Here is a 144,179-nt window from a genome sequence, read left to right on the forward strand (position 1 = left end):
TAGCTCCTACAGGGTGACCTCAGACAGTAGCTGACCTGCACCCCATTGAAGATCCAGAAGCCAGTGAACCTAGTGGTCAGTGTGAGACACAGACCTCAACTCCTCACACCCATGAGTGACACAGTCAGGAGGCGGACTCAGAGAGCACCAAAGCCCCATTGAAACAAGTCCTGCACCATAAGCATGTCTCCAGCCCAGCAGTTATAAACACAGCGGGTCCCCACAGCCAATTGGCCTGGAGGACAATTCCTCCCAGTGTACCAACAGCAACCAAGGCTTAACTACACCAAGATTTTGCACTCAGCTCCTAAAGGGGTGCACCAAGACCATCCACCTCAGGTGATTGGGGAGGCTGAGCTACTGGCCCTATAGGTCACCTACAACACAAAGACGCTCCATCAACACAGGGAAGCAGCCAAAATGCGGAGGCACAGAAACATGTCACCAATGAAAGAAATGGAGGAAAGTAAACTACGGGATGATATAGAGTTCAAAACCACATTTATAAGGTTATTCAAGAATCTTCTAAAAACTGTGGAGAAACTTGATGAGGACTTCAAGGACCTCAATGACAATGTCAAAATAATGAAAAAGGACCAGTCAGAAATTAAGCATACACTGTCTGAAATAAAGAATATACAGAAACTCAACTGTAGATCAACGTACCCCAAGAATCAAACCAAAGATCTGAAATATGAGGAAACAAAAAACACCCAACTAGAAAAACAAAAAGAAAAAAGGATCGAAAAATATGAAGATAATGTAAGGAGCCTCTGGGACAACTTTAAGCGTACCAACATCCAAATTTGGGGGTGCCAGAAGAAGAGAGAGCAAAATATTGAAAACCTATTAGAAGAAATAATGACAGAAAACTTTCCCCACCTGGTGAAAGAAATAGACTTACAGGTTCAGGAAGCACACAGAACCCCAAACAAGAGGAATCCAAAGAGGACCACACCAAGACACATCATAATCAAAATGCCAAGGTCAAAAGACAAAGAGAGAATCTTGAAAGCAGCAAGAGAAAAACAGTTAGTTACCTACAAGGGAGTACCCATATGACTGTCAGCTGATTTCTCAACAGAAACTATGCAGGCCAGAAGGGAGTGGCAAGAAATATTCAAAGTGATGAATAGCAAGAACCTACAACCAAGATTACTCTACCCAGCAAAGCTATCATTCAGAATTGAAGGTCAGATAAAGAGCTTCACAGATAAGAAAAAGCTAAAGGAGTTCATCACCACCAAACCAGTATTATATGAAATGCTGAAGGGTATTCTTTAAGAAGAGGAAGAAGAGGAAGGGGGTAAAGATAAAAATTATGAACAACAAAAAGACATCAAATACATACCTACCAACGAGTGAATCTAAAAAGGAAGTGAATAAAAATCTGAAGAAAAAAAAAACAACAACAACAGTACACTTAGATTGAGTAAATTTTTAAAAAATAAGATAGAGAAGAGGCAGCATAGCATGATGGTTAAGTGCATGACACTAGTGCCAGTTTGATTAGATGAGAATCCCAGCTCCACTGGTATTGCCGGGGGAAAGTTTCTTAACCTTCCAGTTGCTCAGTTTAATAATCTGTAAAATAGTAATAATGAGAGTGCTTCCTAATTCATATTGTTGCTGGAAAGATTAAATGAGATGATGTATATAAAATCTTTAGAAGAGTTCCTGACATTAATGCATTAATCAATGTCAGCTATTTTTGTATTAAAAGACATTCTTATATCTGTCCTCTCATGTTCATTGCACTACTGTTCACAAAAGCCAAGAGGTGGATGCAGCCCAACTGTCCATCATTGAATGAACAGATAAACAAAATGTGGTATATACATGCAATGTAATATTAAGCCTTAAAAAGGAATGAAATCCTGTCACATGCTACAACATGGATGAAACCTTGAGATATTATGCTAAGTGAAGTAAGCCAGTCACAAATAGACAAATACTGTATCAGCCCACTTATATAAAGTATCTAAAGTAATCAATTTTATAGAAACAAAGTAGAATGGTGATTATCAGGGGCTGGGTAAAGGGAAAATGAAGAGGTGTTGTTTAATGGGCATAGTTTCACATTTGCAAAATGAAAATATTCTGGGGATTGCACAACAATGTGAATACACTTATCACTACTGAACTGTGCACTTAACTATGATTACGATGGTAATTAACAAGTATGGGAGAGGATGTGGGGAAAAGGGAACCTTCATATACTGTTGGTACAATTGTAAATTGGTGCAACTACTGTGCAAAATAGTATGGAGGTTACTCCAAAAATTAAGAATTGAACTACCATATAATTCAGAAAATCCTCTTCTGAGTATTTATCCAAAGAATACAAAAGCACTAAATCAAAAAATATATGTACACCTATGTTCATTATAGTATTACTTACATTAGCCAATATATGAAAACAACCTAAGTGTCTGTACATCAATAGATGAGTGGATAAAGATTTCACACACATGTGAGCGTGCGCGCACACGCACACACACACACACACACATATATATATGATATATGTACATATACACATGGAATACTACTTAGCCATAAAAAAGATGAATTATTGCCATTAGTGACAACATGGATGGATCTTGATAGTAGTATTATGTTGAGTAAAATAAGTCAGATGGAAAAAGACAAAAAACATTATTTTACTCATATGTGGAATATAAAACAAGAAGTAACAATCAAACAAAAAAAATAAAAACAAACACATAGAGAAGGACAACAGATTGGTGGTTACCAGAGAGGATGGGGGTGGGTGGAGGAAAAATGGGTAAAGGAAGTGTAATATATGGTAACTGATGGAATCTAGAACTTTGGTGGTGAGTATACCATAGAGTATACAGATACTCTAAATTTATATAATTTTATTAACAAACTAGAGGCCTGATGCACAAAATTCATGCAAGGGGCTCAGCCCTCACAGCTGCAGTGGCTGTCTTGGCCCTCGCAGCCCCGGCTTTGTACAGAAGGTTGTTCAGCTGTCTGGTCTAATAAGCATATTACACTTTTATTATTATAGATGTGACCTCAATAAAAAATGAATTGCCCTAGCTGGTTTGGCTCAGTGGATAGAGTGTCGGCCCACTGACTGAAGGGTTCTGGGTTCAATTCTGGTCAAGGGCACATACCTTGGTTGCAGGCTTGACTCCTGGACCCAGTTGAGGCACATGCGGAAGGCAATCAATCGATGTGTCTCTCTCACATCGATGTTTCTCTCTCTTTGTCTCTCCCTCTCCATTCCTCTCTCTCTAAAAATCAATGGAAAAATATCCTCGGGTGAGGAGTAACAAAAGAAAATGAATTAAAAAATTATAAATGCCGAATGCAAATTTCATTTGCCAAATCCCATTTCTGGGAGTCAGATGTGGTAAAAGAAAGAAAAGGTTCCTTCCCAAAGGTGTCCTCTTTTGAATTTTCAGTCACCTTCTGCCCCCACCCCTCAGTAATCCCCTGCAGTTTGCTTTATGACTTAAATGCATAAGGCCATTCTATTTACTGCCTTCAGTAGTTTGAGCTATCCCTCCCCTGGAGGAATTTCATAGATAAACTATTGCACACAATTACATAAAATAAATTTAACTAGATAGGTTGAGTAGCAAGCAGTCTAGTCTTTCTGAGTGATTCTACTGAGTTTATCCCTGGTAAAGAGGGGAAATGACTACATATAAATGAGATCTAGCTGCTGTCTTAACCAGCTGATAAATGATACCATCTGCTGGAAAGGAATTCTCAATGCCCTCACCATTCCCCCATCCACGTACAAGAATAGCCATTTCCCATTCATTATGTACTAGATTTCATATGCAAGGAGAATGTCAGGCTGAGGTGGGCTGTGGGTAGGGGTTCTATCTGAGTGACTTACACTATAAACCTGCTTCACCAGGTGGCCAAACAGCTCACACTTTCAGGACATCAATCAATGTGTGGCCTAAATCAGTGTTCTCAAACTTGGCTGCACATCAAAATCCTCTGGGGAGCTTTCACTCCCAGGTGATTGCAAAGCACAGCCAAGATTGGAAACCAGTGACCTAAATCAGCACCTCTCAAATATTTGTGAATATGAATCCCCTGGAGATCTTGTTAAAATGCAGATTTGGAGTGGGGCCCGAGATTCTGCATGCGTCACAAGCTCCCAAGCTAAACCCACACTGCTGACCTAGCCATATTTTGTGTAGCTCTGATTCCTTTCAGTAGTATCATAATCAAACTCAGTGATTTTTATACCCTTTTCTTAAGCTATAAAACCATTTCTTCAAATCCAGTTTTACAGGAGTCCTGTATAAAACACATAGAACTGGTGTGATCCTCAGGGTGAAAGGCCAGAGCTCACCCACAAAGCTAAATAACCATGATTATAGCATGCACATTCCTTGTTAATATATACACCACATGCATTGTTATGCCCTTCTACAGGAATTTAACTCTTCTTTGCAAGAGAATAGCTATCTTTAGAGATTAATTGAGTTTCTTGAAGAGTCTTCAGGGTCCTTATTTGGGGAATGATTTTAGGTTTGTTTACATAACCATAAATGGATGGTTTCCATACATACAGACAGCCATCAGGAGCCACACTGCCTGATCCAAACTTCATGCATGTACAAACCTGACTTCAGTCCACCTTTAAATTAATTCAGATGAGAGGATATCAGAGCCTGAGTCCCCAGGCTCAAAAGTAATTAAAACATATAGTGAAGCTTGGACTGTTTAAGAAAACGTAAAGTTACATCACCAATGTTACCAATTTTTATTTTTTCTTTAAAACATATCACTAACTTGCATAGCAAGTGACTGAATCCAAGAATACTATACCCAGCAAGGCTATCATTCAAAATTGAAGGTGGAATCAGGAGCTTCATAGACAAAAAAGGGCTAAGGGAGTTTATCACTACCAAGCCAGCAATGCAAGAAATGCTAAAGGGACTGCTATAAAAAGAAGAAAGAGAAAGGCAAGAAGAAACACAAATACTAAGGGAAAAAAATGACAACAAACATGTACTTGTCAATAATAACATTAAACATAAATGGATTAAATGCACCAATCAAAAGACATAGGGTAGCTGAATGGATAAGAAAACATGACCCATATATTTGCTGTCTACAAGAGACCCACCTCAGAGCAAAGGATTCACACAGATTGAGAGTGAAGGGATGGAAAAACATTTTTCAGGCAAATGGAAATGAGAAAAAAGCTGGGGTTGCGATACTTATTTCTGATAAAATAGACCTCAAAGTAAAGGCCATAACAAGAGATAAGGAGGGCCACTACATAATACTAAATTCAAGCAATTCAACAAGAAGATATAACTCTGGTAAACATATATGCACCTAATGCAGGAGCACCCAAATACATAAAAAAAAAATCCTGGAAGATATTAAGGGAGAGATCAACAACAATACAATCATAGTAGGGGACTTTAATACACCACTGACATCACTGGATAAATCCTCTAGACAAAAAATCAGCAAAGAAACAGCAATCCTAAATGACACACTAGATCAGATGGACCTAATTGACATCTTCAGAGCATTTCACCCCAAAGCCACGGAATATACGTTCCTCTCAAGTGCACATGGGACATTTTCAAAAATAGACCACATATTGGGTCACAAGCAAAATCTCCCCAAATTCAAAAAGATTGAAATCATATCAAGCATTTTCTCAGACCACAATGGCATAATATTATAAATAAACTACAATAAAAACATTCCGAAAAATTCAAATACTTGGAAGCTGAATAGCATGCTTTTAAATAATGACTGGGTTGTCAATGAGATCAAAGAAGAAATTAAAAACATCCTGGAGACTAATGACAATAAAAACACAACATTGCAAATGCTATGGGACACAATGAAAGCAGTCCTGAGAGGGAAGTTTATAGCTCTAAAGGCCTACCTCAAAAAAACAAGAAAAAATGGTAATAAATCATCTAACTCAACAACTCAAAGAATTAGAAAGAGAGCAACAAGAAAAGCCCACAGTGAGCAGAAGGAAGGAAATAATAAAGATCAGAGCAGAAAAGAATGACATAGAGACCAAAAAACAATATAAAAGATCAACAAAACCAAGATCTGGTTCTTCAAAAGGATAAACAAGATTGATGAACCTCTAGCCAGGCTCACCAAGAAGCAAAGAGAGAGGATCCAAATAAACAAAATCATAAATGAAAGAGGTGAAATAACAACAGACCCCACAGAAATACAAAGGATTGTTAAAAAATACTATGAACAACTCTATTCTAACAAACTACACAACCTGGAGGAAATGGACACATTCCTAGAAAAATACAACCTTCCAAAACTCACTCAGGAAGATTCTAAAAATCTCAATAGGCTGATAACTATGGAAGAAATTGAAGCGGTCATCAAAAAACTTCCAGCAAACAAAAGCCCAGGGCCAGATGGCTTCACAGGGGAATTTTACCAAACATTCAAGGAAGAACTAAAACCTATCCTCCTAAAACTATTCCAGAAAATTCAAGAGGAAGGAACACTTCCAAGCTCCTTCTATGAAGCCATTATCACCCTAATACCAAAACCAGATAAAGATAACACAATGAAAGAGAATTACAGGCCAATATCCCTCATGAACATAGATGCCAAAATCCTCAACAAAATTCTAGCAAATCTAATCCAGCAGTACATCAGAAAGATAATACACCATGACCAAGTGGGATTTATTCTGGGGATGCAAGGATGGTACAATATTCGCAAATCAATAAACGTGATACATCACATAAACAAATTGAGAGATAAAAATCACATAGGTATATCAATTGATGCAGAAAAAGCACTTGACAAAATCCAACACCCTTTCTTGATAAAAACTCTCAGCAAGGTGGGAATAGAAGGATCATACCTTAACATAATAAAAGCCATATGTGACAAACCCACAGCCAACATCATACTCAATGGGCAAAAACTACAACCATTTCCCCTAAGAACAGGAACAAAACAGGGATGCCCACTCTCACCACTCCTGTTCAACATAGTGCTGGAAGTACTAGCCATTGCGATCAGACAAGAAGAAGAAATAAAAGGCATCCAAATTAGAAAAGAAGAAGTAAAACTGTCCTTATTCGCAGATGACATGATACTGTACATAGAAAACCCTAAAGACTCCAACAAAAAATTATTAGACTTAATAAATGAATTCGGCAATGTAGCAGGATACAAAATTAATGCTAAGAAATCTATGGCATTTCTATACACCAATAATGAACTTACAGAAAGAGAGACTATAAAAGCAATCCCATGTACCATCACACCAAAAAAATTAAGATACCTAGGAATAAACTTAACTAAGGAGGTAAAAGACTTATACGTGGAAAACTACATGACACTGAAAAAAGAGATAGAGGAAGACATAAACAGATGGAAGAACATACCATGTTCATGGATTGGTAGAATCAAAATCATCAAAATGTCCATACTACCCAAAGCAATCTATAAATTCAATGCACTTCCCATTAAAATACCAATGGCATATTTCACACACCTAGAAAGAACTTTCCAAAAATTCATCTGGAATAAAAAAAAGACCCCGAATAGATGCAGCAATCCTGAGAAAGAAGAACAAAGTAGGAGGGATCTCAATACCAGATATCAAGCTGTATTACAAAGCCACTGTTCTTAAAACAGCCTTGTACTGGCACAAGAACAGACATATAGATCAATGGAATAGAACAGAGAACCCAGAAATTGACCCAAACCACTATGCCCAATTAATATTTGACAAAGGAGGCATAAACATACAATGGAGTCAAGACAGTCTCTTCAACAAATGGTGTTGGGAAAATTGGACAGATACATGCAAAAAAATGAAACTAGATCACCAACTTACACCATACACAAAAATAAACTCAAAATGGATAAAGGACTTAAACATAAGACAGGAAACCATAACAATACTAGAGGAATCCACAGGCAGAAAAATCTCAGACATATGCTGAAAGAACTTGTTCACTGATACTGCTCCTAGGGCAATGGAAACCAAAAAGAAAATAAACAAATGGGACTACATCAAAATAAAAAGCTTTTTTACAGCAAAAGAAACCATCAACAAAACAACAAGAAAGCCCACTGCATGGGAGAACATATTTGCCAATGATATCAATGATAAGGGTTTAATCTCCAACATTTACAGAGAACTCATACAACTTAACAAAAAGAAGATAAACAACCCAATCAAAAAATAGGCAACTGATCTAAATAGACACTTTTAGAAAGAAGACAGAAGGAAGGCCAAGAGACATATGAAAACCTGCTCAAAGTCACTAATCATCAGAGAGGTGCAAATCAAAACAACAATGCGGTACCATCTCACACCTGTCAGAATGGCTATCATCAACAAATCAACAAATGACAAATGTTGGCGAGGATGCGGAGAAAAAGGAACTCTTTTGCCCTGCTGGTGGGAATGCAGACTGGTGCAGCCACTGTGGAGAACAGTATGGAGTTTCCTCAAAAAACTAAAAATGGAACTCCCATTTGACCCAGTGATCCCACTTCTGGGAATATATCCCAAGAAACTAAAAACATGAATCAGAAAGGATATATGCACCCCTATGTTCATAGCAGCACAATTCACCATAGCTAAGATTTGGAAACAGCCTAAGTGCCCATAAGCAGATGAGTGGATTAAAAAACTCTGGTACATCTACACAATGGAATACTATGCTGTGGTAAAAAAGAAGGAACTCCTACCATTTGCAACAGCATGGATGGAGCTGGAGAGCATTATGCTAAGTGAAATAAGCCAGGCAGAGAAAGATAAACATCACATGATCTCACTCATTTGTGGAATATAATGAACAGCATAAATTGATGAACAAGAACAGATCCAGAGACTGAGAAACGTCGATCAGAACGTCAAACCACAGGGAAGGTGGGGGTCGGTGAAAGTAAGGGGGAGAGATCAACCAAGGGACTTGTGTGCATGTATATGAGCCTAATCAATGGACACAGACAACAGGGGGTGGGGCATTAATGGGGGACGGGGGTAATGGGGGAATAAGGACACATATGTAAAAAATAATTAAAAATATAATGTTTCCCACAAAAATAAAAATAAAATAAAACATATCACTAACTAATCTTATTTATTCACACATTTATCATCTTGCTTCTGTGGAAATGTAAGTTACATGAAGGCAAGAGCCTACTTTGTCTTATCACCTCTGTAGTCACACATTCAAAAACAGTGTTTGGCATAGTGTTTAATGAATATCTATGGAATGATTGCATAAAGGACATTTACTAAAAATCCCTATTTCTTTTAATCCAAACCAGACTGATCCATACCTTCCCTCAATGTGGTGTCCAAGTCAGCACTGCCACACTCTGGGTTTCTATACTTTCAACCCTGTGGTTGTTGGCAGCTGAACTGTACAGATCTGAAGCTCCAAAGATATGTGTGAGCTGGCTATTTGAAAATGGAAGTTACTGGCATATGCACAGTCACTGAAGTAGCAAAGATGGGTAAAATTGCCTAGGAGAAGAGCATGCAGAAGATGGCCCAGGCTAAAGCTCTCATGAACTCAATATTTAAAGAAGAAAATGCTTAGCATGCCCCATTCCCTTGCACACAAAGCCCCTCTAACATAACATAATTTCTAGGCCATTACTATTTTGGACAGTATGTTGGATATATTAATTTATTGGTTTATCAATGTCCCCTTAAAATTTAATCATTTTGCTACTAAATAAATTACAAATAAAACAACCCCACAGCTCCATTCATTTACCTGTAATAACCATCACTTAAAATAATTAATCCTCATGAAGTATTGGTAATGGAAGAAAGGGTAAAAATCAAATACCAAGCCATTTATTTTTAAAGGTTTCTCTTCACGAATATTTTAACAAGAGATGTGTGGAAATGGGATAATTATTAGATATTTTTTTCAAGAGAGGGTAGACATGCAGAAATGACAAAATCTTCCAAGATAATGGAAAAATAGCTCTGATATACTTGAAAACTTGCAGCATTTGATTCTGCTGACCATCAGTAATTCTAACTGTAAACAGAAATATTTCAGGAGGTGGTGCCAAAAAAAGCTTTGGCTAATCTTGAAAGAAACACCAAAATCAATGAAAATGGACTTTAAACTTACTTGTAAAGCAGTTTTCTTCCTAAATTTAGTTGCTATCTCAACTGTGTATGAGTAATTCAATAAGTCCCAAAGAGAGGGGAAAAACCAAGTATAGTTGTGGCAGGCATCCTCTAGGATGGACCCCAGTGATCCCAGCCTCCTGGCATTCACACCTTTGTGTAATCTCCTCCCCTACTTGGGATAGACTTAATTCACTAACTTCTAACAGAATATTATAGAAGTGATGGCATATCATTTCTGAGGTTAGGTTATAAAAAAGTGGCTTCTTTCTTGAACATTCTCTCACACTCCCTCCTCTCTTGGATTTCTTATCTTGGGGCAAGCTAGCTGTCAAGGACCTCTATTAGAGAAGCCTATTAGATGGCAAGTGCCCAATGCCTGCCAACAATCACCTGAATGATATCAGAATCTTATTTCCCTTCCCCAAGTAGAACTTTCACAGAAGATCACAGCCCTAACCAGTAGTTTAACTGTAACTTCTTGAGAGACCTTGGGAGCTAGAGGCACCCAAGGAACCTTGACCTGAATTTTTGATCCATAGAAATTGTGATAGTTTTTTTTTTATTTTAAGCTGCTAAGTGATGGGGTAATATGTTATAAAGCAACTTATAACTAATATAGCTACATTTGTAGAAGATATTATATTGGCCTTTTCACAATCAACTGTACAAACCTGAATTGTTCTGGTAGAGAGATGAATTAACAGCTTACACAATCTACTATATACATAGAAATTAATCAACACTGCTTGAAAACAAACATTTCCTCATGCTTCTTTACATTACCTATGGTCAAAATTCAATAAGTACTCAATTAATCTTCTTTGAATTAAATTATATTACTCCATGGAAACATCACACAATAGATCAAAAGGATCTAGAACAGATAAATGAACTCCTCCTAGTCAGGTATCTCTCTGCAGCAAACAGTTCTGGGTAATAGGTCAAGCATTTTGTTTATTGCTGAGAGATACCAGGGCTAGGAGGACTTATCTGTTCTTGGATACTTTTAGTGTTTATTAGCCTATTCATATAAGTTATGTTGGAAGTTCTATTAGGAGACAGAGATCACCATTTTTCCTCCTCCAAGAAACAAAAATCTGGGGATTCTGACTACAAGTTTAGCTGAGAATCCAGGTTGAATCATAGTACCACTCATGATGAGTTGTTTGAGTACACTGGGAGAAACTATAATATAACCATGAGATAAAAATAGTGATATAGTAACTGGAAAAAAAGGCATAAGGCAAAAATAGAGTGCCATAGAATTCTAGAAATAAAAAATAATAAAAAGATCAATAAAACCAAGAGCTGGTTATTTGAAAAGATAAAGAAGATTGATGAACCTCTAGCCAGACTCACCAAGACACAAAGAGAGAGGACCCAAATAAACAAAGTCAGAAATGAAACCAACCCTACAGACATACAAAGGATTGTAAAAGAAATACTACCAACAACTCTACTCTAGCATCTGGAAAACCTAGATGAAATGGACATATTCCTAGAAGAATACAATCTTCCAAAACTCAATCAGGAAGAATCAAAAAATCTGAATAGGCCCAAAACTACCAATGCAATTGAAGCAGTAAAAAAAAAAAAAAAGTACACTTCCAGCAAACAAAAGCCCTGGTCCAGAAGGCTTCACACGGGAGTTTCACAGAACATTAAAAGAAGAACTAAAACCTATCCTCTTCAGACTATTCCAAAAAAATTCAAGATGAAGTAATACTTCCTAGCTCTTTCAATGAAGCCAGCATTACCCTAATCCCAAAACCAGATAAAGACACTACAAAGAAATCAAATTACAGGCCAATATCCCTGATGAACATAGATGCTAAAATCCTCAACAAAATTCTAGCAAATCGGATCCAGAATTACATCAGAAAGATCATACACCATGACCAAGTGGGATTTATTCTGGGGATGCAAGGCTGTTACAATATCCGCAAATCAATAAACGTGATACATCACATAAAAAAATTGAGAGACAAATATCACATAATCATATCAATCGATGCAGAAAAAGTATTTGACAAAATCCAACACCCTTTCTTGATAAAAACTCTCAGCAAGGTGGGAATAGAAGGATCATACCTCAACATAATAAAAGCCATGTATGATAAATCTACAGCCAACATCATACTCAATGGGCAAAACTAAAACCATTTCCCCTAAGAATAGGAACAAGACAGGGATGCTCATTTTCACCACTCCTATTTGACGTAGTGCTGGAAGTACTAGCCATTGCGATCAGACAAGAAGAAGAAAAAAAAAAGGCATCCAAATTGGAAAAGAAGAAGTAAACATGTCATTATTTGGAGATTACATGATATTGTACACAGAAAACCCTAAAGACTCCATCAAAAAACTACTAGACTTAATAAATGAATTTGGCAATGTAGCAGGATACAAAATTCACACCCAGAAATCTGTGGCTTTTTTATAGACCAATAATGAACTCACAGAATAAGAAACTAAAAAAAATCCCATTTACCATTGCAACAAAAAATTAAGATGCCTAGGAATAAACTTAAGAAGGTAAAAGACCTATACTCAGAAAACCACAGAACATTGAAAAAAGAGATAGAGGAAGACATAAACAAATGGAAGAACATACCGTGTTCATGGATTGGTAGAATCAACATCATTAAAATGTCCATACTACCCAAAGCAATCTATAGATTCAATGTAATCCCCATTAAAATAACAACAGCATATTTCACAGACCTAGAACAAAATCTCCAAATATTCATCTAGAATAAAAAAAAGACCCCAAATAGCCACAGCAATCCTGAGAAAGAAGAACAAAGTTAGAGGGAACACAGTACCAGATATCAAGCTATATTACCAAGCCACGGTTCTCAAAACTGCCTGGTACTGACACAAGAACATACATATAAACCAATGTAACAGAACAGAGAACCCAGAAATCGACTGAAGCCATTATGCTCAATTAATATGTGACAAAGGAGGCAAGAGCATACAATGGAGTCAAGACAGTCCCTTCCATAAATGGTGTTGGGAAAATTGGACAGATACATGCAAAAAAATGGAACTAGACCATCTACTTACACCATACACAAAAATAAACTCAAAATGGATAAAGGATTAAATGTAAGATGGGAAACCATAAAAATCTTAGAAGAATCCGTAGGCAGCAAATTATCTGACATATGTTGTAGCAATGTCTTTACCGACACAGCTCCTAGGGCAATGGAGACTAAGGAGAAAAATAAACAAATGGGACTACATCAAAATAAAAAGTTTCTGCACAGCAAAAGAAACCATCAACAAAACAACAAGAAAGCCCACTGCATGGGAGAACATATTTGCCAATGTTATATTCGGTAAGGGTTCAATTTCCAAAATTTATAGGGAATTCATACAACTTAAAAAAAGGAAGATAAATAATCCAATTAAAAAATGGGCAAAGGACCTAAATAGACACTTTTTGAAAATTGACATACAGAAGGCCAAGAGACATATGAAACCACTAGAGGCCCGGTGCATGCATTCATGCACCAGTGGGGTTCCTCAGCCTGGTCTGTGCCCTCTCACAACCTGGGAGCCCTCGAGGGATGTCGGACTGCCGGGGATCGGGCCAAAACCAGAAGTCCGACATCCCCAAGGGATGTACTAGTGACCAGGGAAGACCCCAAACCCGGGCAGGGCGCTGCACCACTCCCGCTCATCTCAGCCCCACTGTGTCTGCTGCTGCCATTCAGTAGCGCTGCTGTGGAGGCGAGAGAGGCTCATGCCACCACAGCAGCGCTCGCCAGCCATGAGCCAGGCATCTGGTGCCTGTTGGTCAGCTGAGCAGTGCTCCCAATGTGGGAGTGCACTGACCAACAGGGGGAAGCTCCTGCATTGAACATCTGCCCCCTGGTGGCCAGTGCACATCATAGCAACTGGTCAGGTGGTCGTTAGGTCATTCAGTCATTTGGTCGCTAAGGCTTTTATATATATAGATGCTCAAAGTCACTAATCACCTGAGAGATGCAAATCAAAACGAAAATGAGGTACCATATTACACTTGTCAGAATGGCTATCATCAACAAATCAACAAAGGACAAGTGCTGGCAAGGATGTGAAGAAAAAGGAACTCTCTTATACTACTGGTGGGAATGCAGACTGGTGCAGCCACTGTGGAAAACAGTATGGAGTTTCCTCAAAAAGTTAAAAATTGAACTCCCATTTGACCCAGTAATCCCACATCTAGGAATATATCCCATGAAATCAGAAACACCAATCAGAAAGGATACATGGATCCCTATGTTCATAGTAGCACAATTTACAATAGCTAAGATTTGGAAACAGCCCAAGTGCCCATCAGTAGATGAGTGGATTACAAAACTGTAGTACATTTACACAATGGAATACTACACTGCTGTAAAAAAAGAAAGAAATCTTACCATTTGCAACAGCATGGATGAGCATTATGCTAAGTGAAATAAGCCAGTCAGAGAAAGGTAAGTATCACATGATCTCACTCATTTGTGGAATATAATGAATACATAAAATGATGAACAAAAATAGATCCAGAGACATAGAAGCATCGAACAGATCATCAAATCCCAGAGGGAAGGCCAGGGAGGATGGGTGAGGGTAAAAGATCAACCAAAGAACTTGAATACATATAAGCATAACAAATGGACACAGACAATAGCGGGGGGGGGGGTAAAGGCCGGGGCTGGGGGGCAGGGGCAGGCTGGGAGAGGTCAATGGGGGTAAAAGGGGGACATATGTAATACTTTCAACAATACAGAATTTAAAGAAAAATAAATAAATTAATTAAAAAACAACAACAATAAACTCAACAAGTTGACCTTGAGGAACAACTAAAATAAATGAAGAAAGTATTTGTACATAAGACCAGTTAAGTTTCTGGCTAAATCTTCAAGAGAAAGAAACAAAGAAACTTAAAGTTAGAGCAATAGGTTCATTAGTTGCGTTCCATTGAACCTACTGTACTTTTTAATGCCTTGAGTAAAGGTTTAACTCCTACAAAGAGTCAAGATACAATAATCTATACCTCATGACCCTGAATAAACCCAGTGAAAGGGGGAATAAAAAATCCTTACAGAAATAACAAGCCGTGTGAAGGTGAGAAACTGTCTTACAAAAATTAAAAACACAAGAAAACAATCTGCTATGAGTGATAGCAAACACAACATACAAGAGGATGAGCACACATGAACTTTAGATATTAGGATATTTGAAAGAAAGGATAAAAATAGTTGAGGGTTTTTAGAGAGAGGATGTGAAGTCAGTGGGAAAAGAGGCAACTATAAAAAAGTAAAGAGCTTTTAAAAAAGAAAATAAAAATATAACTTATTGAATATTAAGCAAATTAGACAAATTGAAGAAGAGAAATGGAAGACAACTGAGATTATCCTTGATGGTCTATAAGAAATAAAGACATGGAAAAAAATGAAAGACATACAAGATAGAATTAGAAAGTATCCATCCTATACGGTAGAGGAGAATGAAAGGAAAAGAGAAAGTCTTAAAGGCAACTAGAGAGAAATGATAGATTACCCATAAATGAACAATTAGACTTATTATTAATAGTAAAAGAAATATTCACAACTAAAAATCTAGAATTTTATTCCTAGTAAAACTATCATTCAAGAAGAAAGATGAGCCTTAGCTGGTTTGGCTCAGTAGATAGAGCGTTGGCCTGCAGAATGACGGGTCTTGGGTTCGATTCCGGTCAAGGGCACATGCCTGGGTTGCGGGCTCGATCCCCAGTAGGGGGCGAGCAGGAGGCTGCCGATCAATGATTCTCTCTCATCATGGATATTTCTATCTCTCTCTCCCTCTCCCTTCCTCTCTGAAATCAATAAAAATATATTTAAAAAAAGAAATGAAAAAGATGAGGGTGAGGGCATGAATGGGGGGTTGGGGTGGCAAGGGGGGTTAAAGAAACATATGTAATATCTTAATCAATAAAGAAATTTTTAAAAAATTAAAAAAAGATGGCATGATTTATCAGACAAAAATTTAGATTATTTACCACGTATAGACCCCTTGATGAAATAATAAATTTAAAAAGTTACTTCAATAAAAACAAAATTAAACCCAAAACTATTAAGATGCAAGTTGCAAAGGTTAAAACAAAACAAATAATAACAAAACAAGTATGTCCACATGTAGAAAAGTTTAAATAAACTCTACAAACACTAACAGTGATAATTCATTTGGGGAAGACAGTAGAAATAAAATGTCAGGCAACAAAATATAGAAGTTAAGTGAGGTGACTGGGATGAAAACATTCCAAGGTCTTTGTGTTATTTTGGAGAAGGATGAACATTCTAATTAATTACATTTCAAGAATGTATGTTAAGAAATTAAGGTTAACCACTAAAAGAATAAACATACAACATATAATTTCCAAGAGAATGTAGGGCAGAAGAAAAACATGAAATTAATAGTAGACAGAAAAAAAATAATGTGGTAGGAGTAAAACAAAATACATCAGTAATAACAATGCATAACTGGACCAAGTTTTTCAGTTATGACTTTCTCAGATTTAGTTGAAAAAGAAAAGAAAATAGTTATATACTGCTTAAGAGACATCTTAAATATTACACAGAAAGGTTAAACACAATGATATAGGACAATACATTGGCAAATACAGGGGTGGGCAAAAGTAGGTTAATAAAAAGGTAATAAATAATGCAATAATTAATAATACAAGAATAAACTTTGTGTTTTGTGTACAAACACTGTAAACCTTTTTCCCACCCCTATATTTATCAAAACTAATTATAACAATTGTAATATCAGAAAAATAAAGTTTAAAAGACAAAACATAATTAGAGATAGAGTATAAGTGCATAATGATATCAGAAATAATTAATCAATAAGAAATAATCTTGAACTTGTATGTTCCTAAAATATAACTTAAAAATATATTAAGCAAATTTGAGAAAATCCACACTCATATTGGGGAATTGTAATAATTCATTCTCAGAACCTGGTAGGTCAAACAGACAAAATACTCATAAGAACACTGTCAATTTGAATAATTTTCATAAGATTTACTATTTGGATATATTTGCAAGCTTGGTCTAACCTCACACCTATAATTAAAGAAGACACTTTTTAAGCACATACAGAACAAACACTGCCCACATATTAGGGCACAAAGCAAGCCTCACCAAATAAAAAAAAATCTTTATCTTACAAACTAAATATAAAAATAAAAAGGACAGTCTCAAATTCTATACATTTGAAAACTTTAAAAAACAATTTGTAATTTACCATTCCATGCATGAATCCTAATGGAAATTGGAAAACATTATAACTGAATGACAATAAAAACTGTAAATCAAAACTGAAATGCAAAATAGACAAATTTCTGGAATTATTAAAAATGAAAGAAAAATATTAGGAATGAAAAAGGTAACAAATTTAGATGCTATTAAGATTTGAAAAATAAGGCATTATTATAACAACTTCATAAATTGAATAAATGGGCAATGTTCTAGAAAATAACTGATTTAAAATATTGGACATATATAGAGATTACTAGACAGTTAGAGCTGGAGTCAGCAGGAAGAATATCACAGAAGAGATGGTCTTTGAAGATGGGAGGCATTGGGAGAGGCATACCAAACAGGAAAAATCAGAGGAAAAGCCTGAGGTAGAAATAAACATGCATTAAGCAGAGATAATCTCAAGTAAATGAGACAGAAGTAGGGCACAAAGTGAAAACAGAAAGGGGGACTCAGATTCTAGTACAGAGGTACCTTACCCTGCCTGTATATTAGAATCACCTGGGAAGCTTTAAAAAAATATATCAATGGCCAGGCCAAACCCCAAGAAATCAATCTCTGGGGTAGTCTATGATTATAATTTCAGATATCTTTCAACTTAAGTTTTGTCAGAGGCTTTTAACACTAACAATTAAATGTGTGCAAATAATAAAAATAAAATAGCATAAACAGTAAGAATAAATGCTATAAACAATAAAAATAGCCGAAACCAGTTTGGCTCAGTGGATAGAGCGTCGGCCTGCGGACTGAAGGGTTCCAGGTTCGATTCTTGTCAAGGGCATGTACATTGGTTGCAGGACGCAGCTGATGGATGTTTCTCTCTCATTGATGTTTCTAACTCTCTATCCCTCTCCCTTCCTCTCTGTAACAAATCAATAAAATATATTTTATTTTTAAATATATTTTATTGATTTTTTTTTACAGAGAGGAAGGGAGAAGGACAGAGAGTTAGAAACATCGATGAGAGAGAAACATCCATCAGCTGCCTCCTGCACGTCCCCACCTGGGAATGTGCCCGCAACCAAGGCACATGCCCCCGACCGGAATCGAACCCGGGACCCTTCAGTCTGCAGGCCGACGCTCTATCCACTGAGCCAAACCAGTTAGGGCTAAAATATATTTTAAAAAAATAAAATAGTATACTAATGAATGCATAGTTTGCAAAAGGGTGAACCACATGAGTGGGGGTATTTAGGATTTTACAGAAAAGCCTCATTTCAATATATAATCAAGTAGAAATTTTGTGGGTTTTATATATATATATATATATATATATATATATATATATGTTATTGATTTTTCACAGAGAGGAAGAGAGAGGGATAGAGAGTTAGAAACATCGATGATAGAGAAACATCGATCAGCTGCCTCTTGCATACCCCCCACTGGGGATGTGCCTGCAACCAAGGTACATGCCCTTGACCGGAATCGAACCTGGGACCTTTCAGTCCGCAGGCTGATGCTCTATCCACTGAGCCAAACTGGTTTCGGCTAAAGTAGAAATTTTAAAATGGACTTTGAAAAGTTTTGAACAACATGTTTCCTTAGAAGATATCTCCTTAATTCATGAAAAACATTGACATTTTGAAGAGGGAATATCTGAAGGTGTGGAACAGTGCCCTTTGTAAGCCTTTTAGGGTTTATCCCATGCAAAGTTCAGGCTAATAAATGGACATAACTATATTGGAATCTCCATACTAATTACAGGTTGTTCTACAGAGAAGGGGGGACCTTTTAGATCCACTTATTTGGAAAACAGATCAATATATGTTTTACTAGCTTTTTAAAAGAATGATTCATTAAGAAGGAAAAATAGATCATAGATAATACATATTGTACCTATTGCTAAAATGCACTTTCAATCATACTTCAATACAAACTGTGTATTGGGAGCACTAAATGGTGTTGTGTGATGTCATCTCTTCCTTAGATTAAGTGCATTCAATCCAGAGATGAAAGTGTAATATGTACTGTGCTCATTAGAATACATGCTCATTAGAAACAATGAACGAAAGAATAAATGCTCATTTCCTTTTCCTAAACAAAGATATTTAGACTTTTAAAACCTCTGCTGAAAGTTCTATTTTTGTATCAACAATTTATTCTGTTCATGATAAATGATGTAAATTTCTAAAATTCCCATTAAAAAAATCTAACTCTTCAACTTTTACACTGCCTGATGCTATTATGGTGTGGTAAGAGTGATGGAAGCATTTATGGAGGGGTGTGTCAGTGTGTAACAAGATGGAATAGAAATATGTGTTTAAAATTTCTGTAATAACCAAAGAACAAAACCAGAACACAGTAATTTGTAGTGACTCTATTTATTAATACATGTATCACAAATGTTCACAATATCAATGCATTCTTGTTGGCATGCTAGAGGCATTATTTTTAAAGATCTTTTAAAAATATTTTGACATTTGTTCCCCCTTTACACACTCATTTTTTAATTGATTTGATGATGTCCTCAATGTCTGTAATATCAATGCAAAGGAAAAGTACAGAAAGAAGTAAAATAACACAATAGCAATTAATTGGAGAAAAACAGAAGTAATATTTCCTTCATGTGAAGCAACAATTCAGCTTTTTAATACAGGTTTCAAATGAGAGGTATAGGTGCACTAAACTGTCTATATATACCCAGGCATGTAATAATAATGAGCAAGGTGACCACCTAAAGCTCAACAATTCCTTCATGCCTTTTCCTCCTCATAAACAATTACTGATGTATCTCTTTACATGTTCTAGGCAGCCTGGAGAAAGTAAGAAAGAGCCTTAGTAAAGGGATAACCAAACTATAGGAAATTAAGCCAAAAGAACAGATAGCTGTTTATCTATATCAAGGGGTGTGACATTTATCAATCTTAATGAAGAGTTAACAGGAGCCTCCCAAAAACATGCAGGGCCCAGGCAGCCAGTGATGGAGTGATAACCAGTCACCTATGATGAGTTGCAGTTAGACCAAGTACAGATGGAGGAGCCTTGGGTGGGCTCCACTAGGACTAGATGCAGGGAATCTGGCTATACTCTGGCCCAACAGGGCTTCACAAAATGGAACACTACACATGGTTTAGGTTGAAAGGCAGGGTAGAGACTGTGTGGGAGTATCAGTTGCACACGGGGTACAAAGTTAGGGGAATAGGGCAAGTGTAATATGTACTGTGCTCTAACATTCTTTAGAAGTCTTTCAAGGATTGCTGCAGTTCCTTTATTAAATCGTGTCTCTTATTCCATCGTTCTTGAAAGACTACGAGAGAGATTAAAACATGTGAGTGACGCACCATTAATAAGGATTTAAAATAAGGTAACAATCTGAAAAGAGTATTGATACATTTTTCACAATAGTGGTGATCACATCTCCTTCCTAGCACCACCATAGAAATGAGGTTTTGTCAGATGGACCAGTGCCACCAAGATCAGGTAGTTAAGTGGCTGGATAGTACCCTTGTGCTTTGAAAAGTAGTATGTGTCCCAAAGGGAGAAACCCGAAATTAAACACTCCCCACTGCCACTCACCTTCTCCTTACACCATCTCATACTGGTTGGCCGTGATGAACCGGGAAAGACAGCAGGCCAGCAGCATGCCAATCAGCTATTGCCAAGAGGAAAAATAAGAACAGGAATCTTAAGCCACTGAACTGCACCGTGCTTTGACATCCCCCCAAATATATTTTAGACAACTGAGTGCTTTTGTACATGAATGGGGAAAAGGCACTAGAGAAAATGATCAAACCTGATTCCATTTGTGGGATCTAAGACTTAGAGTGTTTAACTGCTGATAGAGGATAACTAGAGGTTCTTGAACTGGCCACAGGTTCTAGTTCACTCTGGCCATTTAAAAGCAACTTTTGAATCCCAGCCAGTTTGGTTCAGTGGATAGAGCATAAGCCTGCAGACTGAAGGGTCCCAGGTTAGATTCCAGTCAAGGGCACATGTCTGGGTTGCAGGCTCAATCCCCAATAGGGGCATGCAGGAGGCAGCTGATTGATGATTATCTCTTATCATTGACATTTCTATCACTTTCTCCCTCTCCCTTCCTCTCTAAAATCAATAAAAATAATTTAAAAATAAATAAAAACAACTTCTGACACATAAGTAGTATTAAAATGTATTTATATGTTATAAGAGTAATGAAAAAAATAAGTACCACAGAATTAGGAGAGATATCTTTTAATGCCCCAATTAAATTCAAAACCATAAGCACATGCATTGGAAGATATTTCAACATAGTATGATACCCCAGCCATACCCAGCTGACCAAATTATAGTTCTTCCCTTGAGACAATGAGATGCTATTCTTGACCAGATAAGTTTGCCAGTGAAGAAGTAATAAAGTCATGGCTTGTTAGAAGCTGGGGGATGGGGGTGAAGGAGAAAGAGGAAAGGGGGGCTTTAATTTCTCTTTGTCTCTCAACCATGTAGATATCTTAGGCATAAATGAGTCCTACATCTAAGGGCCACCTGAATAACCAATATCAGCGTATCTCTACCTCCTCAGAGGACCTCAATCATCTACCTGTGTTTGTGCCTTGACTTAAACTGCAGCATAGATAGATCTGATAAAAGCTGTTGTGACGCTATGAAGACATCCGTAAGCACATCTGTTCAGCTCGCTGGAAACCAAAATTATCTTTTGTGACTCTGGAGGATTAGCATGCTTTACACAGGAACACAAATGTATACTTGAATTTAGAGGCTGCAGCTTCTCTTAGCCAAATTGAGTCCCATCTCCTTAAGCAGTTTGCCATATTTTATTGGATCAGAGTTGGGAATGACCTTTAGAGAAAATTGGGAACAGTGTCACTCCAAGTGTGGCCTCAAGACCAGCAGCATCAACATCACCTAGGGTCATGTTAGAAATGCTAATTCTCGGGCCCTGCTCCAGGCCTACTGAATTAGACACTGTGAGTAAGGCCTAGCAATTTGGTGTCTTAACAAGCATTGAAGGTGAGCGAACTAGTCATTTAGTCCATTTAGTCACCCTTATCTTACAGGTGTAACACCTGCGGCCAAACTGGGTCCCATTCTTGGTCAGGGCAACACCTGAACTCTGTTCTCCTGAAGAGTTTGTTACACTGAAAACTCCTCAGGACAGAGACCTCAGAGCTACCATTCACCCTGCCTGTGGCTGGTGAAATGCCTAATCCTATATAGTTTAGGCAGTTATAGATCAGCTTATTTATATTTGATTGACTAAGACTTTGTACTTAATACCCATCCAATTTTTTGAAATAACATTTTATTTTAATTTTACTACTACCTGCCTTGTCAGTATGTATTTTATTTTCTTTTAAGTTGTTAAAACCTCAGGGAGGTCCTACTGCTTCAACAACTGAGAAACCAGAGAATAGGAAGAGAGGCTAAGAGAGTTGTAGGGCCTGTCAGCAAAGATAAGAGATGTCAAAGGCAACAGGGCAAGGGTGTCTTCCTCTGCCATCATAGAGTTGTAAAGGCAACCCTCTTAACAAGAAAGTGACAAGCAATAGATAAAAAAATTTAGATCCCTATAATGCCTGTGGATATTTTATTTTAATTACTTAACTGGAAAACTAAGTAAAACTTTCATGACTTTAGGAAAGTGCCAAGGAATCTGGCTAGAAATGAAACGGTATAAATGTTAAAACGGTATAAATCTGAGGCCCTGAAAATACTAAGGGCATGAGTAAATAGTTCTGTTAGCCTTTTTGGGGCCATGTCTTATCAAGGCTATCACAGCTTTGTCTTGCCCTCTACATAGAAAAGGTAAACAAGTCCCAGAAAAAAAAATCCCAGCCAATAATGAATCATCCCAGAAGCCTGTGAGCTCTGGGGGAGGCTCTACAGTGGTGAAGGTCAGGGGATGGATGGGTAGGAGGACCTATTTTTTTTTATGAGTACCTTTTTCCTTCCAATTCCACAGATTCAAACCCTTTCATTATAAAAGCACAGAATAAGTTCCCTTTAGGTGCTGAGGCAAGAACAAGGGTGAACTTTGGCCTAAATGCTTAATAGAGCAGACCAGGTGCAGAGGTCAGAATTGTAAACTATAGTAGATGCCCAATAATAGTAGATGAATCTATAGTAGATGCCCAATCTCAAGCAAGCCATTCAAACCCTATGAAAACACACTCAATCTCTTGCTATAAATTTATAGGGAAGCAGGACCTGCATATCAATTCCAGGCAAATGGGCTTTTCCTTGAGAGGGCAAAGGCAGTAGGAGAGAAGTATAAAAGGTCTGCTTTAAATTAGTTAACAGGGCCAGAGTTCTTGCACATTCTATTAAAAGCCTAGACTCAGCTTAGTTTTCTTTTTACTTTATACCATCTTTAATTTCTGAGACAACAGATGTACAAATCCAGTTTGTTCCAATAGATGATAGCATGGAGGTCACAAAAGCAAGTGAGGAAAAGGACAAGGAGGAAGAGGAGGGCAGGTGAGGAAACATGAAAAGATAAAGAGAGTTCTGTTCTTTACTATATACTTTGGTCTGTCTGAAGCCTCTACTCAGTAGAGCTCACTTTATTATACTAAAGCTACTAGTAAGAGATAAGCTAACATTTGCTAAATCTCACTGGGACATGTGTCCTACAATTTTTGAACATGTGTGGCTAAAGGTTTGGTTCTAGGTCATTGACCAGAATCAGTACGGCTTGTAGTGGCCACCATTGTCCCAGAGAGGGCCTAGATCTACTGGCATCTGGAATTCCACTTCAGCTTACAGGAACTCTGAGGCTGCTGGAACCATTAAAAGCTGCAGTTTCTAGCACATCTGGCTAATAAAAGACAGCCATGGCTATTCCTCTCCCTGCTGCAAGCTGAGCATAACAAGACTCAGGTCTCTTCACCACTGCATCTGCCTGGCCATGCGAGTGATTGGTACTGACTTTGCAAAGTCACTGGGCTTTGTGTTTTTTGTTCTCTTATCCCAATAACTATGTGTTACCTCATGAGACCTAAACTCTCTACAGATAGTTTCTGTTTTGGGGTTCCTTGGAGCCAAATCCCCTCTCTTACTGCCTCATAGGGACACAGAGAAAACTCAGCAATTCCACATAAGGGATTTCTTCAAGGTAGCACAGAGAGATTAATGCTCAGCAGGCCAGGTAACCACTTGTCTAAGCACAAATCAGGTTCTTTATGACTTGGGTCACCTCACTAATGAAAATAGGATTGTCACTTCACTCCCTCATGGCCACATGTGTATATTCTTGGATGATGTTTCATACATGAGATTCCAGGCTCTTTGAGGCTCTCTTCTCCCCATGCAGACTACTGGCATCATGTCCCTTTATGGTTCTAGGATAGCCATTAGTGGGGACTTCAGCATATTCCTACCTCCAAAGGGACAGTTCTCCTCAAATGCCCAGAAAAGGTCTGTCCTTTAGGTGGGTATGAACCTGTCGCTGCACATATATGTGGAAAGTAAACTGTATGTGCAAGCTGTCAAGTGCATCTTGTACATCTGCATCAAACACATGGTTTGGGATCCTCTAAAATGCCCCTTTGGCCATATAGATATGTTACTGAGATGTTATTACTGAAATATAATAGCAACCAGAAGAAAGTTCAGGGCAACAATTTCCTCTGAAATGTCTCTGGAGACTGAGTTAATTGGCCCTGTTTGTGACAACACTCTGGTTTGTCTCTGTGTGGGTGTATTGAGATTTAACTCACTTCATGAGTTTCAAAAAGCAAACCAATGGTCAATCAATTTTGGAACTGTCACAAGAATGACACACTCCTATTGGCTGAGCCCACATGCTCTTGTGAAATGAAACGTCACGCAGGTTTTTTGAACCTGCTTGAAACAAAACTTTTTGACTTATCTAAGGCAAAGCCATCTATTTTCAAAAATTGTCAGGCTAATGTTCAATTCCTGGATCTGACAGTCACATAAATATGTTCATCTCATGATAACTTATTAAATTGTATACTTTTAAGTTATGCACTTTTCTGCATATCTCATATTGTAATAAAAAGTTTTAGACTTGAATAAGATCAAAGTGCATCTGTTCTCCTTAGCAGGAAGGAAAGTACAGAGGAGTGGGGGAAAAGTAATTATAGTCTGAGAGAGCCAATATAGAATTCAGGCAGGTGAAATTAGAACTGTGGACACATTACTGAGATAACAATAATTAGACTTTGTTGGAAAAACGATCTGTTGTTCTGAAAAAATTCTAAGTAAAACATAAAGGTTTTATTTAAGTATATATGCCAATCCTTCTACCCACAGTAATATTATAGCAACAGTATATTATTCAGCCAGGAGATCAGAAGCTTGTGGGACAGTATACTGCCTGGTGGTGATGGACAAAATTTTAGATTTAGCTTAATCTTGTTCCATCTTTAGTTTGCATAATTACCTCTTGAACTGGTTTTTAGAGGCTGGGTAGAGATAAAGGAATATAAAATGTAACATACAGAAATTTGGTTTCCTCTTTAGAAATAATAGTCAAACCTAGAGATTAAAATAATAATCACAAAATGAAGTTGGTTAAATTTAGGTTTTCTTTTAAGGGAGAGACCTCATGCATAATCTAGGAATTAAAAACAGAAAAGTGATAGGCCAAGCAGGAAAAAAGGGCTTCCCCCCAATCCAGATCGGCCATTTGATGTTTGGAGTTGTTTATGCTCCAATTAAGCCAGCATTTTGTTCAGTTAACCTCCATTTGACCTACTGAAGAAGCAAGTTGTTTTTCTGGAGCTAGTCATTAATTGAACTGTAACCAATATTCCCTTGATGGCAAAACTTCATTTAAGTTGAAAAAGGAAAATCAATAAACAGATGACCTAAGGACTAATGAGCATGGAGCTCTGACCCCATCTATCAGCCTTTCCCAAGACACAGAGAGGCAGGCAGAGTCTGGAGACCAGGGAGGGAAAGGAGAGCAGGAGACAGGGAAAAGGCTTGACTGGATCACACAATTATATAGGCTACCTGGGAGAATGCAATTCCAAAAGCCACTCCAGCAATGATTCCCATGTTAGTCTCCATGAAACTGGTCACCAGGTCATAACAACCCTGGAAACAGAGAGAGACAGTCTCAGAGTCATGTTTTATCCAGGACAGACTGAACTGTGTTAACGTTTTTAATTCACCCTAGGAACTTACCAGCATTCTTTTTACACTTAAAAAATAACAAAAAATTTCAAACATACAAAAATATATACAGAGTAGTACAAGGAGCCCCCAAGTGAACCTTTCTCTAACATCACAATTAACATATGACTAATCTTGTTTCATTTAAACCTCTCATCCCTTGAGTTATTTTAAAGTAAATTTTATATATATATATATATATATATATATATATATATAGTGTTGACCCTAAAGTAAATTATATATATATATATATATATATAGTGTTGACCCTAAAGTAAATTATATATATATATATATATATATATATATATATATAGTGTTGACCCTAAAGTAAATTATATATATATATATATATATAGTGTTGACCCTAAAGTAAATTATATATATATATATATATATATATATATATATATATAGTGTTGACCCTAAAGTAAATTATATATATATATATATATATATATATATATATATATATATATATATAGTGTTGACCCTTGAACAACACAGTGGTTGGGGTGCCAACCCCTGCATAAAAACCCATATATAACTTTGACTCCCCAAAACTTAAATTGATCCTCAGTATTTTCAGGGGTTTTGGTTCCAGGAATCCCTGCAGACACCACAATCCAAGGGTGCTCAAGTCCCCTATATAAAATGGCTTAGATCAATGCATACAATTGGCCCTCTGTACCCACGGACTCCCAACCATGGTTGAAAATAGTACATGAATTTATTGGGGGGGGGACAGAAATCAGTGTATATGCAGACCTGCACAATTAGTTAAACCCCTGTTGTTCAAGGGTTAACTATATATTCATTGGCAAATATCTCAGTAGTAGAATTAAATTTAACAATGAAACTGTAAGACCTATGAAGCAAACACTATAGAGACACAGAAGTAAACTTGAACAGATGAAAAGGCATTTCACATCTTTGAACAGGAAGACTCAGAATCATAATCATAGTTAATAGTATTTTAACAACAAATGGAAAAATCTCAGATAAAGTGAAATCATCTGGTCAGAGAGAGGTGATTGAATGCCTGCCAACTTTATGGCATTTTAGGATTCTTCCTAAAAATACTATTATATTTGTATTTTTAAAAATGGGGAAAATCTAAGTTCTAGAGTCTTTCCTACAAATTTACTATATGCCCTTGAACAAGTCACTTTTCCTTTCTGATGTCAACATCCTTACCCATAAAATGAAGGGAATTTTCCTTGAACATACTGGATTACATTTTATCGATCTAATACAGATAGGAGACACCAAATGTATATCACCCATAATGCAGAGGCAAAAACTCACTCTTCCTGTTAAAAGCCTCACAAGTCAAACAGCAGGGAGGGAGAAGGAGGAGGAAGTAAGAGGGAGGGAGGGAGGGAAGAAGGAGGGAGAGAGAAAGGAGGGAGAGGGAGAGAGAATGAAAAATGAGAATGAATTTATATGTATATTCATTTGAAACTGAGCCAAATCAACCTAGACTTCTGACATATTCAGCTTTTTGGAAGACTTGGTCATTTTCTAGTTTTCTGTAAAAGAGCTTCAATTGGAATGTATAAAGTCTGTGAAAAATCAAGACATTAATTTTATAACAGAGTAAAAGGGACTCTTGTTTATCAAGAAAGGCACACTAAATTGTCATAACATGTAAAAAAAAAAAAGAACAGTGTCTACCATTTTTAAATTCAAAATTTAACCATTTAACATTTTTCATAGCCTGTAAAAATTCTGCCAAGCCTGTGTCTTCTAATAAGTGGTATTTTATGTATTCACAGTCTGTTTGCAGAGAAAATGATGCATTAACTTAGCAGCAGTGCTTTGACACATGTTTTTAATGCAATGGACAAACTATACTCCTTAGTTACCTGACATAAATTTGAAGGCCAGGGCAGGGGTGGGAAAGGAAATACATTGTTGCCATGGGGAGTTTTGAAATTTGATTCTCTCTTTATAGTAGAGGCTTGCTTGCTAATTTCATTTTTACTAGTTGAACTATATAATCACACTATTTTTCAAACGACAGTGAAAAGGAGAGCAGTTTTGGATAGGAAGAATTCAAAATGAGAAGGGTAGTGAATATTCTAACCATTTCCCAAATGATAGTAGCTAAGACAGTGTTTTGCTATGCTGGCCATTATTATTGTGGCTTCTCCCCACAGCAATGGTCAATGATCTGGTAGAGGAATGAAATTCACATCAGCACTGGTACTAGGTCGGCTCAAAATATGGAAACACAAACCCAATTAAAAAAAAATAAACTAGAGAGAAGTGAGGTGGGTTATTATTTTACTCTGCAAAATAATTTGGCAAATATTTTTCTGGCTGATCCCATACATAGAGAGGTCACCAGTTTGATTCCTGGTCAGGGCACATGCCTGGGTTGCAGGCTTTACCCCCAGCAGGGTGTGTGCAGGAGGCAGCTGATCAATGTTTCTCTCTGTCTCTTTCCTTCTCCCTTCCTCTCTCTCTAAAATCAACAAAAACATATTTTTAAAATATATTAAGGAATTCCTATGGAGGAGGAACTCAGCCAATACTTTTGGCCAACTGAACCTGCAGACATGCCATGATCCTGCTAACAGAACCAAAATAAAATCTGTCTCCCAAACAAAACAATAAATATCCTGCTTAACTGTTCTCAGCTCCTCCTTCTCTCTCACAGTTATTTGTACAAGGTAGGTTTCTCAGGCTGTCAGATAAGAGCTAGAGTCATCTTTATGTGATCCTTCATATGAGGACTGGCTGTGTCATTTTTAATGGAAGCCACAATGTGGTAGAGTGGAAGAAAAACTTCATCATTGTAATAACATTTGCTATATTACAGGTAATAGTTAATATTACAGTTAACGTTTACTGTGTCCTTACTCTGTGCCAGGCACCATGCTTTAGATACTTTATCTTCCTCAATCTTCCTATCAATCCTAAGGGGCAGGAACTATTATTATACCAATTTTACAGATGAGAAACAAGACTGATTAAGTAACTTATTAACATTGTATGACCAGCAAGTGGCTGAGCCAGAATTTAACCTGGAGTCTGACTCCAGACCCTATGATCTGGACTTCTAGACCCTCAACTTGCACAAAAGAAGAGGAAGTTTGGGTATAAAAAATACTTTTATCAAAGGTTGAGGTTTCTGCTTCTACAAATGACTTCCTGAGGCTCTGGTACACCAATATCTCCCTGCCACAAAGCTCTTCTTGCCTTTTATAAATCAGAGCAGCCACCTTGTGCTAAGTAAGGTGGCATTTCATAAAATGGCAGCATACTGACATGTATGGGTGCTTAGTGGGGATGTCCATGAAAAAAGCAGAGATTATCTTACTGATGAGAGGCAAATGGGCTTCAAACTTTAGGTTCATAAGAAAATTTCAGTAGGAACAGATGTCCTCTTATCCAAGACAAGAAGCTGTCAGTACTGAACATGTTACCTCCCCAATCCAATAGTAAAGTCATAAGCCCAGCATGACAAACCAAGCTTCTAAAATGGCAACAATGCCTTGCAGTTTTTATGCAATAAATACCAACATTAAATGGGTAAAATACAGAAACCAATATCTTAACATTCTGATCCTGAGAAAATGTTATCTCCTATGAATTATTCAGTAGTGGGCCCAGATCACATAGAATTTTGAAGACCTTAAAAGGATAGAATTTTATCTAAGAAAAGAAAATTTACCTGATGGCCACATACCCACAAGTAAACTCAATAGTAGGGTTTTATTCTCCCTCTTGTTTACCAAACTATATTTTCTATCTGGAACTTCTCTAAACATTTAAGAATATAGATGGCCTTCACATGCATTTGTACCTTATCTTTAACATAGTCTATGTAAACAGAATAAAGAATTGATATTCCTTTTCTGACTACTGAAATTTCATATTCCTCAATTCCACTACATACTAACTTTTAAATATTTTTAGCCAGTTTTTTCCTCTCTAATTTCTTTTGGAGTCAGGATGTTGACAGTGAATTGGATTAGAGTTGTTTATTTCTTTTCCTATGACAGTGAACTCCCTAAAACAAAGGCCACCCTCCTAGCAGAAACAGATGCTGTCTGTCAACTCTACTCCCCCTTCCTGCTAAGGACTGACACCCAGCTGTAAATGATTTCATGTTTAGCAGATATATTAAGCAGAAAAAAGACACCCAGAAAGAAGAAAGCCAGCATTCCCTGTCTGACATCAGCATCAGGTTTAACAGAAACCACTTGCTAAACCTTCCTAACCATGCATGGTAGATTCTTGCTGGGAGAGGAATGTGGAGCTGAACTGAGTTACAGCTTTCTCCTTAGAAGTGGGCAGCCTCAAGTACCTCTTCCAGGCAATAAAGGACCACAAAGGCAGATTCTTGACTCCTTCCTAGACTACCATTTCTTACCTACTTGTCATAATCTCACAAAAACAAAAATGACCTCCCCAAACATTCACCACTTGTCCCATCAGGACTGAAAGGAAGCAAGTACCTTCTGGTAAACTTTGGTGGAGGCCACAGTCAGATTGTGCAGATCCTGGGGATTACAATCGGTGTCATTCATGCAGCAACTTGGGGGGATGCCATGCTCTGGGAAGTAGGGGCTGGTGCTCCAGTTGGTATAGTTCTGCACACCACAGCAGCTCAGCTGTTAACATGGAAAGGAAAAGAATCAATGTGTGGCAGATCAAAGACTGTGTGATGTCCTCACTTACCACCCTGTAACTTTTAAAAGAGAAACATGGGCCTAGCCTCTGAGTCAACAGGCACAGCTTTGGTGGGTAAAGATGAGTTGAAGCTCCACTAACAATTGTTCTCACTGGGAAGCCCATTTGAACTCAAAGAAGAAAGTTCTAAATGATGGGTCATGTTGGTGTTCTTATGACCTCCTTAAATCAAAGCAGTGGTCTGGTTATGCATCAAAATCACCTGTGTCAGCTGGGTGCTGTTAAAGGTATATAGATCAACTCAATCAGGACCGCTGATGGGAAAGCCAAGGCAAAAATGGTTTTAAAAAGCTCTTCAAATGATCTATACTAATAAGTAAATAAATGGATTTTTTGGGGGGAGGGGAGATGCACATAGAGGTAGAAAGAGAGTTGGTGTTGCTAAACTATAGCCCACCAGCTGCCTGGTTTCATAAATCAAGTTTTATTGGAACACAGCCAGGTCTCTTTGTTTACGTGTTAACTATGGTTGCTTTTGTGCTACAGAGGCAGAGTACTTGTGACAGAGACTGCATGGCCCTCAAAGCCTCAAATAGTCACTATTTGATCCTTCACAACTGCTGACATAGGGAATATTAAAGCACATGGGGTAAAATATAATTAATTAGTGAATCTGGGTAAAAGGCATATTTTTTGATAAGTTTGAAATTAAATTATCAAATAAATTATCCCCCAAATTAAAATGCCTCTGAAGTACATCAAAAACACCCTAATACCAAAAAAGTCCCCAGGTGATCCTCATGGGCATCAGGCTTCAGCACCAGCACCTGCCCTGCTGAGTGTCTGTAGGCAGGAAACTTCTATTTTCCTACTATGCTTTGTAAAGCACCAGGCTGTCTGGGCCATTCATATACCTGACAGACCCTCAGTTTCTTCTTGGTCCACTCTCTATCCCCAGTATGCTGCAAAAGCCTGTGAAGGTAGTTTACTCAAGTTCTTCACCCAGAGTAAAGATACCACTTCCAGAATGCCAACCTTTGGGAGCCAACTCTAAGAAAGGCTGTCTTACACTCACTGCCTACCTCCTTTCCAAGGCTTCAGATTTTAAGGTCAAACTTGCTTTCCTTGGGATCCTCACAATCCTTACTTAAAATAATAATAATAATAAAAAATAAAAACAGAGCCAGTGATGCTTCTTGACAGTAATTACCTGGATAACTGGACCCTGGGAAAATACCCTAACCCTTGGAAATTGAATGTGATCAAAAGTTTGAGAACAGGAATCAGCAGCAGCACACAAGTCTAACGCTACACCTCACAGGCAGTTCCCAGCCCCAACTCCTTCCCTGGAACTTACACTGCGCTGCACATGGTCCACTGCCTGGCTCCTCTCATCATTGCCATTGTAATTCTGCATGGCATCCATGTAAGTCCTCAGGAAGGTATCCTTGATCTATGGAAGACCAGGAGGAATAGCTTTAGAAATCTAAAATTTTACATATAAATTAAAAACAGAGCTGTAGGGGTTTGGGATCATTACTATCTTTTTTCCTTTTCCCTCACTACCAGGCATAACAGCAGGGCTCCTCATTACTGGGATGTAGATTTTACCCCCAAGTGGCAGGGGTGGCCCAAAGGGGCTCTGGGGAGGAGAGAAGAGAGCACAGGCTGCTTTGGGAAAATCTAGCACTTTGCCTTAGGGACACAACTACTTTGGCTTGCCTTCACAGTCTCAGAAATCGTTATATAGATATACACTTGTGCATTGCTGACATAGCTATCTTAAAAGGAGTATTTAATCTATATTGAAGGTAATTGCTTTAAAACAAGGTGGAGAATAATTTTATGTAATCTCTCTCTATATATAAAAGGCTAAATGACCGACTGTCCGTCCAAATGACCAACCGGCCAGTACATATGACATGCACTGGCAATTTAAAAATAAACATTGACTCATGCATGCATGATACATATACTAGTAAAGCTCTCACTGGTGCCAATTGCACATATGTGTTTCGATCTGTCATTGTCGATCATGAATTTGGTTGACACTTCTATTATAAAGAAAGGGCGATTAGCGATATTAAAACATTTCTTCTAATTAATTTCCTTTCAATGTGCACAGATCCATGCACTGGGACACTAGTAACTATATAAAGAAACAGAGTGAGGATCAACAACTAAGTTTTTTAGTTTGGCTAAATTCCCTGCATTTAGAAATTTATTGGCATTTTAGCCCATAGTATGTGATATTTGGAAAATAGCAATACCACTGGAGATGCCAATTAGCCTATATGTGCCCTATACACATTTTAAGAGATTTCAAATTTCCTCCTCCCAAAGACTCTTTAACTAAGTGATCCACTTTGTATATACTCACCTCATGACGAAACACAAACCCTGAAATGCCAGCTACGAGCTCAGCCAGGAACACCAAGGACAGAAACATGGCATACTGAAAATCAAGTGGGCAGGAACAAAGTCAAATATGTCAAGATTAAGAAAAGTGCTTCTTGTCAGGGAGAATTAGACAAACCCACCCTTTTCCTAGACAAAGCTTAGGAAATGTTTAAAAATACTCTTCTCCAGATTTACCCACATGAGCCCCAATATAGAAATATGTCTGTTTAATAGGAGGAAGCATTTTGGGACTAGTATCATGCCTGTCAGCTCAGGTTGACCAAGAGAAATCTAAAAGGGCTTTCTACAATTTAAGGTATCCATTATTTTTAATGATAGAATCCTTGAGCTAGTCTAACGCCACACAAGTTTAACACCACACGTCACAGGCAGTTCCCAGCCCCAACTCCTTCCCTGGAAGGTCACTCTGGAGGTCATAGGACACAGTTCCACCCTGTCTGGGAGTCCTTCATACCACCTTCCTCTTTATGGTCATTTGGCATCTGCCTGCATCTTCATCTAGCATCTGAAAACCCAGCTCTACCTACCCACCCCTTGTAGTTCATTTAGTTTTCAAACTGTTTCAACTGCTGGAAAGACTTCCTTTCTCTTGGCCACAGTCTGCCAACCTGTAACTTCCACTCACTGGTGTTGAATCTGCTTTCAGGAGATATAAGAACCATCCCTCTCTTCTATACAACAGGCCCTTATATGGGCAAACACAGCCATGACGCAACCCTGCTTTTTTCCATTCAGGCACACTACTCCAGTTTCATTAAGTAGGTCTCATATGAAATGGCTTCAAAACCTCTCCCTTTGGAATTGTATCCCTCCCATACTTACAGAAAAATCAGAATGTGCACAGGTTGACCTCCCTTCCTTAATATGGTGGTCAAACTCGAATGCAGCATATACAACAATGGCCAATAGGCTACCTACCTACCTTTCTTGTTCTGAACAGTACATGGAGTTAATAGCCTTTTGAAAAGCCAATATGCTACACTACTGACTAACAACGTTTGCAGGCACCTAAAACCCTTAATGCTTCTTTCTCATTTCATGCTTCCTGTACTTTCCAAGTTGATTTTGTGAGTGTGCATGTGCATGCCTAATTTCAGGGATATTACATGGTAGTTACAAGACATTAACGGTTTCCATTTTTGTGACTTTGAAAAGCAGATGAAAGGAAAGAGAATTGATTCCTTTCCTACAAGGCATATGTCTTACAATATGCTTCTCATCTCAAACTATATAAAATCCCTCAATATTTGGAATGGCCCTAGATAATGCTATGGAATTTAGATAGACTGCACATGGCCATATGACTTACTTGTAAAGTGTACACATGTCCTGTGAAGTATAAATATATACACAAGATCATAAATTATTTTTCTCAGCTAGTGACACATATATTAAAAGGAAGAAGTACTGGCTTAAAATGCCAGTTTCATTTGAAATATTAAAAAAAAGTCTATACACACTTAAAGTACAGCCACTAAAATATAAAGCACACAGTTGTGAATAGAATGCCCTATGCAAACAACTTCTCTTTTTTTACTTGGTACAAAATGCAATTAGAAGCATATTTTACTCTAGGGAGACTCTCACACCAGGCCTAGACTCCACCAGAACTCCTCCTAAGTTTGAGCCCTAGTCTTTCTGTGGTGAAACTCTTAGGAAAGAGGCAGCCTCCCTAGGCCCCATAAAGTGAAAAGTTATTTTCAGTTGTTTTGCAATTAATGAGGTTACATGAGGACTGTAAAATTCTAGACTGACACTTAATCAAGTTACTTCCTCTCTCATCAGTAAGATCAGCAATATCCTGTCTCTTGGAATTTCCCTGCTACCAGAACCTTCCAGAGAACAGCTCCTTCTCCTTCACAAGGCCTTAGCAAAAGTCTATTGGGAAGAGCTTGTGCTAAATACAGATGGTAGGGTTCAAGTTTTCTCTAAATGAAAATACTATAGTAAAAACTATCGTGTCTCTGGAAAGAGACATTTATGGGTTCTAATACCAGCTCTCTGTACTGGTATATTGCCTGTATGAACCTTGGCAGGTTATTTAACCTCAAAGACCTTATCCTGTAATGGAAATACAACCTATACTTCATTCAGAGAAGGTGAGAAATAAATGTAGTATGCGCACAGGATAGCATCTGGCAGGTAAAAGGAACTAAATGATAATTTTTTAAAGGTGAAAAATAAAAACCTTTTGTACTCCCCAAAGGCTCATCTGCTAACAAGTTCTCAAGTGTTAGGAGAAAATGGTAGCATGGTGTGGCACCACCTTCAGAAGAGGTCAGAGATAACTATTCCATTGATGTATCCTCTCTTATTCCCTCCTTCACTCATACTATTTGAGCTGGAAGAAACCTTGGTGATTTAGTCCAATACTATTCTTTCATAAATGAGGACAAATGTCCAAAGAGGTTACATCCTTGCCACTAAACACCTAGACAGTGTCAGAATCAGTCAAGTCTCATGACCCGGTCTCCTCCATTATTTAGACAGATGAATATTTAGCAACCCTTCTTTACTATGCATTTGAAGTTAATTCTCCTCTTGCTGCCCAGGTGATTTAATCATGCATTCAAAGTTGAGGACTAATATACTAGACTGAAACAAATCCTAGTGCTTGTAAGAAATAAAAGAAGGAAAACTCAGGGTATTGGCATAGAGTAGCAGTTGAAAGCAGCAAATGTGCCTCAATATGGCCTCACTATGGTTTTGCCACCAACCCAAAAGAATCAGTGGTGGCCAGGGCATGTCTCCTGCATGGTCTGCAGAAGAGAAAGTGCCCAAATCAACCATGGCTTCCATGAGGTTGTCAACAAAGACACTGACCTGTGCCACTTTGGAAGGTGGTTCCTTTAGAGTGAATTACCTTTACACCCACATCTATCACTACATGGTATTAAATGTTACTACAACCTAGAACTAAATGAGGAAACACAAACAACAAAGTACTGGTGGACACTTTGCTAATGAGCTATCAGGTGTTAGGAGATGCCTTTGCTACCTTTTATCTATAAAAACCTTTAACATTAACTTTTATTAATGAGGAGGATGGACAGTGAGTAGAGACTTAGGCAACTATTCTATTAAAAAATTAAGAATTGCAGTAACAACCTTTTAACAGCCTGCCCTTATTCTTCGGGAAACATCACTGCTCTGTCTGCCCTATTGGAGTAAAGGTACCCAGCACTGGTCCTGGTAGCCAGTAGTTGGCACTGCATCAACCCTCTGTTGAGTGGAGAAGCTCTGGATTAGCTCAACTCCCATAGAACCAGGGTGTACAGGGTTCCAGAAGAGTGTGCCCATGTATCCACAGCCAAGTTCAAGGACACAGAAGGTATTTCAACAGTGGGAACTTGGAGACGAAAGACTGCTTATGTTTGGGATGCTGTCTTGCCCACCAAAGCTGCACATCACATGCTTGAAGAGATTCAAAACTGGATTCTAAGACAGGATTCAAAACTGGAACAGGGCGTCTTGCCACAAGGATATAAATGGCCTATTAGAACTGATTTCTCATCATTTACCTCAGGGGACCAGGACTGGTTTTTTTGTTTTTGTTTTTGTTTTTGTGCCAGGCTGTGTTTGGGGTTGTTTTTCCCTCTAAGGGATTAAAGGGTGGATTATGTAAAAGTCTGGACTAAAATTAGAATCAATGAATATTGAAGTCTTATCTGTGGCTTCAAGAAAGGCCACTTTGCTTTCATGTGATTGATTGCAAAAAGGAATTGAAAAATTAGTATGATGTTGTGACATACTCACCAGTTTCAACATCCATGGGCTACCACGGCATGTAGCAAAGCATCCAAACAGGCCAAAAACAACGATAGTAGTGCCAGTTCCAATGAGGACATAGGGAGCATTTGTGGAGTTCTCGGCAATGAGGGAAATATAGGTGCCCAAAGTGAGTTTGCCCCAGACTCCAACAGCCAGCAGGATCACCCCAGTGATCTGAAAATGGGAAGGGAGGAGAAGAGAGTGTAAAACTGCTGCTGAGAGAGGTGACAATCATTGTGGCCTGAATATGACAACTCCAGTTTGAATGAGCAAATTGGCAATTGCTGTAGGATTCCCTAAAGTAATGGGAAAATGTTGAAGACCATTAACTAAAGCCATCATAGAGCAAAAACACTGATTTTGTACAATTAGATCTATCTTATACAATCCCATATGCAGTTACTACATTAATCGGAAGTGAGGCCAACAATAAAGAACTTTTTAAGCTGCTTAAGAAGTATATCCTAATACAGTTCTCAGAGACTTTCTAGGTCTAGTCTGAGAGTCACTACCTGATGCTGAGCTAGGTATAACCCCAATAGTAATGTCAGCTACCCTCTTCAAGGGTATGTGTGTACATAGTATGTTTTAAGGACATTTCGCATGTTTTCAGGTCATTTCACATGTTTTAGGGAACAAGGTAATTTTCTTTCACTATTTTCACAAAAATCTCTACAAAAGCAAAACGTTCAAAATATTTTTGAATCCATGTTGATTCACCACCTTATTTATATTACTTTAGTCAATATAAAGCAACAGAAGAATCCAAATAACTCCTGGAATTAACTTTAATGCAATGTGTCAAACCCTACTGATCAGGCCAAAAGAAATCCCTACAGCATGTCTAAACTCTAGAACCTTGCATCAGTTGGGCCCTTACTTCAGAAAATAGACTTGGGGCTACATGCTATGCCCTACTCTCCAACCACTGAAGCTTTAGTTACTGAAGCCAATGGTTGACTGTGTCTCTGGCTCCAAAACTGGCTTCTCCTTCAGTTTATTAGTAGCTTAGCAACTTAGCCCTCTGCTACCACTTCTAAAAGCTTATGAGGCCAAAAAAAAGCCTGGGTGTCCAAGGGAGCTCTCCCCCATACCAAATGCCTCAGTACCCTGTCCAGTCTGCCCATTCAAGTGAGGAGGCCAGATGAGAAACTGGAGAAAACCAGTATGATACAAATCAATACCCACCTCACCAACATTTCCCCTGTCGATCAATACACTGTTCACTGTTCCATAACATCTGTAAGTGAACACCACCAGATATATGCTGCATGAGGAACCAAACAGCTGGGCCAGTGAAGATGCCAAGGCCTCTCTCCATATTTCTGAAAACTCCTTATGCAATTTGGAGCCATCAAGCTCCACCATCATATTGTTTCACTGTGCAGGAAAAAGAACAGACCCTGCACCTTTCCCCATATCAGGTGAGAGTGGGCTCCACATATTTGGGGAGAAGGGTTCAGTAGAAACAAGAATTTGGTGATACTCCCTTACTCCTACCCCCAATAGCCTCTCTACTTTGTAAGAAATATTAACCATGAAAGAATTAAAAGCTTAAAATCATGAAAAGATTGAGGAACTAACTCAACTTTTACAAGGTAAAGGAATGGGTGTGATACAGTCTTCAGGAGAAAATGTCTGACATTACTATTTGGGAGATGGTGGCCCAGTGGAGGTCTACTGCCTTTGAAAAGTTCAAATGGAAATGACCTTAGTGTGAGATAAGACAACCGAGATCTCAAATGTTGCCAAGAGTTTCACGTCCTCTGCTGACACCTGGTGGTTGCTACAGAAAGTACCTTCCTTGAACAGCCTCTTCTTCCATATTCCTCCAAATGGAAACATAAAAGGTTTTTCACCTACCAGAATCAAAATGTAACATTCAGTTCTCCACTTATTAGGAATAAGAACAAATTGAATTGAACATTATGTAGAAATAATAGTGCCTAAGCTGTCTTTTATTACTCAATCTTAGCACAGTGCCAGGCACAGAGTAAATGCTTAATATTCATTGACAAACAAATATATTTCATTTCTCTGGGTCTTAGAACCTCTATTTTATAAGACAGAGTCCATCAAATGCCAAATACTTACAAAACTTCTCCATAAGGTAAATACTGTGAGGTAAGTTAAAAATGGAACCAAAGAAAAACTTTCTCCCTTACTTCCCACTCTAGCACTATCTGCCTAAAGCTGTAAATGTCACAATGTATTAAACAAAAGCAAAAATTCGATTAAGTTAATCATTTTTATTTAGACTGAATATAGGTCTCATTTAGAAACTTGCAATTTCACATGACTGTCTCCAAAGATTCAATAATACTTCAGACATACATTGAGCAGCTGCAGTCCATACATTACTATTACCAGTCATTATTAGAATGATATTGTTTTAATGAAGGTATACACTACTGACCAAATTTGAGTCTGATATTATCATATATTTCTATGACCAGTGATTTCATAACGTTCACTTACCACCATAACAAATATTATATGTGGTTGTCAAAGTTAACAAAAATTCTGATTTTAAGGCAAACAGTATTAACATTTTTATTCCTTTTCTTCTTTCCAAAAATAATTCCTCCAAGTGTAACCATTGCTTTGTATAAGAAATCTCTCCTCATGCAAAGTACAAAGCCTATAATATCAACTTGTTAAATATTCATTTAATGTAAATTATACAAATATCACCCTCCCCTTTTTTTTTTTTTTTTTTTTTTGCAAATTTCAAGGTTGCCTCTTAAAGACTGTCAGTGGGCACCATATTGCATGGGGTAAAAAACATCCAACATCTTGACGTTGACCAAGTTGGTCATCCTCTAAGGCACTCTTCTACTGAATGACATGAAGACTGGGATAGCTAGGCCCCTTCAAGCACCCACGTGCTAAGAATCTAAGACCAATCTAGAGAGAAAATGCCTTCTCAAATGTTGGTCTTCTACTCAAACATTCCTGATGGACAAATTGTGTTTGAAAACCCAAACTCCACGTATTTGCAGCCTCATCTCCTTCATGACTCTTTGTACATTCTATATCATTCCAGGAAAGTGTAGTTCTCTGTGAACTTCCCATTCTTTATTGCTTCTTAACCATTGCTCTTGATGATCCTATTACCTAGCTTTGTTACCCTTCCTATCACTACCTGTCTACATCCTAAACTCTTTTGGTACATTGTACATACTTATCCCAGCCTCCTTAAACAAAACTTACTCTGTAGTATTCCATTGTTTGTCATACTGTGCTCTATTCCCCCTCCCATGCACATCTAGTACTATGATTCCCTTAAGGGCAGAAGCTGTGTGTCTTGGACATAGTCAATGTCCAATATGTCTGTTGAATGAATGAATAAGCAACCAATTGTAGATTTGACAAGGGGAAAAGTTTCATGTTATCCATCCACCTACTCTACCCTCTGAAATTCTCTGAAAACCTAGCCAATCTGAGTCAGCATTGTAATCTGGAGAAACAACAATGTTAAGGACAAAGAAGAAAGGGTTCAATAGACAAGGGAGAAAAAGGTTAGGCTGCAGTACACCCTGAGGTGAGTAAAACCATATCTGGTGGTGGCAGTGGTGGTCATCTTGGGGTAAGTATTATAAAACAATTGCCAGGCCATGGGAGAAGAAAAAAAAAAAACTACAAGCAAAGGAGCCAGGGATACTGAACTTTCATGTTTCTCAGATGCCCAGAGGCATTTTACTTGAGCCCACTTCCATTTGTGCTTACAGACCACAGACATTCTGATTAAACTTGTGTCATCAGAATAACAGTGTGAATCTGTCACATTTACAACTTATTTTATTAAAAATTATTTGTGTAAATGATTGTTTTAAAATAAACTAAGAACCAGAATTTACTGGGGCTTTTCCACAGGCTTGAGAACTCAGCCCAGATGAATGGCAAGAGGAGACCTAGTATATTTAAAAGGAAGATAAATGGAAGAGTTTGTGGCTGGGGATTAGGATATCAGGATTTCAGCTGTAGTTTTGTCACAAATTAGCTATGTGGCCTTGGACAGATCAGCTAACCTTTCAGGGTCTCAATTCCCTGTTCAGTAGGACCAGGAGGCAGGCAAACCTGATTTTCAGTGCTTCCCCCATCTCTAACATTCAACAATAAATATGAACCTCAAGCTTCATATTTATTCAAATCTATTAACTCTGAAATATAATTATAGATGTACCATTGGGCAAATAAGCACAAGAAAGTTTATGAGGTTCTCTAACCCTAACCCTGTGACTGACAAACCATCAGCAGTAGGAGTAGAAAGTCAACTCATTTCTGGATGCAAACTCCACTGTTCTGCCAGCTTTCCAAGGTGACAAGTGGTTGCTGGGTGAGGGAAGGGAACATGCACAGTGAGTCATATGTTATAGTTTTACACAGAATTCCAAAAATTCATTAGCTCACTGGCATGACAACAAGCTTTCCTTTTAAATGATGACACTGCTATCTTAAGAGCAACAAGACATGCTTTGAGCTTCTTCTTTCTAGGCAAGTATATTAGCCAATTCAATCTTTTTCTCCCTTAGTTTTATGTCTATGTATATGTATGTGGAAGAGAACACACAATACAGGGTGGGGGATCAGTGGCATCATTAAATATGAATACAGAAATTTGAACAGTGAGAGAATTAAGAGGATTTTAAATGATGTTAAAACTGAATTTGAGAACCAATAGGAAACCTCTCTGTTCTAGGTCCTGTTTTCTGTTGGTTTTGAGGTGACACATATAACATGTTCAGATGGCAGCTATGGCTGGGAGGCTAGAGTTCAGAATTTAGGATTTCATCAGAGCTGCAAGTGAGGGTTCAGGCCAGAAGTGACAGCTGAAGGAACAGTGTGTCTCAGGAAACAAAAGCAGAGGATGGTTGGAATGACAAGGGCTAAGGCTAGAACATGAAAGGACAACACTGGAAGACAGGTGATAGTGAGGAGATGCAGAACACAGTGGACACATCTATGAAGGTAGTTGCTAATAGGAAAAGTAGGAGACATGGAAGAGACTTTCTTTCTCTTCTAAAAACTTAATGGGGGAAGAGAATACCACCACAGTTCATTGATCCCATGTACGCCAATGAGCAGACATGGTACTCATTTATATACCCAGTACAGCCCACTAAGATTATATTTATTATTTAAATATTTCATCCTATAGCCAATTCATAGAATTCAAGTTCCAAAGAATTCATTTGTCACAAACTTTAGCTTCCATTTCAATTTTATCAATGACTATATAACCATGGTCTGAAGTGCATACTGTCTAACAGATCATAGATGCTTTTGAAAATATATATAGGGCTTTGAATGGCATTATGAAAAGTCAGGAATTTCAGCTCTGTGGGCCCACCATAGCATCTTCTTCACCTCGGTAGTGAAGCAGCTAATCATCTCATAGGAAATGACACTAAGAATGCATTAAGTCCAACAAACAATGCTTCCTTCTCCCAGAGGTCTTCAAAATACAACCACTAGCTTGTACCAGTCATGTTGCATATCTGTTTCTTAGTTCTTCATCTATGAAATGACTGGACTGGCTCCAGTCACATCTATAGGAGCCGAGTGCTTAAGTTTTATCTGTCTCCTTGAATTGCCCAAATGATCCTCAGAAGGGCCAAGATCCAACATTTACCAAGGGCCTGTATTGGTTGGGTTTTGTAGTTAGTCCATGGGAGTCTAGGTGAGGAGTGGCTTGAGCATGTGACAGGCTGGAGACTGAATAATCTCTAATGGCCTAGAGGCCCAGGAACTGATAGAAACTGATAAATATGGTAACAGTACTTTATGAATTAAACACTGAGTCTGAACATGGTAGAGACATTTGAAATAGGCCTATCACAGAAAATCAGGGCTACATGGCTGCTAAAATCATAATAAAGGGTACTTATTAAAATAGCCTTTTACTACTTGAATAACTAAACCCCTTCCAATAAGGCCCAAGCAGTTACAACTTATACTTAATTCTATTATTCAACTAAGTGTCACATTAAATTTCTAAGCATGTTTTTAGGAACTCTGTATATCTCACTAGGAAAGAATGGACATCCCTGAATTGGTTTCTCATTTCCTGTATATTACCCTACAAGATTCAAGATTTTAGGTCTCTTCCCTCTTTAAAAAAATCCCAAAAGAAAGGTCCTAAAATCCTTTCACTACACACTTATTAGCACATTGAGCAATATCCCATTATGCCATAGAGAAATTTTAAGGGCAGCTTATTCTGAGCCTCTTGGCATTACTTTTTTATTTATACTAGTAAGTATTGTTGATGAGTTCTCCTTAAAAATTTACACTAATAATATGTGTCGTACTCCAACTTCTAGTCTCCAAGAGCATGTAAAAGGAAGAAGTGAACAAACCAGAGGTTAAGGCTGTCTGGATGTAGCTCACATCTCTGGTTTTAGTAATGACCCAGATATATAAATAGACTGCATATACTAGTAGGTGAATACCTATTATGAATTGGGGCCAGCAAAGCCACTTACAAGGAGATTTAGGTACTTAGAAATCAGGAGCAGCTATAGTGGCTACAGTGACAGAAGCTTAATGTTTTGGGGATTCCCTCTATGACACATCTCCTCCATGGAACCCCATTTGATTTCACTTGTATATAAAATATGTTGACCCAGTAAACACATAAAGCATGAGTACCAGGAGTATGAACAGCATTAGAATCATTAGCAGGTGGCTGACCAAGTGCAGGAAGCACTATAGAGAGAAACCACTTCCTTTGCTTCCATTCCTCAGTGACCTAGGACTGAACCAGCTGTGAAAATATGGATAAAATTCCAAACTAATAAGAAAATATATTTTAAAAGAAGATCATGTCAAGATAAGCTTATAAACAAGCTACAACTATATTATTCATGCATATTGATAGAAAGTTTCTGCTGACCACAAATGTATCATATCCTGTATTGTTAATTGTGTATACATCAAGATTTAAAGAGCCTTGTGGGAGGAAATAAGGTCCTTTAACTCCTTTGTAAACACCAAAGCCTCACTCATATCCTGTGCCTGATTTTCTAACACATCATGTCCTTCAGACATTCTGTCCTAATATCTATTTTAAGTAGAATCACTGCTTGTCTGATCATAATTCCCAATTTTTAATTTGAAAGCCAGTCACTGTGCATATAGTGACTGCATAATAGAAGCTTCATAAATGCAGAATGAACCTTAGTATCAACCTATTCTTCAAATTCAGCTCCCTTACAGTGGCCATGTCCTTGAGAGTTACTGGATAGGAATGAACCTGAATAAACTAGCCCTAACAATTATTCCATAAATGTGAACCTACATGCCAACCTGTGACTGAGCAATACATGTTTCTCTCACGATTATTATGTTGAACAAATTTAGATTTCTAGGAGTTCCATTATTTTAAAAAGGGTATTTTCTTTGCATAATTTCTAAATGGGATTATCATTTTCAAAATACCAAAAACAAAATCATAATCATATATATATATATATATATATATATATATATATATATATATATATATATATATATCTCCATTATATCTTACACACACCTGTGTAAATAAACAGGAATAAGTTAGAACTTAGTGAAGAAATCTATTAAGGCTTGTGCTCTATCTGGCTATGAATTGATGAGGGTGAGGGGGTGAGGGGGGTGAGGAAACTCACGCCTCTTTGTCCATGAAATTGGAGCTGATAACACCTAATGCTAGAAGAGGGCCTATTATTGAGTGAAAAAAATATGTGGAAGAGGCATGCATGTAATATTCAATAATAAGATACTTACCTCCTTTCAGTAGTCCTAACTTTCTCATGGGGTCAATAGTTAGGGGTCAAAATCACTTCCCTCTCAACATTCAAATATGCTCACTGCACAAATATGTGATACTGCTACCAATAACACATAGGGGGAAAGTTCAAATGTCTAATGTTGATAGGTACTCTGGGGAAAATATTAACTGAAGCGAATTTACCAAATAACAGGTTTTTATCTGAGTGCAACTACCTACCTGGTCCTTGTAAAGTTAAGTCCATATAGTGGACATTGCTTCTCAAAATGCTTCACAAATGTCTGCTTTTGACCACAAGGGGGCCTAAATAAGAACACATGGGAATGATTTGGTCTAATCTATCACCACTAATGGAAATGTAATTTGAAGCTCTAACATTCTATAACTCCATGAGGTCTGTAATTGATGGTTAGGAGAATGAGCAGTGCTTATACCAGCAAAAATGTTTCTCTCTTAAAAAAAAAAACACAACAACTGTACAATAGTTAGAGAAAGGGTAGGTCCTTACTATGTGCTGGACACTATACTAAGTGTTCTAATGTAGCCTGACTGGAGAAGGTTCTTTCTCCCAAACCCTCAACTTCTAACAGTTCTATAAGAAAACCTCGAAAGCTAGTGTCATCCATCCTGGCACTGATGCCAGAGTGACTCTCAAACCCTGAGAATTCGGCTGCCACAATTAAAAAATAAAATATGCAGGCATAGTCACTAATTTATTTATTTTAAAAATGCTCTCCATTATTCCTCCCCATTGAGGCAGGAAGCTCTATAGAAATGAAAACATGTTCTGCTTCACGCTACTTCTTGACACTTTAAAAACCAGGATGGGAAATAAATATCCTGATGTATATGTTATGATGAGCCAGAAATGGTAGCTATCACAAACAAATCTACACAAGGACCATCTGACTTTCAAAGCAGCTCTGGCCCAAAGTGGTGTCCTATCTGCCTACCCCATAGCCTGCAAGGGGGATATGCAATCATTCATAAACTAAGGACACAATCTGAAAACACAGTTAATTGTGTACGTGCCTGGAATAAATGGCCTTTATTGAGCAGTACCATGCTTCCTATATGCTTCATCCCATTTATTTTTTCCATCACATTTATTTTTAATCTCTGTTTTACAGATGAAAAACAGGCTTTGAAAACAGCGTTAGACATGATATCTGTGTTTTAGGCCAATTTTCAAAAGTCTATATTTATGCCAGTATTAGGAAAATTAACAGAAGGAAAGATTTTTGTCTCAATACAAGGACAATTTTTCTAGTAATAGGCATTGCCCAAAATGGAGTGGGTTGCCTTGCAAATGTGACAACAGAAGGCAACCACAGAACAGAAGTTCTATGGATGGAAAGCCAGCAGGGAAATGCAGAATTGCCTGAAAGGTTGTTTGATGCTATTGTTCAGTAAACCTAGTGATTTTCCTCGCCAATTATCTCCCTGGATTTTCATATATGACTGAATAGGAGCTTTGCGACATAGGAACTAGGGAAACCATTTTCCCAGATTCTGAGTTATATTTCCTTTTATCTATAAAAGGAAGTGAAAGACCACATAATTTTTGTCACATGAAGAGCAATGTAATGAGGTTGCAACTAAAATAATCTGTGTTCTTTAAAAGGGGATATGGCACTTGAAGGAGTGTTTGCCCTATTAATAATAGCTCTATTTTCCCTAGGCAACTATACTCTACCATTTCTCAGCTAGAGTAGAAATCCTGGCTGACTTTAAGAATCAGTGAAGCTGGTTAAATATAAATGTACAAAGACTATAGAGGCAACCTTCATACTTTTCACATATAGAGAAAGGTTCTTTCAAAAACCTGACATACATTAGAAAAAGAGAAGCTACATATGTAATAAGGTGCTATTAGTAACAGTATATTGCACCAGAAATCTATTCCCTATAAAACAAGTATATAACTCCTTAGAAGAGCTATGTAACTAGCTCTTGGTAATGGTCATGGGGGAAATACAGCTCTACATTTTATCCCTGTGGTGACACAGCTGCCACTGCTGAGCTCACTCCAGCATGGTACCTGCTGGTTCTACCTGCTCAGGCCTCCTGTTCCACTGATGCCCAGCCAGGTCCAACCTGCCATCCAAAACCCAACTAAAAATGCCCTTTCTGGCAAGAGGCCTTTCCTGAAAGACAGTAATCATTTAATCCTCTTCTGATTGTGCTTAGGATTTCCCATGCTATCTCTTATAAATGGTCTTTTAACTTGTGTTCTATACCTCCGTGAACACCTTAGCACAGCCCCAGTAAACAGCTCCCTGAAAACATATGAGTCCCTCTTGGGACTGTGTTAACTATATATATATCCTGTGGCATCTAGTTTTGATAAACATGATTAGACAGAGCACTCTGATAGCAAATAGGTCTCATCTAGAACACATTACTTAGGCACAAGCAATGAAAAAAATATTCCAAAATGCTAGAGGGTATTAATATTTTTTTTAGTAAATAATATACTGAATTTAAAAGGCAAGAAAGTTTGGGATTGCACCAGGGGCCCTCTTTACACAGTGGGAATAACATAATAGTGGCATTTGTTGATTCTTAAGTTATTTAAATTGCAAAACCCTAAACTAACCTATGATATATAAATCATAAGAGTGACTATCCAAGGAGGGGACAAGACTGACATGAGGTGGCACAAGGGGTAATGGAGAGAATTTTTATCTTGATCGAGTTGTGTTTTGGGAGAAGGCCTCAAAACTCAAGCAGAAAAAAAAAATGAGTGAAGAAATGTTATTATATAATCACTTGAGGCCCGATGCATGAAATTCGTGCAAGGGGCTCAGCCCTCGAAGCCCCAGCTTCATCCAGAAGGTCATTCGGAAGGACGTCCAGAAGGTCGTTCAGCTGTCAGGCCTAATTAGCATATTATGCTTTTATTTTTATATATTAGAGACAGCAGGAAGAAGAAAATGTCCTTGGATTTCATGTAACAAGAAAAATATTATCTTACATTTGTAATGTGCTTTACAGTATAAAGTATTTTGTTCATAAATTCTATGTAATACTTGTAATATCCTTCTTGTCATCTTAACATACAACCAGTAGCACTCAGTGTCAGTGTCCTACTTACCACACCCACTCAAGAAATGCTTATTTTCTCAACAGATTTTGTACCTGATAGAAATTAACAGTCTTAAAAAGAGAATCATGTAACAAAATTCTGTATAGAAATATATTCAGTGAAAGTTAGGACAAATTTATTGTGATGGTTTATGTATTAACTGAATGTGTTTTCTCCCTTCAATCCAAGTGAGGAATAATTTACAGAACTTAACTAAAAGTCTGTAGCTAGCAAAAACAACCTGAAGAAACTTCTGTTAGAACAGGACAGTGAAGATAATTTTTTAAATGTTTGCCTTTCCAGCTGAGTGTAAATAAAAGAAAATCTATAGTCAGGCCACCCCTTTCTAAACTTCCTTGTAGATCTTCTGCCCCAGGGCACCTTAGTGATCTTCAAATGTCAGATTGTTTTCAGGTTGAATTATATTCAAGATACACATTAGTGCTGTTCTTTCTAAGTGGAGTACAAGAGAATGTAAGTGCTGATTTCAGTGAAGGACCAAGAACTCAACCTGCTCTCTCATGGCCACCAGATTCTGGCAGCCTTAAGACACACATATACCAGAAGTAAAGATGAAAGCAATGAAGTTGCTTGATTGCACATATGCTTGCTCTCTCTCCTAAAGAGAGAATTTTAAAAATGGAGTAACATCCCAAATCTATTACTTTAATGCAATTTTCATAATTTCAGGACATTTCATTTCACATGAATGCATATAATTACAGCATATATATCAAATATCACTATGCACATAAACTGTGATGAAGTCACTAGAGCTTTCCTCATTTGCAACATGGGTTCAGTGATGACAGTGCTTTCTTGCTAGGGTTGTTGGGAAGATTAAGCAAGTTGATATGGGTAAAGTACTTAGAACACTACCTGGTGCATCAGAAGCATCCAATTAATGTTAGCTATTATCTTTGTCAACATCATCACCTTGTCCAACCTCCACAATTTTAAAAGTAAGAAGACAGGGCTAGAGAAGCAAAATATTTGCCCCAAGATCATGCAGCTAGCTAGAGGCAGAACCAAGACTAGAATTTAAGTCACTCATTTGTCCATACAGATTCCTTCAAAGTCTATAAAGTGTCCCCTTTAAAGGCCTCTGAAAAATTCTAGTACAGCAAGCATGTCAAACTCAAAGGCTAACATGGGCCAAATAAACAAGGTTTAAGTTTATGTGGGCCACACAAAAAAACCCCACAAAAAACAAAAGCTTCCATTTCCATAGAAACATAGGTTTATTTTGATAGAGACATGCTGAATAGAAAGGGCTGAAATAAATGAGTAATCTACATATATAAAACCCTAAGCAACCATTACAACTGGTCTACCAAATGACCGGTCAACCTAACAACCAGTTGACCAGTCGCTATGATGTGCACTGACCATCTGCCCCCTGGAGGTCAGTGCACTCCCACAGCCAACCTCTGATGGCTAGCCAACCTCCCATGGTCTCTCCCTCCTGCCGGCCAGTTGGCCCCGATCAGCCCTGATCAGGACTGAGTGAGATGGCCCAGATCGCCCAGATCACCAGGCAGGCTGAGGAACCCCACCCATGCACAAATTCATGCACCGGGCCTCTAGTCGTTAACATAAAATTAATATTTTTTCTTGAATATTAACTTACCAGACACTGAATAACTGCACAAATTAATAAGCGTAATGCAAATAAACTCATTTTTCTTGTTCTCCAAAAGCGAAATATTTCCTGTTGCGCACACCAAACAAGTCAGTACAAGACTAATGATGTGGAAATAGGCCGCCAAAATATTTGCTGCTAGTATTAGTGGAGAGAACTGCATGTAAGGCACGTAAGGGAAATGAATGCAACACGATTATAGTAATCAGTCATTAGCGAACATTGTAGTTTGTTATTAATAACTAGTGGCCTGGTGCATGGATTTGTGCATGTTGAAAGGAAATTAATTAGAAGACATATTTTAATATCGCTATTCACCCTTTCTCTATAATAGAAGTGTCAACCAAATTCACGATCAACAATGACAGATGGAAACACGTGCGCGATTGGTGCCAGTGAGAGCTTTATATGTATCGTTCATGCGCAAGTCAACTTAGCCTTTTATAGATATAGAGTAAACTTGCTTAATTAGACCTGCTTTCTGATTTAGCTAAACTTTTTCCAGCCCAGTGAAGCACCCCAACTTCTCTTTCAGGTAATTGTCAGCAACACAGCAGTAAATATCAACACGAAGCAGATTATTATTGTAGATCACGCAGGGAGAACAAAGGGTAAAATATTTAACTACAGCAGCATTTGACTATATTCTGCACAGTGACAAAATCTGAAGTCATTTTCAAGGTCCACTTCTTTTCAGTCGGGTCAAGTTTCTAAACTTTCTAAATCTCTGTTTTCCGGCTAATGAAAAGAAAATAGGACTTCACTGAGTCTCCTATCTACCTACTCCAGGACTTCTGTGAGGATCAAATGAGATGAGGCATGGGAAAAAGCTTCACAGACATTTGTTTAAAGTGTGAAATGTTTGTACCTGGCTATACAGCAAGTTGTGTTCCTGGGCTGAAGTAACTGCAAGGAGGCTAGTTGCTAGGGAGAGGAAGCTGGGTGTTGCTATGTGACATCATTACCCAGCGTCCACAGCGACCATTTCCGGGCTGGACTGGGCTGTGGGCCACATTTTGTACCATGGGGTCTTGGCAGTGTTGGCTGTGATTTGGTGGGGTGTCGCTTCGGGGTGGTGGCAGCCGAGTGTTGCTTTGTGGGCACCAGGTCCGTGGTGCCATTTCTCTGTGCGCATCATGGCAGCTCCTGTGTTGAGCATCTGCCTCCTGGTGGTCAGTGCTTGTCATAGTGACCAGTCGGACACTTATCATATTAGCCTTTTGTAGATACAGATTATGTATAACAGGACATTATAAAAATTAAGTTACAAATTTTTTATTAAAACGTTTCTAACATACCATTATATTGGCTGGGCCACAAAAATATTCATTATGGACCGCATATGGTCCATAGGCTGTGAGTTTGACATGCTTATAGTACAGAGAGGGGTATGAAAGAGTTTCTGGGAAATGGGTAGATTTATCAGAACTGTTTATAGTGATAATATTTAATTTATTTAGAAATTCAAAAATCATTAAGAAAATTCAAAAGATACAAGTCAAAAGGGACACTCATTAAATTACTGAACAACTAAGGTACACTATGCTGTATGAAGATTTATTTTTATGTTAGCGTGCCTTCTCCCTATTCCCAATAACTATCGTCCAGTCATACAGGTTGAAAAACAAATTGAACGTCACAGAATGTCACAAGAACAACAGTGCTGCTGTTTCTTAAACTCAAGGTCAGAAGCATCAGCACTTCTCAGCAAAATGGTCTCAAAAACAGGTGACTCAGAATAATTTTAGCCTATACATCACTCTATTGAATCAAAATATATCTCCTGTGCATAGTTTACTGAGAACAGAGGGGTAGTTTGAGCTCCACTAATTTTATCATACTCACTGGAGCTATTCATCCTACACTAAGAGCAAAGTTCATAGTGTTGGAGTGAGAGAAGCACAGAGAATTCATGGGGTGCTATGAACTCTGGCGAGTTACCCTATTGGTCTTTTATAGCAAAGATATCAGCCCTTCTGCCCTTCCTTCTCATTAACTTTCACTCATTACCACCAAAGAAAAATGGTTTAAATTCCCAGTTTTTCCTCCTTAACCTCTGCTTTGTTCCTTTGTCACTGATTTCTTTTCTTTCATGTCAAGCTTCCATACCGACGATTTTGTTTTCCTTAGTAAAACTGGAGAAACTGGTTTATTATACATCAAATCTCAATTTCATGTTTTACTATTAAGTACTATTTCCTGAGTCTTACCAACCAAGCACATTGCTAAAAATGTCCCCATTGTGACCTTTTTGTATACTCTTTTTTATTTGTTTGAATAAAAAGTGTCAGCTCTATACATTTGCTCATACAGTTTCTCCAACCTGAAAAACACTCCTTCCCATCTTTCAATATTCTACCCATCCTTTAAAGTTCAAGTTGGGTCATGCAATTTTCTTTGTTCTTCAACTCCAACAAACATCTCAAAGGAACAAACTTTCACTTGAGAAAGTTCAAAGCCTCTCTTTAGAACTACAGACAGTATAAATTCTTAGAGAGGGCTACACTCTGAGCATCAATCACACTGGAAACTACTTGGGACCTCTCATTGGAAGGCTGTGCACTCATCTCTAAGGCAAAGAACTTACTCACAAATCTTCTTTGGCATGAAGACTGAGCAAAGTCTTATGACCAGATGCAAAATCTAGCTCCTTTGACTACCTAACCTTGGGTGGGACCCTGGGCAAACCTTCCCTTATCTCATGTGTCAAGTAGGGATACCATGCTTATCTCATGGAAGTATTGTGAAGATTGAATTAATTACAGCTAAAGTGCTTCATACTATGCCTAATATTTAGAAAGTACTCAATAAATGTATTCCTCATCACTGCTATTTAACCTCCAAAGCAGAATCAGTCTCCTCACCAACAGATGTCTCCAACTTAATGTCATTAGAGAGGTATGAGGTGTGATCTTGCTCTAATCTTTACTTCTCATATAAATGTCAGAGTCCCTGAAATTTCACTTTAAAAGGAATATTTTGTATTAAAATTATAGTATTTTAAGAGAGAAAGATATTTTTTTGTTAATCCTCACCCGAGGATATTTTTTCTATTGATTTTTTTAGAGATAATGCAAGGGAGGGGGAGAGACACAGAGAGAGAGAAACATTGATGTGAGAGACACATCAACTGACTGCCAATGGCCTGCACCCCAACCAGGGCCTGCAACCAAGGCACGTGCCCTTCACTGGAATCAAACCCATGACCCTTCAGTTCTGCAGGCCAATGCTCTAACTACTGAGCAAAAATGGCCAGGGCAAAAGAAAAATATACTTAACAGGCAATATAATAGCAATCCATCTTTAGGTGTAAGTGATTTAATCTAGCATTCTGCTATTTTCTACTGTATTGAAAAAGTTGTTTATAGGTAGCAATCAGATTGCACCCTAGAGTACATGCTTAGTGTTTTTGAGAGAATATATCACATAAAGTTAAGGTAATAAGTAGACAAAATTTCAATTAAAATGGACAGAAGATAAAGGGCTACACCATATTTCCAGAATTAGGGAGTTAGTGGGAAGAGAGGTATAATTCCCTAAGATGTTATACCTGTAGGGAGCTCCCCTTCCTTCCCCCAGAGTTAACCAGAGATTCATGCCATGCCCTACAAAGTCAGGACACTTAGTAGAAAATCCTTAACACTTTCCTTCAACAGACCATTCAAGAATGGGAGGGGGGCTTCATGGTACTTTTGGGAGCTCCAGGTCTGCCATAATAGCCAGCCAGCCCTCCTGGAGCTGGGAAAATCTATTACCTCTTGAGGGGCCTACAGCATACCCTAATCTTGACACATCCTCTGCTTCACAATAAGCCCCAAATCACTACAATATGAAAACATTTTTTGCATCACTTGACACATCAGAGGCACTTCTCCATGAAGAAGCTTCCATCAATGAGGAGCTTACTGTGTCATAGGCCACCTGTGTGGCACAGCACTGCCATCCAGGGAAAACAAACTCCTTGCTATTAGAGAAAACCATTGGCAGCCATCCATGCTGGCAAACTGCTGTGTATATGTGCACACAGAAAGATTTCCTATCAGCAGGGGTTTGCTCTCCTGTGAGGAAAGATGGCTGTGTTTCAAGAGGCACCAGGAAGGAAAACCTGAGTTCAACATCTCCAATAATAACTAAGCAACACAGGAAGGAAACCAAGCTCTGCTGAACTTGGCTACCCAAGGTACTCAAAATGGACATGAAACAATGACTGCCATGACATTTCTAAATCTAGGACCAAAGCCATAAGATTATGTATCTCTTAGATATGTACATGGCCTTGAGCATATAAAACGAAGTCAAATGAGGAAGAGTCTTAGAGGAAGGAAATATGTGCTATGGTACACAAGGTTAATGCAACATCAGAATAACTGTATTCATGGACACTCACAGGTCATATGAATTAAAAACAGCACTTTAGGAATTTTACAAGAAGGAATTTTGTCTGTAAGAATACTCAACGGCCAATTTTCAGGATACCAAAAGCAGCAGTAAGCTAAAATCCTACCACAACACAGGAAGTTCCAGTGTGGCCAGCTAAGGGAAAAACCTCCCAGAAAGTTAGGATGAAACAGTAAACCTGGATTATGAATAGGAGTACTTTCTTATACCCACATGTTTTGTGAGATCTAAACAATTTGCCCTGTGATACTTCTTCAGTAGGACCATAGTTTTATTAGAGAATGTACTGGGAAAAATCACTGCCTTGCCCTCATAATAGCTCTGCTAGTCACAAGGGGCACAGCCAGGCCCATCTCACCAGGTGTCTCAAGCACTGTCCTCTACTGTTGGTATCATCTTTCACTTCTGCTCAACATGATGGCCTCAGGGCTAGAGTTCCAACATTTTCCATGATGCTCTACTCTTTGTGCTAATTGTCAACCAAAAATTACCTTCAGGATTTGCTGAGTGGCCTCTCTAATCCCAAGTGTAAGAAATGTGTTTGTGAACAGGGACAACTGTTTGAAACAAATGGTAATTTGCAATTTTAAATGTCTCTTTATGAGGAAAGAAGGATTAATATTCACTCAAAATTAGAGTAATGGTTATGAAACATTTTGAGCAAGGGAAAAGTAAAACAATAGCTTTTTTCCTATTGCTGAGTGGTTTGACTTATTAAAGAATAGAGAGAGCAGATACACTTAAGCTATTCTAATCAGTAACAATGAGAGATTTTTGCACTGTTTGGCTCAAATGTGCCCTGTCTGAGGTTAGGGTACCCATGTACAAACACATTTTCCCTAATTAGAAAATGCATATAAATTAGTGGCGCTGCCAGTAGGGAATTTTAAAAATTTATCTGAAAATGAGTAATTGAATCCTTTGCCAGAAATAGGAAGGCTGCAATGAAGTTGTTCATAAACTAAGGCCTGCACGGCACCCCTGAATTTTGCAATGGGGTAGCTACACAGACTCATAACCCCCCTCACCTGGAAAGGACATACAACTTGTGGAACAGTGTTTTAGAGAAGGGGTTAGACTTCCACACTGTATTTTACTATTGTGTGACTTTGGGTGGTGGGCACACAATGCAATATACAATGATGCATCATAGAATTGTACACTTGAAACCTATATAATCTTATTAACCAATGCCACTCCAATAAAATTAATAATTAATAAATAAAAAGAAAATAAATATAGCAAAGGGAAAAGTATTTGAAGTACATAGCATAATTCTTCACTATATCAATGCTTCTTAGCTCACACCCAAAGATGACCTAAGACCTAAAACTCCTTGGCCATTAAAAATGGCTATAAAAATGCAATACATTTCACATTGTACTAATTTCTTTAGGTCAGCAGTTCTCGTGTTTACCTGGCTACATGCAGGATGTGCTCCCGATATTTCTCTCACTATTAACTTCCCTCTCCCCGCACCTCACGGAAACCACTAGTCAGGTGATCTAGAAAAATAGACAAGGGTAGCAATGGTGTACCTAATTTAGGAAGAAAAAACAATTTCAGAGCTATCAATTTCAGCAGAGGATGGAGGCTGAGGAGGAGAAAAGGACTGATTCCCCATTTCAAGCTGTAAGAGCCCCAACTAGAAGGTCCATGGACAACACTTGAGTATCTCACTAGAGTTTTGATTCTTTTTCCAAACCCCTTCACACACTGAATGACAGCCCCTACCATGATTTATCAGAATGTTCTACATATCAATGCTCAGTGGAAGATACATATCTTTAAACAAATAGACAGAAGACAGGCTGCTTATAATTTTTGAGCATCTGAAACTATTTGCCAAGTTTCTGTATTCAAGTAAATTTTTAAACAAGTTGGCTTCTCATCAAAATTCAAAACTTCACAGTAGGAATACACATTGTCAACGTTAGGCCAATACTAAGCTACATGACTGATTTCTAAAATAAATAGGCAAAAATTTCTCAATACAGATCTCAGTTTCTAGACATATCCCATATGTCAGATTTACAAAACAAACCTAAATATCTATATCTATATCTATATCTATATCTATATCTATATCTATATCTATATCTATATCTATATCTATATCTATATATGTATAATCCCCATATGCAAATAGACCAAATGGCAGAACAACTAAATAACCAGTGGCTATAATGTGCTCTGACCACCAGGGGGTGCACGTGGAACATGGCGGGCGTCGGCCGCAGTGGCATAGTGGAGGTGAGAGGGGGTGCCAGACAAAGGCGGTGCCGGTCTGTCATCAGGGCGAGCCTCTGGTAGTTACTGAAAATTCTTTGTTCCTGCACATGCTGTGGTCCCACCTGGCACTTGCACCTGCTGCCAGTGCCCAGCGACTGCCCCAATTGCTCGGTGCCGTCAGCGAGTGTGAGCAGCAGCTGCCAGCCCTGATCGCCCCTTAGGGCTTCTCCACCTCCTCCTGCTCCTGAGGGGCAACTGGGGCAGCAGCCACCACTCACACCTGCTGATGGCGCCAGCCGCACTCACACCCGCTGCTGGCACCGGCCCCAATTGCTCCAACCATCAGCGGGTACAAGCGGGGCCAGCACAGTCAGCATGTGGGAGTAGTGGTGGCAGCAGAAGCGGAGCTGCCAGCAGACAGTGGACCAGGGTGGGGGGCACAGTGGGAGGGGCTGGGCAGGGGTGCAGAGGATGGGCTGAGACCTGCCCCTGTGCCCATAGCAGCCTCACAGCCCACAGTTCCTTTCAAGGTGCATGAATCGTGCACTGGACCCCTAGTACTCTAATAAATGGCTCTAATATAGACCTGATGTGAAACATAGAAGAATAAGGCAGATAATAAAACCTAGCATGCAGAGATTTTTATTGTGCTACTTAAGTCAACTTGCATGACATTCACCTAGTAGCCTCCACATATGGGTAGTATATGCCTGGCCATACCACACACAGGTAAGGGCACTTTCCCTGTTCAGTAAAAAGAGGACTACAGATATTTAAAAACGGAATTGCCATGACAATTGTTCCCAGGATGAAAAGGCCATGTTTGGTGCAGTCTCTCTGGAGCCATGTTCATAGTCATAAATGGGCCCTCATATATGTGACCAGGATTACTCCACAAGTCAGCCTTCCCACAGAGTCATTTATGCACAATAGCTACCTGTGGGGAAGCACAGGACTTGGATGGAAAGTCTGTAAGGAGGATTCTCCAAAAGGTCAGGGGACCTTGCTGAAGGTGGCAGCCCCTGCCTTGACTTTTTCCAAACAAGTGCAATCCCCCGGGATGTTTTGCTGGAATCTCTATGTTTAGTCTTTAAAGACCTGACCTTGTAGAAGCATATACTTCCTCAAGGATACTTACCCCGCTGATTATGTCCAGAGATTAATTTTAGTTCAAGCTGTTTTGACAATAAAAGGCTAATGAGGCAGGCAAACAGGGCTGCTTTTGTTCCTAAAGCAAAACAGTCCCTTAACCTCTCTTTCACAGAAACACGTGTCAGAGCAATCTGTTCATCCATCGCTCAGGGTCTGCTGGTCAACCCTGGCAGCTGGTGCCCCCCATGTGAGGAGGCCAGGAACTGCAATGAAGAGGAAGAAAATGAAAATAACTGTGCAGTAAGTGATTGGAGCCTGCTTGGGATTTCCAAGTTCGAGGGAATTCTTTCTCAGCTAAGGTTTCATAATGAGACAACAGTTGTCCACAGAACAGCAGCAATATATCACAGTGCTGAAACAGTTATTAAATGCAGGTGGTGCCTCTGTTGTAGAACAACTAAAAAACTTATTAAAATTGTTCTGATTTATAATCCTTGGTTCCCTGATGCTAGAACACTAGACCTTAATCTCTGGGGACAAGTGGGCAGGAATTTAAAGAAATCAGGCCCAGGGAAAGCGAGTGCTCTTATCATCATTAACTGTGTGGGCTCTTGTTCGAGCTGCACTGTGCCCACTTCATATAGAGGATCAAAAGCCTACAGAGCGACAGGAGGATTTACCACCACCCCCTCCTCCTGAAGCAGAGCCTGTAGAGCCTGTAATAACCAAAGCCCTGCCACTGGAGGAAATATTTCCCAATCCTGCGCCGCTGGTATGGGAAGGCTCATCAACTACCAGGGGTCCTCAAACTTTTTAAACAGGGGGCCAGTTCACTGTCCCTCAGACCGTTGGAGGGCCGGACTATAGTTTAAAAAAAAAACTATGAACAAATTCCTATGCACACTGCACCTATCTTATTTTGAAGTAAAAAAAACCAAAACGGCAAAAACACCTGCATGTGGCCCGCGGGCCTTAGTTTGAGGATGCCTGAACTAGACCCTCAGTTATGGGGTCCTGTGTCAGGCAAGCCAGGTTAGAAGGAGAGCTTTTAGCTTGCCCGGTTATACAAAATCAACAAGATAATAACATTTATGAGCTGCTCTCCTTTAATACCTTTAAAGAAATAAGGAAAAGTGTTAAATAAAATAGGGCCAACAGTCCATTAACAAAAGGACTCCTTAAAGCCTTGTCTGAAAATTATCACATGACCCCTTGGGACTGGCAGATTTTAGCCAAGACAACTCTGGATGCCAGTCAATATCTATTATAGAGAGCAGAATATGATGAGATCTGTGAACAACAGGCTGTTTGTGGGTGTTCATTAGCCACCCCACCCAGGAACCCTCTGGGCTGCATTCTGGCTGTAAGTCCCAGGCACTGAAAGACATCTTCTGAAAGATCCATGGGAAGGACTCTGGTTTATTATTAAGTGTTGTCTGTAGGTTGTGCATGCCTATAAAAGTTGTTCATAGAATGTCTCTGTTAATTGTTGTTTAGTTTAATTTAAAAATTGGGCATATTTCACTTTGCTACAGGCCCCAGCTACTTGTAGCATGCTGAATCTAACAGGGATTACAGGAACTTCCCAGCAGCTGCCAAGAACTCTTCATCTTGGGGACCTTCCTGCTCTCCCTCTCAAGACACTAGAAACTCTTAGCTAGTGGAAGTTCTTATCTGCCTATAATGTAACTTGGTTACTGATTAATGTTCTTTACTTGCTTTCTTATCTTTGGGGGACTTTGTTTGCAATTCACCATTTTATGAATATAGGGAATCCTCAATCTCTACTATTTAGGCTTTGTGCCACTCAGAACTCATTAATATAAAATACGATTCTAAGGCTAATGTCCCAGTCCACCCTTTTATAAGTACTCATTCATTTACTGTAACGGTTTTTTTGTTTCTGTTTTTAAAATCTCTTCTTATATACAAGATTTCATATTGTTAGTCTACTCAAAAAAGAGAAAAATATGGGAAATAATTATTTAAACTCCTCAAAAATTTATCCTAGGAGGCTGGAGCTAAAAAAGTACCCTTGAATAGGCTGCAAAAGCGGCACCAGTGGAGTAGGGGGGGGGGGGCGTGGGACATTCTCCTTGTAAAAAAAAAAATGGTACTTTTACACTAAAGCCATTAAAGGCCCAGGAGTTGCTCCAGTCCTGGAACAAACCCCTAGGACCTGCTATCTCCCCACATACACACCCACCCTTTCTCCAGCCTCCTAAGAGTTGTCAAGGTCATATTATCTCTGTTAAGCTTCTTAAGAATGTGAGTATATTTTATGTTGGAAAAATAAGCCTATTTCTAAAAGTAAAGGGAAAAAAAGGGTTTTTCCTGTATTTGCCTAAGAAGCAAAAAATTTATATATATAAACTAATAAAAGAGAAACATGTAAATTGACCATCACTTTGTGATGCCCACCAGCCAATCAGGAGTGAGTATGCAAATTAACCTGACAAAGATGGCGGTGGCCCCTCCCTCCAGCTGCTCCAGGCCTGTGGGCAGCATGTAGGCCTGTGGACAGCAAGAAAGGCCAGGTGGGGCGGGACCCCTGCTATGAGGGGGAGGGTGGGGGACAGAGGGAGCTATAGGAGCCAAGGCCTGGGTCCCAGGTGCCAGAGGAAAACCGATGTCGGCAGCCAGAGGAAGGAAGGCTTATTGCACGAATCTTCGTGCAACGGGCCTCTAGTGTGTGTGTGTGTGTGTGTGTGTGTGTGTGTGTGTGTGTGTATATATATTAAAGTAATTGTTATGTTAATCAGGAACTTGATTACTTTAAATGAATATATTACTTAATACTTTTCAATAATAATAATAATAATAATAATACATAATCTTTTAGTCTAATATATTTGACTACCTTCCCAGGGTTTGAATTTTAAGAAACTTTTTCTTGACCTAGAATTGGCTTTAAATCATTTCAGCAGGTTCTAGAATGCCTCAAGTGTTTGTTTTCTCTCTCATAAAGGAAAATTTTATACTTAAAATATATGGGAAACTCTGTCAAATAAGGAAATAATTATATTCTATTTATATATCATATTAAATAAAGTCTTATATGCTTTCATTTATAACTAATTGTTGTAAGTTATAATATTCTGGAAATTGTGTTTTACAGAAAGGACAAGATTCCATATCATTTGCATTACTCTATAAAGTATCTGAATTTATAGAAATACTAGCAGGAAAAGTCAGAAGAAACAACAATTTTATTATAGAGCTGAATAAATAAATAAAAGAATTATATAGTTTTTGTAACTTTTGTTTAAAGTATTGCTAATTCTTAAACTTTTTGTTTTTCAGATATAAGGAAGCATTTTTAAAGCAATTTAGTAAATTAAATATTTCTCTCAGCAGGCAGTCTGGCCTAGGGTAATCTGACTAATGCTACTATGCCTCCCATCCCTCTGTGTAAGGAAAATATGTGATAGGACCCCTTTGCCGAGGCATTCCATTGAGAAGTTTGTCGAGGAAATCATGCCCATTTGACAGTCCTAGGGGACTAACAGGTTATAGATTGGAGCCCACATGGTCATTTGCAAGCCAACCACATTGACATCCTGGTACACCATACGTCTAATGCTAGTTATATCAGTTATACAGACATACCTGAGGTTTGGACTAAGGGAGGGATGAATTCTCCACAACCTCAAGTATTAGGCTTGCCAGTTCAGGAAACTTTATGGAGATTAGGCCATGTTTTCAGCCCTTTGAAATTGTGGCATGGTGACTGTCAGAACCCCTCTGGCCACTATAGTATAACTTTTACTAATAATCTTACTGACAATAGCCTGATTTTCACCACTCACCCCTCATCTTTGTTATGGGCCCCGATCTACTAATAAGTTCATCTTTTCTAGTACAGATTGGAGAAGGAGCTTATTCTGCATCCTGTATTATCACCCAGAATATTACCTCATTGACCATCAGCACTTGCTGGAAACCAAACATTGACACTTTGTAGTTAAATGTGAAAAGGGAATCCGGAAGGCTGGTCAACCTTAATAGCTCTGAATGGTCAGAGCTAGTCACTCATAGTTTAGTTGAGACATTGGAACTTAAATATGAAAAGGGAATCTGGAATGCTTTGGTCAACCTTAATAGCTCTGAATGGTCAGAGCTAGTCACTCATTGTTTACTTGAGACATTGGTAGTTAAAGCAACTCTCACCTGTTAAACATATGTACATTTTTGCTGATTGTCTATTGTTGGAATTTCCTGCCTAAAGGATATGGGTGTATCTCAGAACCCCAATAAAAGGGATGGCAAAGGCCAGACCAGTGAGCAGTCCTCCCCCTAGAGGTGGACTCCCGCCTGGCCCCCATTTTCCCAAATTGATTCTTTTCTAGCTTCTCTTCATTTTGATTGCGGCCTTCTCCAGAAACCGGGCCTGAACGGGATCTCTGAAACACGGGGGACGTGACAAGGGATCCCACAAGCACTATTATGGTACTTAGAAGATAAGCAGAAATCCTGATACCTGTTAATCTCACCAGGAAATGGCAAGGCTCATCAGCTATTGAGGTCTTAGAAACCAATTAGCCAATTACATCCCAAAAGATTTTTGGGAATACTCATTGAGACTGTGGTTATTCTTACTACCTCTAGCGTTGCTGTGGCGGCCCTTTCTGAGTCTGTGCAGATGGCCACATTTGTGGACAATATGGCCTATAATGTAACTAGGGAATTCACTGTAGAACAGCACATAGATAAAAAAAATATATTACCTAGACTACAGGCAGTAGAGGCAGTCATTGAATATCTGGGGGAAAGACAGGACACTATAGCATACAGGCAAGTGCTTAATTGCAATTGGGAGCATAGGCACATACCTGTCCCCCCTTTAAAATGGGACAGTATTCACCATCATTGGATTGATGTTAAAAAACATCTATGGGGAGTCTTTCATGATAACCTTACTAAAGAAGTAAACATGTTGCAGAGGCAAATTAGAGAGTCCTTATTTGCTATCAATAAACATGAAAAACAGACTGCTGCTTGGAATATGGTAAAGGGGCATTTGGAGTGGATAGACCCCACCACATAGTTTCCTAAAATCAATTAGTACCTGATCAAGCTAACCATTGCTGTCTTTGTAATTCTCTTTGTTTTTCTTATAGTCTACAAAATCAGAACTCAAGCAGTGAATGCACTTTGCATACCCCGTCCTTCCAAAACAGAAAGTTTGCCGCCTCCCTCTGTCTTCTGCAGCCAACAAAACGAAAAGGGGGAGATGTGGGAAAGCACAGGACTTGGTTGGAAAAGTCTGTAAGGAGGATTCTCGAAAGGTCAGGGCCTTAGGGGACCTTGCCAAAGGCAGCAGCCCCTACCACAACTTTTCCAAACAAGTCCGATCCCTTGGGTGTTTTGCTAGAATATCTATGTTTAGTCTTTAAAGACCCAGCCTTGTAGAAGCATATACTTCCTAAAGGATACTTGCCCTGCTAATTGTATCTAGAGGTTAATTTGAGTTCAAGCTGTTGTGACAATAAAAGCCAACGAGGCAGGCGAACAGGACTACTTTTACAACTAAAGTAAAAGAGTCCCTTAGCCCTCTATTTCACAGAAACCTGTGTCGGAGTAATCTGTTCATCCATTGCTCAGGGTCTGCTGGTCAGCCCCAGGAGCTACCTTCAGATAGGACAAGCTGCTGAAACAGATAAACCCAGAAATTTCTCCCTTAACATGTTTCTTGTTCATGTAGAATTATACCGTGGCAATTTTGCAGGGGGACATCCAAAGATGGTCTTCAGTTGTAGACATATTAAGGGAGACACTAATAAGAATATATTATACTGAATAGTGCATGAAATATATTTTTTCTATGTCCTGGTAACTGGCTATGTACAAGTAGATAGTGTTCCAGATTCTGGACAATTAAAATGTTTAAAGGCAAAGGGGAACTGTGCTACCTTTTCATATTTCTCACAAATAAGAAAATGATATGGAAAATTCTAAGGAGTTCATGTGTCTTATAGAAAACAAAAAATTAGGACAGACATCTGCAAAGTATTTTCAGTACCAATTACAAGAACTCTCAAACCCTTGGTTGTGCATTAGAATAATCTTGGGAGCTTTTTAAAATTCTGATGCCTGGGCCACCACCCCAAATCAATTAAATTAGAATCTCTGGGGATAGAATCCAGGCATCTGGGTTCCTTAAGCACCCTAGGAGATGCTAATGTGCAGGTAAGGATGAGAACCATCACCTTAGAAGAATGGGCACTCAAATATTTTTACTTTTTGAGTGAACAAGATACTGAAAGTTTAAATACACTACTTATAGTCAGGTAAGATAATTCTGCCTTGATCATTTGTTTCTTCTTGCCTTAATCTTTTAGGCTCTAGGAACTGTTTCTAGGCAATATTTCTCAGTTTAGAGAATATTAATACTGAAATCTCTTTCTAAGGACCTGTGAGCTTACTGAGCTCTATTAAGACCCTACTAAGAGAAGTCAGCATTAGTCAAAAAGCAGAGAAGTTATTCCACTGCTAGCATAAATAACTTAATGACCTAAAAATAAATACAATAATTTGCCCTTCCATAGCACCTTTCATTGTGAATCTGGCTTTAAGGGTCTCAAGATATGCGCATGGTCAGAACCAATCTGGCAGCAACATTTCCTCTAGCAGCCTTATGATTCAAAGTTTTAAATAACAGCACTCTTCAGGGCTGAGGATTGTGGCTTACTGGGTAGAAAACTAAAATGCTGACTAGAAAATTATGGCTAATATTTGTATATTACTTGATTGTACCTCTTGCCTAGAGTCAACCTGGACTGTTCCATCTTTATATATGACTACACTGGATGACTCTGAAAATAAACACCCAAAACTCCCGCAGCTATCTTCCAAGAGAACAAGAATCTATGAAACCTGGCTGTGAGACCTTGGACCTCTGTCCTCAGCCTTAAAATAAGTGCAGTGAATGACAATGTGTTTCAGTTATAATATTGAGACACTTATTTCTCCTGCTTGTGACTTTCCCCCAGGCACTTGGTGGAAAACAGAATATCATGAAGAAATATATAGAACATAATTTGAGAGAGAACATAGTGGGACCTTAAAGAAGGGTACAGCTATAGATAGAACTGGTTCTTTCGTTGTTGATTTTTTAAATACTTTTATTTATTTCAGAGAGGAAGAGGATGAGAAAGAATCATTGATTGGCTGCCTCCTGTATGCCCCCCACTGGGGATCGAGACTGCAACCCCGCATGTGCCCCTGACCAGAATCAAATTCAGGACCCTTCAATCCCAAGCCCAATGCTCTATCCACTGAGCCAAAACGGTTAGGGCTGTTGATATTGTTTTGAGGAGAGATCAGTTCATACTGGGGACACACTGAATAGGAGATATCAAAGTAGAGAAGGCTGTAGAATATGAGTTTGGGATTCAGGAAAAATCCTGGGAGTTTTCAAGATTTACATGGTATTTAAAAAGTCATGAGATCGGATGAGGTCACCAAGTGAATTAGTATAGAGTAAAGAGGCACAAACTGAGACCAGGGGCCTGCCTATATTAAGAGATTGGGGAGAAGAAGAACAGGTTAAGGATGCTGGGGGGAAAAACAGTGAGGTATAAGGAAAATCAAGAAAATGGGGTACTTTGGAAGCCATGTCAAAAAGAACCTCCTAGAATATATATGAGCTTTAAAATTCTCTGCAATTGACTTTTAATCCTCTTCTTGCTTAATTGAAAGAATAAAAGCTCCCTGGGAAGATCTTTGATCTTCTGCCTTAGGAACTCACCAGTAGCTTATCTCATTCCAATGAAAGCCAAGTTGCTCAGAAAACACATGGTCTGCCAGTCTTACTAATGGGAATAAATAAAACTGAGGATCATCACACTTCAGTGATTACAAAGTGCTGCCCCACCCTCAAAGGGCTTTCCTTAAAACTCCATAGCCTCCCTATGATGTGAAGAGGGGTTGTACTCAAAAAAAAATCTGCAACTCAATTGAGACTTGTTCAAGGCCAGCCATCTAAGGTTGTAGAAAAGCTAGATGAGAGATTGGCTCTTCAGACCTCAAATCTTTGGTTCCATCTCACCATATTGCCTGTTATATAAATGAGGAGAAAAACAGCTCTTTATAATCCTCAGTAGGCAAGGCTATCCTGAACACATTAAAACAAGTGCACAACTCATATTTACATACTGCTTTGTGGATCACACCATCACAAGCTCATCATCCAGGAAAGAAAATAAACTGGATGAGTTAGGGAAACCAAAGTTAAACATAGGTATGAGAAATAGGTCTGTTTTTCTTTGCCTCACCACAGTCTTCCTTTACACCAGTGATGGGCAACCTTTTGAGCTTGGTGTGTCAAACTTCGCCAAAAAACTGAGCATAACTCGGGTAGTGTGTCACTTTGAGGAAAAAACATTATTTCGCAAGTGTTTCATCCTCAGGAGCAGCAAATGTTTCATCCTCGGCATGCGGCCGCCTCAGTGGCCGCGTGTCATCAGAAATGGCTACGCGTGTCAGTGCTGACACGCGTGTCATAGGTTCACCATCACTGCTTTACACTCTACTGAAGGTGAATTGCCAACATGGTTATCAATTCTTTCACTTTTACAAGAAGACTCAATCCTGATCTAAAACAAAATATCACATACCAGCCAGAGCTTTAACCAAAGTTACTCAGAGCCTTTCAGTTCCAAGCAAATCAAAGAAAGCTTAGATTCTAAACCTAAGCATGAAAAATTTCAAATTCTCTTAAAGAACTAATTTCAAAGCCAATAATCAATAGACTGTGATCTGGCCAAGGCCTGGTAACCTGAAATTTTTGTCTTGCACCAGGGATCCAGAAGCAGAGTAGTACATTAAACTAGTTCAGGCTATAAAAAGCCAAGCAGTAGATTATAAATGTAGAAGTTACTTATCTCTACAGCATTCCCTAGATTAAAATATTGCATCCACATCTGTTTCTGAAATAAGCCTCATTGGAAAGTAATTACATCAGCAAAACCAAGTGTGTTGGGTCAACACAATTATCATCAGAGTTGGATGCTGTTTCTAAAAAACAAGTGACTCAGCAATTATTCGCTTGTTCTCATAAGAAAGCTGCTGTTTTTGTTTAATTTCTGAAAGCTCATAAATGAATATAATACAAAATGTAAAATACACAAAGATATTATATGATAAACCTACCTAAAACTTCTTAAACCATTATGTCAAATGAAGGTTAAAAATTATCTTTAAGAGTAAAAAATGAAATTACATATGATGGGCTGATATTGTTTAAAAACCAGTGAATCAGTATGTTCTAAGGGTAAATTAAAATGTCTAAATGTCTTTCTAAACCTATGCTACCCTTGCTAACACACAGTCCTCATATATGAAGCCTGCTTACATCAGGCATATCTGTTTCTTAGAGTATAAACAGTAACTTTTTGGCAGGCTGTAAGTACAAATCTACTGGGCTTTTCCTATGTGCTAGTCATTGTGCTAAATGTTGGGAATAGGCAGACAAGTCCATCCACCCTTCCTCTGTCCCTCAGGAACTTCCAAATAGACCTGAATAACAATAAACACATCACACTTATTTATCTAACACATAAGATACCATTGTCTTAAAGAAAAGAATGGGAAAATATAAATTTTCTAAATTAGGAAAATCTGAGTAGCTTTATTTTTGGTTTGAATAACTCACTGTTTCAGTAATTTTTTTTTTTTACATTTCATCTCCCAATGTAGGTTTCTTAAAAACTTCTGTATTTATTACTATCTACAAGCCCCAAATAAAAAGATGATGCATAAAATGCAGGAAAACCCCAAATAATCCTAAAATTCCATTGTATAAAATTTTGCAGTTTAATCTCAATGTGCTCTGTGTTGGCAAGCCACAAATACAAAATAGAGAATGTCAACACTGTAGAAGTCACAGGACTGCCTAGATTTACAGTCTAAATTAGGAACTAAAATAACAAGATGTCCTGCCTAAAAACAGGCTCCTGCCCTTCACACAGCTATCAACCCCTTAAGGCTTCTGTGGCTCTAAAAATAAGTAGCAAAGAATCATTTCAAAAACAATACAAAGATCTTCTTCAAAATTATTTTTATAGTTAACATACAATATTATATTAGTTTCAGTTGTACAACATAGTGATTAGACATTTATATACCTTACACAGTGATCATTCCAATAAATCTAGTACCTATCCAGTACCATACGAAGACCTTTTAAGAAGCTTTCCAAGAAGAACCCTGAGGACATGACTTAGGTAATGAACACTGATAACCTTCCCATCTCAGCTGCCCTTTGAAGTATAAGCAAGGTGAGGGCAGGAAGACTATCTTCTACACAAAGAGAACAGCATACTATTGCTGTGTTCTTTTAGGAGGCACCAAGTGCTCTAAGCTGAGTGAACACAGCAGGGGCTGGACAGCAGTGTGGGGTTCACGTTCTGGCATCCTAAATTCCAGCAGGGCAGACTATAGTGCTACATTCCTGGCACCAGTGGGACCCAAACAGCTGCCATGGCTACTACTATCTCCACCTCCTGGTCAAGCAGCTGGACATTCTTATCATTCAGGCTCTTGACACTAACAGAAAACTGCACTTGTGGGCTGGCTAAGATTTCGGAACAAATGGTAGGTAACTTGACAATGCCAGCAAAATGATCAGATTCTGAGATTAAAATCTCAGAGCAAAGACAAGATGGGGATGGAGTCTTTAGTAAGACAAAGGTGTAAGAGGAGCACAACATGCTCAAAGCCAGCATTTCAATCAACTGCCCAGTCTGTGCCAACAGGCACACCTCCCACCCACAAAAAACTCTTTATCACCCACTCTCATTTCACACAACCAGAATCTGTGTCCACTATCTCTGGAAGTGCCTGTACCTAGTACAGTATTTTTCAGAGAATTCTTCCCTTTAAACTGCTGAACTCATTGAGAAAGGAAATATACATGAATATTTCCCATTAGAATGAAATAGTACCATTTTCAAGGGAGCTCTGTGAATAGGGGTATAGTTTGAGAAGCCAGGACTTAGTGAAAGACTTGTGGGGGACTAAACCTTCCTTACTCTCCTACACTCACTCTCAGACATAAAGGACTGCTCCACTGGAAAGCAAATCAGAGGGAAATTAGGTCTTAACCACTCTGACTTAATGGTAATTTCCAGATATACTGTATCAAGGACACCCACCTATCTGTCCCTTTGCTTTTTCACACATAGAAATAAACCAGTAAAAAGGAAGTCAGATTGCTGACAGTCTAGGGCTTATCTGAATTTCCCCATATTCCGGAAATGTTCAAACCAAGTTTGCTATTCTGTCCATAGAGGAACAACATTTGATGGAGCAGAACAGCTGCTGCCAGTTAAAGATCTACAAGGAAGTAAATGTATAATGGATTGCTAACTTAATGAGTTCTCACTTACCTAATGTGTTTATTGAGATCCTTGTACTCCTGACTAAAACCCATGCTGTTTTCCCAGACTCTGCCCATCCTATAGTCCCTCCCACACAGGTCTAATGCTCCCTGTCTCTCTTCTCCACCTTCCTACAACTGCATTAAGAGCTTCCAAGGTTTAATCATCCTCTGTTGCAAATACTCTTTCCTTAGTCCATGCAACTATTTTTATGATCATTTCAGATTAAGTCTCCCTCCATCCCTTTGATTTTTCTCTTTGACATGAGCAGACAAATAGTCAAGATAAAAGATGGCAATGAGTGTTCCCCAATATCCTGTCTCCCCCTGTCCATACCACACCCTATAACAAAGAAGCTATTTATCATTATCTGGTCAAGCGGATGGGTGAACCTCACAAAATGAGGGTTGGTATCCCTAAATCAGGGGAGAGGAGTCCATAACAGAAAGGGATATTCCAGGAAAAAAGAACAAATAATGCACCTGTATATGGTGTTCCTCAAAGTGTGGTATGAAGTCTTCTTGCTGGACCAAAACTTTGGAGATGTGTTCAAAATGCAGATTTCTCAGTCTAACATCAGATCTATAGAACCAGTCTCTTGGGGTGTATAAAATATGTATGTCAAAGAAAAATTCTGTATCATGTACATATAGCACATCCTTCTAGATTATCAGGTTCCAAGCTTTCATTGCCTGTGCTATTTTGCAACTCTCTAAGTTATAGTAACTGACAGATATAAAAGCTGTCATTGTACAGTTTTTATTGACTTCCCTCCCCCATGCAGAAAAAAAAATCAGTTTTGCCTCCATTTGTAATTTAATTCCTTTACTCAATATAAATTTATTTATTTTTTACTTTTTCCCTTTAAACCGCTTATAGCATGTGCTAGTCCCTAATATGAGTAAAATAAAATGATTTCTATCTCTCTCTCCTTATCCCTTCCTCTCTGAAGTCAATAAAAACATATTTTAACTAAAATAAATAAAAAGGTATGATCTAGGCAATTCTTTAGCACTACAAATGGAAACAATCAGCACCCTGTGGCAAGGCTGGCAAAATACAGCTTCTTTTTGTAAAGTTTTCTTGGAACACAGCTACACACATCCATTATTTATTGTCTATGGCTACTTTCAAGCTACAATGGAGAACTTGTGACAGAGACCCCATTGCCTACAAGGTCTAATATATTTATTATCTGACCCTTTACAGAAGCACTGTACCAACTCCAGCTCTTGATGACTAGCTTTCAAAAATGTGTATATTAATATAGTACCTACCTTAGAAAGTTGTTTTGCTTCAATGAATTAATACACATAAAACTCTAAGAACAGAAACTAACTAGTAGTAAATGCTGTTAATTAGTGCTATAGTAGTAGAGCCCCCAATTATACATCAGTTGTTATAGTAGGCCCTTCCTTCATCTGTATTCCTGCTAGACTTTTCAATGACCATGCAACCTGGGAATTATGTCATCCCTGTTACTGACACAGAAACAATACCAGAGATGTCAAATGACTTTTCCAAGAACCCAAGGTGTGGGAAGAATTGAAACCTATATCCAACTCCAAAGACCAGGCTTTTTCCAGTATAAGTCCCCTTACCCAAGATCTAAAGGGATAGTGACTCCAAGATTAATTTCTTCTACATTTCTCTTCTGTAGTGATAATTTCTTCTACATTTTTCTTCTGATTAAAAATCTGGCTCTGGTATAGCAGAGTTTTCTTATATGAGACACCTAAATATTTTTCCTTGGGTAATAGGAATGGAAGAGATGATATTCCTGTGATGAAAAATGTTAAAAAATAAATTAAAATATAATGTGAAGCTATTTTATTTCTCCCAAGTAAAATACTTAAGGCATATGTTACCCATCATTTTCTCTCCTAGGTAAAGATCTAGTTAAATCTTAAGGCAAATACTGTAAAGCAGTTTACAGAATGTCCTTGCAATGTTCTTTTCTTTGGAACTTGAGGAAACATAAAAAGGCCCAAATGTGCATTTTAAAACAGCTGAAATTGGTCCAGCACTCTTTTAATCCCTTTAAGTGAAAACTGTTCTCTCCATAGAGACTAAAGATAATTTGGCTTGAAACACTGCATTAAAATGTAACCCCAGCTAATTTCAGAAGTGCAAAAGTAAGTTTATGTTTCTTTGCATTTTAAAAAAATACACCTTGTTTTTAGATATTTGTGCTTTTGATTGCATTCTTCTAGGCAAAAGACTAGCTATAGTTATGGGAAGAAATATAAACAATTTTATTCTTAACAAGCAAGTAGTCATTCTTAGAAAGTTCACTAAAGCTGAAACCTGTTATATGAATAATACTCTCAACATTAAAAAAGTAGGTCTCATTATTTGCCAATACTTCCAATACTCTAATATTCAAACCTATCTAGTCCATACTTAAAGCTATTGGCAACATTACAGCCCTGAAGCATAATTTTTTTATATATAATTTGTTCTGAAAATTGGTTTGAAAAAAAACATAATAAATAATTCAATCTCTAAAAACGCTAAATATCCCATTGCCCATTGCCACCATATTTATTTTGCAAATCAATGGAGTCATGCTGTTGCAGTAAAAAAGCAAAACTTTCAATAGGGAAATGACATGCTAGTGTTCTTGACATTGAATGGGCAATGAGTTACCTAGCCTTGTAGCCATACACAAAATAAGTCCTTCATTACAGCACAGTCTCACCAATAAGACACACATTCTACTAGGTGGACCAGAAAACCATGTATGCTTTGTTCTCCAGATAGATAGCACAACAGTGCCTATGAATGAACTTCAGCCACACACCAAGTTAACAGGGAAGCATGAGGTACACAGCTTGGAAAAACAGGCACTTCTCACACTCAAAGGGTGCCACATTCACTTTTCAAAAGCCCAAACAAGGTTACTCAACCCAATATATGTGGGAATATTTTTCTCCTTGAAAGTCCAATTTACTCAGAGATCCCCACAGAATTCACAGACATTCGTTTAAATCAACTCCCGGTATAAGGAAAGCATTTGGCTTGTTTAAAAACCTTTCACAGGGTTTCAAAACCCAAATCCTGGGCTGAATTCATATCCCAGGACTGCCATGTTTTAGCAGTGACCTTGGGTGCACTACTTTATCTGAGTGTCACCAATTTTGCCTTTTGTAAACTAAGAGTAACACCCATTCCCACTTGCAAGTCTACACATGTAAAGTTCTCAACAGCACCTGGCACAACAGTGGTCAATAAGTGGTCAGATACCTTGTTAATGGACTTTGGCTTCAAATAGACAGAAATATACTGGATCCAATAATGTAAAAAGAAGAGAAAAGTTCCAGCTTCCAGGTTAAGTTGGTGGACTAAACACATGAACCTAATTTTACTCTCTTGTAACCTCACTAAGACCACATAAAAGAATTGCTTTTTGAAAAAGACAAATCAAGGAGAAAAGGAGAGGGAACAACAGCAACCAAGTTTTGGAAGTTGCAAAGCAGAAAGACAAGCAGTAACTAACTCAGCAAGTTATCTCAGACCATCAGACAGAACAGCTGAACATGGGCACCAAGCTGCTCTGGAACTGGGGATAAAGAGGATAGCAAAGTGTAAATGTCTGAAAAGAAAACTCCATTCCATGGAGTGATTACCATTTCCCTGAATGCAGTGTCATTTCCAATTCTTGGAAGGAAAAGAGTTTATAAGATTCCCAAGAGAAAAATATCAGGTCATAAGTAGCTTATCAGGAATCAGAATGGCTTCACACTTCTTGACAGCAGTAGTAGAGAGAGGACAATGGAGAAATGTCTTAATTTCCCTTCAGAATTTTGATTTCTAACTTGAAATTCTATTCCTAAACTATTGATCAAGCATGATGATAGAATAGACATTTTCAGGCATGCAAAGCCTCAGAAAATTTACTTCTCACATACTTTTTCTCACAAAGTTACTGGAGGGTATGCATAACCAAAACACTACAGAACCATCAGATATGCTCATGGTGGGGAGCCCGATTTTTCTTTGGATTCACTCGTGGCCTTGCCCACCCACTTCCCCAGAATAACCTCATGGCACTTGAACTCAGACTTCTCCCAGATACTTGGCTCACTTCCCTTCTCTTTGGACCTTCATCAGCTAGAAGCATTGTCTACCTTACCTTATGGACAGCTAGGTTTTTGCTTGCTGCTTGGTTTTCAAAACCAAAACAATATAGTGTTTAGAGATACATACATACATGGGGACACTAAAAAGAAAAGAAAATGAGCAACACAAATCAGGTAGTGATCATCTCTGAAAGGAAGGGGTATCATGCAACTGGGAAAGGATGCCTTAAAGGAGCTGCTATTGTCCCATTTCTTAAACTGGGGCATAGACACATGGGTGGTTATTCTCTATACTATATTATAGCTACTGGACATTTTTTTTGTACTTGAGGATACATTTTGCAATTTTGAAAAAATTATTTGGGTCACATATTATATTACAAATTCCACAGAATTGGTATCATTTGTCTCTGTTGTCCCCCAAAACAGCTGTAGACAGAGTATTCCAGTTATCACAATCCTTTCATGTGCCCCAAGACAGCAGTCACAGAAATGCAATTCCAGAAGACATTTTACAACAGGAACAAACAGAAACAGGACTTTTTGTAATTAGCTTTCATGTACAGCTATAATGAGAAATGCCCTTGTGCTCCTCTACCAGTGGGATTTCCATGAGCCAACAGGCTTCTAAGACAAACTGAAATGTCTAGTCAAAATAGATTGTGCTCACCTTCTTGCTGACATGTTTTAGTCTTATTTGAATAGACTGGCAATCCCAAAATAAATATCCCAAACAACACTTCACTTTTCCAGCATGATTCAGATGAAACAGCAAAAATTTTTACCATTAACTACTGACCCATGTTTCGTAGATTTTCTTAAATATTATGTATGCTATGCTCATACCACCATGACTAAAAGTCCTTTTCTTGAAAGGCAATTTGCTATTCAGTTTCACAAAGCTGCTCCAACAGAAACAGCCATTCCAAATTCTCATGTGCTTAATGTTTCCCTTCCATGTCCAGTCAAAGAAAGAAAAAAAAATAGTTCTATAGTTCTCACAGGAAATTGAAGATGCTGCAGCCCAAGCCTCTTGACTCTGTTCAACCATCTGTCTGAGACATGACTTTCCTTCCCTACTGCTCTTTTTCTGGTAAAGTAATGACCATCAGTAATATATCTTCTCCTAGATCAGAGTTTCTCAACCTTGGCCAGGTGAATCACCTGGGGAGCTTTGAAAACTACTGGTGCCTGAGGCCCACTGGTTTACCAGGTGAAGGGTCTGTCTGATCTACTTCAGCTTGAAAAGCTCTCTAAGTGATTCTAATATGCTGCCAAGGGTGAGAACTATAGTCAACTGGAGGATAATGGTGAATAATTTCTTCCTGTTATAGATATAAACTAACATTTCCTAAAACTCATCACTGCTATGTGCATGCTTATATATTCCAGGCAACACAACTAAGTGATTAGAAGCACACAATCTTGGGTTTGCCAATCCACTTTGTCACTGGCTAAGTATTCTTAGGCAAGTTATATAATAGTCCTATGCTTCAGTTTTCTCACTTGTGAAATGGGCTAATATTAGTACAAATAACTCATAGGATGGTGGGTATTAAATTAGTTGGTATTCACAGAATGCTTACAACATTGGCTATGACATAGAACATGCCTTAGAAATCTTTGTTAAATATAACATCAAGCCAGTTTCTGTCAACCCCCAAAGAGAAACTGAAAAAGGAATCGGCAATTGTATTAACTAAAATAATTCAGAATCTAAAAAAAATGTTCTTCAGGATGCCAACTGCAGATTTTCTGGACTAAAATCACTCAAAATTTCTGTACTACCTTTTATGTTTTACAACTGAACTTCATCCAGCTCTGGTGAAAAGGACATTTTTGAGGTCCAAGAGGGACATTTAACATAGCATAGCAACATTTTTTCTTGCTGTGTTCACCCTTCTTTTCATCATTCAACATCCATGTCTTTGTTAATAACCTGGTATGAAATCAGAGCACTCTATTTGCAGGAATTGGCAATTGCTTTGCAGGATTTAGAATTTCCTGTTTTTCTTTTCAAAGGAATACATCCCTGTCTCACTCAGAAGATAAAGGAATATTTTTTCAAAGGATTCTCTGTACAGTTGTAGGAAACAGAGGTCCCTAATTATTTTAATTTTATTTTTTCTAATGCTGTATGCCAAGCACCATGCACAGAAATCCGTTAATTCTAAAAAACAGGGGATCAAAACTGAATGTAGTCTTGAAATGTATGTGTGAACCGATATTTGGCTGCATGGGCTTTTCTACTGCAAAAATAAATATAAAGTAGTATTTGAGAAAGATATTTTCATACATGCAGCTCCTAAGCACAGAGGAAGCCCAGTGGTAAACACTTTAGCATCTCACCCACTGGAACACTTCAAATACATCCAGTTTAATAATGCTTTCATTCAAAATCCAACACTTAAATTCACTAATGCCATGAAGCAGTTCTTAAAAATATTAAAAACTTATTTTGAAACATGCAGATTACTAATCAGACACTGCTAAGAATGTGTGTGAACAGGCCCAATATTTCTACAGGGCAATTTTGTACTGGTATCTGATTACAGAGTGTATATCCTCTGACCTAGGATTCAGCTTCTGAAGATTTATCCTTAGGAATTAATGGGGCATACAAGTAAAAATGCATATGCAAGGAAGTTCATCACATTGTTTAATAGCAAAAAACAATAACCCAGGAATAAAAGTATCATAGAACATTGGTTATCTAGAGGATTCCTGTGGTATAGAAATGTACTTAGCAAAATGGAAAAATATCTGCAATACTGTTAGCAAAAAAAAGTGATTAAATAATTTGGATAGTTGGACTCCATTTTTGTAAAAAATAAGGATACTGATTATAGAAAAAATGTATGAAAGGATGTACTACAAAATGTTAAAGGAAGTCATCTCTATGTAATGGGGTTGTGGGAGTTTTCCTTTGGGGAGTAATTTCTAATTATTTGATTATGTATGGCTGATAAAATTAAATAAATGATTAAAAACATGAAATAAAAATTTCTCTCAAAACTAAAATTAGACCGAAAACCAGTCCTTCTGTGGACATTAAGCATGGCCATGATTTGGTTTCCCCATGTTCAGGATGAAAGTGAGTCCTAAAGATTATTGAGTAATTAAATGTCCAGTGCTCACATTTGGTCTCAAGCACATGCCTCAGATGTGAGAATATGAAATCAGAGAATTGTAGAACATTGGAATTAAGCATGGCTTTCTAAATTTTATAGATAAATGCTACCAAAGGTGTGGTTGCTTAGCAGCATTGCTTGTGTGCGTATTAGAAATGCTAATTCTCAAGCCTTACCAGAAGCCCATGTATCTGCAGGTTTACTAGCTCTCCAGGTGCTTAGAGCTACCCTAAGTGAAAACTACTATGAATAAGAAACCAAAGCACAGTGAGGGTACAGTTGTCTTCACAAAAATAGAGGAAAGAGAACAGTTATTCTAAGTGAGACATCTAAATAAAAGCTACATTACTTCATCTGTTTCAACATTTACAATATTGTACCTGCAGTTCTCTGGATTATCTTTCATTCCTACCTGTCTTTTCCTTTTTACATTACTACACTGGAAAAACTGTGGAAACCAATAAAGAGCAGCCCAAAGCAGTCCCTGAAGCATAAAGAAGCATTTAATTCAAACTCTTTTTAAAAATCACAGGATTAATGAAATTCATCACACACCAGAGTTCTGGGATGTCAACTGCATGCAAATCACATTTAACCAGCTAAAGTTCAGACTTCTACATTAGCTCCCAGGACAACGGAGCAGCAAGCATGACTATGCATGAATCTATAAGAATTGGAGCCCCTTATCTTATCTTCTCAGGCTCTTCTATTCTACATCCACACCAAGATAGAGAGGAGCTCTGAACTGTATGCAGTTCTATCTCACAAAAAGCTGGATTCCCAAAAGGTTCATTACTAAGTCATTTATTTGAAACCTGCACACATTTCCTCATACAAACAATGTTACAAATTACCTTCAATTTCAAATCACAATAGATTTACAATAAAACTGATACTATTTTTAAAATCTAACCATTTAAAAATGCTTCTACTAGGCAAAAAAAAAGTTCTAAGATTCAATTTAGGTGCATCTTCACAAGGAAGGCTTCCCTTGTTACAGTGGCTTCCCTGAGTGTGGGGGTCACAGTAACGCATGTGGTGAGGTAGAATTATTGGGGGAAGATGTCCTTTGTGACATTTATATCCTCCCTAATACTGACATTATGGACTCTAGATTCAGAATCCCATGATCAAAAGATCTCTCTTACCATATCAGCTGCTACATTAAAACTCTAAACCCGTGGTCAGCAAACTGCGGCATCTCGAGCCACATGGGGCTCTTTGGCCCCTTGAGTGTGGCTCTTCCACAAAATACCACGGCCTGGGCGAGTCTATTTTGAAGAAGTGGCGTTAGAAGAAGTTTAAAAGAATTGGCTCTCAAAAGAAATTTCAATCGTTGTACTGTTGATATTTGGCTCTGTTGACTAATGAGTTTGCCGACCACTGCTCTAAACGAATACCTTGAGGAAAACTATAGCTGTGGTAATTTATCTTACACATTTTCCAACTACCCCTCCCTCTCCTCAGTTGGGCTAGTTGCTGCCTCTTTGTACTTCTCTTTTCTGTTTATGACTGATTTTTTCTAAAACATTCCTATTTATATTTCCTTTTTAAAAGATTAAATGCATAATAAGATATTGAAGTCCTGTGGTGCAGCATGCATTGGGTGTAGGAAGGCAAAAGAGGGTGAATAGGGGACATGCGTAATACTGTCAGCAATAAAAAAATAAATTAATTTTTTAAAAGCTATTGATATTTTTAAAGTAACATTAAAGAAACCCCATCCCCCTAGCTGTTACTCCAAAATCCTCCCCAAGCCCAAGTCTAGGCAAATAATCTAGTTTCTAGTTCTATAGATTTGCCAATTCTGGACAATTTATAAAAAATACAATCATACAGTATATGACTTTAATGACTGGCTCTTAGCATAATGTTTTCAAAGTTCATCCATGTTGTAGTATGAATCAGTATTTCATTCCTTTTAATTGCCGAATAGTATTCCATAGTTTCTATATAGCATATTTTATTTATTCATTCCTCAGCTGACAAACACTTGGGTTGTTTTCACTATTTGGCTATTATAAACAATGCTGCTATGAACATTAATGTAAATAATTTTGTGTGGAAATACGTTTTCTTTATTACAAATATCCCAGTGGGTGCAAAGTCTCTCAGTATAATTTTGATTTGCATTGTCCTAATGATCAATAACATCAAACATTTTTTATGTACTTACCGGCTTTTGGATATCTGCTTTGGACAAATATCTATTCAGACCCCTTGACCATTTTTAAGTGTATTACTTGCCTTTTTATTATTGACTTACAGGAGTAATTCATATATCTTGATAAATGTCCCTTTTCAGGTATATGATTTCATGATTTGCAAAACTTTCTCCCATTCTGTGGTCTGTGATAACTGCTGTTTCTGATTGCATCATATATATATATATATATAATCTTATATACAAAAGCCTAAGTGACCAATCAACCAGTAGGTATGATGCACATTGACCACCAGAGGGCAGACGCTCAACACAGGAATTGCCCCCTGGTGGTCAGTGTGCTCCCACAGCAAGAGCGCTGCTCAGCTGACCAATGGGCATCAGATGCCAGACTCACGGCTGGCGAGTGCAGCTGCAGAAGCACAAGCCTCTACTGTGGACACTCCCCCTGCACGCCCCTCCCCCATCCGGATGGGGACCAGGATTGGGACCCTGTAGGCCTGATCGCCCACAACTGCCCTCCCCTGCCGGCCATCTCTACTACTCTCCATACAGGATTGGCGTCGGTACTGACTGGGTGCCAGCCCACAGCCGCTTCTCGGTTATGGGCTCACTGGTATCACCCTAGGATGGGCACAAAGAGACCACAGTGGAGCGGCAGCGAGCCTACCGAGCAGTGGCAGTGGCAGGTGAAGCGGGGCTGGAATGAGCAGCAGGGGCGCCCTACTGGGGCTCAGACTCCTCCCTGGCCACCTGCTGCTTCAGCACTACTACAGCCCTCAGAGGATGTAGGACTGCTGGTTTCAACTGATCCCTGTAGGCCAGACCAAGGGACCCTACCGGTACACAAACCCGTACATCAGGCCTCTAGTGTGTGTGTGTGTGTGTGTGTGTGTGTGTGTGTGTGTGTGTGTGTGTGTGTGTGTGTGTGTGTGTGTGTGTGTGTATATATATATATATATATATATATATATATATATATGGCCTGGTGCATAAAATTCGTGGACGGGGAGGGGGGTGTCCTCAGCCCAGCCTGCATCCTCTCCAATCTGGGATCCCTCGGGGGATTGGGCCTAAACTGGCAGTTGGGCATCCCTCTCATAATCTGGGACTGCTGGCTCCCAACTGCTGGCTCCCAACCACTCGCCTGCCTGCCAGCTTGATCACCCCCTAACCACTCCCCTGCCAGCCTGATTGACACCTAACTGCTCCCCTGCCAGCCGGATCACCCCCAACTGCCCTCCCCTGCCAGCCCGTTAGCCCCCAACTGCCCTCCCCTGCTGTCCCAGTCATCCCCAACTGCCCTCCCCTGCCAGCCCATTCACCCTCAACTGTCCTCCCCTGCCAGCCCAGTCACCCTCAACTGCCCTCCCCGGCAGGCCTGCCCCCCCCAACTGCCCTCCCCTGCTGGCCTGGTCGCCCCTAACTGCTCTCCCCTGCAGGCCTGGTTCCCCCAACTGCCCTCCCTCCCCTGCAGGCCTGGTCACCCCCAACTGCCCTCCCCTGCCGGCCATCTTGGGACCACATGGGGGCAGCCATCTTATAACCACATGGGGGTGTCCATCTTGTGCAAGGTTGTGATGGTCAATTTGCAAATTACCTCTTTATGATATAGGATGTGTGTGTGTGTGTGTGTGTGTATACATATTCTCTACTACTCTCCACACCAAGTGGTTGCTCCGACACACTAGTTGTCTTTCCAACTGCTTTGTGCCACCTGAGGAACTCACATTGCTTTTACCTAGGCCTGGAATGCTTCTAGAGCACATGGCCTATGCCCTCACTTCAATCAGGTCTCTGTTCCAATGGCACCACCTCATAGAGGCCTTCCCTAAAATTGCAACACCTATCTCTCCATTCCATTATCCTTCATTTATATTATGTAAGTGCTATGAAAATATATCAGAAATTGATACTTGTCAATTATATTTGTCTTTCTTTGACTACTGATTACAACAAATACTTTCTTAAATGTTTATTGGCAGCTATGTGTATATTTAAATTTTTTTCTTTTGTAAATATCTTATTCATGACCTTTTCTGATTTTTCTGTGGTCATTATTTGTCTTTCTTGTTAATTTTCAGAAATGTTACCCCTTTGTCTATTATCTATAACTAGAGGCCCAGTGCACGAAATTCGTGCACGGAGGGGGGTTGTCCCTCAGCCCAGCCTGTACTCTCTCTAATCTGGGACCCCTCAAAGGATGTCCAACTGCCCATTTAGGACCGATCCCACCGGGATCGGGCCGTCGGACATCCCTCTCACAATCCAGGATTGCTGGCTCCCAACTGCTTGCCTGCCTGTCTTCCTGATTGCCCCTAACCGCTTCTGCCTGCAAGCCTGATCACCACCTAACCACTCTGCTGCCAGCCTGTTTGCCCGCAACTTCCCTCCTCTGCTGGCCTGGTCACCCCTAACTGCCCTCTCCTGCAGGGTTGATCACCTCCAACTGCCCTCCCTTGCAGGCTTGGTCCCTCTCAACTGCCCTCCCTTGCAGGCCAGGTGCCTCCCAACTGCCCTCTCCTGCTGGCCATCTTGTGGTGGCCATCTTGTGTCCACATGGGGGCAGGATCTTTGACCACATGGGGGCAGCAATATTGTGTGTTGCAGTGATGATCAATCTGCATATTACTCTTTTATTAGATAGGACAGAGCCCTGGTACAGGGGTGGGGGCCAGCTGGTTTGCCCTGAAGGGTGTCCCTGATCAGGGTGGGGTTCCCTTGGGGCGTGGAAGGCCTGAGCCAGGGGCCTGTGGTGGTTTGCAGGCCAGCCACGCCCCCTGGAAACCCAAGTGGAGGCCCTATCTGGAATTTATTTTCCTTCTACAATTGAAACTTTGTAGCCTGGAGCGGAGCCAAGCCTGGGGCTCTCTCCGAGGCTGGCAATCATTTCTGTTGGGGTTATAATTGAAACTTTGTTGCCTTAAGTGGGTCGGCCCGGCCAGAGTGTGTGGAAAGCTTTGCTTCCCCTGTTGCTGGGGGCAACCCTGGCCTGCTCTCTCAAGCTCCATTCTGCCGCCATTTCTATTTGAATTTGTTTACCTTCTATAATTGAAACTTTGTAGCTTGAGTGGAGGCTTAGGCCTGGCAAGGACAGGCGGAAAGCTTGGCTTCCTCTGTTACCTAGGAAACCTTGCTCTCTGTGGCTGTAGCCATCTTGGTTGGGTTAATTTGCATACTCGCTCTGATTGGATGGTGGGCATGGCTTGTGGGTGTGTCAGAGGGATGGTCAATTTGCATATTTGTCTATTATTAGGTAGGCTTTTCCCAGGTGTATTTTTCCTTGTTTATTCATTGTGTTTACCATGTAAGAGTTCTTCGTTATTATGCAAACTAGTTTATTAGTTGTTACAATTATTCACTGCCTTTAGTGCCTTATTGTCTCAAGAAGACACAAAAGTGATTAGGACATCTCTTATAAAAATCCCTTTGCCAGACTGTCCTATGATTTCTCATTCAGAAAGTACATTTATCATACCACTGCAGAAACTTGATTTTCCTCCATTCTCAACTCTCATCCCTCATCCCTCATCCCAGCAATCAGAAGCTCTGCATCCATTTTACTGAAAGCATCTGGCAACTCAAAAGTCTACTCTGGGAGACTAATTAACACCCCCCAAATGTCACACCTCCCGGTATCCATGCTCTTGTGTAGTCTCCCCTCCAACAATGATTCTGGGCTTCATGATATGACTTGAGTAGGCCACTGGGAGTCTACAAAACTTAATGTAGATAAAGGCAGGAAGAGTGTGTGTACATTAGTTCTGGGAACTCTTCTTCTAAGATGTGCAAAAGCCCAGGCTGGCCTCCTAGAGGATGGGACAGAATGTAGAGATAGTCCCTATTGCTACCAGAGAGAACACAAAGCAGCTTTCCTCCTAATTGGAAGAAAAGAACATTGCTTTTAGTTAGAAATTATCCAGATTCAATCAGGCAATAAGTTAATGACACTTGCTAGCTACACAGAGAATAGAAAGGAGGCTTAGAAAATGCAAAAGTATCGGTAAATTATACTCTCTCAGGCCTCCTATTTATAGACCATCAAATAATAAGATTCCACTCTTAGCTGGGTTGGGCAGGCATGACAGAAACAGCTGGCAGAGCTTAAGAGCTTCCCTTGCAGATTGAAGAAACAGAACAAAGGGCCAAAAAAGATAATGGCAGCCAGCAAGCCCTAAGTGATGTATTTTTCACAAATGGGCCTTCCATTTCTATGCTGTACAAAAAAAGAAAGTAGGTGGTTGGGGAGACAAACAAGATCAAGGGAAACTTAAGACTCTTTGTCTGCTTAGACTTCCCAGCTGGGTACACAGCTCACCCAAATATCTGTGCTCTCCGGCTGTTACTAAAAATACATGGAATAGCTCTTTCAGGAGGAAAATGGTCACATATCACCAAGGAGACAGGAAGACACTCATGATATAGTTTTTTAAATGACTTAGAAATCCAAGCAATGCTTATTCTTCTCTCTGGTCTCTGCCAACAGGGTAACTAAAGCTCCTGCCTAAAGAGAGATAGAATTCAGATAGAATTTTGTCTGTGCACGTCTGATACTAGGAATCACCTGAAATCTAAAGTGCCTTAAAACTAGCTCATTGTGAATGCAGACATTCTGGCATGAAAACTAAAAAACGCTGCCATGGAAATAAAAATGCACATTGTCTTGCACCAATTGCTACTAGAAAGAGATTGCAAGGATTCTAGCAGAAAAGGGAATGTGGGAATGACAAGGAACAGCATGAGAGAGAGTGCTGTTTGGGAGAAAGTAAAGCAAAACCATTTTAAATAAAGGGTTTTCCTCATAAAATTGGAAGACAGGGCTCTTTTTCTGTGGCATGAAACACAGAAGAGATAGGATGCATATTTTTCTCACAAGCCGCACAGTTGCTTTTCTTTGAATAGTGTCCTTTGCTTTCTTTCTGTTGCTAACAAAATGTAGGAAAAAATGGGGGACTCCATTAAAGCTGATCGCAGTTCATCTCCACATCTCTAGAACTTGATTGACTCAAATAAGACATGCTATTTGTGCATTGTTTCCATTATTTTCTCATTTTCATAATGCCTGTTGTCTTTGAATTCACCATTAATATTACATTTTAAATTTGGTCATTTTATTTAACTTCTTCCCCATATGAACTACTTAAAATCCTTACATGTGTGCTTGATCCACTTTCAAGGAATGGTAAAGTGTACAGACTCCCCTATAATTTATAAATAAGAATTTTTTTAAAGTATAGAACTCAGGAAAAAATAATTTAATAACTCAGTATAATCAAAGTCCTTGGTTCATGACCACTCATCATGGAGTTCCTGTTTATTTGTGTTTATTATATTAACACACACAAACCCACTACCTAACATGGAGATTAAAACATGGACAAAAACTTGTACCTCTCTATGTGGTCTCTAGGGAAGGGCTCTTGTACCTATTTTTTAAAATATATTTTCATTAATTTCAGAGAGAGGAAGGGAGAGGGAGAGAGCGATAGAAACATCCATGATAAAAGAGAATCATTGATGGGCTGCCTCCTGCACGTCCCCTACTGGAGATTGAGCCCGCAACCCAGGCATGTGCCCTGACAGGGAATCAAATCCTGACCTCCTGGTTCATAGGTCAATGCTCAACCACTACTGACATTTTGGGCCAGATACTTCTTTGTTGTTGGTGGGTGGGGGCATTGTCCTGGGACTTATAGGAGGTTTAACAGCATTCCTCTACCCACTGGATGCCAGTTGCACCTTCTCTCCTCAGCGGTGACAACCAAAAATGTTTCCCCGACATTGTCAAATGTCTCAGGGTGGGGCGAGGGGTGGGGTGGGGAGGGGATGAGGGCAAAACCACCCCAGGTTGAGCACCTTTGCATTAGATCCCTACAGCAAGATCAATTATGTAAATTTAACCTAAAGTGGTGGTGAAAGATAACAAACCCAGAGAAAGAAAAAAATGGAGAATGTTGATGACTTTAAGGTTATGTAGGGCACTTTCAAATACAAGCAATCAATGCAATCAATGCCTTACTCTACAACTAATGAGCAAATCTGGAAACATCTCAAGTATTATTTTCCCACATGTTGTCATTAAATTTATGTGTGAGGTTTTATCAATGCCTTCCTCTACAGCTAATGAGCACAGGTAAATCTGGAAACAGCTCACGTGTTATTTTTCCACATGTCATTAAATTTATGAGTGAGGTTTCATAACCATAAATCATCACCATTGACCTGCTTCTCAATAACTTCATAAATTGGTCATTTGTTCCAGTAGAACATGAGGGAATTAAATAATTGATCATATACTCTGAGAACAGAATGGAAATATGCACTAGACTTTTAAGAAATGGTTTTTCAAGGAATTGACTTTTCAAAACCTAGGTCTCTAAGTTCAATAATTAGTCAACTTAAAGAAAAATCTATTCTACGTCCCACTAATTAACAAAATTCATATTAAATAAAACTGTATGTAAAATAGACCGTGTAAATTGCTAGTTTGATCTAGTTCATCTCCTAACCTATGAGATACCAGGTTAAAAGAATTAAACTTTTCAATAAGTTCATATTTAGAAATATATTCCAAGGAAATTGAGCCTAAAAGAAATTAGATAAAAATATTCAAAACCTTCCTGATATCAAATATTGTGTAATACCCAATTCTTCAAACTGAGGCAAAGGAAAAGACATAATGCTTTATCAGACACATAGATGTTGGTTTAAACATGAGTTTCTAGTCCAATGCCTGGTCTCCAAAACACTGAGCTCCAGGTAATGGTGCTAAGCAACAAGATTCAGAAAAACAAAGAATCAAGCACAGTAAGATGGGTAAATGACATGATTAACAATTACATACTTTGTACATATACAAATTACTATTTGTGTGCAAATATTGGATACAAATATATTTTATAGTTATAAGAAATTACACTTATAAAAATACTCTTAAAATGGAAATAATTAATCAAAAATATTTCAAATCATAGAAATTAGGAGGAAATAAGATGCATTCTTATGGGGAAAGAAAATAATTCCCCCAAATTGATACAATGGGCAACAAACATATGAAAATATACATTTCCTCATTACAAATGAGGGGAACATAAATTAAAAGAACCATAATATTATTAAACATCCAGTAGACTGGAAAAATATTGAGAAATTTAACAAGACCAAGCACTGGAGAAGATGTGAAACATGGGCAAAAATAAAGCATAATAGAGTTTTCCTACAGAGTGACCTCTTATCATATCGTCTTCTCTCCCATTGCAAGTTCACACTTGAATAACATCAGCTGGAAAAACTAGAACTCAGTGTGTTTAGGATGATTATAATTGCATAGATATGAAGGTACAATGATAAAGACCACAGGCTAATTGGAAGTGAAATGACGACATGTTCACCAGGGGCTTTTCTAGATGTGAACTGATTCTACAACTAATATTTATCAGCGATGGAAAATTTTGAGTTGACAATTATATTTAATGGTAAAAAGGTTTTACTGTTATAAAGCAGGATTCTGTATTTTAGTGGTATAATCATAAAAGAAAGATAGAGATAATATGTATGAATAACCCATGAGGACATATCAGTTAGGATAAGAGAAAAATAAATGGAGAAAATTTCAATGTTAGATGTAAGGGAAATGAGAAAGAAGGAAAGGATCAAGCAAGTTTCAGAAAATGGCAGAATGGCCCACCCTATTTTTATTAGCTCATACTAATCACAATTATATTTAAAAGCAAAATGCTTTCTATCATGGCCAACTATTACTTGCCCATGTGTAGGTTAACCAGACAGGTTTTTGTTTGTTTGTTTTGTTTTTACATTTCTACTGCCCTGTTTATACACCTCCCTTAAATAGAAGCAAACAATAAGAACTTGGGTTTGTGTGTGTTTTTTTAATGCTAAAAGAACTGATAATCAGGAAGACAAACCTGGTGCTACTGCCAGCGGGGGGAGGGAAGGGAGGGGAGGGAAGGTGATAACAATTCAAATCAGTAAACTGACTTCTAAGTTATCTGCTTTAGCACAGATGACTGGAATAATCAGGTTAACAATGATCAGTAAATCTTAAATAACACGTTGATTTCTGCATCATCTGGACTCTAAACTATAGATCCTCCTTATTCTTCAGGTTGCAGTTCCAATGTCTTCTCCTTGGGGCAGCTTTCTATGATCACTCTCAAGTAGGCCCCTATACCATCATCTTATGAACTCTTTCCTTTGGAGCACCTATCACTAGGAAGAGGGCAAAGAGGAAGGAGACTGACTCGAGAATGGCAGGAAGAGAAAGGCTGTCAAGAACGGCAAGGCTTTCTAGAGAATTTGATACTCTAGTGCTTTGTTTCCATCAGAGCTAATACAGCTAATTACACTGATTTGGGCAAGAATTTCTCTTGCCATTCATAGGAGATATAAACAACTGGTAAGATTATTGTCTGAAAGCAAGTTCAGGGGAAAAAGCATGATCACCCCAGCTGAAAAATTTTACTTGGCAATTATGCCAAATGAGCTTTGTGTATCCATGTGTGGATTATATAACTGTATTTAGACTAGTGTCAGCTCCATGGGAAAATGCCTGATAATTCTTGCTGTTTTCTGCTTTGTTTCTTTTAAATATATATTTTTATTGATGTCAGGGAGGAAGGGAGAGGGAGAGAGAAATAGAAATGTCAATGATGAGAGAGATTCATTGATTGGCTGCCTTCCACATGCCCCACACTGGGGATGGAGCCTGAAACCTGGGTATGTGCTCTGACTGGAAATCAAACTCAGGACCCTTCAGTCTGTAGGCCGATGTTCTATCCACTGAGCCAAACCAGCTAGGGCTGCTTTGTTTCTTTAAAGCAAAGAAAAGCTGTATATCTAGAAACTTTTACTGCCTTGCCTTCTGTCTTGTTCAAAGAGGTTGGGAGCTTTTAGCCATAGGAGACAAGTTCACATCCTTAGCATATTTTACAACAGCAGGAAAAATAATACCTATGCAATTTCAGCCAGCAATTTGGGGTCTCTTAGGTCTAAGATTTTTTTTTTAATGATAGAGTAGAAATATTAACTATCCCCATGAAATTTTTCAAGATTTCTTGTCTTGCCCACACCACGCACAAACTGAAGAAGGGAAAAGACATATACAGATTCAAACTTTTGAAAGTGAATGGGCAGATGCCCTGTTGTTCAGGAAGAGCACTAAGCCTGATATTATGAGTCCTTAGACAGTCTTCAACATCTATCATCTGCAAAACTGGAGTTTTGAGCTGAGAGACAGAAAAATAAATTGTTAAAAGATGGCCCTTACCTTGATTTTCTATGAAGGAACTATGTGGGAAATTACTCCCCTGAATTTATACATGTTGACCATTCTGGAAAACTTAGACTTCTCTTTTGTGCATTAAGCCTTGGCCAGCTTGTAGGATCCAAGGCTGGAACTGATGAGGATTTGTGCCTCAGGTCAGTGTGGATTCTCAGAGTATCCTACATCCCATCTACAAAGACTTACTAAAGAGAACTGTAACATGGACATTGAGCATCAGTCCCAGTGTGGGTAGAGAGGTCCAAATAAAAGCCACTCTTAAACATGACCTTCAGCCAAACTCTGGACCTCACTGTCTCTTCTCAAAACGAAGAGTAGTAATTACTCTCTGCAGGTTGTTATGAGGATTAAACAAGATAATGCATGTGAAGTTTTTAATACTGTCCTTGTCTTTTAGCAAATGCTTAATAACCATAGTACCTTCTATTAACAGTAACAATAACAACAATATTACCATAACCTTAATACAGTTAACTGCATACAGTGGGTATTCCCTTGATGCTGATAGGACCATTCATAACTCTCCATATGGACTGCTAAGCCTTTCCTCTCTTCCAGCAATAAAAATCCACTTTGGGAAAAACCATCTAAATCAAGAGTAAAAATAACTTCTCTATCTCAGACTACTAAATAAATCACTTATCAGCTAAAAGGGACCATATCTGCTTTGGAATTTATTTCTGCTAAATATGAAAAACAGGAGCTAAATATAACAAAAACGTAATTGTTTCATGATCAATACGTGACAGTAGTAATCCTCTCATGTGGTATGGAGACCTATATATATTAATGTTCACCAACACATAACTTCTTTACAAATAAGCAGGAAATAAGTGTCCGTGGACAGGAAAAATGGATAGTGAGATATCCATACAAAGAGTGAACTAGATCAAAGGTCGGCAAACTTTTTCTATAAAGGGCCACATAGTAAATATTTTAGGCTTTCCAGGCCATATAGTGTCTGGCACAAGTATTCAACCTGCTGTTGTGGGTTGAAGATAGCCATAGACAATATGTAAAGTTTATTTACAAAAAGAGGTGGCTTGCTAGATTTGGCCCATAGGCCATAGTTTTTCAATCCCTAAACTTGAACCACATCTATCAACATGGAAGCATATCAAAGAATGCCTTAAAATGCAAGTTTCAAAACAATATATAATGTATGATTCATTTATACAAAATTTTAAAATCTGAAAAACAATACTTTATAATAATTATGGATCTATACATATAAGTAACTGTTTAAAAATAGGCTCAACTGATAAACTCTGATTTTATGACAAAAAAGAAGATATAAGGACATCAACTAAATTTTTCACATTTCTTTAAAAACTAAATGCCCAAAGCAAGTAATACATAATAACAAGATCTGATAAAGCTGAGTGGTAGGTACAAAGATAATTATCATAATATTCTATGTCTAAGTATTATATTTAAAATACATTGTAAAAACTTTCTTTAATGCTTAACAGAAACAGGTATTTTACTTTATTCAGAAGAGCAAGTTAAAGGCTTAAAAATCAAGTTAAAATGTATTTTTGCTCTGCATTAATTTAATCCAATCACTAAAATGGACTAGGTCAAAGAACTGCTAGATTAAAAATGACACAATGTGGTGAAAATAGGTACTCCATCTTAGAGAAACAAAACTATATACAATAAAATGTCCAGAAAAGTTTGGTTTTTAAAACAGCATTTACTGTTTTCTTAATTACAAAAGTAAGCCATGTTATATGTAGGGGGACAGAAAAAAAACCTTAGGGAATAAAGAAAAGCACAAAGAAAAAAAAGTACCCCATTAATTTTCTTACCACCCCACCATAACCATTAACATTTTGATATGGGTCTCCCTTCAGGATTTGTTACATGCATTTTTTTCTCTAAAATGGTATGCCCTATATACATATTGTTTTGTAAACAGCTTATTTGAATAATCTTTTAAAATTAGAATATCCATTTACACACCTTTCTTTTCCTGTATTTTATCTCAAAATAATTCCCATGCCAAATACACAGAAATCTTAGTTTAAAAAACTTTGATCTCAGTCCCCGATGATGGAGAGAAGTACATTTCCCCTCCATTTGTGATGTAGGCCAAATCAAAGCTTCCCAAAGGACTCATTGAGCCACCGCTCAGAGAGCTGCCTATTCTAAGCCATTTGTAAAAACTAACAGGATAGCTACCACCTCTGATTACCAGGACTATTTTATGAAGAATACAACATACAAAGCAGTTACTTATTTATCCTCAACACATCTCTGAAGAAAAAAACTGCCAGCCTCACTTCACAAATAGAACAGCTGCTGTTAATGAGATTAGTAAGTAACTTGCTGCTATCCTGTAGCGGAACCTTCATCCCTTAAATAAGACTTACTGGAAATTCAGGCTTCCATTATTGCTGCTAGCTGGATGCTTTGCTATACCTTTTACACCTATTATCATCAAGCAAGTTAGCATCAATTGCATTTAACTCTGGGCTCACTCTGTAGTTGAAAAGAATACTGTTACATGGAGATATGGGCTTTTCTCAATTTACATTTCCACATCAACCACCTCTTTCAATTCTAAACCTGCCTTTCTAATGGCTTCCAACATCCACATAATCAAGGAGAGTTACTGTTAGGAAAAAGAATGGGCTGCTGTAGAACTGTCCAGGAACCTACACAATCTAGTGACTAGGAGTCTACTGTCCCACTCAGCTGTTCACCACTCTCATAACTTAGGTCAGTGATGGCGAACCTATGAAACGCGTGTCAGCACTGACACGCGTAGCCATTTCTGATGACACGCGGCCGCATGCTGAGGATGAAACATTTGCTGCTCCTGAGGATGAAACATTTGCGACTAGAGTCTTGGAGTCGCAAATGTTTCATCCTGCCCTATTAGACACTCTGTGCCAGAGGTCTGTAGGCCAAAACAACAGAAGTCCGGCACAGAGCGTCTAGTTCTGGGACTTCCGGTTAAGCAGGGATCTTTGCCCTCACTTCTGCTGGCAGAGTAGGGAGCAGCAGAACGCAGCGGGGGACGCATCTCTGGGTGCCCTGCCATTACCAGTAACCAAATAACAGTTAACCACAGCAACCATTATCTACTGTTCTGGGGTGTCATGGATTTCTAATCCATCGTTACTGAGATAAGTGAGGGGGAGGCTGTGAGAGGCGAGGGTTTGTGGCGTGCTATGGGTGCTGTTTCCCGCAGCAGCCATTTTAATTCACATAAGGAATACCATCTTGCTCCATAGTGCAGACTCCATTTCACCACTATTACTGTTGTGCATCCTTATTAACCCCTATTTCTGCTTATTAACCCTGCTCTTTCCTAAAAGACAGTTATATGCACCATTTTGTGGTTAGTTAGGCTAGTTAACCCCTAATTGCCTGCAGGCCCTAACAAGCTATCTATAATTCTATCTTCTGTCACTGCCCCCCTGATGGAGAACCCAAAAAATAAAAAACTAAGGTTAAGTAAAGGAAGTGGTAGTAGCAGTGGCCGACCCTTTCAAGAGACATGGACCGAGATGTATGGCTTTATAGAAAAAAATGGCAGATCATTTTGTGTTCTATGTACTGAAATGGTAGTAAGCAGAACGTGGAATATAAATAGACATTTTGAAACTAATCATTCCCAGCTCTTGGAAAAAAGTGAGGATGAAAGGAAGGAATACATTTCAAGGCAGCTACACATTTATAAGAGCCAATCTAATTCCATTCTTAAATTTATGAAAGGCTCTACAAATTTAACATCTGCAAGTTTGAGCATTGCTCACTCTATAGCTCAGCATGGAAAAGTGCTCAGTGAGGGAGAATTTATTAAAGAAACTCTCCTAAGATGTGTACCAGTTCTATTTCACGATATGCAGAATAAAGATGCAATTATTAAGAGAATATCTGAGTTACCACTCAGTAGAAATATCATAAAAGACCGAATAATGAGACTGAACACAAACATACAACATCAATTAAAGAGAGACAAGGAAGTGTAAATATTTTTCGATCTCTCTTGATGAAACTACTGATGTCACATCACATGCTCAGTTGGCCATTATTGGTTGATATTCTGATGGTCTCACAATGAGAGAAGAGTTGATAAAGTTAGTATCAGTGCCAACAAGTAAATCAGGAAGCAAAATATGTAAGGTTGTTATACAAACATTTCGTGACCTAAGCATTGATATCTCTAAAGTTGTGTCCGTGACAACAGATGGGGCACCAAATATGGTGGGGAAAAAAGTTGGATTTGTCAAATTGTTTACAGAAGCTATTGGATATCCGATTGTGCCTTTTCATTGTATTATCCATCAGGAGGCTTTATGTGCCAAGTCAGGATTCACCGACTTAAACGACTTAATGTCAGTTGTTACAAAAATAGTTAATTTAATAGCTGCTCGCCCCCTTTGCAAGCGAGAATTTTCGGCACTTTTACTGGAGGTTGATTCCACCTACAGTGGACTACTGATGTACAATAATGTAAGATGGCTGAGCCGAGACAAAGTTCTTGAGCGCTTTGTAGAGTGCTTTGAAGAAATTAAGGTATTTCTTGACGATAAAGATCTGGGAAACTTTCCTCAGCTTAATGATGATAAGTGGGTTAACACCCTGATGTTTTTTACAGATCTCTCTGTTCATATTAATGAACTGAACTTAAAGTTACAAGGTTTTGGCAAAAGTATTGACGTTATGTTTGGATACATAAAAGCCTTTGAAAGTAAAGTTAAAATTTTCAAGCGAGATGTAGAAACTAAAACTTATAAGTATTTTCCTCGAGTAACAAAGTATTTTGAGAAGGCCAGTGCAGCTGTACAAAATGGAATGGAACTCTTGCATATGAAGTACCAGCATGTTTTAGACTCGTTACTTGACCAGTTTAGTGATAGATTTAGTCAATTTAGAAGTCTAGAACAGACCGTGAAAATAATTAAGTATCCTGATGTAGTAGTCTACAGTAGTTTGGAATTAAATGGTTTCCAATGGATGCAAATTGATGATTTGGAGATGCAACTTGCAGAATTTCAAGACAGTATCTGGGCTCAGGTGTTTGTCGACTTGAGGTTAAAGCTTGAGAATCTGGAAAGGTGCCGCTTGGAGAATCAAGAGGAGTGCCACTACGAACAGGAAATTTGGAGTGCCTGGAACCGACTACCAGACACTTTTAGCACCCTGAAAAATATAGCAATGGCTTTACTCACAATTTTTCCCTCTACATACTTTTGTGAGGCCTTATTCTCAGCGTTAAATAATATCAAAACCAACAAAAGAAACAGATTGACAGATGAAGTTAGTAGCGCTTGCTTGGGCCTGAAGTGTACAAAATACCAACCTTCAACTGAAGATTTAGCCAATGAAATTCAGCAACAAAAACGTCACTAATAGGCAGGTTAGTTAAAGAATTCCGCCCCCCGCCCTCACTTATCTTAGTTCACGGCACCCCACACAAGCTAAATAATATCAAGACCAACAAAAGAAACAGACTGACGGATAAACAAAGAAGTCACTAAGCAGGTAAGTTAAATATTTAGTTTTTGGTTTATTAAATACAATTATACATAACAATTATACATTCATGTTATTTAAACTATAAATATCGCGAAATAATGTTTTTTCCTCAAAGTGACACACTACCCGAGTTATGCTCAGTTTTTGGCGAAGTTTGACACACCAAGCTCAAAAGGTTGCCCATCACTGACTTAGGTTTTTCCTGTCCCTGAAACTTCCCCCAGTGTTTCATTCTCCTTCTGTCCCTACACCAGCTGTCTCTCTTGTATCTCAAGTTCAAATGCCTAAAAAAAGAACTGTTCCACTCAGACTTTACAAGCTTGATCATCTCAAGTTCCACTGACTAGCCAACAAGCAAATATCCAAGGGTCCTCTTCCCCAGTCAAATAACTGTGACCATGGCGGATGGTGGGAAGGGTCAGGAAGTATAGAGATGGCCAAAAGTAAAGAATTGCCCAGGTCTGCTTTTGTCAGCAAAAACAAAAGTGTGCAAGCTTCTGAGAGCTGGCCTATCTTTTAAACCTATTGGTGCTCAAACTAAACACATACAAAACTGAACACATCATGTTAGTCTCAAATCACTTCTTCTGAGGTCTGCATTTCCATGAGGGCATAACTTCATGCTGGTTTTTTGAGCACATAATACTGGGGTTCTCACTCACTCACAAATATCCTTGCCACAACATAAAGTGGCTTTGCACTATTCTCTGTTCCAGTTCCCCCAACCCCCAACCCCCATTGACCTTTGTTAAATCACATTGTCACACTATGTTAGACCTTTGTTCTTTCCTAGTTAACCTGGTTTCATAACCTCTTGCCTTTCTTATTCTAATCTTACTGTTTCTAGATTAGACATACGAACTGCTTCCAAAGTTACCACTCCCTGCTCAAAAATATGGCCTTGACCCAACCTCAACTCTGCCTCTTCACCTGCCAGCCAAAATAGGTCCAAAGCCATAACCCATGAGGCCAACCCACAATAAGGCCTATGCCTACTTAGACCCATCACATGCTTTGTCCCTTATTACAGCTAAACTCACTACTGTCCCAAACTAAGAAACCATAGCGCTTCCTCCAGACTTCTATTTATGCCACTTCCTCTACCCAATAGTCTTTTTTTTATTGTTTAAAGTATTACATATAGTAGTACATATATGTCCTTTTTTTCCCCATTGACTTTCTCCCAGCCTCCCCTACCCCTTGTCGCATGCCCTCATCCCACCCTCCAGGGTCTTGTGTCCATTGGTTGTGCTTATATGCATGCATACAAGTCCTTTGGTTGATCTCTTTCCCCCCCTCCCCAACACTCCCCAGCCTTCCCGCTGTAATTTGATAGTCTGTTCAGTGCCTCTGTATCTATCTTCATTATCCTTCCAGAGCACCATTTGTCAAAATCCCATCATTCTCCAAGGTTGATTCTGTCCACATGACCTTTCTAAATTCTACAGCTAGATGAGTACTCTCCTTTCATCCCATAGCACTTAATTTAAACTTCTAGTGCTTCTAGTCCAGTGCTGTCCACTAGAGATATATTAGTAAGCTATATGTCTAACTTTAAATTTTTGAGCAACCATACTCACATTAAAAAGGAACAGGTGATGAACAAAAAGATAGATACAGAGGCAGTAAAGCATCAAACAGACTGTCAAATTACAGCGGGAAGGTTAGAGAGAGGTGGGGGAGATAAGAGATCAACCGAAGGACTTGTATGCATGCATATAAGCATAACCAATGGATGCAAAACTCTGGGGGGTGAGGGCATGTATGGGAGTGGGGTGGGGGGAGCAATGGTAAGATATGTAACATATAATACCTTAATTAAAAAATGGGGAAAATAAAATAAAATAAAAAGGAACAGGTGAAATTAATTTTAAAAATATTTTATTTAACTCGATGTCTAAAATGTTACAATTTCAACATGTAACCAATAGGAAAGTTGAGATATTTTAATTTTTTCATATTAAGTCTTCGAAATCTGATGTGTATTTTACACTTAAAGCACATTTCAATTTGGACTATGCATATTTGAAGTGCTCCATCCAGCCTCCGTCCCCCATCCTCTGGCCATCACCACACTGTTGTCTGTGTCCATGGACTATGCATATATGTCCTTTGGTTAATTTCTTCACCTTTCATCCAGTTCCCCCAACCCCCAACCCCCATTGACCTTTGTTAAATTATATACACTAGAATTTATTTCTGGATTTCCTATCATTTCACTGACCTATTTGTCTATTTCTATGTCAACATCATATTGAATTGATTAGTGACTTTATAGTTGTGTTAGTTATTTATTGCTACATAACAATATTAACCACAAATGTTAAAGCTTAAAGCAACACACAATCATCATCTCATAGTTTCTGTGGGTTCAGGAGTCTAGGCACAGCTTAACTGAGTCTTCTGTTTCAGGGTCTCATAAAGCTTCAATCTAGGTAATAGGTGGCTGCAGTCTCATCTGAGGTCTAAATGGGGAAGAATTTGCTTCTAAGATCACTTGATTGTTGGCATCATTCTGTTGTCTGCAGGCTCCCAAACTGAGGGCCTCAGTTTCTTGCTGGTTGTCATACAGAGACTGCCCTCAATTCCTTGCTATGTGTCCCTTTCCATAGGACAAATCACAACATGGAATATTGCTTCTTCAAAGCCAGCAAGGGACAGAGACTTACAGGAAGATAGCCATTCCGATTTTATCTAATGTGATCATGTACACGTATTCATACACATTCGAACACCTTTGATGTATTCTATTAGTTATAAACAAGTCACAGGTCGTGCATACACTCAAGTGGAGGTGGTAACACAAGGGCCTAAATACCAGGAAGTGGTATCATGGCAGCCAACTTATAGTCTGATAAATGGTAAGGCACATACTTACTCCCCTCCCCAAATTACTCTTGATATCTCAGGCATTTATCCTTCTGCATAAACAATATTATGTTATCAAATGTCACCCTTTCCCCTCAAAAAATTCCTTTAATCTGTTCAGATCACATTTTATGACCCTCAATAAGATTTTAATTTTCTTCATATACTAGTAGGAGTCTTGCCTGTTAATTTTATTTTTAAGTATTTCTGTTGCTACTGAGACTGAAATGTTTTCCTCCCTCTCAATTTTCTAAGGCTTATGCTAAAATAAAGAAAAACAGATAATTTTTGTATTTTTATTTTGTATCCAACTATCTTACCAAATTTTTAGTATACAAGAATCTATTAGGTTTTTAGTATATAATAGCTACATCTCTGAAAAGATAATTTCATCACTTCTTTTTCCAACATTATCTTTTTATCTTATTATACTTATTAATTAAATCAAAATAAATAATAATAGTAAGCAAGCATCCCTATACAGTTCCCAACAGACTCAAATGGATTTAGCAGTTTATTATTTGCTTGAACAAGTATTTACTGTTGGTCTAATCTTTTTTAATTGAAATCATTATTAATTAAGAGACTAATGGTAAGTACTCCACTCTGAAAGAAATGAAGCATGATTCCCCACTCCTTAAGCTAGGCATAGTGACTTTTTCCCAAAGAGCACAGTATGGAAAGGGGGGGGGAGTAATGTAGTGAAAAACTTCACAAACTATTTCAGTCAGGTGATCAAGAGCAATATTAACAGGGATAAGTCATGTTGATAGTATATACTTTTCATGTGATGTGATGAAAATGGCACTTAACCTCTGTAGTCTTCCTCTCCAAAACATATTAACCCAGTCTAATCATGAGAAAACATCAAATAAATCCCAATTGAGAAACATTGTACAAAGTACATGATCTGTACTCTTCAAAATTATAAAAATCATCAAAAACAAGGAAAATCTGAGAAATTGTCATAGCCAAAAGAAGTCTAAGGAGACATGACTACGAAATGTAATGTGGGATAGTAGGTAAAAATTCAGAAAATCTGAATGAAGTATGGACTTTAATTAATATCAATAATGTATCAATCTTGGTTCATTAACTGTAACAAATGTACCATACTAATATAAGATGTTAACAATAGAAGAACTGATTGTATGGTGTAGGGGAACTCTATGCACTATTTCAACAGTTTTTCTGTAACTTTAAAAATGTTCTAAAATTAAAAGCTTAATGAAAAAGAATAAGGGAAGTAATCAATTCTTTGTCTGATTTTAAGGGACAGGTTTATATTTATTTATCCTAGATAGGAACACCCTTTGCCCAATGACAGAGCTAAACTCAGCAACCTAAACTTATATTTTTTGTTCCAATTCAAATCCTTCTGGAATCCCAGCTCTCTTTGGTTGCAAACTATAAAACTCAAAAAGTAAATCATCCTTAATTTCCAGGATAGAGAGTGTTCTGATTAATTTATATGCTTATCAAATATTGTCATAGACCCCCATGTGCAAGAAATTTTTAAAAAGCAACACTACACTATAAGGAATAATGTTGCTAAAACACATGTATCAAACTTTACAAAGCACTTGAATGTCTTTAACCTTCAACACTTTACAGAGGTGTGCAAACATAGATATTCTCAATTCTGGAGAGGAAACTGAGGCTCAGAGTAGCTATGTGACTTGTGTAAGGTCACCTGACAAATGTTTAAGAAAGACTTCACATAGAACTAATTTTAAATCTCCTGCAATAGAAAGCAAAAATTAAGAATATCAAGTGGGTGATATAGTTTAGAATATGAAACAAAAATTGGGAGAAAAATCTTCAAAAGCTTCATCAGAAATAGAAATTGAACACAAGTCAAGACAAAAATGTGAAAGCGATGTTTAGGAACAGTTATTTCCCAGCCTCATTATTAAGCTTTAGGTTCCTTTTCAACCCAAAGGGGTTGTGGGAAGTCCTGGTACAATCCATGGAAATCATAAACTCTTATTAGTGTTTGTGGAATAATAGAACAATGAACTGACTGAGGAATTCTATATATCACCATATGATGTTTGAAGTATGATAATTGAGGTGCACAAATCACCTCATTTCACTGAGAAGCAAGAATTGGTAATCTAAAACAAGAAGAATTGTCTCTATTCTCCTGGGGTGGAGGGGAGAGAAGATTGATTATTCAATAGGCATGATAAATAGTAACCACTAGAACCCACTTTTAAACCTATTTGATCAATGACAATTCACCTAAATCTAATTATCAATGACAACTCAACTTGCTTCAGGGAACATACTTCTGGAAGCCAATTACAATTTGTGTCCCATAAAATTCAATGTCAACCAATCAGCTGCAGATGCACTGCAGTGAATATGTTTCTCAAAGTCAATCAACAATGTTCTCACCCAAATAGTCATGGTTCTAAGGCAAAGGTCAACTTCTTATGCCTCCGTAATCAAAGTGATCCCCAAACACCACCACACTCTTCCCAAAGAGATAAGCAATCTGCTTCACTCATAAACTTTGGTAAGTAATGAATTCAGCTTTTGTGTTTTACATATTAGAGAATAGTCTCATCTTTTGACAGAGGGCAAACAAAGATACTTAACTTCTCAGTGCAAAGATGAACAAAAATAGATTCCCGCTAACAGATGGAAATTACCCCAAACTCCAAGAGTGCAATTGGAGAACCTTGCCAAAGACAGACTCAGTGAGTGAGAAAAAATACTATATTGGCTACATCTTGTTTGTGGAAGCTCCTCAAACTATGTTTATTGTACCACAGATCAATAAACAGGAAAGAATTCACATGATACCAATTTTTTAAAATAACAAACTGTATCATGGACCATAGAGTCACCTTCCAGGAATCAGAATCACCTTGGGAATAGTTTTTTAAATAACATGCTAAGGGCCCTCTCCAGATAAATTGAAACTTCACAAGAAGTTTCTATCTGTGTTTTAAAAATCCCTTTAGCTTGGCCATTGTGGCTCAGTGGTTGAGCATCCTCCCATGAACCAAGAGGTTATGGTTTGATTCCTAATCAGGGCACATGCACAGGTTGCAGGCTCCATCCCAGTGTGTGGTGTGCAGGAGGCAGCCGATCAATGATTCTCTCATCATTGATGTTTCTGTCTCTCTGTCCGTCTCCTTTTTTTCATCTGAAATCGATAAAAATATATTTTTTAAAAATCCCTTTAGTGTTTCTGATGAGCATTCTTCTATTTAGGAACAAATCGCAAGGTCATGTAAGAGTAACAGGGCCATTTTGGTTTACTAAGAAACTGGAAAGCTAGTCCAGACTTTTGTGCAAAGCAGATAAAACCAACAGGCCAATGCTAGATACTCCCTAGCTATCTCCATATCCAGAAGATTCCAGATGAAGCAGGCCTGCTATTATATACTGAGTTCTCTCTGCATTAATGGTTTTCAATCTTACTTGCAAAACCAAATCACCTGGGAGATTATTTTAAACTAGTGGCCTGGTGCATGAAATTCATGCACATTAAAAGGGGATTAGAGGAAATATTTTAATATTGCTATTTGCCCTTTCTCTATAATAGAAGTGTCAGAGATGAAAGAAAATTAGTAAAATGTATATGAAAATCTTTCTCCTGTCAGAGTCTGGGGTGTGCCGCGGAACCCAGAGTCAATTCCCTGCCACCAGCGGCGCCTTAAAATCATGTGAGACCCAGACCCAGCCAACCCCACCCCCATTGGGCTAGATCCAGACCTGGCCAGCCCCACTCCCACCAAGCCCCGCTGGGGGGTGGGGGGCTGCAGCCTCAGGTTCCCCGTCAAGCCAGCGCCAGGTGGGGGCGCAGCCTCAGGTACCACCAGTGCACCCTCAGGTCCCCCAGCTTAGTGCTGAGGCGGAGGGCATGGCCTGAGGTCCCCCAGCCCAGCACCAGGCCAGGGGGCGTGGCCTGAGGTCCCCCAGCCTGGGCCGGGGCAGGGAGCATGCCTTGAGGGGGCGCGGTCTGATATCCCCTGTCAAGCACCACTGGGCGGGGGGGCGCAGCCTCAGGTCCCCCATCAAGCCCCGCTGGGTCGGGGGGCACAGCCTCAGGTCCCTGCTGATTGTTCATTAAGACTCGTTATGGGAACTCAGCCTCAGCTGTGGGTGCAGCCATCTTGTGTTACAGAAACCCCTCCTTCGCTGTGGGTGCCACCATCTTTGTGATGGTGTGATGGTCAATTCACGTATTCCCTTTATTAGATAGGATATACCAATATTGGTACCCCATTCAAGACCATCTGTTAGGGTGGGTCTAAGCAAATATGTTAGGACTCCTTAGGCAATCCTTTTGAGTAAACAGGATTCACTGATGTAGATGGCTCAACTAGTACCTGTCCCTGCCCCACCCCATCTTCTAATATAAGACACCTGCAATTTCTCCTAAAACAGATCATGAAAAAGCCCACCATACATTACAAAAAGCTCTAAGGAAAATATTCCACAGTAGAAGTGATCTTTAATTCTATCACCAAACTATGTAACATGCTTACATGTTCAACTGATAAAATAACCTAAGGGGAAAACAAAACAAAGAAAAACTCTCTATCTTTTCCCCCTCCATCCTTTCTTTTTCTTTTATGAATATTGGGGCTCTATATAAAAGAGGGCAAAATTGTTCAGCCAAGAATGAAAAGTATTCTGTCATGGCAAGGGAGATAACAGCCCCCTCAAAAAATTAAAAGCAGTAATCCAATGATCTGCTTGCCCTGAGGAGATAACCCAAATTGGAAGCAGCTATAATGGGACCAAAGAAGAAAAGACATAAGAATATATAATTTTTTTAATTTTTAAAATTGTATTTTTCAATTACATTTTACATTCAATATTATTTTGTATTAGTTTCAGGTGTACAAAATAGTGATTAGACAATCATATACTTTACAAAGTTGTACCCCTAATATTTCAAGTTACCCACCTGGCACCATAAACAATTATTACAATACTTGAGGCCCAGTGTGTTCCTCAGCCCAGCCTGCACCCTCTCCAATCTGGGACCCCTCGAGGGATGTCCAGTGGGATCAGGCCTAAATGGGCAGTCGGACATCCCTCTCACAATCCAGGACTGCTGGCTCCCAACCGCTCACCTGCCTGCCTTCCTGATTGCTCCTAACTGCCCTCGCCTGCCAGCCTGGTCACCCCTAACTGCCCTCCCCTTCAGGCCTGGTTCCCCCTAACTGTCCTCCCCTGAAGGCCTGGTTCCCCCTAACTGTCCTCCCCTGAAGGCTTGGTCACCCCCAACTTCCCTCCCCTGCAGACCTGGTTCCCCCTAACTGCCCTCCCCTTCAGGCCTGGTTCCCCCTAACTGCCCTCCCCTTCAGGCCCGGTTCCCCCTAACTGTCCTCCCCTGAAGGCTTGGTCACCCCCAACTGCCCTCCCCTGCAGACCTGGTCTCCCCCAACTGTTCTCCCTTGCTGGCCTGGTCACCCCTAACTGCCCTCCCCTGCAGGCCTGATCACCCCCAACTGCCCTCCCTTTCAGGCCTGGTCCCTCCCCTGCTGGCCATCTTGTGGTGGCCATCTTGTGTCCACATGGGGGCAGCCATCTTTGACCATATGGGGGTGGCCATCTTGTGTGTTGGAGTGATGGTCAATTTGCATATTATTCTTTTATTAGATAGGATTATTGACTATATTTTCTATGCTGTATTTTTACATCCCCATGACTACTAGTATTTTGTGACTAACAATTTGTGATGGATTAAGAAATACAAATTAGTAGTCATAAGACTATATTTTTAAATTTTTTATTGTTGACAGCGTTACAGATGTCCCCCATTTTACTCTCTTTGCCCCCCTCCACCTAGGCCTTCCCCACACTATTGTCTGTGTCCATGGGCTATGCATACAAGTTCTTTGGTTAATCTTGTCCAAGAACATATTTTTAAAGTGTGTTTCAAATTGATTTAGCAGTGCATTAGTCACCTATGTCAAGGGTTTAAAATGTTTAAACAAAGTAATACAGTCACAGATTACTTTTAATTCCCAGCACCTTCTGAGGTGCTTACTTAAAACAGTATATATTGCTGAACAGTCAATGAATTATAAATAATGTAGCTCAAGGGAAGGTCAAATCAAGAAGTCTAGCTATAATTAAAAATGAAGAAAGTATTTTATTCTATTTGGACAAAAATTGAGCTAGTTTCTAAGCAACAACTAAGTGGAAAAGACTTAATGTTCCCTAAATGCTATTAAAAGTAGTGCACATATCCTAACTGTAAATTGCATATTGGAAGTAAAGGTGATTAAATAAGAAAAGACTGTTCAGATTATAATGTACAAGTCCTATAATAAACATGAAGGGCCATGATTGTAATAACAGAAAAACAGCCCAGGAATAACCTATTTAACATTAAGTGCCCCATTCACCACCATACTTTGAACTCTGCTACTTCCACATTAAATTAATCTAGCAAGGTCTGAATTAGATCAGAAGACAAATTAGAAGAGCAGAAAAAAGCAGCAGTAACCTTCAGAGCTTCATCCCCATTTGCCACACCCCATTCCCTGATGACCAGATGACCTTAAAGAGGATATGCCTTCGTAAGCCTGTTGCTGGCTAGAACACTCTCCTTGACATCAAAAGCTTTTTAAAAATTGAAAAGTAGATAACAATATCTACTAGAATAGCCCAACCACTGCCATTTTAGATGTTCTACTCAATCACTCACAATCAGCATGTATTTAATTAGGACCATGCCATGTAGAAATACAGATATAAAGGGCTCCCAGTTAAAGATGATGGACTGAAAACATCTATTTACTTCGGCCAGCTCCCAAAACTCCACTGAAATGACACTAAAATTTTTTAACCCACAATAAGAAAGAGAATGAAACAGGAGACAACCACAATAACATTTTGGAAGCTGAGAAAAAGCCAAATATTATGGCAGCTATGAAAAAAATCCAAGAATTAAATATTTGCACACAAGTATTCCCAAAAGGCAGCTCCATGCACATCTAGAACTAGGGACGAAAGGGGGCTAAAATAAGGAGGATCTGGTAAAAAGCTTTTTGAAAAGCAATTAGATTCCCTCCAACTTCCTGTCTCTGGCCTATTTCACATTCCAGAACAGATTCAGACATTTATTTTCTAGGGAGGGTGAAACAGACCTGGAGAACAGAAGTGCAGTGGACATGGATTCTCTACTAGAAATACCAGATTAAACAAAGGTTTATACTACATGTGAAGACACCCATATCCCTAACCTTCTTCATCCAGAGAGAAGATTGGAAAATTTTTCTGTACCAAATCTGATTGGACCATGGGAAAAGACTTAAAGATATTGACCTTGGTTCCAAAACTCAATTGCCAAATCACCCAACTTATAATCAATAAACTCCAATTTCATGCTACAAGCTTTCGATCAGCTTTTTAGTGTTCTACTCTTAAACATGTACAGAACAGAGAACAAATGGACACCAGAAATTTGAGGCAAGTCTGTAATATGCCAGAAAATAGACAAGTTTGGAAGAAACTATGCAGGAAAAAAAAAAACTTTATATCATTAACATTTTCAGATGGATTTTAAAAAGATATTACACTTATGAATCAAGAACAAGATGATAGGTAAAGGAACATTCAGACCTTAAAAAGAGCTCATAGAAATCAACATATAAAGTAAATGAAAAATGCCAATTGTGACAATTAGAGGATCTGTCTAAAAATTCCAACATTAAAAGAGAGAAAACAGAGAAATAAAATTTTAAAAATTTCCCCAAACAGAAGGGCCTGAGTTTCCTGATTGAAAGATTGCACAGGAAAGAGATGAAAATATAGACACAACAAGGCATATTATTGTGAAATTTCAGAGCACTAAGAACAAGAGTTTCCAAAAGCTTTTAGAGAATAAAATTTTAATTTTTAGAAAAGTCATAAATATTTGATTTCTCAATAGTAAGAACAGGAGCAAAAAGACTGAGGGTTTAGGCAGAGGGAGACGGCAACATTCTGAGGGTAAATGATTTACAAACTAGAATTCTATACTTAGCCAAACTATCAAATGAAGTGCAAGAAAAAAAATATATTTTCACACCTGCCAGGTCTCAAAAATTTAACCTCCCGTGCACTCTTTTCCAGAAAGTTTTGCCCTCCAAAATGAAGGAACTAAGAAACAAAAATTGAGGATCCAACATAAAAGGAGACAGCATTCCCCAGGATGATAGTAAAGAGAGATTATAATGATGTCAGCTATTTCAAAACTAAAGGGAAAATAAGCTGTGCAAGCAATTATAATATACACTACATGGCTCAGCTGTGAACAGGCTTACCTAGTCGCATTAATGTGATCACTGTAGGATGTTACAGTAAAGGTGTTACTGTAGGAAAAAGGGGGTATGAGAGCTAAATCTTCATGTTCCATTGTGGGAAGACAATATATAATACCTAACACTGGAAAATCGAGAAGTAGTAGAATAAGTACATTACTTATAAATGAAGGTAAAATGTTAAATGCGGCAGCTAACCTTCTATTAAAATAACTGGCATATAAAAGACATTCAATGAATATTTATTGAGGTGCACTGACATGCAAAATAAACTTCAGTATGTGCCCAAATTCAACCACTGTAAAATGTTAAGGACTGCTTTTTAATATTCCCCCCCTCTATTTAACCCAATTACCCAAACTTTCTTGATGACAAAAAAAAAAAATTAACAATCATTTTTTAAAAATATTCCCCCAAAAAGATTAGTGATATTTCCCGAATAAAAAAAACAATCACTTATATTTCACCAAAAGAGAATTTGATAGCACTATTGATAGCTAATTACCTCATTGCATAGTCAAAAAGGAAATACAATCCAATATACACTGGAATGAAGCAAATAATATTTCTTTTCACGATATTATTTAGCGATTTAGATATGAGAAATTTAAATCTTAGCTTAAGACACAGATGAGTGTTAAAATATACTAAAAACTTAGAAATCCAAACAGAATTTACTCTTTAAACAGCATATTTATAAAGTTTTCCTACTTGTTGTTGAAAAACATGTATTTGTCATGGAGGGATGTTTTGTTTTGTATTAGGACAAGATTGACACCTTTTTTAATTCAAGCCTAACAAATTAAATTTCAATTAAAATTTTAGATATTGAACATGTATGGCAAATTAGTTGACCATTAACATATAATAATTGAACTATCATTAAGATAAGCAAATATTTATCAAGTCCTGTACCCTAAGTTTCCATACATCAATGTCAGGAACACATTTAAATCATCACAATAAGACTGGAAATAATATTGTTTTTAAAAGCCTCTCAAGTGAGGTGAGTAGAAATAAATGAGCACAAGAGTAGTTAATACAATTTCACTTATTCATTTATTCATTCGGTAAATACTTCCTAAGTAAACCTCCTAGGTGAAAGGCACTGTTTGCTAATCCTTAAAGTACAGGGTAACTTACTCCTAGGTGTGTTTTTTCCTCCTCTTCTATAAACCTGAAAACAAAACATAAATCGAGGAAAATCAAGGATCCATTTATATAGAATTCAGGGGATGTTATTGAACTCTAAGACAAATCATCCTAATCATCTAAACACTATTATATAAAGAAGTACCAACCTTTTATCTTCAAATAAAGAATTATGGTACAGCATAAAGAATGTTTTTCTTCTTAATTGCAACTGTGTTGAGTATACTCTGGTATGGTGGCTCTAAACACCAGTAAATAGAGTTTTGCATAACACTATTTTTCTTCATAGGATTTACTTCATGTAAAGTGCAGTAGTGCAGAGGTTGCAGACATTGTTTATATTTTGAGCCAGATAATTATTTGTTGTGAAGGGCTGTCCTGTGCATTGGAGAATATTTAGCAACACATGTGGCCACTACCTACTAGGTGCCAATAGCACCCCACCCCCAGCTGTGACCAAACATGTCTCCAGAACACCTCAAAGATAGTTATTGTAGACAGCTGAGAATGCAAAGTAAAATAAAGATTTCTCTTTCATAATTGTAGACTCCTGCTTTAGCATATGCTCAGGTACATCAACCTCTTAATGCTACTGGTCTACCACGATTTTAAACTCAAATGTCTTCTAGTCTTAAATTTAAACTGTGGTAAGAAAAGAGAAGTAGTCCTACTAAAATGATTCATCAAGAACAAAAAGGAAATAATCCTGCCAATATTCCCTCCATCTTCCACTTAAAAGAACACCAAGGTCATTTTTTTGTTAACTACTTTAATATAACCCCAGAAGTCCTGACAAATATTTGAGTATTTATTATATGCCAGACATAGTGCTAGGTGCTAGAAAAAGATACATTTATCAACTGCATTTACTGAACTGATAAATCACTCTTATATACAGTATTTTCTTCATTATCTTTGATTTAGCAAAGGATTCCTAAATATGACACAAAAAGCACAAACAGCAAAAACAAACAAACAAAAAAAAACACACCAAGTAAATTGGATTTTATCAAAATTTAAAGAAACTTTTGTACATCACAGGACACCATCAAGAAAATGATGAGATAACTCAAGGATAGGAGAAAATATTTGCAAATGATATATCTGATAAGAAACTTGAATCAAGAATATATAAAGGACATTTACAACTCAATAAAAATGATCAACCCAAATTTAAAAATGGGCAAAGAATATGAATAGACATTTTTCAAGGAAGATATTCAAATAATGCATAAGTACATAAAAAGATACTGAACATCTTTACTCATCAGGGAAATTCAAATGAAAACCACAACGAGATACCTACTAGGGTGGCTAGAATCAAAAAGTTGGTTAATAACAAATGTTGGCAAAGTTGTGGAGACATCAAATCCCTCATATGCTGGTTGAAGGAATGTAAAATGGTGCAGACAGTTTGGAAAACAGTCTGATGGTTCTTCAAATGATTAAACATCGAGTTACCATATGATCCAGCAATTCCCAGCAAAGATAATTAAAAACATATGTTCATACAAAAATTTGTTTGTGAATGTTTATGGCACCATTATTCATTATAGCCAAAAGATAGAAACATCTCAAATATCCATCAATGGAAAGTGCATTAACAAAATGTTATACAATCATGCAATGGAGTATTATCTGGCCATTAAAAAAATGGACATCAATGAACCTTAAAAACATTATTCTAAACTAGAGGCCCGGTGCACGAAATTCGTGCACAGGGGTGGGGGGTGTCCCTCAGCCGAGCCTGCACCCTCTCCAATCTGGGACCCCTTGAAGGATGTCCGACCACCCGTTTAGGCCTGATGCCATTGGGGCAGTCAGACATCCCTCTCACAATCCAGGACTGCTGGCTCCCAACAGCCCTCCTCTGCAGGCCTGGTCCCCCCCAACTGCCCTCCCCTGCAGGCCTGGTTCCCCCCAACTGCCCTCCCCTGCTGGCCTGGTTCCCCCCTCCCCCCAACTGCCCTCCCCTGCAGGCCTGGTACCCCCCAACTGCCCTCCCCTGCAGGCCTGGTACCCCCCAACTGCCCTCCCCTGCAGGCCTGGTCCCCCCTAACTGCCCTCCTCTGCTGTCCCCATCACCCTAACCGCCCTCCCTGCTGGCCTGATCACCCAAAACTTCCCTCCCCTGCAGGCCTGGGTCCCCCCCAACTGCCCTCCCTTGCTGGCCTGGTCCCCCCCAACTGCCCTCCTCTGCTGGCCTGGTCCCCCCTCCCCCCAACTGCCCTCCCTTGCTGGCCTGGTCCCCCCCAACTGCCCTCCTCTGCTGGCTCAATCACCCCTAACTGCCCTCTCCTGCAGGCCCTGGTCCCCCGCAACTGCCCTCTCCTGCAGGCCTGGTCCCCCCCAATTGCCCTCTACTGTTGACCTGGTCTCCCCCAACTGCCCTCCTCTGCTGGCCCCGTCAGCCCTAACTGCCCTCCTTGTTGGCCTGATCGCCCAAAACTGCCCTCCCTTGCTGGCCTGGTCCCCACCAACTGCCCTCCTCTGCTGGCCTGGTCACCCCTAACTGCCCACAACTGCCCTCCCCTGCAGGCCATCTTGTGGTGGCCATCTTGTGTCCACATGGGGGCAGCCATCTTTGACCACATGGGAGCTGCCATCTTGTGTCTTGGTGTGATGGTCAATTTGCATATTACTCTTTTATTAGATAGGATGAAAGAAGTCACTCACAAAAGACCACATATTAAATAATTTCATTTATTTGAAATGAGCAGAAAAGGAAAATCTATATACAAAGAGAGTAAATTAGTGATTGCTTAGGGCAAGGAGGTGTGAGAATTGGGGGGAATTGGGAGATGATAGCTCAAGGGTATAGGGTTTCTTTTTCAGATAATGTAACTTCTAAAATTCAGTGGGGTGCACACGTATGTGAATGTACTAACAACCGCTGAATTGTACACTTTAAAAGGGTGAATTATATCTTTATAGAGCTGTTAAAAATAGCGTTTAAGGTACAATGGAAAACACAGCATTTGAACCACAGTTTATTAATGAAAATGTCTTATTTAAAATACCCTTGCATCTGGAGAGATCTCATTCTTTTGGCTGTGAAATAGGAAATGATTACTGAATGGTATTTAAACTATGGAAAATGTTCCAGATAAACATTTCATTTAAGACTATAAAAATACTGACAGTAGGAAAAAATTAAAATGCAAGCATCAAGGAAATTCAGAGGGCATAAAAATCCATGCTTAAGACATATTAGGGGCATTAAGATTCACAGGAGGGGTTTAGGAGGAGGGGAAGGTAAGTAAGAAGAGTTAAAGAGCTCACATGAAAATCCTCAGTATAGAAGACTCCTTCCTTTACCAGCCTGCAGTGATGCTTAAGGAATAACACTCCTTTGTATTTACTGTAAACCTTATTTTTCAGGAAGCTAAAAATAATCACCCAAAAGATTTACTCCAGTAACAAATAGGAAGTCAAGTAAATACTAAAGGGCAAACACAAAGAGATTTAAGGAAAGAAAAAAGGTAAACCAGTTCCCAGGAATAGCTTTTAGGAAGGTTCATCAAGTGGCATGCATTATTGCCTTTTCCAGGCAGGACATAAGATGATCTCTGCATAGCTCACAATTCCACTACTAAACATTTTCAATCTGTGTCGTTTTCAGTACAAATAAAGTGCGTTTCAGTTTGCCTTGTGCAATACGCCAGTTAATCTATTCTATCTCATTGAGGAGCTCTTGATATGCCTGGTCCCTAGGGTCCACAGTTTTCCTGACCCAAAGAATCACCAATGCCAGTGACAAGGGGATGTGTGTGTGGGGGGGAACATTAGGGATTTTTTTTAATCCTTATTAAATTTCAGCTCCTTCCTTGGTCATTACAAACAGCCTGGTTCACCATCAAGCAGAGTCTGGTACCTCATAGAGCAGGGTGCCCAGTTTTAAACCAAAATTAGAGCTATTTGGGACGGGGGCAGCGTGCGGGGGGGGGGGGGGGGAGGGGCGGGGGGGGGGGCTGTGGCAAGGAGAAAAACAACCAAAGGCAGGACTGGCTTTTTCTACAGAGCCTCGGGTTTCAAAATGACTGCCTTGGAAGCTGAAATGACCCAGATTATTGAAGAAGGGGTGGGGGTTGGCGGGGAATGATGGACATTCATTCTCCAGCAGAATGGCTATGGTTTGGTGTGGGAATGGAGAATTTCAGGGAGGGGGGGCTATACATGAAAACAGAAATAACAGGAAATGTTCTTTAGGTACCACCCACCCCTCCATTCAAGTGAATCACTGCAGTGTCAGCCCAGCATTGATTGCAGGAATTGTCAAATAGGATGAGGTAAGGCACAACCTTGAGCCCCCACCACCTCCTCCCCTCGCCCGTGCCCCGCTCCCCGCCCCCCAGCGCTCAGCAGCACGCACCTCAAGATGAGGTGCACCACACAACCCCTGAGACCTCGGCTGAGGGGCTGACGTCACCCTTCTGCATTGAGCTTCAAGGACCCATAGCAGCACTATTAAGATCCTGTCACCAAGTGGCGGAGATCCTCCCCCAGGGCTCTGCGGAGGAGCTCATGCAATGATAGAAAGACCGGATGAAAAGTATGAGTGAAGGGGAGTGGGGAAAGGGTCGTAAGACCCATTTCCTGTGTTCACCAAGAAAGCTCAAAGATGCCTGCTGGTTTATGTAAGAGCCTCTCCCCTCCATGCGTCTTCCCTCAACGGTGGCCGCATTGATGGCGGCGCCTGATCCCCTACCCGCTCCATCAGTGCGCTTGGGGGCCTCTGGTTACCCTTGTCCTGCCAGAGAAATACAGAGCTCCTGGCGCTTCCCTCTTGCAATCCCGCGGGTTCGGGAGTAACCAGGAATCTGGGATCAAACCCTGCGCTCCCACGCCCGCTCCCAGCTGGCCACAGGTTAGCTCTAATTGGCACCGCGAACAAGCTGGTAAGGGAGGTTAGGGAGGGGTGTCCAGAGAGGAAAATAGACTAATAAACCCGCAACTTTCCCCAGAAGCTGACCCTATCCAGAGAGCTTAAAAAATAAATCAATGCATTGAAAAAAAAAATTGGAAAGGTCGACAACCTGCCGTTACCACCACCAAGCAGCCCCTTGCAGCCTACACCCGGCAGGGTCCAGGGTCCAGGGTCCGAGCAGCCCCAATGGACCCCGCCATCCTGCAGCCCTGGCCCAGCACCCTGCTGGGGGTCCAGATTTGATTTTGGATTTGGGTTTTTTCCTCCCCCTTCCTTTCCCGGAGCATCACTGCACGTACTAACCCACTGCAGCCAGCTTACAGAGCCGGCATGGTCGGTCACTCACCCAAAAGACGAAGGAGTAGATGATAAGGAGGGTTTTGAGACAGGTTATCACAGGTTTGGTCTCCATTCTCCTCGATGCCATACTACAGAGCTCCGGTGGCGGCGGTGGCGGCAGCAGCGGCAGGCTGCGGCGGGCGCTTGGGAGGGGGGAGGAGGCGGGGCAGGGCGGGGCGGAGCGGGGGCGCGTGCCACCAGAGTCCTCGTGCACGCGCACGCGCGCGCGCAGGCGAGGCTGTGAGCGAGGCTATAAGCGAGCTTGAGCGCGCACTCCACGGGGCACCCAATGAAGGAACGGACCTGGTAGTGACTGCGCATGTTGAGAAGGCTGCCTGCCAGGGCCAGGCCGTGCAGCTCAGACCCCCAGCCAAGCAGCCACACCAGACAGCTGGGAGTGAGAGCCTGGAGGTTTGGTCGTCTGTCAAGGCTACTAGTAAGTCTTACAGGCCGCTGTGGCACATTTACTTTGCACGTCGTAGGATTTTACATATGCCGGCTTTCTGCACCTGGCTACAAGACGATTCTTGGTATCCCCGAAAAGCAATTCTGTTTCTGCATTTGGACGCCCCACCAGGCCCTTCTCAGTTGGAAGTGGCCCAGTAGTCATGTCCTTGGAACAAGCAGGCCTTGTTTGTGCCAGGAACAGACTGTGACAGGTGGTTGGAGATACAGCTGGAGGAATAATCAGGAATCCAGGAGCTCAGACAGACACCCCAAATCCTCGCGACCATTTTTTTTTTATTTCCTCACATTTTAAAATGATGAAACTGAATGACAAAAAGTTTTCTATGAAGGTACCATTATTCCCGCACGTTAAATATTTAACAGATTTAAAAAAAATGTTTAAAGTGCCCAAGAATCATTTTCGCCATCATAACAAGTACAGACCAGGAAAGAGAGCTGTATCAAGGTAAAAAAAAAATAATAATGCTCAAAAACAATTAGGAAGTTTCTCAAAAAACTAAACACAGAGTTAGCATATCAGCCAGCAATTCCACTCCTAGATATATACCCAAGAGAAATGAAAACGTCTTCACACAAAAGCTTGTATGTGAATGTTCATAGCAGTACCATTTATCATAGCCAAAAAACAGTAAAAACCCCAATGTCCATCAATTCTGAATGAATAAACATAATGTAGTGCATACATACAATGGAAAATTATTTGGCCACAAAAAGGAATGAAGTACTGATACAACATGTACAAACCTTGAAAATATGATAGGTGAAAGCAGCTAGACACAACAGAACACATAGTAAGTGATCCATTTATAGGCAACCTACACAATAGATCCACAGAGACAGAAATAGATTAGTGGTGGCAGTGTGGCACCAGGAATAAGGAGTGACTGTTAATGAATAGGGGCTTTCTTTGTGGAGTGACAAAAGTGTTCTGGAATTAGTGGTGATGGTTGCACATATGTGTGAATATACTAAAAACCACTGAATTGTACATATTAAAAGGATGGCTTTTATGGCATATGAATTATATAAAAATAATAACATACATTGCAGCCAGATTTCCTGTGGCTCCTTTGTTGAGAAACACACAGTACAGATTCTGTGGGAGATTGAGCTTGATTCCTGAGCAGCTCTGCAGCCAAAGTAGCAACACTATCACAAGCTAACTCAATCATGGGTGATGTTAAGGATATTTCTTGTGAAAGGATAAAAACAGTCCATAAAGCTTGAGGAAAGCCTGCCAAGGTCAGTTGTTGCAGGAGTAATTATTGCCTCCAATGAGTTGTACATGGTCCCAGGTCAGTGAGGTCATTGTATAAACAGGACACAAATATGAGGAAGAGGAGAACCTGCATAAGGAAATGATCAACCATTACAAAAGATTATGTGGGTTTAGAGGGGTGTAGAGAGGAATATGAGTACTGGTTAAAAAAGATTAGGAAAGGATTGTCAAAGTTTCTGTTGTAAAGGAAGACCCTGCATAATGATTCCCAATTCTGGTTGCTCATTTGCTTCATCTGGAGAGCCTTAAAAAACAAACAAAAAACTATGACTGCCTGTATCCAATCTCAGGTAGCCTGAGTCATTTGGTGTGGGGTACAGGCTCAGCAGTTTCTAAAGTTCTTCAGCTGGTCCTAATAGGAATCAAGTTGAGGGAAACTCCCAATTGCAATGGGCTTAAACTCAATGTCAGAAAGGAGTGTCTCCTCCCCCTTTACAGTTTTCAGACAGCAGTAGGAAAAGGACACTGAAGACTAAAAGCTCATTGGGTACCCTTAGCTTCAAAAAGTCTTGCCCATACTAACCTAATTTTAGTTTAGCCTTCAACATAATTTGTTCCCTCGATAATAGAAGAAATATAAATACAGTAAGTTTAAATGATTGAAATGGTGCTTGAAGTTTATTGGCTTATATGTAATTTTTACACAGATTAATTATATTGAGGGATAAGATACTCAGCAAATTGCAAATTCTTTTTTACAGAAGTGTGAATAACAGTCATAGTAATTTTTTTTATAAATTGCATACTTAACACACTTGCTATATATGGTCATTTTTCTCTGGTAGAAGTTGCTATAAGCCTTGCAATTCCAATGTGGTTATCCTCTGCTAGTTTAAGCAATGCATGTATTATTATGCATTGGATAGTAGTTTTAGTTTTTGTTTTTGTTTTAAGTTTTGTCAGATGATTCTGTTTTTCTTAAGTATGTGTTTCCCTACTTTAAAAATAATTACTGACAAATATGCATTTCCTATATGTTTGTTTATACTTGGATTATAAAAAACTTTGTTTTATTTTTTTAACTTGCTACATTGTTTTGATATCTTTTTGTTAGATTATGTTTAGAAACTTTTCATAAGTCTTAATTATGAAAGTGTTTACGTGATTATGCCAATCCAAAGTGCATCAGAACTGTCATTCCCTTCTATTATCTTCTCAGGAGTAATACAAATCAGGTATTTCATCATCATTTGGTAATATACAAACTCCAGTGAACTCCCAAGGACACTCACAACATGTATATTCCCATGCTGTATGTAAGGATGTGGGTATGTGTGAAGGGGTGAGTGTAGACACTTACTCTGTGTTTGTGTGTATCTCTACGTAATCAGATATATACCACATTGAAATATTCAATGTATATCTCTAGGTGTATAGATATATGTTTGTGTGTATCTCTTTCCTTTTGTTTACAACTGTTCAAAAAAACCTCAAAGTAGCTCTCTTCAATAGAAGAGATGTAGATTCCAAGCAACCCATCTTTTTTTCAGTGTGTTCTGTACATAATTATCAGAGAGTATCAGTATCAGACATATATAAGGCATAAATATATATATTTGCCTATTAGCAGTGGTGAATAAATTGTCAGGTCAACATGTGCTATTCCCTACAATAAAAATACTGTGAGATGAACAAGTAGAAAAGCATTTCTGCAAGCTCTCAATGATAACCAGGGAGTTTATGTACAGACATCAGTCACCTTTGGGGTTCCTGTGTACAATGAGATTTATAATCATGATACTCTTGGGTGGTAATTTTAAGACACTACTAATTCACACAAAGCATTCCAGCTCTTGCTGGTAACTACTGTTTAACAGTCAATCAAATCTGTGACAATGGTTGGAAGTGGTGGGATTATGAAATTGTAGATGTTTTTAGAAAAACTTGTGAATGAAAATGAACCCAAGTGTTTCATGTGAAGATGTTGAGCCATTTCTATCATGCGTTCCAGTCTCATGGAAGAAAATTTTGAATATTAAAAAAGAAAATAATCAAAAAAAATTTTTTAAAAATCTTGCCCAATCATATTTACTCTGTAAAAGGGTCAGAAATCGCAATTTTCAACCAAACAGGGACATTACTGAGCATCATAAATAATTTTGTGAATGAATGTATGATAGATGGTGCCCATCAGCTCAACTCACACCCCATTTCAGAGTTTTTCTGGAGAATTTTTAGGGTATCTACATATTAGGTTCAGATTCTTGAAAATTTGAACTGTTCTGGCAAAAATAAATTATTTAAATGTAAAGGTAAATATGAATATGCAGTAATGGAGTTAATGGGAAAATTAACATAGCTGGTGGCTAGACCCTTACTCCTCAAATTGTGGTTATAATAGGGTGACAAAACATCCCAGTTTTCTCAAGACTGATGAGTTTCCTTGCACTTTGGATTTTCCTTGCTCTTGGGCAAACCAGAACCTTAGGCCACACCCCAAGCCTATATTTACAAGATCCCTAGGGAATTCAAATGCACAGTCATATTTGTCATTAGTCATTAACTGAATTGTTGCCCAAAATCACAAGTTGAAGTCCTAACCCAAGTACCTCAGAATGTTATCCTATTTGGAAATAGGCTTGTGGCAGATGTAATTATTTAAGTCAAGATGAGGTCATACTTGAGCAGGGTAGACCCTTAATCCAATATGACTGGTATCCTTAAATGAAGAAGAGACACAAGGAGACACAGAGGCACACAGGGAGCATGACATGTGACTGAATGGAATGAGGCAGTTGCAATGCAAGAAATGCCAAGGATTCAAGATCACCCCTAGAAGCTAAGAAGAAGCAAGGAAAGATTCTACCCAATCTCAGAGGAACCATGGCCCTGCAGACACTTTGATTTCACACTTCTCACCTCCATAACTGTGAAATAATAAATTTCTGTTGTTTTAAGCCACACATTTTGTGATACTAATACATGTCTAAGATTCACTGATCTCCAGTTCTTCAAAATGTAACCACAGCTGCCATATCACCCCGCAATTCCACTGCTAGGTATATACACAAAAGAACTGAAAACAGGTGTTGTAACAAAAACTTGTACATGAATGTTCAAAGTAGCACTAGTCATAATAATTTAAAGGTGGAAACAACCTAAAAATGTCTATCAGATGATGAATGGATAAAGCAAAATGTGATATATCCATACAACAAAATACTATTCAGTCATAAAAGGGAATGAAGTACTGACACATGATACAATGTGGATGAACCTTGGAAACATTATACTGAGTGAAAGAAGACAGACACAAAGACCGCATACTGCATTATTACATTTATATAAACTCAAAACAGGCAGAGACAGAAAGCAGAAAAATGTTGCCTGAGCCTGAGGGAAAGGGGAAAGGGAAATGACTACTTAACAGGTAAGGGTTTTCCTCTGGAGATGATAAAGAAATTCTGGAGCTAGACAATGGTGATGATTGTACAATGTTATGAATGTACTTAATACCACTGAATTTTACACTTTAAAATGGTTAAAGTGGTAAATTTTGTGTTATGTGTATTTTATCACACACACACACACATACACTCGCACACACTCATAACATATAATAATAATAAGGACAAAGGTTCTATGGAGAGCTTGGAGACATATGGAAATCAGGGTTTCATTCCACCCATAGATTCTGATTGACTCAGTCTGTGGTGGGGCCCCAGAAATAAGTATTGTTAAAAGTTCCTTAATAATCTAGCTGGGATTAAAACCTCTTGGACAGATAAAAGAAACTGCAGAAATAGAATAGACAGTCCTCGCAACAGTGAGAAAACTTGGAGGACAGCTTTTAAAATGCATAACCCTAATATATAATACATTCAAACAAGGGACTAGTTTACATTTATTAGAAGTATATATATGAGGAAATTTTTAATTATAAAGAGGAATTTTATTATAATATTAAGAAATGAAACAATAGGAAAATGTATATGCAATATGGTCTCAACCATGTTAGAACATATAGAAAAAAATTTGGAAGAAAAATCATAGAAAATTTTCACATTGGCAACTCTGAATAATGGGGTTATAGATGATTTTTTTATATTTACTCTATTTCACAGAATCTCTATGTAACATTTATAAAAGAAAATAAGAATATTTTATAAAAATTACCCCAAAATTAAAATATTAAAGTTTTAGGACTAAAGGCAGGAAAACTTTGAACTGTTTTGAGAACGTGCTTGGATGAAATTTGAGCATATGTCTATTCATCTATATTTCTATATTTATTGACATAACTATGTGCTTTCAGGATCTCTACCTGAGCACCCAAAATTACTTTTACCTTGGCATTCAGAAATGTATGCAGGATTAAAATTGTATTTTTTATAACTTTGTAGCAAATTACTAGCATTAGGTCCATTTCAGCACTAAATGCATAGGTTGGTTTTCTTTTTTTTTTTTTTAATCTTTATTGTTCAGATTATTACAGTTGTTCCTCTTTTTTCCTCCCATAGCTCCCCTTCACCCGGTTCCCACCCCACCCCACCTCATTCAATTACCCCCCCCCCCCCCCGCGCCACTGTCCTCATCCATAGGTGTATGATTTTTGTCCAGTCTCTTCCCGCACCCCCCATAACCTTTTCCTCCCAAGGATTGTCATTCCACTCTCTTTCTATGCCCATGATTCTATTATATTCACCAGATTATTCTGTTCATCAGATTTTTTATTCACTATTTTTAGGTTCACTTGTTGATAGATATGTATTTGTTGTTCATAATTTTTATCTTTACTATTTTCTTCTTTTTCCTCTTCTTAAAGAATACCTTTGAGCATTTCATATAATACTGGTTTGGCAGTGATGAATTCCTTAAGCTTTTTCTTATCTGTGAAGCTCTTTATCTGCCCTTCCATTCTGAATGATAGCTTTGCTGGGTAGAGTAATCTTGTGTAGGTTCTTGCTATTCATCACTTTGAATATTTCTTGCCATTCCCGTCTGGCCTGCATAGTTTCTGTTGAGAAATTAGCTGACAGTCTTATGGGTGCTCCCTTGTAGGTAACTGTTTTCTCTTGCTGCTTTTAATATTCTCTCTTTGTCTTTTGCTCTTGGCATTTTAATTATGTGTCTTGGTGTGGTCCTCTTTGGATTCCTTTTTTTGGGGTTCTCTGCACTTCCTGGACTTTTAAGTCTATTTCTTTCACCAGGTGGGGAAAGTTTTTGGTCATTATTTCTTCAAATAGGTTTTAAGTATCTTGCTCTCTCTCTTCTGCTGGCACCCCAATAATTCAGATGTTGGTATGCTTGAAGTTGTCCCAGAGTCTCCTTACACTATCTTCATATTTTTGGATTCTTTTTTTCTTTTTGATTTTCTGGTTGGGTGTTTTTTGCTTCTTTGTATTTCAAATCTTTGACTTGATTCTTGCTATCCTCTAGTCTGCTGTTGGATCTCTGTATATTATTTTTTATTTCAGTCAGTGTATGCTTAATTTCTAGTTGGTCCTTTTTCATATCCTCGAGGGTCTCACTAAATTTATTGGCCTTTTCTAGAAAATTCTTGAAAAACCTTATAACCGTGGTTTTGAACTCTATATCCAGTCATTTGCTTTCCTCCATTTCTTTCATTTGTGATCTGTTTTTTTGTCTCCACATTTTGGCTGCTTCCCTGAGTTGATAGAGTGGCTTTGTGTGCTAGGTGTCCTATAGGGCCCAGTGGCTCAGCCTCCCCAGTTACCTGAGGTGGACAATCTTGGTGCACCCCTTTGTGGGCTGTGTGCACAGTCTTGTTGTAGTTAAGCCTTGATTGTTGTTGGTATCACTGGGAGGAATTGACCTCCAGGCCAACTGGCTGTGAGGATCAGCTGTGTCTACGATGGGAGAACTTCTGTGCTGGAGAAACCCTTATGGGGCAAGACTTGCTTCAGTGGGGCTTTGGTGCTCACTGAGTCTGCCCCCTGAGTGTGTCCCTTATGGATCTGAGGAGTTGTAATCTGGATGGTCCTATTCTGACCCCTGGGTACACTGATTCTTGGATCTCCAAGGAGATGCTAATTTAGCCTCTGCCTGAGGCCACCCAGGCGGAGCTACAGAGAGATCTGCAGATTCCTCTTCTTTGTTTGGGTTTTGGAGGTGCCCAGATGATGCCCAGCTGTGAAGCAATGCAAGCTGCTGTGGGGCCTTGGGCCTTCTTTTGGATGTTCTGGGTCTCTCTGACTCAGCTGCAGTTTGATAGGTAAGTTTAGAATTCAAGGGACCAGGCCATTCATATGCAAAAGCCTCTGTACACAGCTTGGGTGGACGGAGTCTCAGGGCAGAGCAAACAGCAATGGCTTCCCGTCAGTCCTGCCCTAAGAGGCCCCTGGGTCTCAGTGTCCCACGGTAATCGCTGCAAGCACCTCTGAGAGAAAGCCGCCCTCGAGTTCTGCCCTATGCCAGACAGTCCAGTTTCTCCCCGTATGAGTCTGGGTCCCCAGAGTCTCGCCTGAAACTGGAGTTCAGAGTAGTGCGGAGCTTGTGTCTCCTTCTGGCTTGAAAAAGCCAGCTGTGTACTCAGTTGCCAGCCCTCTCCGCACGCGCGCCTCTGTACCTCTGCCTTCCGCACCTCCTGTGAGTCTCAGTGTGCTTTTCTCTTTCCTTCTAGTTATAGAATTTCCACTCAGCCAGCCTTCCTGTGGTTCTTGATGATGTCTGTTTTGTCTTTTAGTTGTAGTTTTGAAGTGGATGTGCGAGGCAGCAAGTTCAGGTGTTTACCTATGTCACCATCTTGGTTTCTCCCATAGGTTGGTTTTCATTTGCCTGACTAGGTACTGACTGTTACAAATGCTATGTCCTTAGAATGGAATTCTATACAGCCATCAAATTAATGTTGAAGTAGAACTCTTCAACACAGGGAAATTCCCACACTATGTTTTTAAGGTAAAAAAATTAATTCATAAATAGTAAATGTAGTATGATGTCAATTTTGGAGATACACACAAATAGTGGTAATTATTACCTTATGATATTATTTTTTATTCTTTACCTTTTTTGCATTTAGTAAATATTCTATATAACCCATACTTCTTTTATAATTAGACAATATTTTATTTTCAATTGTTAATTTTTCAGGACATCTAGATTCATGTTTTGTTTGGGTGAGCCATGATACCTCCTGTAACTTCCCTTTTTACCAATATATTGAAAATGATTTTTTTTTTTCAAAAAAAAAAAAAAAAAACAGGTGACAAGAAAATGGAATCTTATCTCTGCTAGCAGTATTCCAGGCTGGATGGCAGTCACTCTTGTTGCCCTGTATTCCGTAATCACACGGTATCATCTGAAGTACGACTTGAACCTTTTTTTGTCTTTCTGTCATCTTTATAAATAATTCAAGTCACCTTACTACATAGTAGCTGCTGAAACATCCTCCTGACATATATCCTATGCCATTTTTGAAGGATTTTGTGAGAACTTATAAACACCCCAAAGCTAGTTCTAGTATATCAGCTTTTTTCCTTTTAAGTTTCAAATTTTTTTTTGTTGTATGTTGTATACCAAGTAGGACTAGAGGAAATCGATCTATGTTAATCAATTTTAAGACAACACACAAATCCCTAACACTTTAGAGCAGAATATGACTTTATAATTTCCTTATAGTTCACATGTCATGCCCTATCTTTTTATTAGAGATGCCTGTCATTAATAAAAGAATGTACATTGCTTCATTTGTGTTTGACGAGCTGAAAATGCTGGACTTAGTAAATTAACAGCCTCACTGCCAACAGGCATGCACCTGCCAGGTTGAGCAGGTACAGCCATCTGGAACAGCATGGAACAGGGTGAGGAAAGCTTTTTTTTTCAATTTGCAAAGAAAGAAATTACTGCATAAAATGAGTGCAATGGGACCAAAAAATGAATGCCCTCTCTACTCAACTGCTCTTCCTGAGCAAGAATTAATCTAGTCATTTGGTTATTTTCAGGGAGTTTTGGGAAGAAAATCCATTTCATAAATCCCCATGGAGACAGAGATTGCTGCATGGTTATCATCACACCCACTGCCCCAGGATCCCTGTGGACTGTTACATGACTTGGTTGACTCTGACTCACCAACACTTGCTGCTGTGAAGCACTTTGATGTCCTCACTGCTGATAAGCCCAGTATGAGGTTTTGAGAGCAATCGATCCAAGATGAAATTGCTGCGTTGGGCTCATTACAGGTATTAATACTCTTAGTTTTACTTGGGTTCAAGTCAGAAGACTAGAATGGTAAAGATTATATATTTAACCCACTGCACTCTCAGTCTGAGAATATAATGAAAAGAGCCTTTTATTGACTTTACCCTTAAGATTTCCAGGATCTCTCTGGGTGTCCTCATGATACCAAAGCAATGAATGTTCAATTCAGTTATTAATCAGACAAACTGGGTGTCTTAGTTTTGCTACCCCCAAAAGCAGACCTCAAAAAAGTATCCAAATGCAAGTAATTTATTTGGGAGGTGATTCTGAGAAACACTGTTAGGTGAATGGGGGAACAAGACAGGGAAGATAAGGAAAGTGATAAAGGGAGAATTTTCCAGCAAGATACCACTGTGGAATCCGAAGGAAACTTGCTGACCTTTGATGCAGACTTGCACATTACAGTTATCTTAACTGAAAGGCTTGAGAGCTGGAGTCCTTATTCACCAATTCCCATCCATCAGTGCATGAGAGCTCCCAGAGGGCTTTAATTTTCCAGCACGTACACCTGACTTGTAGAATATACAGATATTCTGTGGTGGGTTTTTTTTAAGAGAGAGAGAGAGAGAGAGAGAGAGAGAGAGAGAGAGAGAGAGACACATTGATTTGTTGTTCTACTCATTTATGCATTCATTGGTTGCTTCTTATATGCGCCCTGACCCAGGATCAAACCCACAACCTTGGTGTATCAGGACAATGTTCTAACCAACTGAGATACCTGGCCAGGGCACAATATCCAGGTATTCTGAATTCTATGAAAATTTGTTCTCAACTCCAAATAACATAATTTCATATTTTCCTAATTAAACATGAAAACACACATTTTGTAAAGTCTTAGTTTTCTGAATTCCTGAGAAAACTCAGTTTCATTCTGGGTCCAAGAGCACAGAATGAATTAAATGTTTCTGTCCATGTGCCAATCATAGATTGAATTAAGCAATGTAACAAGTTATATAGAAGTGCATTAGGTTCAAAATATGCTGCCTCTGTGATATGAAGTTTTCTGAAAGGACAGTAATCCATGATAATGGGTAAGTTGTAGATGAGAATGTCTTTTAAGTTCACATAACTTCACCTAGTAGAAAGTGAGTTATTTCAGGTAGAATGATATCGGTGAGATTAAGTTACTTATTTAATCTCATAATTAACAATATCTTGTTTATAAGTAATTGAAGTTGATGAAAAATAAAAGCCAGAAGCATTTTCCAAGTAGTAATTGTAAATCAAAATTGCTGTTTGCTAAGGCAGAACTTGTTCTGCTACAGGATTCTAAACACCACTCATTCCCAAGACTGTATATCCTCTGCAAAGGTGCTTTTTATTTATTAAAATATATTTTATATAAAGTATAATAGTCATATAGAAAAGTTGCACATATCTTAAGTGATAACACCTGTGATATTTGCCCCTAGGTCAATAAATAAGATATGGCTAGTAAGACCAAAAGTCCCATCATGTTTACTTTTTAAATAAAGCCTGAACTTAGCCAATTTTATACAGCCTTTGTAGGACTAATTTACTTATATGGTCAGACACCACCAAACTCTCTTTCTTTAAAAGTCACAGTAACAGCATAGCTTAAAATCCAAAATAAATAATTCAGAGAAGATTAAATTGAAAATAAAATCAAACTTTTACTCAGAAACAATTTCAAATTCATTTCTGTTCATTAAAACTAAGCACAATTGTTTCCTCCAATATATGTGTTAAAGGATCCAGAGTTTAGATATTTATCTAAACTAGATGTTTATTTCCCAACATGCAATTATATTGTTAAAGAGAAAAAGTCTATTTGTCCAAGCCCCAATTCAAAGTTAGAACAAACTGTATACTTTAATGATCTTCTGCATGCCCCTCTTATTTTTTTACTGTGCATGCTAGAGAACTCCCAGATTAAGTGTTGCCAAATTTCATTAGTCCTGTATAAACTTCCTCCTGCTAATTTAAAGGTTAACCTTCCTGTGTTGTGATTCTCCCATGGACAGACAAGCCTCCTATGCAAAGCTATTACAGTTTTCCTGCCTTAGGAGGAGGATTAAGGGTAGCAGAGTAAGAAAGCACTTATGACCTACTTCTAGTTTTCTGGCTTGCTTTATCTGTTTTCCCCAGGCCAGCAGGCACTTTCCTCCCACTATGTAAGGTAGTTCCCAAAAATTCACTTACTCATTCAAGTATTTTATTCATTTGATAAATCTTTGAGCCCAATAGGTCAGACAATATCCCCTCATATCCCCCTGCCATAACTCATCCCCATCTACCACATACCCACACCCCTTTGACTCATCTCAAGTAAAGCATAAAGGAGGCTGGGGAAATGTATGCCCTGTCCTGGGGTCTTTCACATTACCAAAGTCAACAGAACCACATGGCATATCTCCACAACTTTAGATGGTAGAGCAGGGATGTGGTGGTTTACTCCCATGAGAGTTCTTCAGGAAACCAAAGTGCTATTACCAGAAAGATTTGCCTTCTGTCCCCTGAATGCTATTAGGCAGTTGAGTAGGTTTGACTATCAAAAGAAATCAAAGTTATTAAGCATTGCAAGGTGTCAAAGTTCTAGCTAAGATTTAGGCAACCTAACTTTGGGGTTAACAAGATGACTCTGGAAATGGATGACAATTACAGTTCAGCTCTATGCCTATAAAATCAGTTTTGTACTCAATATTAGAATATTATTTCTGTCTCCATTAGGCCAAGCAGCATGGTATATGACCACAACAATTTTATTTCTATTTCCTCTCTCCTTGAAATCATAGCTAAATGTTTTCCTGAGGGTTTCAACCTTAAGCTAGCTAGTGGATTTGCAAAAAAGTTTATCTATTATTAGTGTACCAATATTATGTCTTCCTCTTCTACTGGATATTTTTCTTTTGAACAATAACTAGCCCCTTGTTTCCATATTCTTGGAAGGAGTCCATTATACCATGCACCAAATCTCATTGATACCTGTGAGATCATATATGCCTCAGGATATTAAAATATTAGGTCACCTTTTTATTGATTTTAATGGTAACTACTCCTTGTGTTGTTATACAGCAGGAGTAGCAAACACCTGGTAAGTATGCTCTAATCCCTCCTTCCTTCACAAGGCAGGCATTGCTAATCAGACACAGCTTTCTGAATACAGCTTCACAATATTTTTCAACACAAAGTTCAGAAAATCCCTACCACGTTAAAGCCTATTTGCCATTCTTGGGAAGTTAGGTATGAATCCTGTTTTTAGGGGTTAATATCAAGAAAATTACTTTTGAAATAGGTCTGAGTCTATTTTTAATTTGGAAGGGATGAAAAGAAAGAGAAGAACAAACAGACCATTGCTAATATAAAGCAATGTTTTTCCAAGGAGAATGCTTATTGGATTTAATTTCCATTCCAGCAGATGGATTCTAATGTATAAACAGAATCTCCTGAGTTTGGAGAGAGACCTCTCCTGGGTCATTTAGCTCATAGCTCAGCACTACCATAAGATATATCTCATTATTTTTCTTAAATCCTATCTTAAAAATGAATGAGTGTCTAATGATTCTTTAAATAGTGATTTTACTATCTCCTCTGGAAGCATCTGCCATAACTTCTGTATTCTAATAGCTTCATAACTTCTGTATTCCAATAGCTTCTGTATTTTAATAGCTACCAATTATTCTCTAATATTTATTTAAAATTTCCCCAAAGCATCACAAGTCCATTGCTGCATCCTTTATGCTCACCTCTGCTTTTAACCTTTTGAACTAATTCAATGTGCAGTCACAGCTGGAAGCCAGTGGTCATTATAACCCCTCAGAATTAACAATTGTTCCTGACCAATTCCCATTTTGAACTCCACCCCCCCCTGACCCCAAAAGCTTGCAGAATGCTTGGTAGTCATGCATCTGGCCCTTTGGATTTAATACTGTTACTTTGGGTCTTGACTTTTCTCATGTGGTTCTTTTTATGTGTGTGTCTGTGTGGGTATGTTTAGGGCTGCTTCAGCCAGAAACCCCTGCAGTGCTTCTCTCTATTATTCAACTCACATAGGGATAATTCAGACAAATTCTTCTAGAGCCTCATTTAGAATGTTGACATTAAAACATGATTATGTCTAGACTGTGCATGCCAGGGTCTATTAATTAGCATCCTTATTACCCATAGATGGAGGGAAGTTATCTTTGTGGTATGATTTGAGTGGGTAATCTCCATAATAAAAAATATCTTCCCTATTCAGAGGTGCTTGAAATTCCTCACAGGAAAGCCTTCTTCTTGATTAATGATAAGGCAATCCAAGATTCTCTTAAAATTCTGATGACCTTGAAGAGGTGACCCATTAGCTCAAAAACTCTAACATGAATTCAATTTTTTATCCCACTTTATTCTCAAACAGATGATAGTTTAGCATAAGTAATATAATGGAGTTCTTGGAAGAAGTGATGCTTAAAGGGAAGAAATGACAGCAAAGTCATATTACTAAAGCACCAAAGGAATATTTTGCCTATTTCACCATGTGGTCATGGGCTAACCTGAAGTCAAGTCTCACACCCACTATGAGTAAGACTTGTTTCCTAAAGGCTAGGTTCCAAATTATTATCTCTCCCACTTATCAAATGTTCTTTATTCATTTATCTTACCTTTGGCTAGCTGAAACTTCAAAAAGTAGCTTAATGCCATCTTATTACCAGTATCCAAGAGGCCTTTATTATTTTTCACTGTCCATCAAATCTCAGCTTCCTCTCAAGGCCAAGATCATTACATACTCCCCACAAAGCCTTCTCTGAGACTTCAATGTGACATAGTATCTCCTTCCTCTAAATTTCTTTAGCAAAAATTACTCTAGGGAATGAAAGTGAAAAGGAAGCAAATTATGTTCATTGAGTATCCAGTTTACTCCAGGCATTAAGCTAAGCACATCTCATAAGGTATTACATCTTTAATATTTATAACAACCATTTCACATAGGTGTTAGTATCTCTATTATATAATGAAAACTGAAATCAGAAAGGCTCTGTAGCTTTCCAAAATTAAAAAAAATAAAACAGGTAAAAAGTTTTCATTTTAAAGAACTATTTTAATAAAGAAGGGTTTCAGAATACTACTCCTTATTTGTGATGCACATGGTTAACTTTCTTAATTGACAAATGAGACTCAAGGCAAATGATGCTAGTTATACACTGAGTGGCCAGGTTATTATGATCTCTGAACGCATAATAAACTCAGTGTATATCCTATAGAATAAAAGGCTAATATGCAAATTGTCCCCTTAACCAGGAGTTCAACCAGCAGGCAGGCCGGCCAACTGCCTATGTCTCCTCCCCCTGGCCAGGCTGGCTGGACCACCCATGCACAAATTCATGCACTGGGCCTCTCCTACACACACACACACACACACACACACACACACACACACTGAGTGGCCAGATTATTAGATGTTCACAGATCATAATAATCTGGCCACTCAGTGTATAACCACTTTGCTTTCTTGTAGGTGTGAAGCATAAGGCTTTGTACTATAGAACGGATAAAATGGAAATTGGGGTTGGGTGAAGGGGGGATAACTGTTCTTGTTAAAGGAAACATAGATCTGCTTGGAAAATTGGCCTGCACTTAACTGGGATAGTTAAAGAGAAACACGTTATGTCTTATGTTCTTAAAGTAAGCCATTAGATTAGAGCAGTCAGCAAGATTCTAATTCCAAACCTGTGAACATTCAAATAATCTAACTAGCTAGTGCTGGGCAGCTTTTTAGTATCTGGATACCTAGAAAGTCTATGTTTAAGATAGAATAAAACTTTCCTGATCTACATAAAGATAGGAAGAGCATCAAATAAGGAATAAGTGAAGGTTTCCTACATACCAAGAGGCTAAGTAAGTGTTCCCAGTTAATGAAAGCAGGGAGACATCATCCTTAAGTACTTGTCTAGAGTCCTGATTCCAACAACTGTTGCCCTGGAGACACCTCTGGAGGCCAGCAGGAACTGTGTGAATTGTGGCCTCACAGGACTGTGTGAATTTTCATACTATAAAAGCTGCTGACTGAGGATCTGACTTCCAGTCAGTCTGAAAGTACTTACTGAATGAGATTCCTCCTTTTGGAACAGTGACAGGTCCTAGTACACTCTCAACATCTGGTGCATATCAGGAATAACTGAGGCGAGACAATCACAAAGGTTTGAGAGACAAAAGCCATAAGACCACTGCTTCACGATTGAGAAAGGTAGCCATTTCATCTAAATTCTCCAATCAAACCACAGGGCGGCTGAATTGATTAAAAACAAACAAACACAAGACCCACCTATATGCTACCTAGAAGAGACTCATCTCAAACCAAATTACACACAAAATCTGAAAGTGAAGTGATGGAAAAAGATATTCCATGCAAGTGAAAATAAAAGAAAGCTGGAGGAGCAAAACTTATACAGACAAAATAACTTTAAAACAAACACTGTAACAAAAGAGTAAGAAGGACATTAAGAGGATATATAGTTTACAAATATTTATACACCCAACATAGAAGCACCTGAATATATACAGAAAATATTAACAGAAATAAAGGGATAAAATGACAGTGTTACAATTATAATAGGGGACTTTAATATCCCACTTACATTAATGGATAGATCATCCAAACAGAAAATTGATAAACTGTAGCCTTAAATGACACAATATGTCAAATAAATTTAATTGATACATATAGAACATTTCATCCAAAAGCAGCAGAATACACATTATTTTCAAGTGCACATGAAATATTTTTCAGGTTGGATGATGTGTTAGGACACACTCACATAAATCTGTGAATTAATTTAAGAAGATTGAAATCTTATCAAACATCTATCCTGACCACAGCAGTATGAAACTACAAATCAATTACAAGAATAAAACTAGAAGAAATACAAACACATGGAGACTGAACAACACTATTAAAAAGAAAATTACAGGTCAATATCCCTGGTGAATATGGATGCAAAAATACTTAATGTTAGCAAATCAAATTCAATAATACATTAAAAGAAACATGCACCATGATCAAGTGGGGTTTATTTTAGTTTTGTAGGGATGGTTTAATATCCACAAATCAATTAATGTGATATACCACATTAAAAAATGAAGGATAAGCCCCAGCCAGTTTTGCTCAGTGGATAGAGCATTAGCCTGTGGACCAAAGGGTCCTGGGATCAATTCTGGTCAAGGGCAGGTACCTTGGTTGCAGGCTCCTCCCAGTCCTGGGCCCTGGTTGGGGCTCGTGCAGGAGGCAACCAATTGATGTGTTTCACATTGATATTTCTCTCTATCTTTTCCTCTCTCTTCCACTCTCCCTAATAAAAATCAATGGAAATATATCCTCGGGTGAGGATTAACACACAAATAAACAAAAAAAGAAGGATAAAAATCATAGATCACCTCAATAGATACAGAAAAAATCATTTGACAAAATTCAACACCCAGTTATGAAAACCATTCTCAATGAAGTGGATATAGAAGGAACACATCTCAATACTAGTGGCCTGGTACACAGACTCGTGCACATTGAAAGGAGATTAATTAGAAGAAATATTTTAATGTCACTATTCACCCTTTATAATAGAAGTGTCAATCAAATTCATGATGGACAATGAGAGATCAAAACACACACGTGCCATTGGCACTAGCCACAGCTTTATATGTATTACACATGCACGAGTCAACTTAGCCTTTTATAGATATAGAATAAACTTGCTTAATTAGACCTGCTTTCTGATGTAGCTAAATGTTTTCCAGTCCATTGAAGCACCTCAACTTCTCTTTTAGGTAATTGTCAGCAACACAGCAGTAAATATCAACACGAAGCAGATTATTATTGTAGATCATGCAGGGAGAACAAAGGGTAAAATATTTAACTGCAGCAGTATTTGACTCTATTCTGCACAGTGACAAAACCCAAAGTTATTTTCAAGGTCCACCATTTCTTCTTTTCAGTCAGGTCAAGTTTTTAAGCTTTCTAAATCTCCATTTTCCAGCTAATGAATAGAAAATAGGATTCCATTGAGTCTCCTATCTACCTACTCCAGGACTTCTTTGAGGATCAAATGAGATGAGGCACAGGAAAACACTTCACAGACATTTGGTTAAAGTATAAAATGTTTCCACCTGGCTATAAAGCAAGTCATGTTCCTAGGCTGAAGAAACTGCAAGAGGCTAGTTTCTAGGGAGAGGAAGCTGGACATTGCTATGTGATGTCATTACCTGGTGCCCACAGTGACCATTTCCGGGCTGGGCTGGCTGTGGGCCACATTTTGTGCCATAGGATCATGGCAGCATCAGCTGCGGTTTGGTGGGGTGTCACTCAGGGGTGGTGGCGGGGCCTGTGTCCCACTTGGGGGAAGCCGAGTGTTGCTTTGTGGGAGCTAGGTCTGCAGTGCCATTTCTCTGTTCATGTCACGGCAGCTCCTACATTAAGCATCTGCCCCCTGGTGGTCAGTATGCATCATAGCAACCAGTCAGACGGTTGGACACTTAGCATATTAGCCTTTTATATATATACTAGAGGCCCGGTGCACGAAATTCCTGCACGGAGGGGGCGTGTCCCTCAGCCCAGCCTGCACCCTCTCCAATCTGGACCCCTCAAGGGATGTTTGACTGCCCGTTTAGGCCTGATCCAGATGGGATCGGGCCTAAACGGGCAGTTAGACATCCAGCTCACAATCCAGGACTGCTGGCTCCCAACTGCTCGCCTGCCTGCCTTCCTGATTGCCCCTAAATCGTTTCTGCCTGCCAGCCTGATCACCCCCTAACCACTCCCATGCCAGCCTGATTGATGTCTAACTGCTCCCCTGCCAGCCTGTTTGCCCCCAACTTCCCTCCTCTGCCAGCCCGGTCACCCCTAACTGCCATCCCCTGCAGGGTTGAATGCCTCCAACTGCCCTCCCTTGCAGGCCTGGTGCCTCCCAACTGCCCTCCCCTGCTGGCCATCTTGTGGTGGCCATCTTGTGTCCACATGGGGGCAGGATCTTTGACCACATGGGGGCAGCCATATTGTGAGTTGGATTGATGGTCAATCTGCATATTACTCTTTTATTAGATAGGAGGATAAAGGCCTGGTATACGGGTGAGGGCCAGCTGGTTTGCCCTGAAGGGTGTTCTGGATCAGGGTGGGGTTCCCTTGGGGCGTGGAGAAGGGGCCTGTTGTGGTTTGCAGGCCAGCCAAGCCCCTGGCGACCCAAGCGGAGGCCCTGGTATCTGGAATTTATTTACCTTCTACAATTGAAACTTTGTAGCCTGGAGCAGAGCCAAGCCTCCTGCTGGATCTGTGGCTGCCACTTGGATTTGTTTACCTTCTATAATTAAAACTTTGTATCCTTGAGTGGAGGCCTGGGCCCGCCAGAGTGTGTGGAAAGCTTGGCTTCTTCTGTTGCCGGGGAAACCCAATGGTAGCCATCTTGGCTGGGGTTAATTTGCATACTCGCCCTGATTGGCTGGTGGGCATGGCTTGGCTGGTGGGCGTGGCTTGTGTAGCAGAGTGATGGTTAATTTGCATATTGCCCTTTTATTAGAGAGGATAGATGATAAAGGCCATATATGACAAATCCACAACTAACTTCATATTCAATAGTTAAAAGCTGAAAGCTTTTCCTTTAAGATCAGAAACAATAAATGGATGCCCACTTTCACCACTTTTATTCAAGTGACCCAGTGCATGAAATTCATGCATGGGTCAGGTCCCTAGGCCTGGCTGGTGATCAGGGCCGATTGGGTCGGGCCAATCAGGGCCCAAAGGTCACTGGGACAGACATAGAAGGAACAGACACCAGATGCTGATGCCACCATCGGCACCCCGCCACCGCACAGTTCCCCGCCTCCTTCCCTCCTCCTCCCCTCACCACCACACTGCCACCAGGGCCTGCCAGCCAGGGGGAGGAATGGAGGGCGGGATGTTGCGAGGTTTGCCAGCCAGTGGGAGGGACCATGGGAGGTTGGCTGCCAGCCCCGAGAAGGGAGCCGGCCCTTTGTCCCCCTGGGAAAGGGGCTGCATCTACTGCCACCCACCCCCAGTTCCCCATCCAAGCCCAGGGTCTGAAGGCCCCAGCAGGGTCAGGAGAGGAGGCAATGGTCGTTGGGCCAGGCACGAAAGGAACAGATGCCAGATGCTGACACCACCATCGGCACCCTGCCACCATGCAGTTCCCCACCTCTCCCCCTCCTCCTTCCCATGCCACTGCGGCTGGCAGGCAGTGGGTCAATTAGGGCTTGCCGGCGGGGGGGGGGGGGTAGGGCTGGAGGGAGGGACTGCAGGAGGATGGCTGCTGGCCCCCGAGGAAGGAGCCAGCCCTCAGCCCCCCTGGGAAAGGGGCCTCGTCTGCCACCACCCACCACCGGTTCTCCATCCGAGCCTGGGGCCTGGCCCCGATAAGGCAATCGGGGCCTGCAGGCTCGGGGTAGGGACCGTGGGAGGTTAGCCAGCTGAAGGAGGTTGGCTGTGGGAGCACACTGACCACCAGGGGGCAGCTCCTACATTGAGTGTGTGACCCCTAATGGTCAGTGCACATCATAGCGACCAGATGTTCTGGTCATTCAGTCATAATGGTCACTTAGGCTTTTACATATATAGGTAGTATTGGAAGTCATAGCCACAGCCATTAGATAAGAAAAAGAAATAAAAGGCATCCAAATTGGAAAGGAAGGAGTGAAACTGTCATTATTTACAGCTGTCATGATATTATATAGAGAAAACGCTAATCAGACCATCAAAAATTTACCAGAACTAATAAATGAATTCAATAAAGTTACAGGATATAAAATTAACATATAGAAATCTATTGTGCTTTTATATGCTATTAACAAAATATCAGAAAGTGAAATTAAGAAAACTATTCCATTTTCAATTGCATCAAAAAGAATAAAATACCTAGAATAAATTTAATGAAGGAAGTCAAAGAACTGTACTCTAGAAACTACATGACATTGATGAAAGAAATTGAAGATGACACAGATAAATGGAAGGATATATTGTGCTCATGGATTGAAAGAATTACTATTGTCTAAATGAATGCATTACTCAAAGAAATCTACAGATTCAATATAATCTCTATCAAAATACCAATGCCATTTTTTTGTTGTTGTTAATCCTCACCCGAGGTTATTTTTTTCCATTGATTTTAGAGTGAAAGGAAGAAATGGAGGGCATGTGGGAGGAAGAAACATTGATGTGTGAGACACATTAATTGGTTGCCTCCCGCACACACCATGACTGCTGAGGATCATACCTGTAACTACAAATCAATTTCAATGTATGTGTCTTGGACTAGGAATCAAACCTATGACCCTTTGGTGCCCAGGTTGATGCTCTCTAACCACTGAGAAACACTGGCCAAGGCACCAATGGCATTTTTTATAGAACTAGAACAAATAATCCTAAAATTTGTAAAAACAAACACAAATGACCCAGAATAGCCAAATATTGAGAAAGAATAACAAAATGGAGGTATCACACATAATTTTAAACTACAGTACAAAGCCATAGTAATTAAAACAGTATTATTACTTACTCAAACACATAGATCAATGGAACAAAATAGAGAGTCCAAAAATAAACTCACACATATATGGTTAATTAATCTATGACAAAACAGGCAGGAGTACACAATCAGAAAAAGACACTCTCTTCAATAAATGGTGTTGGGAAGCCTGGACAGATGCATGCAAATAAATGAAACAGGACCACTATCTTACACCATATAGAAAAAGAATCTCACAAAGGATGAAAGACGTTAATGTAAGGACTGAAACCATAAAAAATCCTGGAGGAACACATAGGCAGTAAGAGTTTTGACATCGATCTTCACAATGTTTTTTTACATATGTTTCCTCGGGCAAGGGCAACAAAAGCAAAAATAAATGGGACTACATTAGTTAAAACCTTCTGTAAAATAAAAGAAAGCATCAACAAAATGAAAAAGCAACCTGCTGAATAGGAGAAGATATTTGCAAGTGATTTATCTAATAAGGGTTTTAATATCCAAAATGTATGAAGAACTTACAACTAAATAGGAAAAAAATCAATCTGTTTAAAATATGGGCAGAGCACCTAAATAGACAACTTTTCACAGAAGATATACAGATGGCCAATAGGCACGTGAGATGCTCAACATCACTATCAGGAAAATGCAAATCAAAACCATAATAAGATATCATCTCACACCAGTCAGAATGACTATTTTTAAAAAGACAAAATTAATGTGTTGCTGAGGAAATGGAGAAAAAGGAACCCTCATGCACTATTGGTAAGAATGTAAACTGGTATAGCCACTGTGGAAAACAACATGGAGGTTCCTTAAGAAATTAAAATTAGAACTACCATATGATCCAGCAATTCTACTTCTGGTTGTATTAATCTGAAGAAAATGAAAACACTAATTTGAAAAGATATATGCACCCTATGTTTATTGTAGCATAGCTAGGATATGGAGGCAACCTCAGTGTTCATGCATAAATGAATGGGTAAAGAAGATGTACTATGTATATATGTAGACACACACAACACAATGGATTATTACTCAGCAATGAAAAAAAAACAATGAAATCTTGCCATTTGCAACAGCATGGATGGACCTGCAGGGTATTATGCTAAGTGAAATAAATCAGACAGAGAAAGACAAATATTGTATGATTTCACATATATGTGGAATCTAGCAATAAAATGAGTAACAAGAAAAAGTAGAAATAAACTCTAGATACAGAGAACAAACTAGTAGTTTCCAGAGGATGTGGGTGCATGGGTATGGGGATGGGCAAAATAGGTGAAGGGGATTAAGGACCACAAACTTATTATAGTTATAAAATAATAATTCATAGGGAAGTAGCAAACAGCAAAGGGAATGTAATACAGTAATAACTTTGCATGGTGACAGAACATAACTAGATTTATTATGGTGATCACTTCATAATGTATATAAATATTGAATATAATATAAGTCAATTATACTTCAATAGAAATTAGTGTACTTCTTGGAACATTTTAATAATAGTTGCTTTAAAGTCTTTGATATTTCAACATGTGTCATCTAGGTTTTGGTGTTTGTTGGTTGTCTTTTCCCAAGTGAGTTGAGGTTTTTTTTCCTGGTTCTCTGTATGCTGAGTAATATTAGATTTTATCCTGGATATTTTGGGAGGCTCTGGGTTATGAAATTCTGGCTCTTGTTTAAATCCTATGGGTAATGGAGATACTTTTTAACAGGCAATCAAATTGTTTGAGTTCAAGCTGCGCATTCCAACCAGCCTACCAGCCTTCTATGGGTTGTGGTTCTAATGTCAGTTGAGTTTCAAAGCTTTTGCAGTATTATTCAGATTTGTCTTACGTGTGTGTGCCACCCAGTGGTCAGTCTGGGACCTGGGATGTGTTTTAACCCATAATTCAATTCTCAAAATTTGTGTTATGTTGGTTAGGGTCAGATCCACATAAGCACAGCTAAGGAGTGAGCCTGGGAATTTATAAAAAACTTTATAGGTTGGTTTTCCCAAGCCCTACTCTCTTCAACATTTTCCCATTACTTTCTTTCCCCCCTGGGACGCTCCTTTATGTCTCCGACCCCAGAAAGATGAGGTTTTAGATACTATGCTACGCACTTACCACTATTGTACCCATGTCTGGGACTGAGCAGCAGGAGGAAAGGGAGAGAAAAACTGCAGTAGGATTCACCACATACTCCTGAGACATAGCTCATCTGATCATACGTAATGATTTTCCTCCTCACTCAGAGTTTTGAGGATTTGTAGGCCCGCATCTATAGTGCTGTCTCTAAGCATCAGGAATTCTCTTTCCTTACCCTTCTAGATTTTGGGCTGCCTTAAGTCTAGGCCATGTATAGCAAAGGAAAAATAATTGATAAACTCACCACTAGTTTGGTAGTACTTTGGATTCTGGTCTGTCTTCTTTCCTAGTCTGCATGCTATTGTTTACTTTTCAGAATCCTCAAATAGCTACTCTATGCGTTCTTAGAACCAGAATCTTCTATTTTATATCTTGCTACAAATACATCTCTGTATGTATTAACAGAATATCTTTTTATATTTTTACAACTTTTTCCTTCAAAAAGCCACCACAACTGCTGATGAACAATAGTACCTTAGGTAGAGTAACCTAGAAGCAGAGAATGAAACCGGGATTCTTTGAGGGAGTGTTCTCAGGAGAAACCTCTAAGGCCGTGGTCAGCAAACTGTGGCTTGCGAGCCACATGCGGCTCTTTGGCCCCTTGAGTGTGGCTCTTCCACAAAATACCACGGCCTGAGCGAGTCTGTTTTGAAGAAGTGGTGTTAGAAGAAGTTTAAGTTTAAAAAGTTTGGCTCTCAAAAGAAATTTCAATCATTGTCCTGTTGGTATTTGGCTCTGTGGACTAATGAGTTTGCCGACCAATGCTCTAAGATAATGAAGGAAGCTGGAAAGGCAGGAGAAGAAGCAAAACCAAGAAGTTATTTTCTATTTAGCAGCTCATAGCTCACAGATGCACTTTTTTTTCTGGAGAAGTGATCTTGATTCTGGGTAAGATGGAGTCAGCAGCTGGGAGTTGGGTGGGGCATTAATCACACATATCAGTGGTGATAATCACTGAGTGCAGACATTTTCTTCCAAAACACAGAGAACCAATAACTAGTGATGGCATTGCAGCCTTTAAGGAAATGCTTCTCAATATTTAGTGTGCATGAGAATCATTGGGAGACTTGTTAAAGGTGTAGATTCCAACACCAATCCAGAGATTCTTATTCAATAGATCTGCATTGGGACCTGCATTTTAACAAGGAGCCCCATGATTCACTTTTAGATTATGTGAATGGTCATATAATACAACCTATTTCAGTGATGACAAACATCACTGTTTTATTTTTATCTTCCCCAATAAATTTGAAACTTATATGGGTAGATATTAAAATGTAGTAGTTTTCACTATAGTGTTGTTCACAACTATAGTTTTTTTTTAATACTGAATGTTTTTTAAGAACCCTTGTCAATTCACTGTTCCAAGTAACTACTTCATGGGGGACCTGAAATGAGGTGGTTATAGGTATCTGGGGCACAAATGCAAAATCTCAGAGCATGATCCATAGGAGTTATAGAATCCTAGGAACTAATAGAGGCAGTTAGCCCCAACAGCAATGAATCATAACTTTTAAAAAATAATCTTCAGATAGTCCAGGGGTATCAGGAGCTGACCAACACAAAATGCCATCTCTGTACCATAAATCAAAACATATGTCTGGGATGGGCCTGGGAGTCTAGCATTTGTTTTTATAGCTGTAATTGTCCCTATAGATTGGGATCAGTATCAATCATGTCAACTTTCACTATAAAGGACAGAATATTGATCAGTACCCAGGCCTGCCTAAAAATACCAGCTCCATTTTAGATATCTAGACAGAAACTGATATAAAAAAATGAAACAATATTGCCAAAAGGACATAATAAAACAAAACTAATATTAGAAACCAATAGACTGTATATAATTCCTTTGTAAGAATTAACTTCCATGCTTTGAGAACAAAGGATTTACTTAGGAAGATCTACTTAATATGTTAAAGTATCCTCCTATAGAACATCTTAAAAAAATAAGTAATTATACTCTCCTGCTTTTTATCTTTTATGATTTTATTAGTTTTTCAAATATGCCATACTGTTCTTGAAGATCAACTGGAAGCTATGTGGTTTGTCCAATTGTAGTTTATGAAGTCTGATATGCATGGAAACATGTTAAGATCTTATGAGCTATTAAAAGTACAGATATTTTAATGATTACTCAGATCAAGATGTCATTTATGGTCATAAAAATAAGTGGTTTGGTATTTGTTATTCCCAAAGTGGGTATCCTTGAGACTGACCCTTGCCCAAGGGCATGTTTATAAATATATCAGCTTTACAAAACAGGTGAAGGTCTTAGTTGTTTATATTCCCTTAATGACTGACGCTTTGTTTGCTCCTGAGCTCCTGACATATAGTTAAATGAGCTTGTTGTTTGCTGATAAATCCTCCTAGGACTCAAGAAGTCAATGTAAAGAACCAGTGTTGTGTGGCAAACCCTGATCATCTGTCTCACTTCCTTGAGGAAGGAGAAGCCCTGAGCTGAAGAGATGAACAGCAGGTAACAAATTGATTAATGGGCATTGGGAAAGATCATTTTTTCTGGCTTCATTTACGTGCTTGTGTAAACAGGCAGGCTAGACTAGTCATACCTCGGAGAAAACGTAATGATTGAGGATGAGTTGGGGAATTTACTAAGGAGTTATAATCCTAGAAGGCCATTTTTTCTTCTGGGTTGAATAGTTTCTGGAAGAATCCAAAGACCATGAAAATGAGTGTGAGTTAATTGAGCTAGACCTCGTGTGATAGGCTGGGCTTTCCAGGAAGCTGACTGTGAGACCGAGCATAGGAGGGAGGAGGTTTATTAGGACATGCCTTTAGGATCAATGCCTGGGGAAAGGAGGAAGCAAGAGTGGGAAATCCCTGAATGGGCTGAGAACTAAGGGTTGTCTACCACCAGAACACCTAGGAGCTGCAACAAAAAAGACTTAATTGAAGGTGAATCTGGGCAGTACATGAAAGTGGCTAACACACATGGTCAAATTTGGGCTGGGGCTTACTTACGTGAGTGATTATAACAGGTAATGGGAACCGAAAAGAACTCTAAGGCTAGTTGTAAAAGGCAGGCCATGCCACCTGAATTTTGTTGCTCCTGACTAATAATTATTTTATTTTGAGGTCTTCCAAGGAAGGGCAGAAGTTAGGAGTTCTTGCCCTGACCCTAGATCTAAAGTATGGAGACACGCAATAAGCTAAGTAGTAGATAAATATCTAAATAATGTCAGATAGTGGTAAAAGTTATGAAGAAAATGAAACAGCATGAGGGCACAGACAGCCATTGTGTTGGGGCTGTGGGAAGTGGTGACTGTGTGCTACTTAGAAAAAGAGATCAGGAAAAGCCTTTCTGATTAGGTAACATCTGAACAGAGACCTGAATGAAGTGAGGGAAGGAGTCAGGCAGTGATCTGGAAGACAAGTCCATGCACAGAAAATGGTGAGAAAAGCAGGCCCCTCCAAGTTGTTCTGAGTTGGGAGATGTGGGGTGGCCTTAGAAGGGGTCAAGATGTAGGGCAAGGCTGTTTTCTTCAATGGAGGCAATTTCCAAGGTAGGCTGATAGCTGAAGGCCACCTCCTAGCATCCTGGCAGCTGGAGGACTAAGTGTTTCAACCCCAAAGGACCATCTGGGTGGTTCATCCCAGCTTCCATCATCCTGTGTTTGCTTCTGTTGCTTGTTCTACTATTTGGCTTACTTATGGAGAAACAAATCTTTGCCACCAAAGAATATATGCTAAACATTTTGAAACCATCACCAAAATTTTTGTGCAAAAGTACAAAGGATGAAATGTTACTTTGGATGTAAGTTGCTAGAAAGACAATGTTGGAATACTGAATAACATAGGAGAAAAGAGCAAAAGTCTAAATCTGAAAGTTCTTTGGAAGGGAGTACTTGGCAGATGGATGATTTTAAAATGTGATATCATGGGTTCTTTTGCAACTTGATAACACATAAACACTGCCCACATGCTCCAGAAACCATGTGAATGAAGAAGGCTGTCATTAGAGCTGGAAATTGCCTTGTGAATTTGGCAACGCTTTGCTCTTAAGCCAGGTTCAGATTTCCCAGTTTCTGAATTCTAACCAGTAATTGCCATTATAAGTGTTTTTGGGAGATGGTAGCTGGAGATTGTGGCAAGAAGGTAGAATTCTCTGCCTTTTAATGCATCTTATCACAATTTTGGCAACATAGGAGCCTTCAATTTAGTAAACTGAGAAGCCATTCCCATAGCAAAAATATAAGCTACTGTTTGACCCATGGAGGGAGCCTTTGGCTATTGTTTGTTGATCTGAGCCAAGGGAAACAAGATGACAGATTGGACAAGCAGCACACCATGCAATTTATGCCCTTCACGGACTGTCAAACATTAATTTAATTTAATTTTAATCATGACCATCTGGTGCTTATATAGAGAGTCAAGCCAGATAGATATTTCCTTATCTTGAACAAGGGAACAGTACTACATTTTGGCCTGCAGCCAGGTCCATACACCCTAAGGAGGAGGCAGGGGGACTATGGAAGTGCAGATTTGTACTGGCTGTGCAAACATCACCAGCCCCAGAAGCTGTAAATGGGACCTGTGGTTGGTGCTGGTCCCACCACAGGTCAGTGGCCCCTTCCCCTGCCTCAGTAATGAAGACATAAATGCTGAGTCATGTCTTTTTATTCCTGGGTATGGTGTATAGGTGAATTGGGATATCTGACTCTGTGGCTCAAACCTCTTGAGTAGCTAAATTGACCAGTAGCCACATTTTATGTTTATCATGTAGTTATTAAGCAATATCAATGGTGATAAGGACTGAGATCAAATGACATTTGAATTTTCATCACTCCTGAGAATCTGATTCTTTGTACCTATCACAATGCCTGGCCCAGCAGGGAATAGAAAGAAGTATAAGGAAGCATCCCTGTCCTACAAGTCACCTCAGTCCCAGGATGGATTTTCCTTTCTCCCCAGTCCTCAGATTGAACCTCAGGTTTTTGGTGGCTGGTTGGAGGTAGAAGGATTGCCAATAGAGTCCCAAGGAAATAGGGAAGGGGAACATAGAGAAGCACTTCATTTTCCTGAATTTTAATTTCTCAAATGAAAAGTAGCTTGGTACCCACAAGCCTGGAGGATCCCATCCATCAAGACAGCTCTGGCTTCAGGAGACAAGCACTGAGCCCTGTTCATTGCTTAGTGGACCAGGATCATATGACTTACTTGAACAAGGAGAACAAGTTTTTCCCTTTTCTTTGAAAATAGAAACAGGTCTTTTTCTGATTTTTCTGCGGTAATTTTATATACATCCTCACACACAGATACAGACCACTGTTAACATTTTGGTACACACACACACACACACACACACACACACACACACACATCATGTTAAAGGTAATGAAAAACAAAACCTCTTGCTGGGTGATTTTCTTCTCTAGCCAGATGTCAGCATGATCAGAGGAACATTCAGGGGCTTCAAGCAGGGGAAGGGAGAGTGGCATTGCAAAAATTGCCACTTCAAATTTCAAGTCTGGATGCTCTTTCAGCTCAAACTATATCTGCCCAACCTACCTCTTGGCAACCACCAAGGGCAGACTTGCCAGCCATTCTGAAATACGAAGCCATCAATATTCAGAATGTGAATCTTGTTTCTATGAAACATTACATATTTTCCATGTAAAAAGTAACTGAAAGCACTTTCATTATAGAGGGCTAATGGACAAGTGCAGGTTGGAAGAAATATTTGCAAGGGTTTAAATGGAGCAAGGAAAGAGAAAGTAATTTCCTGCCTTCCTTTCCTGAATAGGCAATTTTTATGCTAAAAGAGAACTCAATTCCATATAGACCCCATTTTGAGCCACATGCATCAAAATTGAAAGGATGTGATCTCCAAGTGTATGTTGTCCCAGGTGAGGGTGTGTTTGAAGCTCTCTTTGTGGGGGATTCCACTCTCTTTTGGAGAGTGACTAGAGTAGAGGCCTAAAGAACCAGGCCATGTGAGGAGAGGTAGAGGACGCCAGGCCTGTGGGGTGGACTTATTTTATATTTTCCTGGAAATTGGCACCAGAATGAAAGAATCATTGTTAAACAGAGAACTGACAAATGAGATTTTAGAGGATAGAGAAGGAAAAGGAGTGGAGGCAGCTAATATTTGTTTAGCACCTAGTATGTGTGAGAAGTTGTGCTAAATTACTTGTGTTATTTAATCTTCACAATGATGTTAAGAGGTAGATAATATTACTGATATTTTGTAGCTAAAGAGAATAAGACTTACAGAGATCAAGTAACTTGCCCAAAATTACATAGCCATAAAGTGGGAGAGTTCAGGTTTAAACTTAGATCTGCTTGGCTCCCAAGTGGCTTTCTTTTTCCATATCAAACTCTCTGAAAATGGAATGGGTATCCCTCATGATCTAAGGTATTCCTGGTAACTTGGTATATTCAAGCAAAGACTCAATGATTATTTACCAAAATGTCCTTAAGGACATTCATGCATTGGTACAGAGCTGGAACACATGGCTTCTAAGAATCCTTGCAGTTGCATTTTCTAACTAGGTCTCTCTACCTAAAACATATCACTTTTTCTTGTGTCTTAGGATACCTGCTATGGTTATGATTAGATTACTTTTTTGGCTAAGGCATCATCTTCAGAAAAAACACTGAAGATATATTCCCATGAATGAAGGACCAACTTCATCATACATTGTTGGTGCCCTAACCATACCTGTTCAGCACTCACTATTCCCACACATGTCCATGGAGTCCTGCCACAAGCACCCAACTTCTCTAAGTAAGGGATCTTTTTTTTTGTAATTTGTGAAGGGTAGGCTGGGAGTATCAAACAGTGAATATCCTAGGGAGCAGTTCTCAGCTCCTGATAGATGGGATTTGGAAGATAAATATTCCTTGTCTTTGTTTGGGACAATTCTGAGGTGTGCCTCATATAGTCTCCCAGAGTTCCCCAGTAGGAGTGAGTCCTAGTTGCCCATGGGGGTAACCTGCTTTTTAACACACCTTTTATTGGCTTTTTTCTTCTTTTCTCATTTACCCTCATGTCTACTAGTGCTTTCAGGGATCATCTCTCAAAGAAGCTAGTTGTACTCAAATCCTTGTCTGCTTTTGGGGAAAGCTAAACTAAGACATCAACATTATTTACCAATTAGCACAAGATTTCTCATCCTTGGCGCTACTGGTATTAGGGGCAGGAGAATTCTTTTTTTTTTTTTTTTTTTTTTTTGGAGGCAGTGCTATCGTGTGCACTGTTGGGTGTTTAGCAGCATTCTTGGCCTCTACCTACTAGATGCCAGCAGTGCCTTTCCCTAGCATGACAACCAAAAGAATATTGCCAGACATACTCAGCCCCGACTGAGAACCAGTTCTTGTCTGAAGTGCCTATGGGAAGCACAGAGAGGGTAGATTTTATGAGACAGATGTGTGGAGTGAGCTGTGGACAAGCTTTTCAGCGAACTCAAGTTTAGTGGAAGGCACAGGCAGAGGTGGGATGAGGAAGGTGTGTGTGTGCGTTGGGAGAGGAAAAGATGAACCAACTCTTCCTGTTTCATAACTATGCCTGGTTCCAGGCTATCCCTTGTCCAAAGTAGATGAACAGCTCAGAACAAAATTGTACCCTTTACAGTTCCTTTTAGAAAAATGACAAGCACATTGAGAAAATTTTGCAGTTTGTGTAACATCAGTTTACAGGTGAGTTTAGCTTGGATGAAAGGTTCTTAAGAAGCCATTTACCCTGTCAGTTTCTGGGTTGCTAGGGGTGTTTTGACATTTAAATACTTGTGTGTGGCTATTGAAAAAACCAATACACAATTACAACATGGGGAAATAAAGTAGAGGGTCTCATAAAAATGCAAATATTTTCTTTTTTTGTGTGTGTTTTTTCCTTTTGATTAAATTTATTGGGGTGACATTGGTTAGTATGATCATACAGGTTTCAAGTGTGGGTTTCCATGTTACCAAGATCTGTATATTGCACTGTGTGCCCATCATACAAAGTCAAATCTTCTCCTGTCACCACATATTAGGACCCTCTTCGCCTCCCACCCCCTTCCCTCTGGCAACCACCACATTGTTGTTTGTGTTCATGAATTTCAGTTATATATCCCACATGAGTGAAATCATATGGATCTTAGCATTTTTTTTTACTGACTTTTCACTTAGCATAATATTCTCAAGGTCCATTCATGTTGTTGCAAATAACAATATTTTATCCTTTCTTATGGCTGAGTAGTATTCCATTGCATAGATGTACCACATATTCTTTTTTTTTTAATTTTTTATTTATTTATTTATTTTTTGTATTTTTGTTTTTTTTTAAATTTCTTTATTGATTAAGGTGTCACATATTTGTCCTCATCCCCCATTCCCATCGCCCCCCCTCCCCACGCATGCCCCAACCCCCTGTTGAACTTAACCGTTGGATAGGCTCATATGCATGCACACAAGTCCTTTGGTTGAACTCTCCCCCTCCCCCCACCCTCCCCTATCTTCCCTCTGAGGCCCGATAGTCCGATCGATGCCTCCTTGCTTCTGGTTCTGTTCTTGTTCCTCAGTCTATGTTGTTCATCATTTCCCCTAGATGAGCGAGATCATATGTCACTAGATATATACTTATGAGAACTGAATGTGAGACGAGCAATAATAGTTATGCTGACAGGCAGATGGATCAGTCTGTAGTGAGTTTCTTTCTGGACCAACAGTTCTTTTGGGACCCAATTTCAATGTCCACCAGTTCCTTATGTGTACATGTCAGCACTGACCCCTCAGCTCTGGATGGTGGACAAATGGTGGTAACGGAGGTCCGACTCCCTCTGGTTTGGTCTCGGCCGGACCCAGGGGCACGGCTTCACCCGGACTAAGGGGCACGTGGCCTCACCCGGATCTAGGGACACATGGTCTCACCCGGACCCAGGGACGCTTGGCCTCTCCCAGACCCAGGGGCACGTGGCCTCACCCGGGCCTAGGTGCACGAGGCCTCATCCTGATCCAGGGACACATGGTCTCGCCCGGACCCAGGGGTGCGTGGCCTCTCTCAGACCCAGGGGCACGTGGCCTCACCTGGACCTAGGTGCACGAGGCCTCACCCGGATCCAGGGACACATGGTCTCACCCGGACCCAGGTGTGCTTGGCCTCCCCCAGACCCAGGGGCACGTGGCCTCACCCGGGCCTAGGTGCATGAGGCCTCACCCGGATCTAGGGACACATGGTCTCACCCGGAGCCAGGGGCGCTTGGCCTCTCCCAGACCCAGGGGCACGTGGCCTCACCCGGGCCTAGGTGCACGAGGCCTCACCCAGATCCAGGGACACATGGTCTCACCCGGACCCAGGGACGCTTGGCCTCTCCCAGCCCCAAGGGCACGTGGCCTCACCCGGGCCTAGGTGCACGAGGCCTCACCCGGATCCAGGGACACATGGTCTCACCCGGACCCAGGGACGCTTGGCCTCTCCCAGACCCAGGGGCACGTTGCCTCACCCGGGCCTAGGTGCACGAGGCCTCACCCGGATCCAGGGACACATGGTCTCGCCCGGACCCAGGGGTGCGTGGCCTCTCTCAGACCCAGGGGCACGTGGCCTCACCTGGACCTAGGTGCACGAGGCCTCACCCGGATCCAGGGACACATGGTCTCACCCGGACCCAGGGACGCTTGGCCTCTCTCAGCCCCAGGGGCACGTGGCCTCACCCGGGCCTAGGTGCACGAGGCCTCACCCGGATCCAGGGACACATGGTCTCACCCGGACCCAGGGACGCTTGGCCTCTCCCAGACCCAGGGGCATGTGGCCTCACCCGGGCCTAGGTGCACGAGGCCTCACCCGGATCCAGGGACACATGGTCTCACCCGGACCCAGGGACGCTTGGCCTCTCCCAGACCCAGGGGCACGTGGCCTCACCCGGGCCTAGGTGCACGAGGCCTCACCCGGATCCAGGGACTCATGGTCTCGCCCGGACACAGGGGTGCGTGTACCACATATTCTTGATCCAGTCCTCTATTGTAGGACATTTTGGTTGTTTCCATGTCATGGCCACTATGAATA

At 39.2% G+C, this 144,179-nt stretch overlaps 1 protein-coding gene across 1 annotated transcript; it reads right to left on the minus strand.

Annotated features, from left to right (window-relative positions):
* Nucleotides 1–19,723: 19,723 nt before the first annotated feature.
* Nucleotides 19,724–110,825, minus strand: TSPAN7 (tetraspanin 7). Its single transcript, XM_008153039.3, has 8 exons — nucleotides 110,686–110,825; nucleotides 37,318–37,506; nucleotides 33,521–33,595; nucleotides 32,498–32,593; nucleotides 30,966–31,121; nucleotides 26,332–26,415; nucleotides 20,929–21,004; nucleotides 19,724–20,659 (listed from the first exon to the last, which is right to left on the minus strand). Exons 1-7 carry the CDS (start codon nucleotides 110,764–110,766, stop codon nucleotides 20,936–20,938), a joined length of 750 nt encoding a protein of 249 aa, XP_008151261.1. The 5' UTR covers nucleotides 110,767–110,825; the 3' UTR covers nucleotides 19,724–20,659; nucleotides 20,929–20,935.
* Nucleotides 110,826–144,179: the final 33,354 nt, after the last annotated feature.

The sequence above is a fragment of the Eptesicus fuscus genome, chromosome 1, assembly GCF_027574615.1.
Source record: "Eptesicus fuscus isolate TK198812 chromosome 1, DD_ASM_mEF_20220401, whole genome shotgun sequence".
NCBI lineage: Eukaryota > Metazoa > Chordata > Mammalia > Chiroptera > Vespertilionidae > Eptesicus > Eptesicus fuscus.

Coding starts and splice junctions, on each gene's coding strand:
- TSPAN7 (XM_008153039.3), bottom strand. CDS start 110,766: ATGGCATCGAGGAGAATGGAGACCAAACCTGTGATAACCTGTCTCAAA. Junction 26,416..30,965: donor CCACCAAAGTTTACCAGAAG/GTACTTGCTTCC, acceptor CTCTGTTTCCAG/GGTTGTTATGACCTGGTGAC. Junction 21,005..26,331: donor TTGGAATTGCATTCTCCCAG/GTAGCCTATATA, acceptor TCTTGGCAATAG/CTGATTGGCATGCTGCTGGC.